Consider the following 141,906-nt stretch of genomic DNA (forward strand, 5'->3'; position numbering starts at 1 on the left):
GTCTGAGGGTGACTGTGTATGTGAGTCTGACGGTGTTTGGCAGAGTGTTTCTGAGTGTGTCTCTGAGTGAGTGAGCCTGTGGTTGAATCTCTCCAAGTGTGTGGGTCTGAGGGTGTCTGTGGTGTACCTTGTACAGTGAACGCATTCGTGTGGGGCCCGTTGGTGGGTTCACTTGTGATTTTGAGGGTCTGTGTGGGAGGCTGAGCGCTGAGGGGAGTGTGCGGGTCGCTCTGAGTGTATCCCCTCTGAGCGCGCATGAGGCCTGTCTCGCTCGGCGACGGGACGCCTACATCCGGGGCGAGTCTCAGGGCTGAGTGTGGGGGTTGGGGCAGAGTGGGGGACACGGCCACCGGCCCCGGGCGCCAAGAGCCGGCCGGCTCCTCCCCCGGGGCGCGCACACCTGCCGGGCTGGGGCGGCGGCGAGGGGCCCGGCCCGCGCCCTCCCGGCTCCCACGGCCCGGCGCGGCGCCCCTCCCCCGGGCGGCGCCGATTGGCTGCGGCGGCGGCTCCGAGCCCGCCCCGCGCGGCCGGCGGGGGCGCCGCGGGCCAGAGCGCGCTGCGCCGACACCGCCGCCGCCGCCGCCACCGCTGCCGGGAGCACAGCGCGCCCCGGGCTCCGCGCGCCGCCACCTCCCGGCCCGCCTGCCGCCCGCCCGCCCGCCGGCCCCGCCGCGCCCGCCAGCCCCGCCGCGGAGCCCCGGCCTGGCCCCGGGCCGCCGCCACCACGCCGCGCGCCGTACTCCGCGTCAAGAATGGGGCGGCCAAGCTGCCCAAGCCGCCCGCCGCGGCCGCCGCGGCCGAGGCTCCTGGCGCCGGCGCCGGCATGGAGCGCTCGCAGAGCCGCCTCAGCCTGTCCGCCTCCTTCGAGGCGCTCGCCATCTACTTCCCGTGCATGAACTCCTTCGACGACGAGGACGCGGGTGAGCGCGCGGCCCGCCCCCGACCCCCGGGGGTGTCCCGGGAGCCAGATCCGGAGGCCCCCTCCTCGATCCGTGCGCCCTTAGAGGTGGCCACTCTCTCCTCCCCACCCCCAGCCCCGCTCGGGGATGCGCCCCCCAGAGTCTCCTTCCCCACCCACGGGACCCCAGGGTCTCTAGGATGCGGTGTCTTCTAGCCTCCCTCCGCTCCCAGGGACGGCTAGATCGTCTGCATTCACCCCTTTTCCGCAGGTGGGCCTTTGGGTCGCCTGGACCCAGCTCTCCCTACTCACGTGTGCCTACTGCATGCCCCCTGCCTTGTCCCTGAATCGGACCTGCCACCCTCCCTGAGCCTCCTGTGTGTGCCCACTCCTCAAACCCCGGGGCTTTGGCCGCCTCACCCCTGGGGCCCCGACGCGCCCCCGGCCATTGGAGGTGGCGCGCAGACCTTACTTCTCCATCTTTGTCTTGGCTGCATCCAGAGGCTGCCTGGCCGAGACCCCCGCCTTGCGCCCAAGGCTTGGAGCGCCCCCATTCGTCTCTCCTCCCCTTCCCCCAGAGGCGGGGGCTCCGGACTCCCGGTTCTTTTCAGACTGGAGCGGACCGCGGCGGGACTGGCTGGGTGACGGCCTTTCCTCCCCGCTGGTCCCGGAGGGAGGCGTGGGGCGGCGCCAACTCTACAGCTGCGCGCCCTCCGGAGTGTGCCCCAGACCCTGGTGCTCTTGACCCTGGAGTAGCCCCTCTGGGTGGGCTGAACCCGGCCACCATGCAGCGGCCCGAACCTCAGGCTCCCAGGCCTGCGCGCAACCTCAGCCAGAGCCCGAGGGGCGGGGACATGTAGAGAAACCTGCTCTGTGGGGCCCTGGGACCAGGCAGAGGGAACGTGAGGGCTCCGGATCTGGTTCTGCGGTGAAGAAGCGAATCCACCAACAGGTGGGGTAGCTGGAGGGCTTGGGGGAGAGTTCCCCAAAGAGTGACAGATTGGGAGTCAGAATCAGGTCCGGTCTTGCTTCTCTACTGGTTAGCTGTGACCTTGGGCCGCCCCTAGCCTGGATATCCTCATCTGCAAAATGGGATGGCAGCGTTTCAGACACAAGGGTGGAGTTAAAAGTGTTTTGTAAGCTGAAAATCTGAGAGTAGTTGAATCCAAGGAGGGGACAAAAGGGAGAGGGGTGTATATGATGGGATGGAGCAAATGGTTTCGCGAACACTTTTGAGAACCTAATGAAATATGGACTGTCTCTCCAAAAAGATACACATATGCACCATCCACAAAATTTTGTCCACAGTTTTAGGGAGTTCATGGGCCCCGCTTAAGACTCCATGCCTGTAGAGCCCCTTTTCTGGTCACCCAGTTATCTAATAAGCCATGGGATGGAGCAGTGGGTGATGGGTGCTCACGTCTTCCTATTGGAGCAGCAGGCAGGTGGGGAAAAGGAGAGAACATTCTTCAGAAGAATTTGTTGGCTAAGTGAATGAATGGGGGTATGTGACGCAGACCCCTGACAGCCTTGTCTTGCTGTTGACCTGGAGATAGGGGTGGAATAAAGGTGGTTACTGCAGAGCCATTTTACAGAGTCACCATTTTACAGAAGAAATAACTGAGGCTCAGAGGCTTAACTTCCCCTTTGATGTGGCTGAAGGAGGTCGTATTATTATTTGGATAAGGCAAGGTGAGGAGGAATGGAGGGGCCCTCTAATACAGTGGCCTCCAGTGGAGCAAAATCAGAGAGAGGAAGTCAGACTAGCATGGGGGCTGGGGGAGGGAGCCCCTCCAGCCCAGGTGAGCTGGCTTCCCCCACCCTCACCTGATGGCCGGGGACTCTCCTGCAGTGCAACAGGCCACTTGGGTCTCAAGAGCCAGGCTGGGCACGAGCATGGGTTTGTAGGAGCATCAGTGGCAGGGACGGTGAGGTTTTTCTCCAAAGTCATGCTCCTTGTCATGGGTCAGATGCCTCCATTCTTATTCCTGGTTATAGGCGACTTGCTCTGGTTTCGCTTAAGTCAGAATGGATAACTTCCTGTAATATTAGAGATTTTTTAAAGGTTCACCTGATGTTTTTTCCAGCGGGTTTCTTCAAATTCTTAAGTTTTTCACTTGAAAGAGACCTAGAAATCATCTTGTCCAACCCCTTTTTACCCCTAAATGGATGAATGTGTGTGTGTGTGTTTGTGTGAATGTGTGTGTATGTGAGTCTGAAGCCCTGGTGTGTGTGTATGTGTAACTCAAGGTCACCCAGTGAGGCAGGCACAGAGCCGAGACTAAAATCAGGTTTCCGGTTCTCTTTCCAGTAAACCACTAGCCCTCTCTCTGAAAGAGGACTTTTCAAAAAGCCAGATCTCACTGTGTAGAAAATGGTTCCCAGGTGAGGAGGCCCCAGGGAGCAGCTGACAGCCAAGAGTTTGGTTTGGGCATCTCGTGCTCTCTGTCTGCTCATCTTAAGGGATGCTTCAGGTTTGGGAGGGGGAGGGAGAAAATCAAGTTTCATTTCCGGAAGACTAATGAGTGTCTGGTGAAAATCGGAAGTAGGGAAGATTGTCTTGGTGCTTAATTTTTCTTGTTCTTCTGAAAGTCATTAATTTTCTCCTAAAAAAAGCCTTTTGGATTTATTCTTTTAGAACAGCACCACGCTGAACTAATTTCTAAAAGCAGTTTGAGTAATCTCTGAGATACTGGACAGAGACGCCTTTGGTAGGAGGGCCATCAGAACTGGCTTTGCTCCTCCTTCCTCTTCTGTGCTCCCTCCCCGGCCCGTTTAATGCCCAGCTGTCCCTGATGGCTCAGAAGTGTGTCCCTGAGGGGCCTCTGTCTTGTCTGGGTGCCTCCCCTTTATTGCTGCTTCCGACTCCTCTCGAATGCATGAATGCATCTTTTTCCTCAACCAGATCGAGCCAGAGCCATTTTCAGGGCTTACGTGCCATCCTTCAGCTGGTTTCCTGAGAAACCATGTGAGGAGGAGACTTTCATTAGCGTAAACGGGCCAGAGCACTTGCCTGCCTTGGGCTTGAGAGCTTTGGATATTTTGTGGGCAAAGGAAGCTGCACCTTCCTCCCACCCTTCTAGCCACCCTGGGGCTCAGGGTGCTGCTCGTTGCAGATTCCTAGAATTCCTCTCAAGGAGCATCTTCCCTCATGCACTCTGAACTTGTTTCTTAGGCTGCTTTGCCCCTTTTCACAGAGATGCTGGGGGTTTAGAGAGGCATGCACTGGGGGGTATATTTGTGTCTGTGTCTTCATCACTCAGCCTTGCTGGCACTGGGTTTGTAATTGGGGAGTGGTCGGGTGTGGAGGAGTTAGGTGACCTCAGCTTTCTCATCTGTATGAGGAAGAAAATAGCATGGACCGCATAGGGTCAACATTTTAAAAATGATTACCTTTTGCTAGGCATCCCCTTAGGCACTTTAAATATATTATTTTAATTCTTTCCTCATAGCAACCCTATAAAATTAACATTTAACATCCGCATTTTCAGATGAGAAAACTGAGGCACAGAGAGAGTATTTGTTCAAGGTCACTCAGCCAGGAAGTGAGGGAGTTAGGATTTGAACTTGAACAATCTGATTCAAGCATCTGTGCTTTTGATGATTACGCTGTCTATGCTATGCAAAGGGCTTAGGACAGTACCTGGCACAGGTAGGCTCTCAATACCTCTTAGCTATTATCTATCTATCCTATTACCAAGTAAGTCTTATTTCTGGGCATGACTGTAAAAAAGAATCTGTGGGTTTGGGGAGGGGAGGAAAGCCTGATTCTCAAAATGCAGCTTTTAAAATTTTTATAAGCTAATTTTATTGCATTGTTATAGCTATTAAGGCAGAGTTGGGCCCTCCTTCTTGGAAATGGTTTGAAGATGGGGATTTGGGGGACTTGCATGGAGAACAAGAGGATGTGGAGCTGTCCAGCTCCCCGTTTCCCTGTTCTTTAACATTTAATTTGCGTCACATCTACAGTCCCAGCCCTGCCACTTTGCCTCTGGGGAGCAGGGCTGTCTCCAGTTTCCAGCAAATGCCAAAGGGGATTGTTACATCAGGGTCTGGAATTGAGGATGGTGTCCCTGAGTCTGACCCAGTGGTTTCAGCGTCCACTTCTCCCCAACCCGGGAGAAGGGCGGAGAAGCTGGAGCAGCCAGCTCTGATTTGTCCATAGGATGCTTCGATCCAGCGCAGGGAGGAGGTTGCCATGGCAACACCGGCCAGCTACCGGTCCCTCTCCTAGCAGTTCGGGCCACATCTCTGGGCTGGAAAGCCCTTCATGGCATCGCCCTCTTCCACTCAGGCCGAATCTGGTGGATGGGGTGGCATGGTGGATGGGTCCCACAAACTAGTACCAAAGCCCACTCCCCTTGTTTTTGGACAGAGGAGAAAAGGAGGGGGTTGTCTGAGTTACTTCTAGGTGGAGATATCCGTATCCTGCCAGACAGATCCTAGAAGGGGGAATCAGAGCACCAATTCCCACTCCCACCCTAGGAACCTGGAATCACCGAACTAGAATTCTCTCCCCTTGCCCCCAATTTACTCCGTTTGGCAGAGTTTTCTTTCCCAGACCAAGTGCTAACTTTTGTCCTTGAAATTTGACCTGAGCTTTTTCTGGGAAACAAAATGTCCTGCTGCCCCACCCCTTCTCCCTGAGATGGTGGGAACGGAGTGCTTCAGGGGAGCTGGGTTGGGTGGATAAGGAGGAATGGTGAGGGGGAGGCCTTAAAGTATTCTTCAGGATCAGGGCCACTTAAGGGCATGAGGTTGCGGTTTTGAAGCCTCCATTCCCATCCTCATCCCTAGGGCAGACCACTTCCTGTCCCCTCCCCCAGTTTACCACCCAGCGCTGTAATCTCCTTTATGTGTTGGGCATTGAGCAGCACTCTTCTAGATCTGGATAACTGAGGCATGGTAAAGAATTGAACCAATTATTTCCACAATTCAAGTTGTGCGGTGGGGTGAGAGTGTGGACCCTCACTGCTTTCTCTTAATCCAATCATCCTGAGAGAAGTATCTCAGAAAAATTGGGTGCGTGGGGATTCACCCCTTCCCCCATTACATAGATCACTGGCCTACGGATCTGCTGTGATGCTATTAGAGCTCTTCCCTTAAATTCCCTCTCCCCCAGGCACCCCGTCTTCCCAGTCCCCGAGCTGCTAGACTCATGGCTCCCGCTTCTGTGGCGTTTGCGGCTGCCAGAGGCCCACCTGGTTCTGTTTGGTGGGAAGCGGGAAGGAGGGGTCCATCCACCTTGTCGCCCTTTGAGGATGATGCTCCGCCTCCCTCCCCACCCACTTCTGTCCCAGAGGCAGAGCCAGTTCGCACTGAAGGCTGAGTGCGGGTGGAGGTGTGGAGGAGAGCCTCTGTGTCAGCTGACCTTCTTGCCTGTCTCAGGGCCTTTCTTTCCCTTTGCCTCCTCTACCTCTGCATTATGGCCTTAACAGCGATCGCTTTAGCATTTCTTTTAAGAATTGTTGGAAAGGTACCAGTTTTGGAGAATGTGCTCAAAAGGGTGCAAACATCTCCCCCACTGTAATCTGTGCTCCACCTCCCCACCCTTCCGTGGCTGCACGTCAGTCCTACTGTCTCACTGTCAGAGTTCCAATTCCCGCCCCCAGTCACCTGGAATGACCGCTCCGGAATTCTCTCCCTCTCTCACCCAGTTTACTCCGTGGGGCTTGGATTTGACTCCACTTTGGCTCTGGGGCCTCAGGCAAGTCTTCTAACCTCAGTTTTCTCATCTGGAAAAGAGGGTTAATTATCCTTGTCTGAGTATCTCTCAGGGCTGTGAAAATAAAATGGGTGGAAGGCTTGCTCGACTGTGCTCAGTGCTTCCCATGATCTCACTGAGTCCTGTAGGAACCAGAGGAGTAGCAGCTGTTGCAGACGTACCCATTTTGCAGATGAGGAAAAGCCAGGCAGCTTGGAGGAGTTTAATGACTTTCTTGGGTTGCACGGTGGTGATTCAAACCCAGGTGAGTTTGACTCCAGAGGCCACTCTGCTTCTTGGCGTGAAATGAGATTCCAAGTGGGAGAGGGCTGTGTAAGCCCTGGGGACTATGCTTGTGCTGTCGAAACAGTGAGTGACAAAGGCCGGGGTTTGGGGACCTGTTCAGATTCAGATGCACCCCTCCAGGGTCCGCCATCCCGCTACAGTCCACCCCAGCCCGCTGGAGTGACTTCCTAGCCATCAGTTCCTGGCTGATTCACATCACGGGGCTGTCTGGCCTCCTTGAAGAATCCATTTGTCTGCCTTGGCCCTGGGGGCTGAGCCATCACCTGCCTCTCCAGACCGATGTAGGCCAATGCTGGATTATATTTAACGCTGTGCTATTTCCACTTGACAGCTCCAGAGCGCCATCCCCCCTCCTCTTTTCTCCTTCCTCCCCCCTCCCCTTCTGATTCACTCGGAAACTGAAACTGACGAGGCTGATGTCAGCGCCTTATTCTTAGCCCCCGTAATTGTAACTGCATTTAGCAGTGCGCACTTCATTAACAGTTTCTGCGAAGGGGGAGTGAGATGACTGTGTGGCTGGGCAGGGACACAGGTCGGGGCGGGGAGGGGGCAGCTGCTGCAGGGCCTCTTCTGGCCAGCTGCCTCTGCTGGATGGACCAACTGGGCGGGTTCCAGGCCTGGCTTTCCAAGACCGGGCAGTCTTCGAAGGACCCTTGGAAAGCATCTAGTTCATTCCCCTCATTAGGCAAGGAGGAAAACTGAGGCTCAGAGAGGCAGAGTGGCTTGCTAAGGTCACGTGTTAAATAAGGATGCAGGGCTCTGGCCTCTGAGTCCAGGTTTTTTTCTTTGGTATTTATTCATTCAACTAAAATTTAACTAGCTGCTCAGTGCCAAACAGCGTTCTAGGTTCTGGGGATATATCGGGGAACAAGGCAGACAGTTTCTGCTCTCATGGAGTTATGTTCTGGTGTAGGGGAGACAGACAATAAGCAGGTAAGCAATTAAAAAATAAATAATTTCAGATTGTATTAAGTAGAATGAAAATAAAACAGGCTGATGGGATAGGAGATAACATTAAGTAAGGTAGTCAGGGAAGGCTCACTGAGAAGGTGACATTCGAGTTGAGGCCTAAATGACAAAGAGCCAGCAATGGGAATATGAGGGGGTAGAGTGATCTGGGCAGAGGGAACAGCTGGTGCAAAGGCCCTGAGGTCAGCATGAGTTGGGGTGTTTAGGGAACAGAAAGCAGACCAGTGTGGTTAGAAAGAGTGAGTGAGGGGAGACGAGGTCAGAGAAGTAAGCCTGGGGCAGATCACTCAGCCTTGGAGACAATGATAAGGAGTATCAGGTGGGGAAACCGAGGTCCAGAGTGGGACGAGAAAAGGCCCCCAGCTGGGTAAAGTCAGAGAGAGGCAGAGAACTCACACCTCCCGAATCTCTGTCTTTTTTGTTCCTTAGACACAGATGGCTGTGCCTTTAAATGCATCACGTGGTTTCCTTTCACATTTTAGCTGGAAAGTACTGTGGAGTCTGGGCAGGGCTCTTTCTGTCCACCCTGCCTGCCTGCTTTGCTTCTCGAATCTCACCTGACCCAGCTTTGTAGCTTCTTGGGCCGACGTAGCTGTGAAAGACCCTGGGGAGCTTCCGTGGTAGGACAGAAAAAACATGGCTTTGGAATCTGACAGACCTGAATTTTCATCCTACCTCTGCCACTTCTCAACTGCTTGACCTTGGGCAAGTGGCTTCAACTCTCTGGGGCTCAATTTCCTCATCTGTAAAATGGGGGCATCATAATAGTAAGTTCTTCAAAGGGTTATTATGAGGAGTAAATGACATAGTGCAGAAGACGCAGCCAGCCCAGAGCTGGTATGTGGAATCAGGGTTCCTCAGTTGTGAGGACTAATGAGGTCGTGCGTTTAATGCTGGCTCATAGTAGATGCTCAGTTAGTGGAACTCCTGCGGTTGCTGTGGAGGTTACTGTCTGTTTTAGTGGGTCAGAATCATCGAGGGGGCTTGTTAAAACACAGATTGCTGGGCCCCACCCAGAGTTTCTCATTCAGTGGGAGTGGGACCTGAAAATCTCATTTCCAACAAGTTCCCAGGTGATGCTGACACTGATGCTGCTGGTCCAGGGACCCTACCTTGAGACCCACTGCATTAGGGGAAAAAGCCCAAGAGAAATGAAGGGTTTTTCTCCACTTGGGATGTCTCCTGACTAGCTGTGTCTTAGATACTGGGACATTGGGGACCAAATTCAGTACCCGGGTATAGTCTTCAAGCGTTCCTGTTTCCATCACATGGTCTCAGATCAAACGGGCCTCAGCTGCTGCCCTGATTTGCACCAGGTGTAATGTGTAGGTCCCCATAAATCCTTTTGGAAGTCATCTGCACAAGTGATAAATGAGTCGACGCGAGTAGCACATTAAGCCATAATATCATTTTGTGGGCCATTGGATTCAGACAGCTCTGGGGATTCTGAGAGGTTCAGGTCTAGCACCTTTTACCAGAGGGAACAGAATGTGGTCCCTTTCCTGCACTGGGGAAAGGCAGGGCTATGTGTTAAAACCAGGAGGTTTATTTGAAGATAAGCCTCTGCTGGGAAAAAGTAAATCAGAGAAATCATCGATTTAAAGGGGCAAAATGCTGGGAAACGCTACCAAAGGAGTTTACTGAGTCGGTTTATTTAGTTTCTGTCTCTAAGAAAGGGGTGGCTGGTAATTTTCTAGGGAAGGTTGAGATTTAGCTCAGATTGGAGGCAGGGGGGACAAACCTTAAGACGTTATAAGATTCCCATCTAGTCCCATAAAGCTCCGTCTGGAGACAAAGGCATTTACAAATAGTTTCCAGGTGGGACTTGTCCTAAGCTTATGGGAAATACTCTCTGAGAGGGGTGACTCGAGGTAGCAAGGGAGCATGGACTTTGGAGGCCCCCAAACCTGGGTTTGAGTCTCTGCCATGTGTCAGCTGTGTCTTTTGACTCTAATGTGTAACTTCAGGGCCTCAGCCTCATCCTTTGTAAAATGGAGTGAAGAACTCCTACCTTGTGAGAATTAGAGATAATGTATATACCACACGTAGAAGACGTCTAGGAGATGGGAGCTGCTGCCTTTGCTGCATCGTAGACTTCCTCGGTGCAGGAAGGGCGGGATGGTGGGAGCACACTGCCTGGGGTTGTGGCTCCTGGCTCTGGTCTGGAGAGCTGGGGTTTACTGTGTGCGTGGTGGAGTCTGAAAGCCTGCCTTAGGAGCGAGGAGAAGAGGTCTCCGTTCAGCTACTGAATCTCAGCGTCTCCTCCAGCCCCTTCCCTTTGTCTTTTGGGCCTCAGAATCCCCATGTGCTGAGTAAGGGTCTAGTGGGCTTGGTTTAGATACAGCCAGAGGCTCCCAGAAAACAGAGGGCACTTGTCCGGGCCCCCATCTCCTCTGGATTCCTCCCCCACGCTGCCATAGCCCCTCTACGGTCATTTTCATCCCCAGAGTGTCCCCTTCTGCCAGAGTTTCTCTCTAGTGGATTCTTGGCTGATTGGTCATTGAATAATTTTTAAAAGAATAAGTATTATTTGGATTAGGTAATATATGCAGATGGTACAACATTTTAAAAGCACAAAAAATATTCAGTGAAAAGTGTCCTGGGCACCTCTGTCTTCGGACTCTCCTTCCTGTCCGCTCCCAGGGACAAACTGTTTCCAGTTCGGGCGACACTTTATGTTGCTGTTACTGATGATAACATGTTACGTGGTGAAAAAGTCAAACAGACCAGAGGACCCCCAAGGAGACATCAGTCTCCCTCCCACCTCAGCCACCCAGTCCCACTCCCCAGACCGCCATCATGGTTTTTTAGGCTACCAGTTTTTTCTTTATTTTCCAGTTATCAAACTCTTATTAAGCACTCATGGTGGTGCCTAGCCCTGTGCCCGGCACCCTGAGGGTTCGAGAGTAGTCAGATTATATTGGGTGGTATAGCATGGTGGTGGTTACAATACGAACTCTGCAGCCAGATGGCCTGGGTTTGAATCTTGGCTTTACCACTTATTGGCTATGTGACTTTGAGCAAGTTACTTAACTTCTCAGAGCCTCAGTTTCCTCCACTGTAAAATGGGCTAATAATAGCCCCTCCCTGCCTTGAGGGAGTCAGGAGGATTAAATGAGTAAATATTTGTAAAATGCTTTGTAGAGAGCCCACACACAGTAAGTGGGTTGAGTGTTCGCTATTACTATGTTGGAGTCTTCAAGCTGGAAGTCTCTCTGAGGTCGTCTGCTCATCTTCAGTTGAGGCCCCAAGAGGGATCACACGGTTTGCCCGAAGTCTCACAGCGGGTTTACGGCAAAGCCAGGAATAGAACCCACGTTTCTGGACTCCCAGCCAGGGCCTGTTCCTCTCCCCGAGGTGCCCCAAGTGGCCGCCCTGGACCCCCTCGGCACCCGAGGCTTCAAGTCCACATCGTGCGTTTCCTGTGCTCTGTGTCCTTGGGAAATGCCGCCCGGAGTCCCCTGGGAGTGGGCGGAGTCCCCTGGGAGTGGGCGGGAGGATGTGTCACTAATTGGGGCCTGTAATGCAAATTAATTAGTTTCTCAGCAAATGTCTTGAGAAACATCTTTCATCTGCCTGGGCCCAACACCAAGACTGGCCAGGTGCCTCTGGGGCCCACCCAGGCCCAGGCAACCCACCCCCGAGCCATCTGGCCCCAGGAAGCTGCCACTTCTGCCCAGCTTCTGTTGGGTGTGCTGAGTCCCGGCTGAGGGACCCCCACTAAATTGGGAAGGTTGGCCATGATGGGAATCAGGTGGGTCTCACTAGCAAGGGAGAAACGAACATGTCTAGTATTCTTAGACTCCTCCCAGCAGTCTTCAGGTTGAAAAGAACACAGAAGATGGAGAACTCTTCCCTCCTGCTCCCATGGTCTTAGCCCGAGACGTGGATTCTTGCGCAGGCGATGGGCTATGCGGGAGCTCTCAGGTAAGACCTGTGAGAGGGTGAGAAGGATGCAGGATGGGCAGGAAAAGAAGCAACTGAAGATGGGCACTCAGCCGCAGGCCAGCCTCAGCCTGATCCCCGGGGAGCTCTAGAGAGCGGATGGCATTGCAGAGTAGCATGGCCTTCCCTTCTCCCGAATCACTCAGTCATTGGCTGTGGGCAGTCCCCCAGGTTGGTGGGGGGGCGTAACTTTTGGGGCAAGGCAGCTCCCATCAGCTAAGGGCAGTTCTCCAAAGAAGGGGCGGCTGTGAGCTGGTACCCACAGACACAGCAGCTGTGGGATGGGGGTCCTGCTTGGTAAAGGGGATCTGGCTGGGTCTACCCACCTGCAGTCTGGGAATTTCTGGCCACAGAGTGGGGAGAGCAGGTGGGGCCAGCTCTGTGCTGAGTGGTGTCCACCCCTTATTTCCGGTCACCCTCTCCACAGTCCCACGAGGTGTGCACGATCATCGCATTAGGTGGGCTGGAGGAATCGAGTATCCGGATGGACTCTTGACTTGGCCGAGGTCACACGGCCAGTGAGGGGTAGGACAGGGCCTCAAACCCAGGCCTGCCTCCAACACCTGTGGTCTTTCCAACATTCTGTACTGCATTTAATTTTTTTCTTGAATATATCTGTATATTTCATGGTTCCTGGTGGGCCTCTTTCCAAGCACCTCTTTGAAGGGTGTCTACCTTGATTTTCTCCTTCGCACTTTGCAAACATAAAGCCCTTTGGGTCTGACAGAACGTTTTTGCCTATTTGATCTCACCTCATCCTTATGGAAAATTGGCCCTGTTTCCGGAGTGGTGGGCAGGGACCCGACAGGCTGCCTGAGGTGAAAGGTTAAGGGGTAGCTGATTTGTCATGGAATGAGCCCTGGATTTGTCATCAGAAAACCTGGATTTGAGACCCCATTTCTACCAGTTTGCCAGCCGAGTGACCTTGGGCAAGTCGTTCTCCTCTCTGAGCCTTGCTTTCCTCTTGGGATGAACAAGTCCCTGGCTGTAAGGCGCAGGTAACCCGGCAGGTGTTCTGATACTGCATACAGCAAGGACTTGGCAAGGCTTTGGTTGGAGTGGGGCTGGGGCATCCAAGACCAGAGCCGACCTCTGCAATGTGTGTGCAGGGAACAGTCTCACATTAGGCCCCATCTGTAAAATGGGCACACGGACACTTGCCCTGCTGTGCCAGTCTGGGTTCCTCCAGCAGCAGGCCCCGAAACGAGGCTTGGAGTACAAGTATTAGGTTGAACCACATAAAACTGCCGTTTTTAGGAGTCAAAACAGTCAAATTGCACATGGTTCATATGGTTTATGAAGGTGATCAATGAAAGTACGGGAGGGGAGTGAGAAAGTGAGTCAGGGAAGGAAGCCAGGAAACAGTCTGTTATCAACCAGGTTACCCCTGACTGAGAGCAGCCGAGTTAAGTCTTGCTGGGGGCTTCTGGGAGACTGTAGAACGGGACTCGGGAAGCTTTGTAAAGGGCCAGACAGTGGATATTTTAGTCTTCGCGGGCCATACGGTCTCTGTCGCAACTGCTCGATTACACAGTTGGAGCGTGAAAGCAACCACAGACAATATGTAAATGGATGGGTAAGACTGTATTCTAATAAAACTTTATTTACAAAAATAGGCAATGAGCTGGATTTAGCTCACGGCCATAGTTTGCAGACCCCTGGAGTAGGACATGCACCTGTGTTATCCCACCCAGGAGCGAGGGAGCTGGGGTCTTTATACACCAACTCCCATCGGTCATTGGTTGAGGGCCTTGGGGGCGGGGCCAGGGAGTTGTTTACTGCGGTCATTTAGTAGCCCTCTGGCCAAGAAATACAGGTGCTGGCAACAGGAGGTCTGGGCCAGCGGCCACTGAAATGGTAAAGATGAGAGGTATGGGGCAGTGGACCAACAGCATCGCTCATGCCAGCTCAGGGGCTTGGCTGTGTTTGGAGAGTGTACTGGAGAGAAAGTGGCAGGATGAACAGGAAAATAAATTTTGGGTAAGGCCAGATTATTTAACTTCATATTTCCAGGCTTTCCAGCCATTTGTTACTTCCAGGCAAAAATTGGCTGCTCCATTCTTGGCAGCCTTGTTCGTGTTTTCTACCTCCATGCCTCTGCTTCAGCAAGTCCCTCTTCTGGGATGCCCTCCCCCTCCCCCTTCAGGGCTCCAGTGCCGCCTCCTCCGGGAAGCACACCTCTCTTCTCTCGGGTAGAGTTGATCATTGCTCCTTGGCATCCATGGCCAAGAGCTTTGCTCTTGTCTCTCTCCAGGACTCACACAGTCAGGCTCGTGTCACTTTTCCACTGCCACATCGGGAGGCCCTCCAGGTCAGGGGCCATGTGATTTTCATCTGCATGCCACCCAGGGGGCACTGATTTGGGAAAAGCAGAGCTGAATCCCAAACCTCTCTCTCCCTCCCGTTCTCCCTCCCCCCTCCATTTCTCCCTTTCTTCTCCAGTAGTCACTGATGGCCAGGCCCTGTTCTAGGTGCTGGTGACCTAAGACGAGCCCAGTATTTGCCCTCATGGAGTTTACCTTCTGGTGTGGGGGGCAGTTAGACATTTGAGAACCCAAAGGAACAACTAATAATTTGATCACAACTGTGATGAGTGCCATACAAGACAAGTGGAGGGTGTCAGGAAAGGCTGTAGCTGGGAGAACCGACCTCTCTGGGGCGGGGGTGGGGTGAGGGTTGGGACAGCCAAGCTGAGACCCAAGGGGTGAGTGGAGTTGGCCAAGTGAAGGCAGGGGAGAGGAGGGGAGGGGGCTGAGACAGGGTGCCCTAATGCTGAGAGCTTGGACTCGAGGGTCAGTTACGGGAGTGGGGTACAAATCCTGGATTCTCTCAGTCTGTGGCTATCTCCCCCTTCCCTCCTCTCTTTCCGTCTTTCTCACATACACATACACATGGGTGGAAATATTAACCATAATTGCTTCTGCGTGACAGAATTATGGGTAGTTTTTACTTTCTAGTTTGTGCTTTTTTTTGTATTTTCTAAATTTTCTACAATGGACGTGTTGTGGCAAAAATTGAGGGCTTCATTCTGTAGACCACACTCCCACTGGTATTCGTGTGACCTTAACCACGTCATTTAATCACTCGCTGCTTCTGTTTCTCTCTGTGTAAAATGGTACGATGATGATTGACACACGGTGGCCATCGTGTTCTGACGCTTCACTTCCATTAACTCATTCGAGCCTCGTAACTGCTCCGTGAGGTAGGTGCTATCACTATGCCTGTTTTATCGGTGAGGAAACAGGCACAGAGAGGTTAAGTATGTTGCCCAAGACCACGCAGCTAGTAAGGATCAAAGGCGGGATTCAAACCCAGCTGTCTGACTCTGAAGGCTGAGCTTAACCACTTAGCTATACTGCCTACCTTACAGGGTAGAGATGAGAATTGATGAAAGGATGCCTGTCAAACCCTTAGCACAGTGGTTGGCACACACTTAGTGCTTTGTAAATATTAGCTCTTGCTGTTATTAGCAGCTGTGCAAAGGCCCTGTGGTGGCAAAGGGGCACAGTGTTCTGAAAGCCCAGGGAAAAGAGCATGTGGTTTCAAGTAGCAGGACTGGATCATACTAGGTCTTTACAGCCAAGACTCTTGGACTTGAGCTTAAGGACAGCTGAGCCCCTGTTGAGTTTTTAGCAGGGACGTGACAGACTCAGATCTAGGGTTAGCAGACTTCTCTGGCTGTAGGCAGGAAGAATGGAGCCAAGAGAACCAGGAATGGCTCCCTTTGGTTATAGTGACTCTCCTCAAATGGGTCAGACCATTCCAGCATTGAATCCTCAGACAGACCATGGTGGAGAGGATCTGGTATCTGGGCTGGCTGCGTGGGCTGGAGCGCAAGATGTGGAAAAGTCAGGAGTGTGTCACCCGGCTGGTCTGGTGATGCTGGGAGGCTGGAAAGTGCCAGTTTGAAGGCAGGAACAAATTACTCTCCTGGAAACGAGGCCGGGCCAATTCCTGCCGTGTTACATTATTAAATTTGTAATCTTCATTCTAATACTTTTCAGCAGTGAATAAGAACCAAATTTAAAATGCTGGCTTTACATTTTTGGAATGAAGCTCTTTGTCAAGAACTCTTGAAACCCATAATTTCTCTCCAGAGGTGAATGTCTACATCTTAAAAAAAAATTAAAGTAAAAAGATAAAGGAACACCACTCTTTAGTTGAACGTTGGGTTTGCAGGGTTGTCTGCACGCAACCCCAAACCCTAAATCTGGGCCTTGCTATGAAAGTAACGAGAGAGAAGCCTCATGCCCACCTCATCCCTAGGTGGTTGGCAGATCTGTTGATTTGTGAAAGGGTTTGGTAAAAATTGGGCCATAATCCCCCAAAAGAATCAATCCAGGACAGGTTCTCATGAGTTTTCTCATGACCTGTTTGGTGAGTGGTAGCCCTGGCTGCTGGTAGAACTGTGGCCTGCGTTGTTACTGCCTTTAGACTGGGAAGAAGAGCCCTGATCAGCGGTCACCAGCATTACGAGGCTGCTCTCCAGCCCTCCTCACAGGGTAAGGAATCTGTGGGGTGAGGGGTATATGCCCACCTGGTCCCCTCTTTCCAGGCCATGTTCCAAGTATGTGAGACCTGGAATTCCCTGTCCAAAGGGCACTGAGTCAGCTTCTGGGGTCTGTCCAGACCCCTTCCCTTGGTCCATGCTTCTGAGGGTAGACTCTATCAGTCACTGGTGTCCTGGTAGGTGGCCACGAAGTGGCAGTTCACAGAGGTGAGAACAGAACCCAGATGTGCAGAGTGGGCCCCTATTACTTGGGGGGTGGGGATGAAGGGAAGGGGCAGGCTGCAGCTGAGGGCTGGCTCCTCCTCACTCCGTATTCAGCCACGGAACTCTGAGGATTCTAAATTTGAACCTGTCCTGGCCTTCAAGGTCATTATGAAGGCATATTTGTCAGAGTGGAAGGACAGGACATATTTTATTTAATATCCTGATTTATTACTTTTAAATATTTAGAATGAGCATGTAGACCTCCATGGTACTCTTGCCCTGGGCCCTGCAATATTGGGGGCGAGGTTTGCATCATCCTTTGAACTGAGAGAACAGCCCAGAGATGGCCCTTTCCCTCATGGTCCCATGTCCTGGGCCTGGTGCAGACACAGGGTTTGTCTGGCACTTTTGTTCAAATTAGAGGGAGGTACTTCCTCCCCCATCCCCACTCCAGGTGATTGAATTAAAAATGGTCCCTCCTGGAAGAGGATGAACTAGCAAAAGGCTCCCCCTTCTCCAGTGCCAGTGGGGTGTATGGCCTGACAAGTGAGAGTGGGCTGTATTTCAGCCCCCTGAGCACCCTCAATTGGGTACCTTTGTGCAGGTAGCAACCTGTCTGATAGTTCACAGGGTCCCATGGACCTGAACCAGCGAGGAGCCATAGGCAAGACTAGAAGAGAAAGTGCTGACAGCCTGGGATCCTGAGATAATCATTGTCATTCTACGTTTTTAATAATCATCTTCATCATGATAGCTAATGTTTATTTTGTGTTTTGTACATGCCAGGTACTCTGAGCACTATACCTGGATTATCCTATTGAAACATCAGAATATGAGGGGAATACAGTTGTCATACCCATTGTGCAGACGAGGAAACTGAGGCTCAGAGAGGATAGGCTCATCTTTGGCCAAGGGTCATTCAATAGTGAGGTCAAACAGGCCTGCCTGGCACTTGAGTCTGTTAGCATGACCACTGCTCTGCACTGCCCATTATCATTTTTAAAAGCATTCTTTAGGGGCCGGCCCGGCGACATAGAGGTTAAGTTCGCGTGCTCTGCTTCAGCGGCCCTGGGTTCGCAGGTTTGGATCCTGGGCGCAGACCTACACACCGCTCATCAAGCCATGCTGTGGTGGGCGTCCCACATCTCAAGTAGAGGAAGATTGGCAGCAGCTGTTAGCTCAGGGCCGATCTTCCTCACCAAAAAAAAAAAAAAAGAAAAAAAACTAGAAAAATGAAATAAAATATATTAAAAAAAATAAATAAAATAAAAGCATTCTTTATGCAGTCAACATATTTACTGATCCCTGCTCCAGTGTGCTGGGTGCTGAAGGTACAGTGCTGAATAGGACAGGGGCCTCCCTCAGCCAAGGAGGAAAGAGGAGCAGAGCAGGTAACTGGGTGACCCCATTGAGCAGGGGGTGCTGAGGACGGCATTGAAGGATGAGAAGCTGTTTACCAGGCTGGACAGGGGGAAGGTGCTCCAGGCCTCTCGGCGTCCTGTGTGGTCAGGGAGGAGCTTCCTCTGGTTTATTTATGCCTCTCAGTGGCAAGATAGGTGCATTAGGGAATGGGCAAGGAAGTGGGGCCAGAACGGAGGTGGGGGGCTGGGAAAGGCCCTAATGGGGTACCCGGGACCCAGCCCTTCTTGGAGACCACAGCTGTGTCATCATCTTCAGCCCCCTTGGGCTCCTGCTGAGAGGGGTGGACCTTACTATCCACCCCCCACTGCCATCCTTGCCAAAGGCAGAAAGGCGAGGTTGAGAGCGGGAGGGACGGTCATTCGGCGCATTTTCAGTGGGTTGGCTGTGGAACCGTGCCTCTGAGCCCTCCCGCCCGTGGTCTAGTCCCTTCACTGGGCTCCTTCTGCACCAGGAGTGGGAGAGTCACCGTCTATCATTTTAATTTTTTAAAACAATACTGTACTTTCAATACTGTACAGACACTTGTACAGTTATCCAAGCTGGCGTTTCCCAAGCAGATACCATGTTCCAGAGGCTGTGCTAAGCTTTCACGAGTTAGCTCGTACAGTCCTCAGCGAATCTCCGAGGAAGGTCCTGTTGCTGTGCCCATCTTACAGATGGGGAAATGAAGAGACTCCCCCAAGGTCACACAGCTAGCAAATGGCAGAGCTGGTTTCCTTGAGTGTAACATTCTCAGTCTATACTAGGTGTAGCCTTGGTGGAAATTTTGAGAAAACGCAAAGAAACCACACAAAAAGAAAAAACGCCTCCAGTTCTCTAATCCAAAAGTTGAATGTGTAACCACTGGGGCTGTTTCTCTCTAGTTGGTGTGTGCGTGGACGTGCACTCGCATGTGCAGGAATGTGTGTTTGAACCAAGGCAGGGTCATGCTGTGATACTGTTTTGTAAACTGAAGCCACTATTTAAAAATCACCTTAAAAGGACCTTCACAGGCTGGTCTCCACAGGGACACTCTGATTTCTAGGATCGGGTCTAGAGCAGCATATGAGTCATCTGTAGACCACAGACTTGCCAAGGCAGCTCACCCTAATAGCCACAGTTCATTTTCATCCCCACTTTCTGCTCCTGTTCTTTAAAAAATAAATAAATAAATAAATTTAAAAACTGACAGACCTACCCAGGATTTTATTCCATGCCTGGCCCTGCATTTAAATGCAAGAAGCAGAAGGCTTGTGAGCTATAAATAGCCCAGGCCGCTTCTGAACAGTGGCAGGGAGAATTTGTAGGTTCTGTTTCCTCCCAACCTGGTGACCTGGATTACTTCCTTCCTGCAGTGGTTGCTTTCCTCGCTGCCTCCTCTGCCCATCCTTCACGGAGCAGAGCAAGGCCCTCTATGCAGATGTTTAGTGAGCACCTGTGCTGGGCCAGGCCCTGGGTGCTGGGCACACGGCCTTGAGTGAGCTGCCAGTCCCATCCCAGCTTGGGGAGACACAGAAGGCCAACGATGAAGATCTTGTCATTGTGGGATCCTGAAGAGGTGTCCCTAGTTCTGGGAGTCGGGAAGGGCTTCCTGGAGGAGGGATCCTGAAGCTGAAAAAGGGAAGGAGGAGACAGGGACCCCCAGGAGGAGGTGGCCTGGGAGAAGGAGTCTATGGGGCCAGGGGCTTAACCTTGGCACAGAACAAGGTTTCGTTATTATTAATCCATCACGTGCTTCTTGAGGGCATGTCCTGGGTTCCTTTGGTGGCTCCCATGGCTTCTAGAATCCAATGATCTTGGGTAAGGAGGGTGCTCAGCTTTTCACTAGTCCAGTGAGTCTCAACCTGCTCTGCACATGCTTTTCCGTCTGGAACTAGGATCCTGAGCTCCAACCCAGACGACTCAATTAAAAATCTCAGATGGAACCTGGAAATCTCTTTCTTCCCAGGCTCCCCAGGTGACTGATGTTCGACTGCATCTGGGATTCCTTGTGCTGATCCAGTCTCCCATGTGGGGACCATGCCTTAGTCCCCCATCCAGTCTCCCTTGGATGACAGTGAAGGGAGCTCACAGCGTCTCAGGGCGGTTCCTTCCATTGACAGACAGCTCGACTGCAGAAAGTCCTTCTTCCCTTCTGCCCACAGTCACCTTCATCATTAATCCTAACACAGTGATGACACCAAAAATCAAATTTGTACAGTCCTTTGTTGTCTACAAAATGCTTACTTGAGAGGCAAAAGCTACATAGATTTTAAATTCAGACAGACCTGCAGTTCGACTACCCCTTTTTTTGGTCCTAACCTATTGGCTGTGTCCTTAAACCAACGACTTCACCTCTGTGTCTCAGTGTCCTCATGTCTTAAATGGTGATAATAATACTACTTACCTCTCAGTAATAAGGGAGATGCATGATATGGGCTCAGTACAGTAGTAAGGCACTCACTCCATAATAATTTATTATTATCATTGTTATTACTACTACTATTACGTAAAATATTTACATGGTAAATTCAACATGCAAGAGGTTTTTATCAGGTGCTTGATGTATGCCCAGCCCTGCTGGTCGTGATGAAATACATTGCGAAAAAGTTCTCCCTAAATGTCAGCCGTCATTATCGATATTATTAGTAGTAGTTGAGCCTCACAAAGTTGCTGAAGTGGATAATAAAATCACCCTCCTTTTACTGATTGGAAGATTAAGCTCAGAGGGTTGAGGGGTTTCTGAAGCCTGCACAGCTGATAAAAGATGGGAGTGTCTTCCTTCTAATACTCTTCTTTGCTCCTACCTGCAGTAGGCTTTTGCAGTAGTCTGTATGTAAAGGAAGGAAGGGAGGGAGGGAGGGAGGGACCATTATGCACAGAGTTAAGGGGCTCCCCCAGCCTTGGCCCCCATGGTTTCCTTCAGGCCAGGCAGTTTAAAGACAGCCATGTGGTCCTTTCTTCTCTCCCTCCACAATATTCCACCAGAGAAATCCAGTTACGATGCCTTTGAGCGTCTTACAGGGATAAAGGGGTCCTCGGGGAGCGTCTTGTGGCCCCGCTGCTCAGCCAGCTCTCTGGGTTGGGTTTGCAGCCTCAGTGTGGTCTGGGTCTTCAGATCTGCTCTGGCAGCTGCGGGTGCAGCCAACACCTTGTCCACTGTCCACAGCCCCCACTCCACCCTGAGTCACTGCCTGGTGCCCATAGCATGGCTTCCCCCAGTCCAGGCCCCACCGGATTTGTGGGGTCCAAGGCTCCCCCTGGCTGGCTGCAGGATGCCCCCTGCTCTCGACCTCCTTTCTGTCCCAGGAAAGTGAGCAGGAGTTTCAGACACTGAGTTCTCTCTTCCAGGGAACTGGCTGTTCAGCCTGGTCTCTCTCCGTGGATGAAGGCCCTGTCCCTGGTAAAGAAACCACAGACATCAATAAGGAAGTGAGAAATGTAGCTAGAAGAGGGCCCTATAATCAGACATACAGATGGGTTCGTGGCTGGCGAGGTGGGGCCCGCCAATGGCTCTCGTGTCTTTTATCCTGTACAAGATGTCGGCTGCAGCTTCCCTCTTAGGAGTCTTTCTGAGCTCGCTTGCTCTCTTGCACAACTTCAGCTGCCCTATTCCTGTCTCCCCTTCCGTCCTCTTCATTGATCAGGCAAATCTCATTTCTAGTAGCCTCTGACAGTGGAAGAATCCTGGATTGAGAGTCAGGAGACCAAGTTCTAGACCAGTGCTGTCCAATAGAAATTTCTGCAATGGAATATTCTGTAACTGCACTGTCCAAACGGTAGGTGCTAGCCACAGGTGGCTATTCAGCACTTTAACTGTGGTTAATGCAACTGAAAACCAAATTCTTAATTTTTACAAATTTTAATTTATTTAAGTGGTCGCGTATGACTAGTGGCTAATGTATTGGGCAACACAGCTCTGGACCCAGCTGTAAATGTACTGAGCTGTGAGACCTGAGCAAGTTTCCTGCCCTCTCTGGGAAGAGGAGGGGTGCAATTAGAGAATCGAGAAGGAGGCAGTCTGGAATAGAGACTAAGGTCTGGGGTCAGCTAGTTCTAGATTCCAGCTCTGCCAAGTACCAGCTATGTGATCTTGGGCAAGTCACTTAACCTCTCTGTGCTTCAGTTTACTCATCTGTAAAGAAGGCATCATAACAATCACCTCACAGGGTTAAAATGAGGTTTAAATGAGATACAATGACCCTACAAGTGCCTCACTCCCAGTAGGCTTTCGACAAATTGTAGAAGTGGTTTTCGCTGATCTTAGAGGATCCCGTGTTCTCCTCCCTCTTTGGCCGACTCAGACAATTCTTGCTTTTGCTACAAATGTTTATAAAGTACTTTCAGGGCCAGAGGTCATCACCTTGAACCTCTGAAAATGATGTACAAGTTGTGTCATTGTGCGTCTGTATTTTTTTTCCGGAGAAAAGCAGAATTTTTTGCGGAGATAAACAGCAAAAGATTTTCAAACGAGTCGAAAAGGTTTAAGAACTCTGGGAGGGAAAGAAACTGGTACACACGGTGCATGTGCAACAGGTCTGGTATGGTCAGGAAGACAGTGGACCGTGGCCCCAGACTGCCAGCGTTCCTGTCCCAGCCCTGCCACCACCAGGCTGCGTAAACCTTCAGCTTCCCCGTCTGTCAAATGGGGATAACATGGAACCCATTTCATGGGTTGTTGTGGGGATTAAATGAATCATGTTCAATGTGTAGCATGGGGCCTGGCACACGGTCAGTGCCCCATGGGTGGTAGCTGCTTGTACCATCGTCATCCTCATCATCACAGTTGTTTCCATCCACTGGATGCCAGGCTTGATGCAGGTGTGTCTCTCTCCCAAACTCTGTCGCTCCTCTCCTGCCACGTCGTCTCAGACTTCATCTCATACGGCTCCTGCTTGCTCGTTCTGCTCCAGCTGCTCTGGCCTCCTGGTTGTTCGAGGACGTAACAGACGTAAATCCGCCTGAGGGTCTGGAGGTTTGTGTTCTCTGTGCTGGAAGCATTCCCCCCAAATATCCACTGGCTCACTGCTTTGCCTCCTTCAGGTCTTTACCCACGTATCATAGTGAGGCCTCCCTGACCTCTGTTTAAAACTGAATCACCCGTCCCTCCACCAGCGCCTCTAACGCCCTCTCTGTCCTCACCTGTTTGTCTGGTTTAATGTTTGCTGCCTCTCCTAGGTTGGAGCTTCAGGAGGGCAGTGTGTCCCTCATTTTGTTCTCTGCTCCAGTTCCCGTGCCTAGAGCAGTACTTCACATAGAGAAGGTGCTCAAAAAAAATGTTTGGTGAGTGAGTGAGTGAATAAATGAATGCATGGATCTCGTTTAGTCTGAGATAGGCTCCTGTAGGATCCTCAAACTCCAGAATATGTCTCCTATGTAGTAATTTCAATCAACAAATATTCCTGAACCCTCCTCTGTGCCAGGTTGGGTCTTGGGTTCTAGGGACAGAAGGATGAAGAACATCGCGGCTCTTGAGGAGCTCATAGGCCTGGGGGTGACCGCAATGCGGTTCTCCTCCAGCATCTAGTGCACTTGTAACCACTGAACCGTCCTGCCATCCTGTTTGCCGTCTGTCTTCCATCCTGGACTGGAAGGGCTTGGTGGACAAGGACCCCCATCTATCTTGCTCGGTGCTGTGTCTTCAGCACTAGTACAAGACCCAGCAGGTATATGTGGACTGGACGCATGAATGCACAGATACGGGGTGTAGCAGGGTAGGGACTGGCGGGGTCTGTGGTTGTACCAAGGGAGGGCAGAGCCGCGGAAGAATTCACATGGTAGGTGAGGACCCTTCTCCTGTCTCTTGGAAGCTTGCCTTGAGTCTTGGTTGGTCAACAGTGGAGTGACTTGGGAACGATGGAAGGATGGTGGCTTCCCCTCCCTCAGGAGGCTTGGGTGGCCTGCTGCAGCCATTCTGTATTTCAGCTTCTGCCTGAGCCTCTGTCCTTGGAGTTAAAAATAGCCAAGGATGGGAGCGCAAGGACATGCTGTCCTTCTCTGCCAGGGAGCAGGGATTCTGCTACCTCGTCTCAAAGGGGGCTGCGGGGCGGCAGGTTTGAGAAGCCAGCAGCTTAAAGAATTATCCCTTCCTGCCCCCTTGAGGACAAGCACAGACTTCTCTTTCCCCAATCTGGGATGACTCTTAATGAGCTATGGAAGGTCACAGCTGGAAGGCTCTTGGAGTAGGCTGGACACCTGGCAGGAAGCCCATTGCCCTCCAGGCCTGGGACCTTGGCAGACATCACCAATCAATTAAGGCCCACCTTTCCATGGCAGGCATCACCAATCAATCACAGCACCCTTTTCTGCCAAGTCCAGACACAGTCTAAGAATTCTTAGCATGGGATATTTTAGGCAACAGCTACCAGAGTTGGTAAAAAAGAGAAAGGCTGTTTATCATCGTAATCTAGTCCAGTTCCCTCATGGTGGGGAAACTGAAGCTCAGAGAGGGGCAGAAACTTGTCTGATGTCATACAGGAAGTCCATAGAGGGGCTAGGAGCAGACCCAGGAGTCCTAACTCTGTAGAGGCTTTTTTTCCTCTGTCCCCTACTGCATCTTGTTCCACAAGAACTAAAGTTTGTCCAAAAGAAAGCTTTTTAATGCATGGGCTACAAGCCTCAAAATTTTATGCAACATTGTGTGTATGTGCTGACAGGTATTATTCTAAGGAAAGAGAGAATAGCTTTCATCAGCTTCTCAAGAGGATCCTTGCACAACCGGAAAGGTGAAGAGATCAGAAAAGGGAGAGAGTGGAATGGGCTAAAGTCTTGCTACTTGACGTGTGGGCCACAGACCAGCAGTATCAGCCTCACCTAGAGGTTGTTAGAGATGCAGACGCTCAGGCCCAACGGGACCTACTGAATCAGAATCCACATTTTAACAAGATCCCTGAGTAGTTCATCTGCACATTAAGGTTTGAGAAGCACGGGGCTGGAATTTGGAAGCGCAGCCTTTGGTTTCCTGAATGTGTTTTGAGTACCTGCTGAGTGCCAGGCACCTTTGCGAGTCTGCAAGACAGCCATAGGCGTGGTCCTTGCCCTCACGTGAGGGAGTGGGAAGAAACCGAGGCTCCTTAAGCAAGAGGGGGCCCAGCTGCTCTGCAACTCTGGTAAGGCCAAATCGAAAGAGGTATTTGTTTAAATTGTTTGAAGATAAAGGGTAGAACTTCTATCCAAGGAGCATGAGACCCCAGCGTGCATTAAGCAGGTCTGCAGGGAGGTTCTTGCCTGGAAAGCCTTGTGGGCACCCGGTTAGCTGCCCTCCTGCAGAGTGGTATGGAAAGGGACTGGGGATTTTAAGCAGTCATGGGATTTGGATGAGCTGAGCGGGAGCAACAGAGGGTGTGTTTGAGGCCAGCTTTACTAGCAGCCCCTGGTGCTGAGAACAGCTCCTCTGAGGTGGGTTTGCTCTGGTGAGTGCTGGTGCCAGGTGGTTCCAGCTGGTTCCAACTGGTCTCAGCTGATCCTGGCTAGTTCTTCTGGGTCTGATAGACTCTGAAGGAAGCTGACCATGTGTAGACTGAGAAAGGTGGTAGTGGGGAGTCTGGGGCACAGAAAGAAGACTTGCCCTGGTGGGCCAGGAGTAAGGAATTCCACCCCTGTCCGCCATGTAACCGCTGCATGTTTTCGTCCATGTGCCTTTGTGGGGTTACGAGTGCACATGTGTGCTTTGAAGATGGCATGCCTGGGGTCCAAACTGCGCAGCTCAGACCTTATCTGGCCTTTGCAACAAGCCTCACAAGCTGCCCTCTTGCTCAGCTGGAGCCCTCTGCTGGCTCTGGCAGAGGCCAGCGCTGACCTGAAAAAGTCTTACCCACCCCCACACTACTGTCTCCTTGACCCTCTGGGGGTCAGAGTAGAATAGGGGTTAATAGCAGGGCCTGGGAAATGATACACACACACACACACACACACACACACACACAGCTTTATTGAGATAATTCATATACTATACAATTCACTTATTTAGTACAATTCAGTAGGTTTTAGTATATTCTCAGAGTTATGCGATCCTCACCACAGTCAGTTGCGGAACATTTTGTCACCCCCAAAAGAAACCTGTACCCATTAGTATTCACACTCCAGTCCGCGCTCACCCCAGCCCCTGGCAACCACTAGTCTGCTTCCTATCTCTATAAATTTGCCTATTCTGGACATTTCATATAAATAGTCATAGAATATGTGGTGCTTCGTGACTGGCTTCTTGGGATTTTGCATATTTTCAAAGGTCATCTATGTTATAGCATTTATCAGTAGTCACTCCTTTTTATGGCTGAATAATATTCCAATATATGGATATAGTACATCTTATCTCTTCATCAGTTGATGGACGTTTGGGTTGTTTCCACTTTTCAACTGTTATGATAATGCTGCTGGGAACATTCAACTCTGAGTGGACAGGATGGATTCGTTTTGCCTTCTGCCTCTCCACCACTCACTTGCTGTGGGACCTTGAGCAAACTGCTTCAGTTCTCAGAGCCTCAGTTTTCTGAGAGTTTCTGGGAATTAGGGACACTGCTCTCTATCTCAGAGTATTGTTGAGAAGAGCAGCTGTAATTTATGAGTGCCTTTATCTTATTGTGACAGTCACGGTACCTGTGCTCTGTCATTGAGTTCAGACCCACAAGGGGCACGGGAGGATTTATCTCACAGTTACTGTTGACCTGTGCTACGACGGGCTCACATGCTGCCTTGTTATAGCAAATCATTTGGTAGCTTGATGAGTTCTCTTGCCAATGTGTGCGCAGCAGGAGAGAGCTCCCCCACCTCCCCTACACCTTTGGCCTTTTCACATCATTAGGGGGCATATTTCTTATCTTTACTTTTCTTTTGTACATTTTTAAAAATTTTGAAATATAGATAGAAGAAAGTGAGGTGGCTGGAAGAGCTAGCTCGTGGTCCCGTCATTCCAGTTTCCCCTCTGCCATGAGAACGGTGTGTCCCAGATAGGGCTGGCTCATTCATCCTGGAGTCCAGAAGAATTCATAGCATAGAGCCACAGCTAACTCACAAGGGACGTTTAATACGAGCAAGAACTAAACCATGCTTCTATAAGCCACTGAGATTTGGGGGTCACTTGTTACTGCAGCATAACCTAGTGAGAGCTGACCAATACATTTAATCCTTACAACAAGGTGAGGTGGGTTCTGTTATCACTTCTATTTTATGAGGGAACAGGCTCAGAGAGATTCAGTAACTAGTTTACTCTGAAAGTGGCAGAGGGATGCTTCAAGTCCCAAACCCAGTCATTCTGGCTCCAGAGCCTGTGCTCTTAAGAAGACGGAAGTATGTGGGCTGTGTTTGGTGAACGATGAGTAATCCTGTGTGGCTAGAACACCTGGTATGCACATGACGTCAGCCTTGTAGTATAGGTCTGGGGCAGATCCTGGAAGCCTTGAATGCTGTGTGGATTGTGAAGCTTCCTAGTGCCAGATGGACCTGTAGACTCTACCTTTTGCCCACAACCCAACTTCTTCCAAAGCTTACTCAGCTTGCCCCAAGTGCTGAGGGAATGGCTTCCTGCGGAAAGGCAGCCACTTGGGACTGTAAATTGTCTTCCTTCCAGTGATTGCTGAGGTGTGCCCTCTACAGAAAGTCTTCCCACGCTGGCTGCAGTAGAGGGAATGACTTTCTTAACCATCCCTGCTAAGTGTAGGACCTCCCCTCCTCCAGATGCATTTACTCTGCCTTCAGAACTCTTTGTCCTCAGTTTACATTTTGGCTCCACATTTTGCCTTCTCCCTACATGTTTTCCACTTGTCAGTATAACCTTCAGTTGTAAACTCGCAGAAGGTAGCACTTGCGTCTACAATAAAATCTTATGATTTTATTTGCAATTATGTATAATGCAGCATTGAAATCATCTTACTTACAACGCAGACCCTGCCCCTATTTCCAGTGCTGTGTTAGTTACTCTTCTTCTCAGCTCCCATAATACCCCATGTATATCTCTGCCCTTGAACTATACTATGTTGTAATTATAACACCTTGTGTTGTAATTGCCCCTCTATTTGTCTGTCTCCCCGTAGACTGGGAGTTTCAGCAAGGTCTGGGTTTAATTCATCTGTGTTACGAGTCTCCCACACAGGCCCTGGCACTGAATAGGCACTTAGTAAGAGTTTGTCGAATGCATGATAATTACTTGTCTGTTTTATCTCCCCTCCCCTGCCACTAGCTGTAAGCTCCTTAAGGACGAGGACTGTGTCTTTTTAGAATCTCCAGGGCCAAGAAAAACATGGCATAGGAAATGAGCTTGATAAATGTATATTTCATTGGATAAGTGAGAATACATTTCATTTCAGGGGCAGAACACTTTAGAGTTACAGAGTACATTCATGTCCATTACCCCAGTTGATCTCAAGTCTTCAGACTCTCCTGTCGTGTTCTCAAATCCTTATCACGTGCCCTTTGCCTCCCTTGCTCCCACCTATTTCATCTCTGTGTCTTCATGATCTCTCCCTCTTCCGCCTTCAAATCCTCTTGCAAAAAGGTCTGAGGAATTCACATACCCCCCAGTGTAAAGGAGCCTAAAGAGTAAATTACACTCTGATCTGCCCTGAGCCAAGATCATGCTCCTAGTTAACAGCTTTGCCATCTTGGACAGGTACATTAACCCCTCTGAGTCAGCATTCTCTTCTGAAAATGGAGACAATACTTAGCTTCAATAGTGGTTATGAGGATTAAATGAAATAATGTTGAGCATCTGTCGGGCTCTGGGAGCTCAGTAAGTGGGAGTTCCTGTCTTTATGTGGAAGGATGGAATTTGAGGCATCAGCAAGCCTGTGGGAAGGAATTGTTTACAAACAAACACAGGATGGGTTTGCCTTGTTCTGAGATCTCCCCTCCCTGTGAGCTGCCACCTCTGTCCCAGGCGAGCCCAGGCCTCAGCGCCTGGTCAGCACCACGGACAGTTCCCGCTGGGTCTGGCTGTTTGGCTGCTGTACTTAGTAGCATCTACGAGGCCTTCAACTGCAAGTCACAGCTTTATTTTTTGTACCACCAAGAGAGATAAAACGTATCAGAATTTAACTCTGACACGCAGTCGGTTGTCATTCATATCTTAATTTCAGAGATGTTGAAAAATGTTTGTCTTAGAATCGGTGAAATAATGACAGTTTATGAGAGGTGGTATCAGTGAACCATTGCCCACTGACCCTTGAAGAGGTTAATTATAATGGCCAGCATTCATTGAATGCCTGCTGTGTTCCAGGCCTTTTTCACTCCTTCCTCTCCTGTCCTGGGTGCTGTCTGCTATCTATGCATTCGCTTAACAAATATTACATTTGGGGAATATAAATGTGAGCCAGATAGACAGCTAATCATGTTTCCCCACCATCCTTCTTCCCAAAATAGTCCAGTGCTGAGCCTCATTTCTTCAGAACATTGCTTCCTGCTGAAGGATAATCTAATGTGGTAACCTCTCCAGTCCACATCATGCTTAACCCATTTAAGAAATATTTCAAATCCATATCCTATGACCCAGCAATTTCACTCCTAGGTATGTGCCCAGAAGAAATGTGAACAAATGGTCACCAAAAGACACATACAGGAATGTCAGAGGCAGATCTATTTGTAATATTCCCAAATTGGAAACTACCCAAGTGCTCATCAACAATGGAAAGGATGAAAATAATTTTGATATATTTACACAGTGTAATGCAATAAAGCCATGAGAATGAATGAACTGCAATGAAACAATCAACGTGGATGAACCTCACAAACAACGTTGAATGAAAGAGGCCAGACACTGAAGAATATACACTAGATGATTCTGTGCATATAAAATTACAAAACAGGCAAAACCAATCTGTGCTGTTAGAAGTCAGGATAATGCCACTCATGGAGAGGAAGTAATTGCTGCTCATGAGGGGCTTCTGGGGACATTGGTAATGTTCTGTTTCTTGATCTGAGTGCTGGTTCTACAGATGAGCACACTCTGTAATATTCATCAAGCTATATACTTACATTGTACACTATATAATTGCACACTCTTCTGTATATATATCATACTTCAACAAACGGTTGTTTTTAAAAGCACCTTTCTCCCGAAGAGAAGAAAATGCTGAAAATTTCTTATGCAGGATGTTGGGTGAGACATTTAGGGGTAGCTGATCATGTGGGATATTTGGAATTGCCTGAATTATTCAGTGTGAGTGGAATATAGAGCACATTAGGGAAAAGGGGAAAAAATGAGGCTGGAAATGTAGACTGGGACCAGGTCAGAAAGGCAGTATGTCTTGAGGCCTTTGGAATTTATTCTGTGAGCAGTGGGGTGCTGTTGAAGGTTTTTAAAGAGATGACATATTTGAGATTGAGTTTTAGAAAGCTTGTGCAGGCCACAGAGTGGAGAACTGGTAGAAGAGGAAGCTCTGGTGCTGGGGACACCGGTTAGAGTAGAGGCTGACCACCTGACCAAGCACTTGAGGCACGTGGGACCTTCTAAAACTAGATTCACAGGCCCCACCCTAGACCTGCTGAACCAGAATCCCCAGGAGAGGAAACCGGGGAATCTGTGTTTTAACTAAGTTCCTGACATATCCGACTGGCACTGGCCTCCAAGCAGATGTTTGGGAGCCTTGAGTTAGTTGACTGTTGCAGAGTCAGGCAAGAGAAGGTGAGGGTGTGGTCTACGACTGTGACCCTGCTGATGCAGAGCAGGTCTGAATTTGAGTTCCTCCAAAAGGAGGCATGGGGACACATTAATTAATTTACAAGCACTGATATGTCACTTACTAAATAGCACTTACTGTGTGCCAGGCCCTGTTCTAAGATTTTTTTTTTTTTACAAACATTAACTCATTTAATCTTCATATAAGCACTGTGAGGTACATACTATTAATTTCTCCATTTTTTTTGAAGAGAGGGAAACTGACACACGGAGTTTAAGTAACTCGCCAAGATCACAGGACTAATAAAGTGACCAGGGCCAGCTTTACAGCCCAGGCCAGCAGGCTCCATTTTCCATGCTTTACCCACCAGGCTGTGCTGCCTCCTGAAGATGCTCCGGAAATATTGGTGGATGGCTGTTCACTGTGAAGAGGAGCTGAGAGGTTGGCAGTTAGGAGACCTAAAATCTAATACCAACATGGTCATTGACTCATGCTATCTAGACTTCAGTTGCCCCGCCCCACACAAGAAAGGCATTAGTCAGGATGACCCCTAAGTTCCCTCCAAATGGAATCTTCTCTGATTTTAAGGGAAGGCAGATTTTGACAGCTCTAGAGAGAAGAGGTGGAAGGTAAAGGGCCCTCACATCAGGGCTTGTGCTTCCTCGGCTTGTCCTGAGACATAGCCAGAGGCAACATCAGGGCTATGGAGGCCTGAGTGCCTGCACGTCAGCTCAGCCCTTGATTTTCAGATGAGTCTTAAGACCTGGGCAAGGGAGGCATGTGAGGCTGAAGTCACTGGGAGTAGCTAGGCCACAGAGAGGAAGAAGAGGCACTAGCCTCCAGGGTATTTATCGCAGAGGGTCGAGAAGGGTGTTGGCTATGGGAGGGAGAAGCAATGAGTCTGGGGAGCCATGGTACGTCTCTCATCCTGGTTTAAAGCAACCCAGTGACCAGAGCTCTTGTGTCCAGGAGCCTTCATGGGCTGTGACATGGACTTGGAGTGGGCCACTCACAGAGATGAGATTACACTCTGGTCAGTGACGTGGTTAGGGATTTTAGAGCCTGGGGACCTGGAGCAAATCACATAACCCCTCTCAGCATTGGGCTCCTCGTTTGGAAAACAAAGCTGTAAAGACCCGTCTTCAATAAAATGCCGAAGTAGAGAATGGTCATATTCCCTTCTTTCTCTCCCTCCCACCACCACATTCCTGGGATCTCTGGAGGTTAAGAGTATAGGATCTGTTTTCACACAGACCCACATTTAAAACCTAGCTCTGTCTTATCTGGTGTAAACTTGGACAAGTTGCTGAACTGCTCTGAGCCTGATTCCTTTTTGTTAAATTAGGATAACAATACTTGACTCTCAGAGTTATGGTTAAATTATATACGTATGTATATATTATATATATATATATATATATATATATATTAGTGCCTGGTTCAGGGTAAGTGCTAAAAATAATGGTATCTACTCTAATAATTTATCATTATTATCACTTTATTATCCTATTCCTTATTAACACTTGCTTTTGGGAGAAGGTACATTAAACACATTTGTATTCAGGTATAAACAACTGAGTGAGACTTACTTGTTTTCTTTACTGGAGAATTTGCATTTTTCTTGGGGACACATCCTAAACGTAAAGCCAATTCAATTAAACACACTGTTAGTGGGATGGGCAATGCTGAGTGCTATCCTAGGTGCTGAAGGGAAGTAAAGGAGGCATGAGCTTCCACCGTAGACACGGACATCAAATAGGTTGACTAAGGACTGTGTTTCAAGATGCAATGGAATAGATACCCCAATAGAGGTGAAGATGAAGTGCCCCTGGGACTCGAGGTGTCTGATCAGGGAAGTCTTTGTGGAAGAGACGGCATTTGAATTCTGTGGTAGAGCTTAGTGAGTTTAGTTTAGTGGTTCATTAAAAATGTAGTTATTGGAGTCAGGAAGACCTGGGTTTGAATTGAAGCTATGCCATTGGTAGCTGTGTCTGTCCTTGAGCAAGTTACTTAACCTTCTTATTCCTCATTTTCTTTCCCTGTAAAATAGGGTAGTAGCTTAATTCTCAGAGTTTATTTTGAGAATTAAATGAGATGTTACTTGGCATAGCATCTGGCACAATGATAATAATAGTATTAATAATAGCCACCTTTATTGAATGGCTACTGTATGCTACCACCCAACTAGGATATTTTGAAAATTAAATGTTATCATGAGTTTGTTTTATTGTTGTATTTAATCCTCACAACAGCCTGAAGGGTTTGGTGAGTGCCCAATAAATTATAGGTGTTATTTAAAGCTTAACTCTGGAGGGTGGTTAGGATTTTGATACGGAAGATGAGGAAGGGAGGAAAGTAAAGGAGAGAAAACCAGGATGCGGTAGATGTACATAGAGCAGTGAGGTGTCTGCGGGGCTGGGCTGTAGGGACTGTGAGGGAGACCAGTAACAGATGGGGTGGGAATCAGATGAGGGAGAGTCTTGAATGCCTGGGTGCGAAGGTTGAACCTAATTTGGCAGGCAGTGGGGAGCCATTCTAATTATGGCATGATTGAAGCTGTGCTTTATTTATAGATTTATATTTTCCATTCATTTATATTATAGAATTAATACACTTAACTATAAAAAATTCAAAAGACGTAGAAGCATACAAAAGGGAAATAAAATTTCCCCAGTGTGCTGGTTGGAGTGTAAATTGGTACAACTACTTTGGAAAGTCATTCTGTGGCTGTGTCTGCTAAAGCTGAACGAATGCCTGCCCTGTGACCCAGCAGTTCCACTCCTGGGTTTATCCAAGAGACGTGGGTACACGTGTTTACCAAAGGCCATGCACTAAAGTAATCACAGCAGCATATTCCTAATAGCCCCAATACTGTAAAACTCAAATGCCCATCATCATTTAGTGAATAAATACATTGTGGTCTATTCATACAGTAGAGTATGATATAGTGGTGATAATGAGCAGCCTACCACTACACAGAATAATATGGATGGATCTTATGCTATCAACGTAGTATGAAGCAGAAGAAGCCAGGCCCCCAAAAATAAAAGGCCTTGCTCTGTTTATAAAATTTGAAAACAGGCAAAACTAGTATCTGGTGTTAGAGATCAGGATAGTGTCTACCTTTGTGGAGTGAGGGAGAGACTGGAAGACTGGGCACAAGCAGGTTTTGAGGATCCCAGTGATGCTCTGTTTCTTCATCTGGGTGCTGATTACATGGGTGTGTTCACTTTGTGAAAATTCATCAAGTTCCACTCTTAAGGTTTGTGCACTTTCTGTCTACTTAGATTTAAAAGTTACGAAAAATGATCTTTCACACACTTCTTCTAACAATCTTTCTCCCTACAGTTATTCTATTAACAGTTCTGTTCATATCCTCCCAGGTTTTTTTGTGCCTATGAATAAATATAAAGATAACGCTATATCAATGCTATCTATAGCTTTATAGAAATGGTATTATGTTTTACATACTATCCTGCAACATGCTTTTTAACTTAACAGTATGTTGAGGCAATCTTTCCATGTCACTGTATCTGTATTTTACACAGTAAAACACAGTATTTTATTGTGGGAATGTATCATTATTAAACCAGTCCCCTGTTGATAGACAGTCAGTTCCAGCATTTCATTGATGTAAACGATACTGTAGGGAACCTCTTCATGTGTATCTTTGTGTACTTTTGTGACTATTTGTATAGAATGAATTAGTAGGAGTGGACTAGCTTGGTCTGAAGTGGTAATTTAAGATAGTTAATCTGTTAATAGCTTGTTGGGTGGGTGGGTTGGAAGCAGGGAGACCAATTAGGAGGCTGTTAAAATAGTTTAGACTTTTTAGAGGTAATTAGGGTGGTTGGCTGTGAAAATGGACAAGAAGGGAGAGATATAAGCGATATTAAGGACAAAGACTATAAGACCTGGCATCTAATGAGAGAGGGGGAAAGAGTCAGAGAGGTCCTTGTGGGGCTCTGAGTCTGGGTGGCTGGGAAGATTGGGAGCATAAGTCAGAAGGAGTTGATTGGGGGAAGTGGGAACAGGGATGAGTTTAGTTTTGGTCAGGTTGCATTCAAGGAGCCTGCTCATCGTCCAGGTGGTGATGTCCAGAATGCAGTTGGAAGTATTGCTCTGGACAGGGTTAAGGGCTACAGATTGGGGTATAGGATTCATTTGCTTTGAGTGGTCCAGAGGTAGTGGGAGGGGAATGAAATCAACCAGGGGAGGATCAAGAGAGAGAGCTTGAGGACTGAATGGTGAGAGCCTAATATATAGGAATGGGGGTTGTGGTCAGACAGACAGGAGGAGATCTGCTAGAACTCACTATCAAGGAAGTCGAAGCAGGGATCGGAAGTGACTGTCGTTCAAAGGAGGAAGTAATCAGTAGCCTATGTCAGTCCCCCTCCCACTGGCCCCCCAATGGGTGCCATCATTACATCTTGTACTTGCTCTGCAAATCACTTAACACACTTGTGATTAATCAGTGTGGTCATCTGTTTAATGTCCGCCTGCCCCTCTGAACTGTGAGCTCCGTGGTCAGGGACCACACCACTCTTGCTCTCTCTTCCATCCCCAGCATCAGGCGTGGTGTTTGGTACACAATGGTCTTGGTACCCCAAGTTGTTGCTGCCTCCTGGCAGGACTCCAGCTGTCCACACACCTTCTCCCCACACACCCTGCCCCGCTCAATACACATACTCTGCCCAAGTTGGGAGAGGAGGGACCCAGGACCCTGTGGGAGAAAATTCACGCTGCGCAGTTTGAGTTTTGGGTGCAGCGACTGTGAGTGGGTAGCCAAAAATAGGTCATCCAAACTCCATTTATTTATACATCACAGGCCAGCCTCAAGGGCAGTCTCACAATAAACTCCAAGCCTGTCCAGCGGAGTGTTATGACACCCATGGGTGATGCATTTGCTCCCCTAAACCATCCCTTCGGAAGCTGGCCCTCCTCATGCCTGTATTCATTATGCAACAGCTCTTCTTATCACCACGTTTCTTGGAGGGAGTGTGTTGCTATTGTGTGATGCTGGAACCCACCTCTGCAAAGATTTTTGAACTTTGACTTCCTCAGGGTGCCATCTAGGCCAGGTGTCTTAAGTCAGCTTTCCCCAAAAAGGACCCTGAGATGAGATTCGTGTGCAGGTGACACGAATGAAGGAGGTGCTCCCCAAGGAGACTGGGAACACGGAAAGCAGGAAGGGATGTGCCCTTAGGCAGATCCCACAGAGGGCGGCTCCTCAGGAGCCTGGGTTCTACGTCAGAGTTCTGACCTGAGGGTTCACTCTCCTGTTCCATTTAGGCTTAGATAAAGGGTGTCGGGGTCATAAATTCCCAGGCACTTCTGCCTCTGCCTGTGTGGGGGCAAAGTGGGCTCAGTAGCCCAAAGGAAGACCTAAAAACAAAAAACATTGGCAGGTAGTGGCTTTCAGAAGCCCATGTGGAGGGGCCTCACAAAAGTGGGAAGAAGGGAGATATGTGGGGATGTGGGTGGAGCATCAACCTTGTCCGCTACAGCGGGTCCAGCCAGGGTCTATTTCTGGGCCCTTATGGATCAGAAGAAGGGGCTGAAATTCCTCTCTGTTTCCCATCCGTGTGTTTTATCAGCAGAGACCAGCACTTAGAAGTGTGTTTAGCATCTTCACAAGGGCTCCCCAGTAAATAAGAAGACACTGAGTCAATGTTTGTTGAATGAATGGAAGCACCATAGTTCAGGAGTTGGGGACTGAGACAAGGCCCTTGTATGTGGTCATGAGCAGTTATTGGAGACTGGTTTAGTTAGGCATGTGAACGGAGTGGCGGGCTGGAAGCCATACTGCAAATCAGAGTGTGTGGTTGGTGACGTGATGGCCAGAGGCTGTTCTCTGAAGGAGTTTGTTGGTTGAAGGAGATGGTGTAAGAAGTGAAGCCTTGAGCAGGCTTGTAGGAGGAGTGGAAAGAGCCAGAAGGTGAGAAGTGGTAGATTCAAGGCCCAGAGAGGACACTTGGTGGGGGGAGGTCCCAGTGAGGGTGGGAGGAGATGGGATGGAGAGAACAGATGGTGGTGAGCCTTGGCCAGGAGAAGGGTCACCCCTTCCTCTCAGAGGAAAGGAGGGTCGAGGGGCAGGTTGAAAGGTCTGAGGATGCTGAAATTTGGAAATGAGAAAGAGCAAGTCAAAGAGACACATCTTTTCAGCCAGGGGGAGAAAGGTCATCTGTTGGGATGGATGGGGTTACAGGGTGGGGAGTGGGAATGCATTGGGACAGCCACTTTGAGGACTGTGACTGAGTCAGCAAGAGATGACAAAAGGAAGGGTTAGATAGCTGAGTTCAGATGGTGGACCTTGTCAATGTGGTTGGGTACAACCATGGTCCCCAAATTGGGGACTTCCGAGGTGGGGGAGGTGGCATGTCAGGAGGAACATGCAAGACGGTTGGCGTGGGCAAATTTGGGAAGCACTGGGGGGTCTTTCTCTGCAGTGGCTGTGGCTGCTTTTCTTTAGCACCTACTGTGTGCCAAGCTCTGTGGTGAATGTTCTGTCATTTAACCCTCTCAACAGCAAGTGCTACCGGCCTGCCCAAGGTCTCAGTTAGTGGTTGCAGAGCCAGGACTCTATGCCTGGGTCATCTGATGGCAGAATCAGTCTCACCTGGGTGGTGCTCCGAATAGGATACTGTATGTGAAGTGCTTTGGGGCTGTAGAACGCCACAGAGATGTGAAGCACACCTCTCCAAACCTCCTCCTCAGCCCCGTGGGGACTGAGTTGTTTGTCATGCTTTTTGGCCCTCCCTTTTCCCGAGAGAAATGTGTCAGACCCTGGTGGGTGGGGACGAGCCGGTGGGGCTCCAGAACAGGGCTCACAGGGAGGTGTGAGGTATAAAGCCCAGGCAGGAGTCTGCAGCCTGCCTGCGGGGTCCCTAGTTGGGAGGGGCGTTTGTCCCTGGATGGATGACTGCGCTTGTGTGTATGTGAATGGAGGAACGTCTCTCTGTGCCTGTGAGTCTGTGTGTTTGAGTGAGCACGTGGTGTATGTCTCTGGATCTTTCTCTGTGTCTCTGTATCTGCTATACACAGAGAAACATAGAAATGGTTGGGGGGGGTACAGATATAAATTAGGGAAAAAACAAATGGTGAATGAAGGGGAGCATAGACCCAGGGACACACGTGTCCCCCCACGTGTTCAGAAACACTCAGGGTGAGACACACATAGAAATGCACAGTTTCTCTCTGCTTTCTTGAGTGGGTTGGCATATACTTCTTACGGATGTGTGTCTTTGTGGGTGTCTGGCACACACACAGATACACATACCCATTTAGCCTCAGAAACACAGAATGATAGGTACATGGAGACCCATGGAAACACAGATATCAACACTCGGAGATACCTTAACACACTCTGTCTTTGCATGTAGATTCCTGTGCATGTGTGTTACTCTGTTTTTTCTGAGTGTGTGGGCGTCTGTGCATCTGAATAACACAGATACATGTGGGAGAGAAACTTGTGGGCACACACTCTGAAAAACAGACACAGAGCATCTGTGTCTCTGCGTGTGTGTGTGTGTGTCTTAAAGTCAGGGAGGAAGGCGACACCCTGGTTGAGCTGGAGGAGGGAGGCCGGGGGAGACGTCCTGACCTCGCTCTGTCTCCTTGCACACAGACTCAGCTCCCTCTTGCCAAGCAGGATGGTGGGGTTTGGGTGGCACTGTTTTCCCCTGGTGGGTTGCTCAGCAAGCACTGAGGAAGCCCCTGAGGTCCGCCAGCTTGTCTCAGAGTTTGTGGGGACCTGGGGAAGAGCCCGCTAAAGATCTGCCGCCTCCTGTAGCAAACCCACAGGGTGGTGGGAGATGGAACGCTTACCTCGATCACCAGGCTGTGGAGCAGGGAGCAAAGGGACCCTCCTGGGGTCAAATCCTGGCTCTGCCGCCACCTGCCTCCATGGGCGTGGACAAGTCACTTAACCTCTGTGCCTCACGTCCTTGATGCTAAAGCGGGGCGAGCAGGCGCATCCGCCTCATGGGTGGTTGGCGATTAGGACCGCTCTCAGGCAGACACTCGCTCATCCAGCGGTTATTAATGGAGCACGCACAGTGGCTGGACCCTGCCTTGGCCCTGCGGCTTCAGCGGTCAGCAAGACAAGTTCCGTGTCCTCACGGAGTTTACCCTCTACGTGGAGGAAGCTAGTCAATAAACCAACAGTGTACAACACATCAGGGGTGGTGAGTGTTAGGAAGAAAGCCAAACAGGACAATAGGGCAGAGAGGGGCGGGGGTGGGAGGGGCCCGAGTGCAAGGAGGGTCTCAGATAAAATGACATTTGGTCAGAGTGAAAGTGAAGGAGTGAGCTGCTGGAGGGAGACAGGATGCTCAAAGGGAGGGACTAGCAGGGGCGGAGGGCCGTTGTCCTCATAATAAGCCTGTTATTCCATTTCACAGTTGAAGAAACGGAGGCACAGAGAGGCTGAGTAATTTGCCCAAAGTCTCACGGCCAGTGAGACGGAGATCTAGGATTTCAACCTGGGCAGTCTGGTTTCTGAGCTGATGGTCTCAATCTGTGGTCCTCAGTCCAGGGTGATGTTTGCCCCACGGGGGATATGCGGCAATGTCTGGAGACATTTTTGATTGCTGCAACTGGACTGGAGGCTGCTACCAGCATCTAGTAGGTAGAGGCCAGGGGTACTGTTAGACCTTGTGCAATGCACAGGACACCCCTGACAACAGTATCCCGTCCCCACTACCAGTTGTGCTGAGGTGGAGAAACCCTGGTCTGAATCCATGCAAAGCACTTGACAGTGTGACACATAGTAGGTGCTCGATAAATAGTAGCTGGAGAGGAGGAGGAGAAAGGATTTGGAGAAGGTTGCAGGGGAGAAATGAATTCAAAGGGGAGAAAAAGAACATGTAAATGAATCCGTCAGTTAGCAGGACTCATGTGATCTGCTTGTTGAGTGGGTGTGAAGGGCAGGGCTGCCCAGGGAGAGCAGGTGCAGGGGAGGCCATGGCAGGAGGAGGTTGATGGACTGGGGGTGGGGGCTGACGCTGGCAGCCAGCAGCCACTGTAACACTAACCAGATGACTTGTCTCTCCATCCCCTTCCACCTCATGTCTCTCTCCCCATCTCTCTTGGCCTCTCTGCCCAGAAGGGGACAGCCGGAGGCTGAAGGGGGCCATCCAGAGGAGCACGGAGACGGGCCTGGCGGTAGAGATGCCCAGCCGGACGCTGCGCCAGGCCAGCCACGAGTCCATCGAGGACAGCATGAACAGCTACGGCTCGGAGGGCAAGTGAGTGTGAGGCCCGGTGCTGCCCACTGGCCCTCTTGACTCTCACAGTCTCTGATGTGGGGCAGGAGGGACTGAGCAATGCCCTTCAGGAGCTCTGGGGCAGCCTCAGGCTGCTAGGGACATTGACTCAGGGCTTCTGGGTTGTCCCCATCTTCAGAAGGGGGGTGATGAAGCAAGGAAGCTCCGAGGGAGAGTGTAGAGCACAGACTCTGGTGCTTGGCTGCTAGGTTTGAATCCTGGCCCCCCCACGCACCAGCTGTGTGATCCTGGGCAAGCCACCTCTCTGTGCCTCAGTTTCCTCATCTGTAAAATGGGGATAATAGTACCAACCTCATAGGGGTGTTACGAGGAGTAAATGGGTTGATATTCACAAAAAGCATAGGACAGAGTTTGGCAGGTAAGTGCCCTGTATCAGTGTTGGTAAATACAGAAGGGGGTCGAGAGGGGCTTTATTATGATCATTATTGTTTCTTCTTTACTTTCTTAGTTTCTTAAATCCCAGTTGGTTTTTAAAAATATATACTACTGCTTGATAAGGAGTTTCACATATATCAAGTCATAAAACACTAGGTCCAACTGGCTCCTCGCCAGTGTTTCTCTCCGCTGGCTGTACATCAGAACCACCAGGAGCTTGTTACAAATACAGATCGCAGGGCCCCGCATCCAGGCTGCTGAATCAGGGTCTCTGGGAGTGGAGTCCAGGAACTCCGTTTTTAAAAGGCTCCCTGGGAGAAAGAAGACCAATCTAGACTGGGGGTTCTTATCTTTGGAGCAATTATGGACCCCTTTGAGAATTTTGGGAAAGCTTTCGGCCTGCTTTTCCCTGACAAGTAGATGCATGAGCACCCTAACACACACACACTCATTCTCACAAGCACAGTCATACAAACACACTCTTCTTATAACTAAGGGATTCCCAGATTCCCCTAAAGCCCATCCATGGCTCTCTGGCAAAGAAACTGTGATCCAAAGTGACTTCCCTATTGTACAGATGACCAGGGCACTCAGAGAGGTTGAGGAGTTGCCCTGGATCACACAGCATGTTGATAGGTGTGGAACCCAGGAGTCCTAACTCTCAGCCGGGGCCCGTTCCGTGAGACCACATCGCTTCATTGTCTCAGACATCCTCAGCCAGGGAGAGATGGGGTGTCAGGATCCTTGTCGAGCACATGAGAAGATGGGCTTGGAAAAGTTGAGTGCCATGCTGTGCAGTACAGTAGACACTAGACACATGTGGCTATTCCGATGTAAAGTAATTAAAATCGAATATTCTGTTTCTCTGTCGCACTAGCCGTATTTCAAGTGCTCAGTAGCAACGTGTCCAGTGGCAACCATATCGGACAGTGCAGAAGTAGAATGTTTCCATCGTTGCAGAAAGTTCCATCGGACAGCGCTGGCTTAAGTGGCTTGTCCAAGGGCAGACACCCAGACGCCCACTGAGGGGTGGGCCTGGGGCTCAGCTGCCACCTTCTGCTCCCTTCCCATTTCTGGCCCTGCTTCGCAGCTGGGGGCTTCTGCTGCCTAAAGGCCTCGCTCCCCCACGCCTCCTAAACTGGGCATCTCCGGCCTCTCTGAATGGCCTGGCCTCGGCAGACGCTGCTGTTCCACCCACCTCCTCGGGAGACTTTCCGGAGGGCAAGAAGAGGAGGAGGACAGGCGGAAGGGAGAGGAGGAGGAGGAGGAGGAAGGGAACAAATTCTTCTTCAACCTGAGAAACTTGGCACGGCAGCAAAACTTGGAGGAGGAAATTCTAGGCATCTGGGTGGCTGTGGGCCCCTGCTGAGTTTCAGGGGTCAGGAGATTTGGGTCCTAGTTCTGGCTCTGCCAGTGATCCCCTGGGTGGCCTTGGGCGTGTCACTTGGCCTCTTAAGCTTCAGGAGGCTTGTAAACATCTTGTGTATTGGCCTCACGGGCAGGTTGAAGGAAAAGATCACAGATAAGGCAGCGTGCCATGAGCAGCAGCAGGGGGTCAAACCCATGTCCCATTTCACGGAAGAGCAGATGGAGGCTCGGAGAGGCCACGTGGCGTGTCCTAGGGCAGCAGCATAGGAGGGTGTCGTGGGGAAGAAATGAGATGATGCCTGCACGTGACAGGTGCTTAGGAGGTGGCTCTTGTCATTTGCTGTAATGTGCTTTAAGGGACCAGAGAGTCTGGTTGCATTACAGAGAGGTTCCAAGCCAGGACTTTGGACAACCCTGGTTTGTGCCTCATTTCTGCTTCTTAGTGGCTGTGTGGCTTTGGGCAAGTTACTTTACCTCTCTGAGCCCAGTTTCTTCATCTATAGAAAGGGGACAATAGTAGTACAGACCACTAATAGAATTGTGAGGATTATGTGAGTTAATATATGTAAAAGCACTTAGAACAGTGACTGACACATAGCAAGCATTATTATTATTAGCTATGATTATTGTTGTTTGTTGTTAGTTGGATATTTTTATTCTTGTGGCCAATTGCATCCTAACAGATACAGTGAGCCACCTCTTGTGCAATCGTGTCTATAAAGTGCTTAGCACAGAGCAAGAGGATCAATGTTGGCTGTGGCGATTATGATTATTAAAAGGTTTGGGGTGGGTGTCTTGAGCCCAGTTGAGGAGGGATCAGGTGGGTTGGAGGCTGCTGTGTCCAGCAGAGGGGAGCCTTGCCCTCCTGAGAGGGGCTGAGTCTTGGAGCCCAGCCAGCTTCTACCACCCCACCCAACACTAGGGCAAGGGAGGGATGTAGAAAGGACAGGTGGGGACGTTGAGCTGTGGTCGGTCTCTTTGTTCTGGAGGTATTTTGGGCTCTGGTGGGACCCAGATGCCAGGCTCTGAAACAGGAGGGGGTGTGACCGTCCTCCCCCTGGGCTCCTGCCAGCACAGCTGAGGCTTACAAGGAGCCAGCGCGCTTGAGCAGCCCCCGCAAGCCTGTGGCCCCTGGCGCTGCGGGTCCACCTGTGCACTGGATCACCGGGCGTGTGTGTTCCTGCAAGTGGGCGCAGGGGTTTCCAAGCACCCACAGTGTGCCAGACATTGGGCTGCACCCCTCACAGACCCTGCCTTCCTCTGACAAAGCATTTAGAAATACTGCATCCTATCCAGGTCTTGGGGCTGGGGAATGGGTTCTATGGGGTATCCCATCCTGTCACTGAAGATCCTTGGGCTCCAGGTTACACAATGCCAGCTAACAGTGACCTCAGCCCTCGCTGTTCTAAGTGTGGTCCACAGTCCAGCAGCATTGGCATCGCAGGGGAGCTCGTTAGATCCCTAGGACCAGACCCGAGATGCAGCATCTCAGGCTCCCCTCCAGACCCACTGAGTCAGAATCTGTACTTGAACAAGATCCCCTGGTGGTTCGTGTGCACGTTAGGGTTGAGAAGCCCTGGCTTAACAGTGATAATGTTCCAGAGCCAACACTTACAGAGCACTAGCCACGTGCAGGCACCATGCTGAGGGCTTTACACGTATCAACTCGTTTGATTCTCACGACAACCTGATGACGCTGGGCCTGTTAATGTCCCCATTCTACAGACGAAGAAACGGAAGCCAAGAGAGGTGAATTACCTTACCCAAGGTCGGTAAGTGGGGATTCAAATCCAGGCATTTGGAGTCTGCCCTTCACCATCACACTGGACTCTTGCCCTCATTTAATGGCTGCATTTATCAAGATTTCTGGAGGTGGACGCGTCCACCACGGTTTAGTGGCTGGATGATGCCATCAAGGACCCGAGTCCCTCCATCTCTTCCCTCCGCAGGCCTCAGCGTGTTGGACCAATTGTGGTTTTTCCCCTGGGGCTGGGGAAGGGCTTTCTCTCCCTGGGCCTCTTTCTGTCTGAGTGAAAATTGGGGTTCTGTATGCTAAGGATGGAAGGGGACCACTGTGGGTTTGGGAGGCCCATCTCCCCCAAAGGGAGAGACTCCAGCCCCCTGAGAAAGGGCCACAAGAACAAGGCCTGCTGAATCCTGAGATACTCCTGGTGACCATCTGCTTTAGTTTGGGTTCCCCGGGACCAGACCCGAGACATGATTCGAGTGCAAGTAGTTCACACTGGGAGGTGATTCCTGAAGACCATGATGGAGGAGCACACGAGGGAAACAGGGCAAGGGATGCCTCCAGTACCATGTGCTTTAAGAAGGCAGCTGCCACCGTGGGCAACCAGAGCCTGGTCCTGATGGGGACTCTGGGAGCCAGTGTGGAACATGCGCCTGAGTCGTCCCCCAGGAGGTGAGGGAGCTGAAATAATTATACTCCGACTCTCATCAGTTACTGGTAAACAGCTGCTCCCGATGAACTCTTCTGCCCTTCCTGTGGCGCCGTGGGCCCCAGGGACCAAAGAGATTCCTCGGGGGCCAGAGACATGTAGGCAAAGGAATGCAGGTACTGCAGTTAGACATCAGCGAGCACTGACGTGGGGAGGGTCAGGGGATATGGGGGTGTGCCACAGAGCCTTCTACCCTGTGGGAGTGCACAGCTCCACCATCTCCCGGCCGCCCAAACCGGAAACCTGGGCTTCTCCCCGACAGCTCCCCCCACCCATACGCCACATCTAATCCATAATTGGGCTCCACCATTTCACTCCTGTCTTTGACTCCATCCATTTCTCCCTCCCCACCCCTCTGATGAGGCCACTCGTCACTCTTACCTGGATGCCTGTAAGTCCCCTTTTTGGTCTAAACTCCATAGTCTGTCACTCAGCACTTATTTCCTCTGACTTCTGCCAGCCTCCTTCAGTCCCCAACCATGTGCCCCCCACCCACCACCCGGAACCTCTTACACTTCCCTCTGTCTCCCCTCCAGGCCTTTGCATACTGGCACTTTGTTTCCTACCCTGCTCCCTCTCCACCCTCTGACTCATTCCTCCCCCAGATCTCAGCTAAGAACGGGCACATAAGCTTTCTGTCATGTGCCAACTCCAGTTAATTGATAGTGGCTGCCTGGAGTGCTGCGTTGAGAAGGATGCTGGAGCCCAGTGCAGGCTTGCAGGAGTGCTGAGGTGGATTGGCAATGTCTGGGCGTGGACGGGGAAGTGGAACAGCGCCGTCTACCTGTTCTCTGACTGTATCAGCAGCTCCCACAGCCCTTTCTTCCCCCACCACAGCACCCATCACTGTATCATAATTGTCACATGCGTGTCTGTCTGTCCCACTAGACACTGAGTTTGGTGCCTGCCCAGCACGGGGCCTGGCCCACAGGTGGTGCTCTGCAGGTTTTGATGAACAATGGGTAGGTACTGTGAGCAGAAGCACACACAGTCCACTCCTTCCCGCCCTCCCCAGTCTTCTTTGTCACACAGGATCCAGGGCCGCAGCATCCTCTCTGTAAACCTGAAGCTCTCAGAGCCGGCTCCCAGCACCCCTCCTGCCCCTTCCCTCTGCCCCTCGTTGTCCTGATGTGACTGGGTCATTGGTATCCAGCTCCCTGAGTGTCTGGGTCACTGTGCCCACAGCCCGGGAAAGCAGAGTGTGAGCCGATGGCAGGGCCACTGCACCCGGGCTCAGGGTCTCATTTCTGCCAAGGCTGTTTCGCTAATCACCAAGGGCCCAGGAGGCCAGGTGGGTGGTCAGAATCCCCTGTCTGTCCCCCATCTCTGCCATTAGCAGAGTCGTCATGCCTGAAGGAGAAACCAGGACGGATGTAGTCGTGGGCTGGAGATGGGGATTTGTTTGGTTTTGTTTTATAAGCACTAGTATTTGTTGAGCATTTGATTGCCAGATTCTAAGAAATTTATCTCATTTCATACTGACAACAGCACTGAGGGGTATCCAATTGTTATTTATTCCTACTTCCCCAAGAAGGAAACCCAGGCTCTGAGCGGTGAAGAATGTCTTTACAACCAGCGAGTGGTGCAGCCAGGATTCAAATCCAGGCCTGCCTGACCCCAAACCGTGGACTGCAAATCCCTATGCTCTGGGCAAGGCCAAGGTCCCCTCAGGGCACCTAGAGACAGGATAGCAGAGTGGTTAAGAAGCTGAACTCTGGAGCCAGACTCCTAGGGTTCAAATCCCAGGTCTGCCACTTACTAACAGCATGATCTTGGTTGGGTTACTTAACATTTCTGTGCCTTGGTTTTCCCTTCTATAAAGTGGGTATTATATAATAAGTACCTAGGTTCTATTGATAACCTAGTACTATTAGTGCTTGGATCATGACAAATTTTTGATAAATAAAAATAAATCAGATGCCTATCTTCATCCCCATGAGCCACACTCTCAGGGCGGGGGAGGGGGGTGGTGGTTGGAAATGTCTTGAATGCTTGAGAAGCTGGATCAGGATTGTGTGATGCTATGGATCCTGGCATACAGTCAATTCTGCTACAACGCTTATTTTGAAAACGCAAATTTGTTCCAACACGATTGAAGTATTAGGGAGTAGAGCCCAGCACAAATTTCACCTTTGCTCAGGTGTGATTTCATCCACGAGCAATACTAGGTGAAGGCAGAAAATTGCACCCACAAAGGAATACACAAGACACACACACCTCGAACATCTACCCGCTCCCTCAGCTCCTGCGTGTTCTGAGCCACACCCATGCACGCCTGGTGTTACAACTTCCCGTTCCGTTTCAGACAGCCTCCTTCACCCCTTGCAGTAACTCACAGGCTGCAGTCCTGCTGACACTCACTTCCACAAGTAAACTCAGGCCATCTTCAAGGTTAAGTGCCATATTTACTGTAGTATTTATGCATACCTTAACCAGTTAACATGTGTAAGACTGTGCTACCATTTTTATTATGTTCCTATCTTTCTTTTTGTTTTTTGATGTGACACTGACATAGTTTTGGGGTGTTGTGCCCCTAACCCTGTTTTCTCCATAACCTTTGTAATTTTTATTGAAGGATTTTGTGCTGCACAGTAATTTTTAGGAGTGTTTATTTCATGTTACAGCAGAACTGACTGTATTGTAGGCTCAGCAAGTCTGTGGGAAGGCAGATGGACAGGCGGACATGTTGGGACAGGTGGTGAATGGATGAACAGAGAGCTCATAAACTACGGAAACCTTCAGAACCACATAACCCATAATCACCATGAGGGCCGTGCAGCCTTTTAATTTCTGATGCAGTTGAGACGGGTGATCCATCTGGAAAAGAGAAGAGTCAAACCCCAGAATAACCCATTTACTTCTTAAACCATCCAGAGCATGGAAAATCCAGGGGCCAAGCCGAGCTCAAAGGTTAATAATGAAAGACAAATGGGTTTCAGCTCCACAAACAGAGCTAACAGGATGTGAAATGCAGGAAATCTCATTTCACCATTAACACAAAAGGAAAGGCCAGTGGAACCAGGGCTGTAATCTTGTTTCAGGCCTCTGCCTCCACCCACATGGCGTGTGTCCTGGGAGGAACCAGCTGCTGCAGGCCCCCCATCCCCACCCCCAGATGCCCTGGCTTGGTCTCAGCACCCAGATGCTGCACTGCCTAACAGGTCTGGAATCAGAAATGCCATGAAAAGCCACAAAGAGGCCCAGGCTCTTCCCAGGCTGGGCAGCGGGGACCAGCAGGCCGTGTATCTCAGTCCTTTATTCATTCAGCAGATACTGTGTGTTAGGCCCCGTGCTAAGCACCTTGCCTGCATTATCCCACTGACTCTCCCCAACAGCTCAGCAAGGCGATTACAACCTATTCCCATTTTATACATTGAGGAAGAGCAGCTCAGAGAGGTTACGGAACTTACCCCAGGTTGCACAGCACTGGAATCCAAGGTCTGTATTATGCCAAAGTCCAGTCTTAACCACTATATTTTCCCAGTTTGGGACCAGCTGAAGGGTTTGGCAGTGAACATTTATTGAGTTCCTGCTGCATACAAGGCATGGTCTAAGTAATAGCAAGTATGTGGCACTTAATAAATCAGCAAGCTTTGTCCTACCACTTTGCGAATGGATCCTATGAGCAGAGATTTTCGAAACATTTAAAACTGGTACAGCACAGGCACCCACCCATGAAATGGCTGCACACTGTCCATGAGGGAGGTGTGCTGTCATTTGCAGATAAGAAGAATCAAGTGCAGAGACACCAGCAGCTTGCCAGAGGTCACACGGCAAGCAGTTGACCAGTGAGGAGTAGAACCAGCTCCGACTTTGTATCCTCTGCCTTTTGTCCTGCTCCAGCGAAGACCCTGAGGTGGAGGGCGGTGTCAGATGCAGCTGGTCCTCTGGCCAGCAGGGACCTGCCACCACTTTATTCTTCCTTCCTACAGCCCCATGGAGGATGTGATAACCCATTCGGGGTTTCTGGGGCGGCTGCCTGGTTCCTTGGCAGCCGGCGAGGCACCCTGGGATGGGAAATCAGGCAGCCGCCCAGATATTATAAACAATTACTGCTAATTACCAGACTGCCAGTTCCCCATTGTCTGCTCACAATCCCACCAGGAACTGAGGAGCAGACAATGACGATGTTGGAGGAAACTTTCAATTGCAGGCTGCAGACAGCCTGGCTCTGCCTGGGAGGCTGGGCCCCTTCGGTGACTTGGAACCCAAGAGGCACTGCCATTTCTTGGGCTTTTTGAGCCCAGAACCTCCTTATAAAATGGAGCCTGGACCTCCCCAGATGTCCAGGAGGGTGGGGTGGAAAAGAGACGGGGGCGTGCAGGAAAGGCAATGTCACCAGCTGTGGGAGAGTCTAGGTCTTAGCTTTGGTGCTGTTCATTAAGTGTCTTTGGGTTTGCAAGAATAATGGGTACACAGTTCCATCCCCAGATATTTCAGTTATTTTTCCCTTTCTCTAAGCACTTTCTCTCTGACACTGTTGCATAATTGTTGAGATAATGGATTCAGAAGCCCAACTGCGTGGATTCGGATACTACTCTGCCTCTGCCTTGGTTTGGCCCTATCTCAGTTGCGGCGGGAACATATGCTCCTCCCTGGGCATGGAGGGACACACGGAGCCACAGACTCTCACAGGTTCACTTGACAAGATGCCAGGCAGCCATTTCTGCAAAGCATTGTGCCCTTTTCTCAGCTCCCTGCAATAAGAAGGATGGGCACAAGTCCCCTCTGCGTTCAGATTCCCCAAACCTGTCTGGTTTCCTGTCATCCCTCAGCACCGCCAGCCCAGCCCAGGGACCCAGACCTTCCTCCAGGATCCTCCAGCATCCCAGCTCTCTTCCCTCCCCGCCTGACTTCCTCTGCTCTCCCAGGCTGGGGCCTGTTCGTTTGGGGGCTGGGCAGCCTAGTTTTGCACCTATCCTTCTAAGTCTGTTTCTTTATAGATTTGAAACTCTAAAAGCCAAGAATCTGACTGTCGTGTTCTCTGCATCCTACTGGGTCATCCCTTCTCTGAGGCAGTAGACATAGAACATGCCTGGGGGGCAAGGGGGCAGGGGGTACTAGGAAATCATGAAAATGAAAAAGCACTCAGGCTGAAATGTCAAATTACTATCCTGCCATCGACTCTGCCGATAACTTCAGTAAAAACAGAATTTATTGGAACAACGCTGGGGTATCTCACATGGTTGAGGGAGGAGCTGAGTGGCCAGGACTGGGTGGTAGTTTTGGGCTCTTGGTGAGGGCAGGCCATTCACATGGCTCAGTTCTCATGACTGTAAGTCTCTGAGATTCTCTTTTTTATCTCCCAGAGAGTCTTTGTTTGACTGAGCTTGGGTCTGGTGTCTCCCTGGATCCATCAGCTCTGGCCAGGGGACAGGCTCACTGGATTTGTTTAAGTAAAGCCAGTTGCTGTAACCAGCCTCTTTAATCAATGGCTTAATAAAAACGTTTATTTCTCGCTCATGCAAACTTTAGTGCAGGTGTTTCTGGTCGTTGGTCCCAGGTTTCTTTTCTCTTGTGGTGTCACCATCTGTAGTGCCTTAGGACCCTCTGTTGGAGACTCTGATGGGGGGGGAAGAGAGAAGAAGATCGTATGTGGAGATTTTTTTGTTTTTGTTTTTTCAATTGTGATAAAATACACATAATATGAAATTTACCATTGGAACCATTTTTAAGTGCATGGTTCAGTGGTATTAAGTACGTTCACATTGTTCTGCTACCATCACCACCATCCATCTCCAGAACTCTTTTTCATCTTGTTCGAGTGAAACTCTGTACTCATTAAACAGTAACTTTCCATTCTTCCCTCCCCCAGTCCCTGGCAACCACCGTTCTGCTTTCTGTCTCTATGAATTTGACTCTACTAGGTACCTCATATAAGTGGAATCATGCAGTATTTGTCCTTTTCTGACTGGCTTATATCACTTAGCATAATATCTTCGAGGTTCATCCATGTTGTAACGTGTCAGAACTTCTTGTTAAAGCTGGATAATATTCCATTGTATGTAATACCACACTTGGCTTATCCATTCATCCACTGATGGACACTTGGGTTGCTTCCACCTTTTGGCTATTGCAAATCATGCTTCTATGTACGTGGGTGTACAAATATCCCTAAGAAACCCTGCTTTCAATTTTGGGGGGGGGATATACCCAGAAGTGGAATTGCTGGATCATAGGGTAATTCTATTTTTAATTTTTTGAGGAACTGCCATACTGTTTTACATAGGGCTGCACCATTTTACATTCCCACTAACAGTGTACAAAGATTCCAATTTCTCCACATCTTTGCCAACACTTGTTATTTTGTTTTTTTAATTTTGTTTTGTTTTGTCATTTTTTCCCCCCCAAAGCCCCAGTAGATAGTTGTATGTCATAGCTGCACATCCTTCTAGTTGCTGTATGTGGGACACGGCCTCAGCATGGCCGGAGAAGCGGTGCGTTGGCGCCCACCCGGGATCCAAACCTGGGCCGCCAGCAGCGGAGCACACACACTTAACCGCTAAGCCACAGGGCCAGCCCAATTTTGTTCTGTTTTGGATGGTAGCTGTTTTAATGTGTGTGAGATGGCATGTGGGACGTTTTTATAGGATAGGCCTGGAAATGGCCGTCACTTCAGCTCATGTCCATTGGCCACTCTTAGTTACAAGGCTGCGAAATGGATTGAGCTATGTACCCAGGAGGAAGAGGTGAACGTGTAGCATTAACCACACTCAGAAACACACACCAGGTGGGCTTCCAGGAGCCCACCCCGTGCATTGGGACCAGTCCTGGACAAGGGGAGGTTGTTATGTGGCTTTTCCTCCTGAACCTCAGCATCCTTGCATGTCAACTGGATGAAATCATGCCTGCTTCAGTAGACCCACTCCAAGGGTCACACCAGAATGTACAGTCCATGAGGACAGGGCTTTGTATTGTTCACTACTGTATCCCCAGAGCCTGGAAGGGTGCTGGCACAGAGTAGGCCCGTGGTACTGAGGTACCCAACCTGAGGTGTGTGGGCAGGGGACTGGTTGTGCCTCATTATATTGTCTATACCTGTTTCTTTAGAAGCAACAAGTTTGCCCAGCAAAATAGTAAGTTCTTTGTGTACAGGGTCTTCTCTTGTCCCTTCCCGCAGCTTAATGGGAATTTTGTGCATAAAAGTGCAAAATACTATTGGGTGACCTGAATCGGGAGGTAGCCGGGTATAGCAGCTAGCACTGCCATCATATGGACCTCGGGCAGGTGTCTTTCTCACAGGGCCTCAGTCTTCTAGTCTGTGAAATACGGAGGGCTGGATCAGAGAACATCCTCCTGTAACCGTTTGCTGAGCAAGTGGGTGGATCCTTTGCCAACTGTGAGGTCTTGTGAATTAATGAGGTGTAGTGGCAGTCAGATTTGGTTCAAGCACCTGGAAGCATGTCTAGACTGAAGAGCTGGAGGCGGGAAGAGAGGACCATGATTGAGTTATCTCTGACGGACTTGAAAAAGGTAAAATAGAGTGGTTCTGAAGTAGAAGTGGAGGCGGGAAGAGAGGACCATGATTGAGTTATCTCTGACGGACTTGAAAAAGGTAAAATAGAGTGGTTCTGAAGTAGAAGGGGCACCTGTGCAGGGTGGAACCAGAAACCCCGCCTCCCTTGGAAGCTCCTCCTGCTCCTTCAAAGCCGAGATCCCAGCAGGTTCCCCCAGAGGGGAGCTTTGGGGGCAGCGCAGGGAGCTCTCAGGGCAGGAAACAGCATGCAGTGCCCTTGAGGCCTGAGGCAGTTTCCTCCGCCTGCTCAAAGACCTCCCCGGCTGCTGCTGTGAAACCTAGCATACAGTAGGTGCATGTTAAAAGTTAGCTGTTATTGGAACATGCCCAGATGGAGAGTTGCCTGGGATTGGTGTTAGAAGTATCATATTCAAGTACTGACTGCCCTGTGAGCTCTGTGGCTTGAGTCTGGGCTGAACCTGCGCCTCCTTGTTTGAATAATGGTGATAAAGGTGAAAAGCCGACCTCCTGTGGTTGCCGCGAGGATGAGATGAGAAAACGGGTTGCGAGTGGTTTGCTCCTAAAGATAATCAGTACATCACGTGGTACTTAGTGCCTCATCTCATTTAATATACATAAGAGACCTAGGAGATGGGAACATTATTATTCCCATTTCAGAGATGGGAAAGAAAAAACTAATTAAAACTGGTTTCAGCAAAATAATTATTGTTGTTACTTATGTAACCAAAAAAAGATGGAGTACTTGCTTCAGGGAGAGCTTGATCCGGGAGCTCACACAGTGCCACCAGTTTGATGGCTTCATTCATGGACTCCAGATGGTAGTGAGGGAGCTGTCAGAAGCTCAGTCTTACATCTCAGGTTCACATCTGGTGGGAAGAGAGTTTCTCACTCCCCACCATTCAAACAATGCTTCCCAGCCAGATTCTTGTGGGCTGAATTGGGCCACGTGCCCATCTCTGAGCCAATCACTGGCCAAGGGAAGGATGCCCTGATTGGCCAGGCTGAGCTCACAAGCCACTTTGGCTTCACTCTGCCAGGAATCAATGCCTTGGGGAGGAGACTCCCCAAAGGAGATTTTAGATCTTGTTCCCAAAGGAAGGGGAAGTGGACATTGGGCCGCCCAGCAGCAGCAACAAATGCTTATCTCCAAGGCCGAGCCAGTGGTCCTGTGCATCTCAAACTGTCGGGTGCAAACAAGTCTTCTGGGGCTCGTGTTAAAAGGCAGACTCTGATTCAGCAGCTGGGCGGTGGAGTGGGGCACAATTCTGTTTCTTATTAGCTCCTGGGCGATGCTACTGGTCTCTGGACCACACTTTGAGTATCATGACACTAAACCATAGCAGCCAGGCACGGACAAGCATCATCTCCCTCGATCCTTACAACCACCCCAAGAGGCAGGCATCACCATACCCATTGCGTGGAGATGGAACCTGAGGCTCCGCAAGGAGAGCTAGGAGAATGGTACAGGACACAAAGCTAAGCCCTAGAATTTTGGCATCAGAGCTGAGATTTTAGGGCCATGAAGATAGAAGGACAGGTCTGCCTGAGGCTGGGTGATGGATGTAGACGGAAATCGCCGTGGAGTGAGGGACGGTCCAGAGCTGACTGCCTGAGTCATCAGGATCCTCGGTCAGCCCCTGGGATGTTTGTTTTCGTCTCATCTCTTCTTGCAGCCTTAACTATGGGGGAGTTTGCCTGGCCTCGGACGCCCAGTTCAGTGACTTCCTAGGCAGCATGGGGCCGGCGCAGTTTGTGGGCCGCCAGACCCTGGCCACCACGCCGATGGGTGAGTGCCCCAAGACTTGTTCCAAATGGCGGAGGGAGGGGGGCTCCCACCAGAAGCCCTGCATCTCTCCCTCCCTCTCCTCTGCCTTGGCTCCATCTGCTGAGCACCCAGTCTGGAGTCTAGTCCACACCTGCCAGCCCTCAGCAGGGCCCAGGCACTTGGAGTGGGAGTTGGTTCTGGTCTTGTTTGGGGCTGGGAGCAGGGGAAGGAGATTTCATCCCTAAACAGAGAGGAGGACCTGAATCCTTGATTGGGCTTCTAAGCCACTTCCCACTCTCATCTCTTGGGGCCTCTTGCAGGGGACGTGGAGATTGGCTTGCAGGAGCGGAATGGTCAGCTCGAAGTGGACATCATCCAGGCTCGGGGACTGACAGCCAAGCCAGGCTCCAAGACACTGCCAGGTGTGGGGCTGCCCTCCCCTCTGCAAGGCAGGGGTGGAGGTGGAGAGGATGTCCTGAGGGGTGTCTGGGTCTAGAAGAAAGAAAATTGGGCCCAACTGTGGGGGACCCCTCTGTCCCAACTCTAGTGACTCACGTGGAACTGGTGATGCAGGGTTTGTTCTGGGGACCCAGTTGAGATTGTCGGTTGACCTTGTCAGCCTCCCCCACTGGACTGAGCTCCTGGAGGGCAGGGACCATCTGTCCTCTTTATACCCCAGTGCCTGGTAGGGTGCATGGCATTCAGTGGGTACTCAGCAAACATTTGTTGAGTGAATGGCTCAGCAATGGGTGTATAAGCTAGGGGAGGGGTGGGCGGGGCAGGGACAGAGAGGAAACAGGTGAGTGAGCGAAGAAAGGGGGAGGCAGGCAGGACTACCCGTGGGGGTGGAGTAGGCCCCACCCAACCCTGGCTGCACCCTACCCACCACCCCACTTGCCCCTGTTGCCTCCTCCCCAAACCCCATGGGGGCCCTCCCGTCCCCAGGAGTGGGTAGGCAGCCTCCCTCTGCTGCGCCCTTTGCCCACCATTTGAAGCCCAGACTAGAACTTACCCCACTGGCCTCTGTCCCCAGCGGCCTACATCAAGGCCTACCTGCTAGAGAACGGCGTCTGCATTGCCAAGAAGAAGACCAAAGTCGCTCGCAAGTCACTGGACCCGCTGTATAACCAGGTGCTGCTGTTCCCCGAGAGTCCCCAGGGCAAAGTCCTGCAGGTGAGGGGCAGGGGCGTGTGTGTGTGCAGTACCAGAGGGAGATGGAGGCGCTGCTGGGCAGGCCTCACCTGGAGGACATGGAGCACTGTGGTGGATCTGAGCTCCACATCTGGCTGTGGGACTTGGAACAAGTTCCTTTCTGAGCCTCAGTTTCCTCATCTGTAAAATGGAGACATTAATAGTACCTCCTGGTAACATTACTGTGGCAGTGAAATGTGTGCTTTGTGCGAGAAAAGTATTTGCAAGTTTTGCCTGTAGTAAGTGCTCTACAAACGGCTGCCATCATCATCACCATCATCATCATGACCATCACCATCATCATCAACCTCTGAAGGCCAGGGGCTTGGCCTGGAGCACAGTGATAATAGACCGGGAGCCTGGGGAGGATCCGGAGAGGTGTTTGGCTCCCTGGTTGTTAGGAGGATCTTAATGGTTACTCAGAGCTGGAGCTAGAAAGACCTGCCCCTCAAGGGTGTGGGCAGGGCCCGGGTTGAATGCCTGCAGGAACCCTAGGCCTGCTCTCTCAGAGCTGCTGCGTGGGCACCTCTGGCTTGTACCTCAATTTCTTGCTCCTAACCTGGGCAAGCAAAGCAAATGAGGGTGGGCCAAGGTGTTACAACTTGCCAAAACAGTGGGACTTTGCCAAACTGGGAAGCCCAGGTCCTGACTGGGGCAGTTTTCAACCTGTGTGTTGAGACCCATCAGTGAGTTGTGAAATCAATTTAGCGGGTCTCAACAAGTATTTCTTTTTTAATGGAATAGGAAATAGGAAAGAAATAAGAATAGGAAATAGGAATAGGAAAGAAAACATTATCACTCTCAGTAAGGTAAGTCTTATTTGGTGAGGCACTCGCTTCAATTGTGAATCCCACGTGTGCACTGGGTGATGATATAATTGTCTGTCTTACTGTATATCCCTGTCAAAAAAGTTTGGAAAAACCCTTCTCGTCTAGAGGCATTCACATACAATTTAAAACAACCCGAAGACCAGCTGGGCCACATCTGGCCCACTGGACAAAGGTTTGTGTGTTCTGGCCTGAGCATCTTTGGAGAAGCACATCCATCTGGGATGCGGAGGGGGTGGGGAAACAGAAATCTGACCTGGGGTCCTTGCTGCTGAGCCCTCTGACTAACATCAGAGCAGGACAGACCCACCGCCAGTGAGCTCCAGAATGCCAGTTGTATCAGTCTGCTAGGGCTGCCATAACAAAGCACTGTAGACTAGATGGCTTACACGGAGTTTATTTCTCACGGTTCTGGAGGCTGGAGTTCCAAGATCAAGGTGTTGAGGGTTGGTTTCTTCTGAGGCCTCTCTCCTTGGCTTGCAGATGGCCACCTTCCTGCTGTGTCCTCACATGGTCTTTTTTCTGTGTGCAGGCATTTCTGGGGTTTCTCTCTGTGTCCTAATTTCCTCTTCTTGTAACACCACTGGTCAGATTGGATTAGGGCCAACCCTAACAGCTTCATTTTAACTTAATCACCCCTTTAAAGGCTCTTTCTCCAAATATAGTCACATTCTAAGGTACTGGGGGTTAGATCTTCAACATGAATTTTGGGGCACACAGTTCAGCCCATAACACCAGTGAAAATGAACCCATCCATGCACCAGAAGCTTCTGATCAGCTGCCCAAAGAGCACTGAAGACTTATTAGTTGAGCGACCTCAGGCAAATGATTTAACTTCTCTAAGCCTCAAACAGGTGTGAAATCGGATCGTTTTTGTAGGGTTGCTGGGAAGATGGAATCTAAGGCTGGTTTAGCGTTAGAACGCTTCCTGACGTGCAGTCAGCAGTAGCGCTGGCTCAGGTTGTTTTCATGTTACCCTCTGTGCTTGAGGAGCCGTTTACAGCTTACGCTGAGCTCTTACATACCTTTTCTCCTTTGATCCTTGGCTGCGAGGTAAGCTGAGAGGGGATAATTCCATTTAGAAAGGAGAACTCGGAGTCTTTAGAAAGGAGATTCCGTGAGTCTTAAATGCCTTGCCCCAAACCACACAGCCAGGGCTGGGATTTGAACCACATGTGTCTGTGGTTAAGCCCCTAGGCTCTACTGAAGGACTGAGCCAGCCCACCTTCATAGAGGGGCAAGGAGTTAGAAGCTGAGGTGCAGAAGAGCAAATGAGGGTCCTGCAGCCACAGAGCCCACCCAACTGGCCGCGCCAATAGAGGGTGTTGACCAAGAAATGGGGAAGGCACTGCCGAAAAGGGTCTGCTGGGAAAAGGAAGGTAGCTAGCATGCACACGATACCAGCCACTTTTTAAAACTTTGTTTCAGTCGGGGGTTTCTGAGGGTCTGGAAGCAGAGGGTCCGTGGGGGAAGCAGGCAGGGGACTCATGATGTAGGGTCAGCCCTCAAGGCTTGGGTTCAAAGATGGAGCATGGGACCCAGAGGACAAGCCTGCAGGCCGGAAGCCAGTCATCCAGGCCAGCAGTCATGGTGGCACTAGAGCCTGGAAAATATGGTCAGACTTGAGCAATTTTGAGGAGAATCCAGTCTCAGAGGTGAACTGGGCATGGGGGTGACTCCAGGTTCTGCTTCTGGGCCTGTGAGTGGCACTGGCAGGATTTGAACCCCTGTGTCTCTTGCCCGCAGGTGATCGTGTGGGGGAACTACGGGCGGATGGAGCGGAAGCAGTTCATGGGTGTGGCCCGCGTGCTGCTGGAAGAGCTGGACTTGACCACTCTGGCCGTGGGCTGGTACAAGCTCTTCCCCACCTCCTCCATGGTGGACCCAGCCGCAGGCCCCCTGCTCCGGCAGGCATCCCAGTTGTCCCTGGAGAGCACCGTGGGGCCCTGTGGCGAGCGATCTTAGTGCCGGGGATGGGGAGGGGCTCCCCAAGATGGCCTGAGACCGCCAAGCCCCGACCTGGGACCCCAGGCCCAGGGGCACTTTGAACAGAGGAGGCCGGGGTTTTCCCTCGCAGCGGGGAAGCAGCACGGGGAGACCTGCCCCCCCAGGGCCCCTCCTCACCCCTTCTTTGCCTCCTACCCCCTGAGACCTTCCCTCTCCCGACGGGATTGGCTGCAGTTTTGACTTGGCCGGTTCTTGACCTGGTGGATGTGGCTGCAATCCAGAGAAAGGAAAGAGTGAGGTGGCAGAGCAAACCATCCTCCTGCCCTAGACGCTGTCCGACCGCTCCCCCTTTTCGCCTCCTGGGAAGCTCGCTGCCCGGAGCCAAGTCCAGAACCCAGCGGCCATCTCCATGGTGCCAATTACCAGCAAGTGTCTTTCCTGCGGCACCGGGTCAGGCAGCTACTCCTGCCCCAAAGCTGATGGGGCAGCTTTGCAAGGATCCGGAGCCAGCTCCGGGGGGCCCAGATCCCCCCCTTGAAGAGGAGCTCAGGCCTCCCTCCGCCTGCCCGTGGAAGGAGCTTTGCCGCAGCCTGTCCGAGTCCATCTGTCCGTCCCCTCCTGCCTGCCCCTCTTCCAGTGGCTCTAGGAATTGGGGTCCAGCAGGGACCAAAGGAAAGGAGGAGGTTCCCGGGGCCTGGCACAGATCCCCAGGGTGCCTTGCTCATGGGATTGCAACAAGCTACTTTGGAAACTGTTGGTGGACTGGAAAGGACTCTGTCGTCTGTGTTTTGGTGGAGGAGCTGCAGACTCCGGTTGTCCAGAACCCCAAGCCCAGAGAGCCCACCATCTCTGCATTGTGGGGATGCTGGATCGGAGAGGGAGTCTGAGGAAAGCTGGGATGGGGACTGGTGGTGCCAAGGCGAGGGTGCCACATAGGAGAATCTCTCCTTGTTGGGTGAGGTCAAAGTTCATGTTGTCTACCCCTCTGCCTCCAGGCTAGGGGTCTTGGGAGGGAACACAGCTCCCCTATTTTAGTCTTTTTAAGCCACCCATCCTGTACTAAGGGCAGAATCCACTGCCCCGGCCTCAATTACCTTGGCTCAAGGAGAGAAAGAGTGAGGGGGTAGGAGTGTAAGAATCGGAGATTCCTTCTCAAGCAGGCCTGGGCAGCTGCCTTCCCTGCCCGGCCCTCCCCGGGGCCAGCGGAAGCCTTTTTGCATGCTGGGGAGGACGCAGGCTGGCCCCTCTCTATAGAAGCACATTTCTGCCACCTCCCCTGGGAGGCCCCCCCCAGCCCACCATCCCTCGTTACCCAGTCCCTGCTGCGTAGGGCGTAGTCCAGGTTAGCTGGGTAGTTAGTGTTCCAAGCCCTGGGGCCTATTCTTAGCTCGCACATAGTCCTTACAGAGTCCCAGGATGGGGTGGAGAGGGGCTACAAGTACATTCCAGGAGACCGGTGTCTCCTCGCTGACCTGGGCCTGGATCTGGAGCCTGGTTCATGGGAGGCCAGCCCCTCCTCCTCCTCCTCCTCCTCCTCCCCCTCCCCCTCTCCCTGTAGGGTTGTAGCTGGAGTTGCCCATTATACTCAGATGTTCTGATTTATTATCCTTGGTACTGATTTTATTTATGAAACACTCCTGAGGATTGTGGGCCTTGGTGGAGGGGGCCTGGGCTCCATTAGAGGGGCTCGTTTTCCCATGAGGATGCCCAGCTGTGTTCAGTTCCACCTTGTCCCCAGTCCCACTCTAGGCTATTGACCAGGTGATTCCTTCCACCTGAAATTCCTCCCTTCCCCTCTGCCTTTTTAAGCCCTGGGTATCCTTTAAAGTTCTGGATGAGTTATTTCGCCTCCATAGAGCTTCTCACACTGCACTGGGAGGGGGAGGTGGAGATGCCCCTTTGTCCAGGAGGTCTTCAGCGCATCCTGGGATGGTGGTGGGTGGAATCCCAAGGCTGGGGCAGGAGGCAGTGGGGTTCTGGGCCAACTCACATCTGAAGCCCAGAATCAGCCCCTCCCCTGTTTGTCTTTTTAACCAGTGTGATTTCTCTGCTGTTCGTTTATTACTCACCATTTGGAATATTTTGAGCCAGGAGAGCGCCTTCTCTCTCCAGCCATCACTGCTCTGGTTGTTCAGGGGTAGCTTTTCAAGGAGGAGGCGGAGCCTGGCTGTCCCAAACAGAGGGGAAGAGGGCCTGGGGGGCCCCCCAGCCTGATCCCACCCTCTAGTGTCTGCACAGCCTTTATGAAGAGAGAGAGAGCGCTCCAAAGCAATAACATCATCCTGGGGGTGGTCACCGAGGGCCCCCCTCAATGACTTTCTTGTTTGTTCTGTGAAATCTCCGCTCACCTCCTGGAGGGGTGGGGTGGGGTGGGGGCTGGAGCCCTGTTTCTTTGTATCATCATTGTGAGCACGTGCTCCCCTTCCAAGGGGCTCTAGTGATTTGGCATGGGAACCACCGTCTGTCCTCACCAATGGATGGGGGTTCGGGGAGGGGGTGACTATGCTCATTATCAGCTTTGGGGAACCTTCAAGCCCCGCTGCCGTCTGATCCTTTGCCAGCTCAAACTCCACTGTTTGGAGAGGAGAAGAGAAGGTGGAGTGGGGGATGGGGGGGGCCTAGGTCTCTAGGGGACAATTCTTTTTTCAGGCTCTGGGCCAAAGGCCACATACAGGGGTCCTGTGGGAGGGAATCATCACTTTCCTTCTCCAGAATCTGCTTTTCATACAAAAGGGAAAGGGGCTTTGGGACCATTAGTGAAGTCATTTCCATTTTACAGCATAGGAGACTGAGGCCCAGCCCTGGGAAGAGCCGCCTGTGGGGTCACCCGTGAATTCAGTGGCACCCACGGCCTGGGCCGCCTTGTCCTACCCGAGGCAGAGCTGGAGCCAGGGCAGGACGAGGTGGGGCCGTCATTTCCTGTGACACTTCCTCCTCCATTCTCTCCGTGGAGCTTCCCAGCGGTCTTGAAAGCATGGGCAGGGCGAGTTGTAGCCCATCTGAGAGGTGAGGAAACTGAGGCCCAGAAACAGGAAGTGACTTGCCCAAGACCCCTCAGCAAGCGAGCGATGGGGACAGAACCGAGGGCTCCATTGTGCTCCCCTCCTTCACAGGACAGGAGACCACTGCTCCAGGGCATGTCTGCCATGATAAGCATTTGTCATGGGCCACTTTTAGCCCTGGGCCACCCAGCCCTGCTTGATTCCACCTCGGTGGGCCAGTAACTTCTCTGGGCCCAGGTTTGGGGGACATGGTTGCCAAAGAGACCTAGCTCTCCTGGGGGTCTGGCCCAGCTGCCTGAGGGTGCACAGGCTTTGGTCCAGGCCTTGCTATTTGGGTGGGGGCTCCCGCCGAGGGGCCATAATCCCTCCAGGACTGACTTGAGGGAGGCAGGACACAGTTCCTGCCTGGAGCTGTGTAGGAGTGAGGCGGCTGTGGTACACCTCAACTTAAGGAAATCCTCACAACCTTCACATGTAATAATGCCTAATATTCCTGTAGTGCTTTTCAAACTTTTTTGTTTTCAAAGTGCTTTTACCTCGAGTGGATCCTCACAGAGGCCCTGGGTAGTAAGTGGGGGCCTATGTTATCAGCCCCATTTTAACGAGGAGGAAGCTGAGGTCCTGCGGGGGGAAGACACCTGCTAAGGTCCCACTGTGAGTTAGAGGCTGAGCCCGGACTAGAACTGAGTTCTCTCAGTTCAGAGCTCGCTCTTCTACGTGAGGAGGTGAAGCAGATAGTTTCGGGGGGTGGTTATGCACTTGACACGCTGACTCGCCATCCAGCTCCTTAACCCAGGAGCCCCTGTGCGCCCTTCAGCGTTCAGAAGCAGCGCTGAGCCCCACTCCCTTTGGAGCACAGCTGCTGCGTCAGGCGACGCCAGCTGCATTTCTTTATTGAGCAGCAGCGCTGTGCCGGGCCCAGGGGACCGAGCCCTCCTCTGTTCCCCTGTAACAACTCCCGTGTGCCTCTGGGAGGGCCCATGTCTGTGTCACAGCACCTCAGAGTGGATGGAAAGTGTTCATGTCCATGAGCTCATCTGACTCACAGGCCCTGTGGGGAGGCTGACTGTGCCCCTTTTACTCATAGCTTCTGTGAGGGCAAAGTGGAGACTTGAACCAGGGGCCTCAGGCACCCTGACTGGAGCCCCTTCACTCTACGACTGCCTCCCGAGGGGGTGGCAGGAAGGCAGGACCCCAGGTCCTCAGGCTGGGGGCCTCCATCCACCCGCCTTTCCCTCATTCCCTCTCTGGGAGCAGGAGCCCCTCGGGTCTTTGGGGAGGGAGGGTTTCCGGGGCCCCTGGGTTGGAGTGGGTCACGTTGCATTGTGTTCATGACCATGTAGCTCATGTTGAAAATTAAAGTTTTTGGCTTTTCTAACCTGGGTTGCTCTGCTTTGTGTTGAGACAGCTCTGTCCAGGAAGCTAAGGGCAGTTGGTGTTTTAACGAGCTGAGCACCACAGGTTGCCAGCACGCCCCACCATGGGCTTTGTTAACATCCCCTTATGGGGCAAGGGCCTGTCCCAGGAATCCTTCCAGAGATGCACAGGAGGGAACAGGATTCTGGGTGAAACCAGTCATTTTACAGATGTGGAAACAGGCCCACGAAGGGGATGAGATTCCCCAAGGTCAGATTGTGGGTGATTGGCAGGACCCAGAGCTCACAGCTCCCAGAAGAGAGCTTGTCTCACAGCATCCGAGTGCGTCTAGGTGGATGCACCCACCAGTGACATGGTGGATGTCAGCAAGGCCCCACCCACCCCTAAATGGGGCTGGCCAAGGACAAAGAACATCAGCTTTGGTGGGTGGGGGGCAAGGGAGGATGTGCTTCATTCACACATGAGCCAATTCCTCTCTACACACTGAGCAAGAGAATGAGCCATCATTTAAACAGCACAGAGATTTGCCCACTGGTCCACACTGGACAGAGGTTTCCCTTCAGTCCATCTGATCCCCTTGCTTCTCACAGTGTGAGCAGCTGGCCTCACTGGTAGGATGCCACCGTTGAAAGTCGTCCGTGTCCCCTATAACCCAGAAAGCAGGCCTCTTCACACAAGAGAAGAATAGCCACCTGTTCCTGCTCTGGAGGGCCAGTTAGCCACACGGGCCTGTGGAGACCTGTCCCAGGCGGCTGATGTGGCCAGGCCTTCCTAAAACAATTTGGGCTACAAGGGATTTGCACCTACAGGGCGACGTTAGAGTAGTGTTGTGCTTACGATGTGAGTTTAATATATTTTTGGAGAGGAGGGAGGGGCTCGCCACAGAAGGGAATGAGAAAACTCGTGTCAGAAGACGGCACCGAGGCCGTGGCCCCTCACCCCTCTGCAAGCTCTGCGGAGGGTGCACTGATAGGTGAATCCTGACCCTCCAGGTGCAGGATCGAGCCCCCGCGACGGAGGCTGTCAGATGGATTTCCGCCGGGCCGGGGGCCTGCCTGCCCTGCCGCCGCCCACAGCCCCGGGACTCGCGGGGGGCGAGAAGCCCAGATTGTCGCGGGCCCACACCTCCAGCTGGTGGATGCGGTAGGAGACGGAGAGGGGGCTCCCGGGGCGGGCCCAGGAGGGGCCGCGGCTCTCGGGCGCCCCCAGGCGGAGCGGGCCGGCGCGGCGGGCAGCGCGCCCGGGCGCGTCGGTGCTGGCGGCGAGGAAGCGCAGGACCACGAGGTTGAGGAAGGCGCCGATGACCGTGAGCCCCAAGAGGATGTAGAGGAAGCTGAAGGCCACGTAGGGCGGCTTCCTCTGCAGCGCCTCGTCGCTCTGCAGCGCCACGAAGTCGCCGAAGCCGATGGTGGTGAGGGTGATGAAGCAGTAGTAGTAGGCGTGGAAAAAGGTCCAGCCCTCGAAGTGCGCGAAGGCGGCGGCCCCGAGGGCCAGGGTGGCCGCGCACACCAGCAGCCCGGCCAGCACCATGTTCTTGGTGGACACGCGCGGCCGCCGCAGGCCCAGGCAGCGCTTGGCCGCCAGCAGGAGGCGCCGCACCAGCGCGTTCAGCCGCTCGCCCAGGCTCTGGAAGGTGACCAGCGTCAGGGGGATGCCCAGGAGCGCATAGAACATACAGAAGACCTTGCCCGAGTCCGTGCCCGGCGCGGCGTGGCCGTACCCTGGAGGGAGAGGGAGGGGACAGTTGGTGACTGCCCACTTCCATCTAACCGCCGCCGTCCTGCCAGGGCTCTCTCCCCATCCCCCAGAGCCAGCAGAGTCTTGAAATGCTAGTTCTAACTAGGTCATTTCCCAGCTTTAAAACCTTGCATGGTTATCCACAATCTCCCCGGATCGTAAACAACCCAAATGTCCCCCAACTGGGGAACGGATAAATAACCTGCGGTACATCCATACAATGGAATTCTTTCCAGCAACAGAAAGCAATGAACGACTGTTACTACAGCACCAAAGATGGATCTCAAATGTACTGTGCTGAGTGAAAGAAGCCAAGCTCAAGAGGCTACATACTGCATGGTTCCATTTAAATGACATTCTGGAAACATTCTGGCAAAACTAGGGACAGAGAACAGATCTGTGGTTGCCAGTCATTGAGGGTGGAGGAGGGGGTAACTACAAAGGGGCATGACAGAATTTTAAAGGGTGATGAAAACATTCTATCGTGGCTGCAGTTACCCAAGTCATTTGTCAAAACTCGCTGAAGTGTACCCTGAAAAACGGTTAATGTTACTGTATGTAAACTGTGCTCTGATGAAAAAAAGAGCAAAATCTTCTGTGGCTCCCCAGTACCCACAGGGTAAAGTCCCAGGTCTCACCTAGTGTCCGAGCTCCTTGGTGATCTGAAGCCTCTCCGGCCTCCGCCCATGTTGTTTCCCCAGCCAGCATGTCCCCCACCCTCGTGTCTTTTCTCACGGTCTCTCCTCCCCTGGTTTGCCCTATTTCCCTGCCCAGTCCACGTCTCTCCCCAGATCCTGCTGCAAGCCAGCCCTCACTAAACACCTCTTCAGCCTGGTGTAGCGACTCTTCACTGGGTGCCCCCAGCTGTTGTAGGGGACCTGAACACGAGTGGGCTTCCTTGAGTCCTGGAACACCACGCCATCGCTATGCAATGGGAGGGTATGTGTCTTCCAGGACAGGGGAGTGAGAGCTTTCATGGTATTCTCAAAGGGGCCCATAACCCAGGAAGGGTCAGGCGGACCTTCCCCAACAGAGTATTCCTCCTCTAGCAAATGGGCCCCATCTGCCAAATGTAAAAAACAAACCCTTTGGCCTGTGCAGGTCTGCAGTCAGGAAGTTAGTCCTCCAAAATACATGCATGTACACAGTGATGTACGCACATGGGTCGTCTCTGAAGCATTGTTGCTCACAGCAAAAATGAGAGACAACCTAAGTGTCCATCAGTAGGGACCTGGATAAATAAATCATGATGCCATCCAAATGATGGAATATCACACAGCAGTGGTTCCAACCAGGGGTGATTCTTCCCCCGAGGGGACATTTGGCAATGTCCAGAGACATTTTTGGTTGTCACAACTGGGAGGTAATGGCTGTGTGCTACTGGCATCTAGTGGGTAGAGGCCAGGGATGTTGCTAAACATTCTGTGATGCACAGGACAGCCCCACAATGAAGATTATCCAGTCCCAAATGTCAATAGTGTCAAAGTTGAGAAGAGCTGCTATACCGCTAGGAAAAAGATGACATGATTATTTAGGGACTGATATAAAAACATCACCAAAATATATTAAGTTAAAAAAGCAAGAGACAAAATAGTATGTATAACATAATACCTATATAACGTGTGTAAATGTTTAAAGGAATACACAGGCAGAGAATATATCTGGAAGGATATACAAGAAACTGTATTTGATCCAGGGAAAGGAATTTGTGGGTTGAGGGACAGGGGGAAAGGGAGACCTCCTTTTCATTCTATACCCTTTTGTACCATGTGACGTGTGTACTGTGTGCCTCTATACCTGATTCAAAATATCAACACAATATATGTCTTTAGAGACCTATGGCTCCACTTCCACATTTCTATTGCACGGTCCTATCTGTTATTTGGGGGTGGGGAGGCCTCTGCCCACCACTAGACTGTGAGCTCCTTGAGGCCAGAGACCATGCCAGTCACTCTCTGTGTCCCTAGTCACCAGTGCCCTGCACACAGCCTGACACAGACTAAGGGCTCAATGAAAGTTCAATAATCAATAATAACAACAATCAAACCAAATTGAAGGGGTGCTGCGTGTGAGACAGAGGAGCCTCTTGAGGAACAAGAGGCCAGGCAGTGCTGTCTCCAGCTGTTTGGGGCTACGTCAGGTTTGGGCAGAGAGAGAAAGAAAGGAATAATGGTAATAACTAAACATGCTGGGTCCTCTACATGGATTAGCTCATTTAACCCTCGCAATGACTGTAGAAGATAATATTATTGCCCCCATTTTAGATAAGGAAACTAGACTCAGAGAGAGGAAGCTGCCCGCAGGTCACAGGGCCTGAACTATTAATCACTATCCTCCGTTGCTTCTCAGCGCCACTCTGCTATCCATGCCCTGCTCAAGCTCCTGGGTTCTGCCGCTTGCCTCTCTGCAAGGCTGGCTTATGCAGCCTGGACCACACAGCAAGTGATGGCGCCCCCAGCTGGCCAGAAAAGGCAAAACTCCTGCTGTTTCAACTCGGTCCCTTTCCCCAGGCTACCAGATGCATGTCAGGGGAGAACAATTAGGAGAGGAGGGCAAACCCGGATGAAAGGCCTCCAAATAATGTGGGGGAGGGCAGAAGAGGTGGATGGGGTCCCACACCACTGGGCAAAGCAACAGGGAGGGTTTTAGGCTGAGCCCAGATAGGGAAGCAGGGGTGCCCATGTTGACAGAAGGGGCAAAAGAGCTGAATGGGAGCTGGCCCGGCAGTTGGCAAAGAATGAATTGTTATTATTACTAATTAATAGTGCCCATTTAGCCTCAGGCCCTGTGCCAAGCATTTTACATGCTTGACCTCAGTTAAACCTGGCAACTACCCAGTGGTTGGAACAACTGCATTTTGCAGTTGAGGAAACCAGGGCTCAGAGAGGTACAATCAATAGCTGGAGATGGCAGGAGGCAGTGGAGGTGTGAACAGAACTCTGGTGTACGAAGCTGCAGAACTCAGGCTTTTAACCCACAGCTCACGTTCACTTGCAAGAGCATTACAGAGAAACTTTCTCCAAGGCACAGGCTTCCAGGCTGGTGGTCCACGCCCAAAGGGGTGCCGGGGCAGCCACAGCTGGGGCCCGGGGAGTGGTTAGCACCCAGCATTGAGCCCTACAGAGCTTGCTTCTTTCCTTTCCTGCTTCCCCAGGCTTAGGCTCAGCAGGTACCAGCCAGACGGTAGCCATGGCAACGCCTGGCGGTCCAGATGCTGTGGAGAAACTGCGCTGGATCCCCGAGGGTGAGGTCCAAAGCTTGGTAATCAGTCACTCCTTTGACAAATATTTATTGAGCGTCTACTGTGCGCTAGGGACTGGCCATACTGCAGTGACTGAGACAGACTAGGTCCCTGTTCCCATGGAGTAAGAAAATAATAAATATTATAATACAAAAATCAATCTTGTTGTAGTGCTTTGTATGTGTCAGTGCCTATGCTAAAACTTTCTGCATATATTATCTCCTCGACAATAATCATCCCACCACAGCCCTGAGATAAGGCTCTTTAGCACCTCTATTTTACAGAGAGGAAAACTGAGGCTCAGAAAGGTTAAGCAACTTGTCCGAGGTCACACAGCTAGTGTGATGCAGCCAGGGAAGGAAACAACTCCAGCAACTTGGGCTTCTGGCCCCACCTGATCCGTCTCCCAGCCCCTGGGACGTTTTCTGGGCACTTCTGCGTGCCGGCCTCTTGGCCAACATGACCTACCGACTCCTCCCAGCCCGGCCCGTGTGGAGCAACAGCTCCATTCGGCAGAGGGAGGCAAGTGAGGCTCAGTGAGCTGAAATGACTCGTCCGAGGTCACCCAGCTGGGCAGGGGCGGAGGGGGGATTGAACGCACCGCGCGGCACGGAGCGAGCGCCGAGGGGAGGCGCCGGGGCCGCTCACCGATGGTGGTGATGACGGTGATGGCGAAGTAGAAGGAGCCGGCGAACTTCCACTGGCGGCCGGCGCGGTGCGGCTCGGCCTGCAGCGCCAGGCGCTCCAGCTCGCGGTCGTCCTCGGCCGAGAAGCCGTACTTCCTCCGCAGCTCGGCCCGCGTCTGGGCCAGCAGGCGCTTGCGGCCGCTCTCCGCCTCGGACTCGAGCGCGTCGAAGACGGCGGCGCCCACCAGCAGGTAGGACAGGATGCACACGACGAGCGCGCCCGTGCGCGCGCTCTGCTGCCTCATCGCGGCGCCCCGGCCCCGGCCCCGGCCCGGCCGTGCGCCCCGACGGCCGCCCGCGCTCCGCCCCCTCCAGCGCCCGCGACCCATGCGGCGGGAGCCCCGGCAGCGCGCGGCAGGGGAGCAGGCGGGGGACCCGGGGGCGGGGCCTCGGCGGGTGGGCGTGGGGCGAGAAGGACAGAGAGGGCTCCTGCGGCGGCCGCTTCCCTGCCCCCTCCCACACACACAGCTGCGTTTGTTGACCGCAGGCGCCCCGGGGCTAACGTGTCCGCAAACAGTGACATCTGGGGCACAGCGCCCAAAGCTCGAGTCTGCAGAAGTCCTGTCTCCACCACTATCTCCTCCTGTGACCTTGGGCAAGTCATTCATTCATTCGTTCCGTCAGTCAGTCTGTCGGTCAACAAATATTTACCAGGCACCTACTGGTGCAAACAAGATTCCCTGGGGTAAATAGAGCTGATATCCTAGAAAGGAGGGATGGCTAAAAAACAAACGAAAAGATAGTTTAAGACAAGTGTGAGAAAGAAGGAAAACAGTTTCCGACGGGAGGTGGGCACCACCAGCTAAGGTGGTGGAGGACGGCCCCTCTAGGGAGGAGCATTCAGACAGCAAGTGCAAGTCCTTTAAGCAGAGAAGCCCCTGTGTCTGGAGCCAAGAGAATTGGGGGAGCGAGGAGGGAATCATGGAGGAAGGGGAGGCGGAAGGAAGACAGAGAGGCAACTTCACACAGGGTCTTACAGGCCCTTATTCAGGTTTATTCTTCAGTTCAATTGGAAAGGCTGTAAACAGAAAAACAAACACCCGTGATCTGGTTGACGTTTTTTTTTAAATAAGAGCGTTCTGGCTGTTGTCACGTGGCAAAGGGATGGTGGCTAAGAGTGGAGGCCAGTTAGGAGACTTCTAGTCCAAATGCCTCTGAGGGTGACCTGGGCTAGGGACACAGCCTTGGAGATGGAGAGAAGCGGATGGACCTGAGCTATGTTAGGGAGGAGGAGCTGGGCACACAGCTAGCTGCGATTCCCAGCCTCCCATGCATTTAGGAGTGTCCATGTGAGCGAGCTGTAGCCACTGGAATGGGGGCAGAAGTGACGTGAGCCACTTCCAGGCCTGGCCCGTAAAACTCGCCCACACACTGTGCTCCATCTCTCTTCCCACAGCTGCAGGCCGAACGCAGAGACCTAAAGTCTTTAGAAGAGAGCAGAGCCACAGGGTGGAAGGAGCCTGGGTGCCTGAGTGACACATTGCGAGGCCGCCCGCCAACCAGGAACACCTCTTTTGAACTGTTGCATTAGCCCCTGAGATATGAGGTCAGTCTGTTACCGCAGCTAGTGTCACCCCGATACACAGAGCAACACGATGTGCTGATGGGCTGGATGTGGACGGCAAGGGGAGGACTCAAGGATGACCCCTGGGTCTTTGGCCTGAACAGCTGGGTGCTTGGGGAGCCTGCCGTTATGCTCACTCCCAGAGGAATCCACTCCTGCCTCCCAGCACCAAGGTGACACTCCTTTCAGAGGCCTGGGTGGGCCTCCGTGGAGATTCTGGAAGAGCCCCGGGCAGCCTCTCCTGCAGCTAGCCGGAGCATCTGCCTTGCCAGGTCTCTGCTGCAGCCTTGGCCTGCATCGCCCTTCCCCCCACACTGCTCTAGCCTCTCTCCCCGCAGCCCCTTTGCGTTTTCTGCTCCAGCCACACTAACCTTTCAGCTCCTTGCACAAACTCTTGCTCTGCTTGGAACAGTCCTCTCGCCATTCCCCTCCACAGCCAGCATTTCTTGAATGCCTGCCAGGGGCCAGACCCGGGTTGAAGCACAGTGCCAGGTCGAAGGGTCCTTGGACCCCTGTTCCCCTGAGAAGTGGGACTGCAGCTCTGTGGCCTAGAAGCAGGGCCCTGGCGCTGCTGCCCCAGCCTTATTTTAAGCAATGGCATCAGCAAGTTCGATTTTCTGATTCCTGCCCAGACCTCAGAGGAGCAGAAACCTGGGCTGCAGTCTCTGAGTGGGGGCAGGTGGGGCACCAAGGACCTACAGCCTGAGAAGGGCCTAAGAAGAGCTTGTTGGGACAGGGTGGAATGGAGGAGGCTTGTTCTTAAGGGAAAGACTGGGGCCCATTCCGGGGACAGTTAATGAGGCCTGGTCATGAACACAGCTGGAGTCAATGGAGCCTGGGTTCAAATTCCAGCTCCTGCACTTTCTGGGTAGGTGTCCGTGGATAGAACACTTCCAGTTCTCTGCACCTTGGTTTTCCCGTCTGAGACATGGGGGTAATAATAATGCCCACCTCATAGGACCGTGTTGCAGATTATAACATATTGTGAGTCACTTTCCAGGTGCCCGGTAGCAGGGAGCTGCTTTTCCCCCCTTTTTACAACTGTCTGACTGTCTGCCTGCAGATGTCAAGAATTCTTTTTCCGGAAGCCGAGGCAAAGCTCAAACTGTTGAGCACTGTCTGTCCTAGGCACATTCACAGACATTGCTAATGGAGCCCTCACTTTCCAGGGCAGGAAGCCAAGGCACGAAGGAGAAGAGGCCTCGCTTGCTAAGTCCTCATAGCCAGGAAGTGGCTGAACTAGGACTTGAACTCCGGGCTGTCTGGCCCCTGAGGTCATGACCCTTCCAGTACACCAGGCTGCCGTGTCAGGCAAGATGCTGCTGGTTTTATCACCCTCCCGTCGCCTCTCTGGACCTCGCTTTCTTCATCTCTAAGATGGAGGTGAGGAGCCCTGGCTGGCTGCCCGCCCCCACTGTGTGAGGACCCTGTGACACGCAGCTGAGAGGTGCTTTGTCTAGTTTGTCCGCTGGGGGTGGGTATTATTTGGGCCACAGGGGAGCCTTCTTGCCCTGCCAGGCAGGTGACTCTGTCCTGCGCTTGGCATTTTCAGTTCAGTGGCTCTATTTTAAGCCAGAGGAGGTTACAGTTGTGTATGTGTGGTTCTCACCATCAGCTGAGCAGTCACCAAAAACAGCAACACCCCAAGGCACCCCCTGCAGCTCCCCCTCCCTCTGCCTCCTCCCCTCCTTCCTCCTCTGGGGACTCGAAGGCACCTGGTGATTTTCCTCTGTCCCTTCATGCCAGAGTCCTACCCGTGACCCCTCAATGAGGCCTCGGATCTTCTGCCTGAGCTCCAAGGTTGCTGGCCGTGAGGATGAAGAGAAAGGTAATCCCAGTCCCCACTGGGCCCTGGGCGGCTTTCGGAGCACTTCCCTTCCCTGGTGCGTCTAGATCCTTCTGAAAGCTTGGTGAACCAGGCAGGCCTTGCTGTTCCCACGTCAGGGAGAGGAAACTGAGGCTCAGAGAGAGAGATGCCTGTCATCTAAGGTGCACACAGTAGGGCAGTGGTTAAGAAAGAACATGAGTTTCTGAGTGAACCTGACCTTGGTTCCATCTTGGACAAGCGACTTCACCTCTCTGAGCCTCTTTCCTCATCTTGACGTGGGGGTAAAAATACCTGCCTAACAGTATTCCCGTGAGGCTGAAGTGCAAGTGGGAAGGAGCACTCTGCACAGAGTAGGGGCCCAGCACGTGTTAGTACCCCCTCCTCCCAATTAATTTCTTCTTTCCCTTTTCCGCACTGCTTACTCCCCAGGCCTATGGGGATCTTAAGGGATTGATTTTTATAGTTAGAATATAGCTCAGTAATTTTCCAGAAGGCCACAGGGCCCAGGTGTTTCCCTGATAAGTTCTGACTCCTGACTCTCTCCTAAAAGGATGGATTATTTTGACCTCAAGGGACGATAGGCGCCAGCTCCTTTGAGATGGCAGCTGTGGCCTTTCTGCAGCCTGAGTATCATTTAGGGATCTGGGTTGCAAGAGATTAAAAGCTGCCTCTTGCTAATTTAAAGAATGTTATGGATAGGATTTTGGGGTCTTCCAGAATCTTCCAGGCACTGGAAGACAAACCATATAGTTTGGGGGACCCAGAGGGATGGAACCTATCATGAGGGAAACAACACGGCCGCACTCAGTGTGGGGGGCACCATTGTTTCCAGGCTGATGAGGATATTGTTTGGAGGACAAATGACAGCTGTCTGAGCATGACCCTGGCTCTGACTGTTGGGAGCTGCCAGGGCTGCTCAGAGAATTCCTAACACAGGTTGTGGCCATTTAGTTGGAGCCATTGGGAGTTTTTTCTTCAGCATCCTAAGGATGGATGTCTTTGGGTTAATGGAAATATTAAAACTTGTACTCTGGTTAATAATGTTAAAATCTAAGTGATAGGAGTGTGGAGTTTATTAAACTATTCTCTCTACTTTCATGTATGATTGAGAATTTTCACAATAAAATGTTTTTTAAAAGAAACTTTTCCCTCTCTCCATCCCCTCCCATTTTTTTCCCTCTCTCCATCCTCCCCCATTTTTTTCCTGCTGTTCCTTTGGTCCAAGGGGGAGGGTTACTCTGAGGGTTAGAGTCAATTAGAATGACATTTACTATGACCCAAGCAGAGAGCTTGGAGCTTGGCAGGGATCCCTTCATGTAACCCTCACAACACCAGGCACTTTGAATCCCACCTTATGGAGGAGGAAGCCAAGGCTCAAAGAGGGGTGGTGATTTGCATGAAGTCGCATTTTCAAGGCATGGAGGGAGCCGTCCTGTCCTGCTGCCAAGCTCCGGCTCCTAAAGCCAAGACTTCCCTGCCCTGAGGAGCTTAGCGGAGCTGGTGCAAGATGGCGGTTGCTGTCACAGGGCAATTCGAGCTCAGCCATTGCTGATGGAGGCCTGCCCCTCCTCCTCCTGCCAACGCCTACCCCTCCAGTTCCCCAGTCAACATAATGGATTAGAATCAAGAGATGTCTGAATCAAAGGCTTGCATTTCAGAAGACATCCTTGGCTGGAAAGGGTCAATGCAAAGAAATAAAAGAGCCTGAGACAGGAAGAAAGGCATGTGCTAAAGTTAGTGTAGCACAGAGCTGCACTGTCCCATATGGTAGCTACTACCCATATGTGGCCACTTGTATTTAAATTAATTAAAATTAAATTTAAAAATTCAGTTCTTCAGTCGCACTAGATGCATTTCAAGGGCTCATTAGCCACACGTGCTAGCGTCTGCTGCATTGGACAGAGCAGATGGAGAATATCTCCATCATCACACGGTGGATTGGACGTCGCCTGCAGAGAGAGGAAGAACAGACTTTGCAAGCAGACTGGTTGGTTTGGGATCTCGGCTCCGCCCCTTACCTGCTGTTATCTTGGGCCTCAGTTTATGCACCTATAAAATGAAGGTAATAATCCCGTAGAAGCCCACATATCTAGCTCAGTTGGGACCAGTGGTTAGTCAGTTAATCAAAGGGGAGAATTATTTTAAATGACATACATCTTGAACATTTGCCAGTCTGTTCTTTGATCATGGCGCTGTTAATTGGCTTTTCACATTGTCCTCCATACGTAAACTACACCCAGAATCTGTCTTCCGAGTTCCAATTTTGGTTTATTTCCAGTGGAGCAAGGATCTGAAGACACTTGTGTGGCAACTTGAGTGCAGAATCCCTTTAGATTCTCACGGTAATTGTTTCCCAGATCTTTTATAATTGTTTCTTCCACGCCTATTTTGACAGTATTTTTTTAGCAACTCATCTTTATTGAGTTTTCATAAAAACAAATCTCTTCCTTTTTGCACTCATATTTCATCAGCTTATGGAATATCTAATTAAATTACATCATCACAGTTACAAGTGCAGCTGGCACAAACTCGTTTGGGAACAAACCCAACAGATTCTTGGCAAACATGCCATTTGTCTTAGCCAGCTCGGGCTGCTATAACAGAATACCATAGACGGGGCGGCTTCAGCAACAAACATTTGTTTCTCACGGTTCTGGAGGCTGGAAGTCTGAGATCGGGGTGCCAGCATGGTTGGGTTCTTGGTGAAAGCCCTCTTCCTGGTTTGCAGACAGCTGTCTTCTCCTCGCATCCTCACATAGCAGAGAGCAGAGAGAAGAAGCAAGCTCTCTCATGTCTCTTCCTATAAGAGCACTAATCCCGTTTATGAGGGTTCCATCCTCATGACCTAATTACCTCCTCAGAGCCCCACCTCCTAATACCATCACATTGCGGGGTAGGGTTTCAACATATGAATTCTGGGGAGACACAAACTTTTAGTCCATAACACCATTCTATAGGAGGGAGCCGAAGAGAGCAAGGGCATCTGAGAGTGGCCTGCTAGCTGTGAGCATTCAGTGTGCCTGGGGCAGGGGTGTTGTATTCAGACAGAATGGAGAGCACCGGTTAGCCTGGTGAGCTGATTAAACAGACACTGGTAAAGAGAGCTTCTTTGTTGCACTAACTCTGGCACTAAGTCTGTAGTGTATTGTCTCTGGAAGACACCTGCCCTGCCAGAGACTACATTTCCCAGCCTCCTTTGCTTCCTGGGATGACCATGTGACTAGTTCCCACCAATAGATTGTGAGTGGGAGTGGTCACTTTCAGGTGGGGCCTTCAGGAAACAGGTGAGCTTCTCTATACCTGTCTGCAATCTAGATGCAGAAGGCCCCAAGGCCCAGGAGGATGGTGGAGCTGTAACATGTAAGTCACCTGGCTCACAATGTGAAGGAACACTGCCCTCTGACCTGGAATACCTGCCTCGGAAAATTATGTGAGTAAGAAATATGTGTTAGGCTGCTTTGGGGTTTGCTTGTCACAGCAGTTACCATTACCCTAATTAATCACCTTACCTTCTAGGGCTGTTGTGAGGATTAAATTAGACAACACGTGTCAAGACTCTTCAATGGGACTTTTCCTATTGTCTCAGATTTCCAGTTAAAGCCCCAGAGCTGAGGACACATGATGCTCAATACCCCCATATCCAGGAAGCCACAAGACACACGCCTGCAGGACTTTCTTAGGGACATCGTTCCAGCCTTTCTCCCACCCCCTCCCCACCCCCTCAGCTTCCATAAGCAGAAGACTAGGAACTTTAGAGTGATTTTGTAGAATAGGGAGAAATGACACACCTTTTCTGCTCTCTTGTGGGGAGAAGAAAGGGGTGCTCCCCCTCTCCTGACAGATCTCACTTGTAGAGATTTGGGGTTCCTGCAGGAAGTGGTGAGTGGTGTCTGATTCTCTGACTGCTTATCAGGCCCTTGCAGATCTGTGCTTGGGGCCTGTCTGAGGGGGGAGAATGTGATTAGAGAGAGACGGCAGGGTGGGGCGTCCTGCACACCCACCACTGGGCCACTCAAGAATGGGTGACCTTCCCAGGAGCCGAGTGGGTGCAGGGCCATCTGGTCAGCACCCCGCCCCAAATAGCAGATCCTTTTGCTTTCCAGGAAAGAGGACCCCAGCAGAAAGAGGCTGTGAATGTGCTTCTGGGGACAGGTTCTGAGAGAGGACCAGGGGTCCCAGATCTCTCTCAACGGTCAGGAGACCACTACAGGGACCCCTGACTAAGCTACTCACGGGGCCCAGGAATGCTGGCCGTTGGACACTTGCCACACAGAAGGAAGCCATCCCCCTGAGAGGACTTGAAGGAACACCAGCTAGATTTTTGTCCCTTCCTCCACTGCTCTTTCCAGGCCTCGTGAGTAGGAGAAGCTAGATCTTAGAAGGGGTGGGGATGGAAAGGGTGTTAGAGGGACCCTCATCCGCTCTCAGTGCTGCAGAGGACTGTTTTGCAGAGATTAAGGGCAAGCTTCTGGAGCCAGAGAGCTGGGTTTGAATCCTATGTCTATAACTTACTAGCTGTGTGACCTTGGGCAAGCTACCTCACCTCTCTGGGCCTTGGTGTCTGTAGGATGCCATTAATAATAGTATCTACCTCATAGCATTGTAAGGTGCACCTAGTTAGGCTACTTAACAGTCTGTTAAATTAAATAACAATGCATTCTTGAGGCGACGAGTCAAGCTTGATTTAGAAATGGCAGATAGGCTATGATTAGATGTTCAAATTGGACTGAAAGGCATGGGGAAGGAAGGAGAGATTTGATTGAATGTGTTCGAAGGCAATGATTGAAGAAAAACTAAGCCCATTTATGTGTGTCTCTCACCAAGTTCAGATTATTCAATAAACCAGTTATACACGTGAAGTATATAGTTCGGTTCGGACACACTAAAACCCTCAGTACGTGTTAAGTATTATTATTATTTAAACTTACGCCAGGTCAGGAATCAGATCCACTCCAAGCTTTATTAGCTTTGAGTGAAAATAAGAATGACTATTTTAGTGGTAGTGTAAAGCAACAATGCTCATACTTTTTGATCTTCATAAAACCACCTAATTTCATAAAATATTTGCAAATCCAAATAACATCATCAACTCCATTTGCAGAGTAAGAACAATGGGAAAAAATCCACAAGTACTACTTATAATCATCCTCATTTTATAAAAGAATGGACTTCATAACCCCTCAAATTAGGAGGGTCCTAAGTGCAGAGTAAAGGTCAGTCCTACAAATGGAATGCTTTTAACTTACTGATATTTCACTGCGTTGCCCTTATTTTTAGTACCGGTTTGCTGGCTGGTGTCTGAAGACCTCAGATGTAAATTACCATCGAGCTTGCGTACATTCAGAGCTATCATTCCCTTTAATCCTAGTGACCTCGCTGTAAGACTGGGATCCGGGTCTACATTTTCTCTATGAGGATATCAGGGTTCAGAGAGGTCGGATGACTTGCTCAGGGTCGCCCAGCTGGAGCAATAAATCAGGCTTGGCCCCAGAGTTTCAATGTTCCTGGAAAAAAATAGTAGTCTTTTTCCTCTGGGTTGAATACGTGTTGGAGGGGCTTCTGCTCTATGTGGTCATCCAGGGACGCAGGTTCCTTTCTTGTGACTCCTCCGTGCCCTAAAGTAGAGACTCTTATCCTGGAGATAATGGATCCCCAAGGGATCTGTGGATGGAGTTCAGAGATTCATGAACTTCATGAACTTGAAAGGGAAAATAATTGCATCTTTACGCTAACCTCCAGCTAACATTTAGCACGTCCTCCAATTATGAATGTAGACAACCAAGTAGTATTAGCAGTTCCCATTTGTCACCAATAGAAGTCACAGGTGTTTTCATATCACATTGTAGTTATTGCAGAAATCTCAAAATACTGTTTATACTATCACCACCTTGAAATTATGGTAATTAGACTAGATCTTCTTTAATGTGTTAATAAAGAAGCACATATAATAACTGTACCACACACTTTTTTAGTTCTGGTTACTGTATTTCAATAATTTTTTCCTTTGTAATCTCATGTATTTTATTTTATGCATTTAATATTACTAGTCTGAGAAGGAAATCATAGACTTTACCAGCTGCCCGAGGAGTCCTCCACTCATAAAGAAAAGTTAAAAACTGTGTTCTAGAGCCTTAGAAACCCCCATTGGGCCCTCTGCGTGGGACCAGCGGACAAGGGCGGAGAGCGAGGGTGGAGGATTGTGAGGGGGGTTTATGGTCCGGGTCTGGAGTCATATCCCATGGCCAGGTGTCAATCACCTGGCTGGGAGATGTCGTCTCTCTCTGGATGCCCAGGAGGAAAAGGGAGACAGTTTGGAGAACCAGCCAGCCGCTGCCCCATTATATGTCATTGCAATGGCTCAAACTCCAGGAGACACAAGGGCCCCTTGTCTCAGTGGTTTCTAGGGGGAGGTGTGGGAGGCAGGTCTGGGCACCAGGGGCCCACCTTCTTATCTCATCTGCAGGTGCAACAAGTCTGGTGTTGCGTCAACTATGGGCAGTTGACACTGCTCTTCTCAGATCTTCCTTCTGTTCTTCCAACATGCTGTCTGCTTTGTGCCCCAAGAACCCACAGACTATTGGGGGGCTGATGAAATTAGGACAAAACGTACATCCTTGAAAATATAATTACAGCTCCCGTGTGTGCAGAGCTTTAGGATTTCCTAAGCACTTTCGTAAGCCTGGGCTTGTCTGGTCCTCATCACAGCCCTCAAGCAAGGCAGGGCAAAGATGTCATCTCCATTGTGCAGAGTCAGAAACAGCTCAGAAAGGAGAAATAGATGCTCAAGGTCACAAACTAGAGGCAGAATCAGAACTAGAACCCAGGCCTCAGTCACCGTTCAGCAAGCATGTATTAAATACCTACAGTGTGCCAGGTCCTGTGCTGGGCTTCAGGAACACAGGGATGAATCAGAAATCTACTCGGCTTCTAGGGAGCAAAACCCAACAGAAAAGCCAAGAGCAGACAGGTACACTACATATACAATTATATTTGTCAAGACTCTTAATTCAAGCAATAGGAACCCAACTCAGACTAGTTTAGGTAATAAAGGGAGTTTATTGGTTCACATAACTGAAAAGTTTAGGGATGTCTTGCTTCAGGCATGGTTGGATCCAGCAGCTCAAACCTGTTGCCTGGCGTCTGTTTCTCTTAATTTCTTGGCTCTATGTGACTTCATTTTTCAGTTAGGGTCTCTTTTCATGGTGGCAAAGATAGTCTTCAGCAACTTAAGGCTTACCCTCTAATAGTTTGGCCACTTGAGTCAAAAGATGGTACCACTTCCCCAGTTGTTCCAGAACAGTCTTGAGGGTGATGCTCACTGGCCTGAATAGAATCACATGATCATCCCTAAATCAATCACTGTAACTCTAATTGACCAAACCTGGTCACATATTAGCCTCTGGATCCGAGGTATTTTAATCAGCCTCATTTGAACCACATGGACTTAGGTTGAAGGTCTCCCAAAGGAAAATTGGAGGACTAGCCCCAAAAGAAAATGGGAGATATGCTGGAAGGCAAAACCGGAAATGGTGGGGATACTACTGGATGCTATGGGAGCAGAAGGAGGGGACACCTAATCCAGTCTGGAGGTTGGGGAAGGCGAGGGAGGAGAGAGAGTGCCAGGCATAGGCAACAGCATGTGCAAAGACCCAGCGAGCGAGAGACCATAGCGCGTTTGGGAAACTGCGTGTAGAAGGCAAGCAGAATGGAAGAGATTACACTGAGATGGCAAAACCAGTTAGAAAGCTGACTGGTGAGAGACTGGGATGGCCTGGAATAGAGTTGGTGGTAAATTGTTGGCAAAAATAAGTGCAATTATTTATCTCCCTGTGTCCATGCCCCATCACAAAATTGAGTCTATTTCTCTAGTACTTGAATCTGGGCAGAGCTTGTCACTTTCTTGAGCCAGTTCCAAGCCAAGGCCTCAAGAGACCTTGCAGACACCCCGTTCTCTCCTGGAACTCTCCCCAGCCCCTATGTGAACAAACAGTGCCCTTCTGCTGGATGATAAGAGACATGTGGTGCAGATCTGAGCCACCCCACCTGGGGCTCTGTGATGTGAGAGCCCAGCCAAGGCAGGCAGAGCTGCTACCCGGCCTGCAGCTGACTGTAGATGGTGATGCAGCCCAGCTGAGGCCAGAAGAACCACCCAGCTGAGCCCACACCATATAGCCAACTTTACAATTATGGGCTAAATAAATAGTCATTTTAATCCACTAAGTGTTGGGGAGGTTTGTTTGCCATACAGCAATAAAGAATTGGTATAGAGGATGTTTATAGGAATGAAGTGTATGTGTTTGGAGGGAGGCAAGATTCAAGAGCTTGTCAAGGAAAAATGACCAGATTTCGGTGACTGTTGATTCCACAAATATTTATTGAGTACCTCTTCTGTGTCAAGCAGTATGCTGGAAGCTAGTGATACGGTGGTGGACAGGACAGACAGAGCCCCTCCTCTCGTGGAATTCAGTTTTTAGCAGGTTGAGTTTGAGACCCTGGTGGACATCCAGCTGGAGCTGTCCAGCAGGAGGTCTGCTGACTTCCCCTTCGTTTCTCTACTGTCTCTTGTCATCACTCCCATTTCCAGCTTTTTGTTCCTCATTGTGTGTCCTTAAGTAAGTCTGCTTTCTCTTATGGGTCTCACTTTGCCCACTTATAATCGTAGCAGACATGGGATGAGAAGCTCTGTGAGTTTCTTCTGCTTCTGTGAAGGTAGGATGTGACTTCATAGTGTGGCCCCACTCTAGGTCTGTCTGCACCTTGTCCTGCAGACTCAGATGGTAGAGGCTGGGTCTATATTGATGACTGGAAAACACATGCCCAGCTACCTGTGCCTGTCAATTGGAGGCAGCGGGATGGCAGACCGGGAAGGGGGCTGGGACCCTCCCAGAAGTGGTTGGCCTCACCAGAGGGCCACTGGTCAACTGAGGCCAGGTGTGATTTATGGTGTAGTGAATCAGGGCTTTCAAGCCTGGAGAAACAATGGCATAAAGTCCCCAGAAGTCACCAGGACAATCCAGACCTAGAAGCAGAAATAGGTGGAGCCTGCAGGGATGGGTGCCATCTTTATTCAGAGACAGAGACTGTAGTGAAATAAGGGTTGTCTCCCCAAAATTCGTTTCACCCTTCCACCTCGCTTAGCAGTCCTGGGTTCGGGTGAGGTTGGCCACACCCCCAGCTCCAGGACTGACTGGTCCTGGTGATTCTCTTCCGAGGTAGTACTGCCCCCAGGGGCATCTATAAATGAGTGAGGGCAAGCTTGCTATCACAGAGACGAGAAGGTGCTATTAGCGTTTAGTTGTGGGTGGGGAGGCTAAGGACGGTAATGTCCTGAGATGTACAGGATAATTCAGCCAACAAAGAATTCACCCACCCAAATGCCAATCACACCAGCCTGGAGAAACACTTCTCAGTCACAGCACCCTCACCTCACTGGCCCCTGTGATTGGGTCTGGAAAGACAGGCCTAAACCAATCAGCACCTGTCAAACTGCTGGCCCCAGGGAATGGTTTAAGCAGCAGGCTTAGGACCTGCACTAGGGATTTGGAAATCCTTTTTCTCCCCCTCCTTCTGGATGTTATGGTGTGAAGATATGAGGCCAGAGTGATTGTAGCCACTTTGCACAACACAGCAGCCAGCCTGAGATTGCCGCTGACACATAGAGGAGAGAAAAGCTGAAAGAATTGTAGAGAAACAACCCTTGATCAAACCACAGCTGAAGTCCATCCTCACTAGTAATGTGAGCCAATTCATCCCTTATTTTTGGAGCTAGTAGGAGTTGGGTTTCCTGTTACTTAGTGTGAAGCACCCTGTTGAATTCAGACCCTGGGGTCTAGAGGAGTATGGAGCTTGGCCAAGACCACATGGGCCTGGGGTGGGACCATGTGGTATTCTCCAGGAGGCTGGGGAAGGTTTGAGTCTGGTTCAGAATGATAAAGCCTTGCTGGGCTGAGTCTTTGCTCTCTCCTTGATCCTCCAAAGGCCAGAGTCCAGATTCCCCTTAGCAACATGACTGCTATCTAATTTAGGATGGGGTAATAGAAAAATCCCTGGGCTGGGAGGCAGGAGGCCTGGGTTCTCAAATAGGCTCTGTCTTTGACCGACTAAATGATTGTAGGGAAAACACTGTCCTCTCTGGGCCCCAGTGTGGTCCACCTATAAATGGGAGGCGGACAGGCAAGAGGAACACCCACTAACTGCTTTGCTGAGGGCTTGTTAACCTCAGGAAACAGAGACCTGAAGTTGTCGTGAGTCCTCTTCTCCCTAGGGACCATGGAGCCTGCCCCCTCCTCCCCTCTCCCCACTGCCAAGCTTGATCCCCAGGGCTCTGAGCCGTACATCTCAAGGTAGAGCTTGGGCCACACATGCACCCCACCTCCTGGGTTAGCACCCCACCTCCTTTACCTCCATGGCACGAGCGTACACATACAGCCAGGAGAAGAGCACAGGGGCAGCGATGAGGGAGTGGGTGCCTGGGCTGTCCCCAGACCTCACAGCAAGCTACATTTCAGAGCTGGGACTGGTGTTAAGGGACTCAGGTGAGTAGTTGAAATAATAATGTTAATAATGTTGATGTTTGATAGAACTGTAGCAGAGTGGGAGTTTTCTCCACTCCCCAGGCTTTCTTGGGGCTTGGTGCACGTGCATATCCCCTTCTAGAGTCCTGGCCAATACTGATGAAAAAACTGGGGGTTTGGGTAAAGCAGGGAAAGAGAGACAGACTCCGCTAGCTTCTAGAGCTCCTGAAGTTAGCCTGTGAGTCTGCGTGGGTCAGGACTCTCGTTTGCAAGTGACAGAAGCCCAACTACGGTAGTTAGGGTAAAAAGGTAAGCTGCTGTAACAAAGATGCCCTGCAGTACAGCGGCTCAAAGAATAAAAATGTTTACTTCTTTCTCGGCTGAGCTGCTCAGGTTGACAGGGCAGCTATGTCACTCAAAGACCCAGGTTTCTTCATTATGGGCCCCACCATCCCCTAGGGCAGTGGTTCTCAAGGTCTGTTCTCTGGACCAGCAGGATCAGCACCATCTGGGAGCTTGTTAGAAATGTAAATTCTCAGGCCTCACCCCAGACCTAGTGAAACAGAAACTCTGGGTGTGGGGCCCAGCAATCTGTGTTTTAACAAGCTCTCCAAGTGATTCTGAGTGTTTAGGAACCACTGCCCTAGGACGTTGTTCCCATCTGCACTGTTGAAGCTGGGTCACCGAGGGCTGCAGCCAATGGAAGGGGACAGAGCTCATGAGAGAGGCACACTGACTTTTAAGGCTTAAGTCAGGAAGTGGCATACATCACTTCCATTCATATTTTATTGGTAAGGACTTGGTCACATGGCCACACCTAACTACAAGGGAGACTGGGAAATGTAGTCCAATCATGTGCTCAGATAGAAGGGCAATAATCTGAGGAGAGAGAGAGGCAGTGGAAACTGCTGTGAGCTCAGCATCCAAGTTACTGGGCGAGGGTAAAATTTGGAATTGTTTGTTTGAACCAGAGAGCCAGGGCTATGTACCCCACGGCAAAATTCCTACACCAGAGAGAAGGCTCAAAGAAGATGGTTTATCCACCTTTTTGTCTGACACAGACATTTAAAAAAATGTTATGAAATATTTAAGACATGGTGGCAAAGATTGCTAGAAGTTTGTGATAGCACATAAAATATTGATAGACTACATTTCCCAGCCTCCTTTGCAATTTGGTGTGCCCATGTGACCAAGTTCTAACCAATGAGATGAGAGCAGAAGTTATTTGTGCCACTTTCGGGCTAAGGCTTTCCATAGAATGGCTGAGCCTCCTACCTGATCTCTTCATGCCACACTGGATGCAAATGACTGGGTGGGGGTGGAGCCCTAAGACTGAAGGAGCCTGAGTCCCTGAATCATCATGTGGAGGCACCCACAACCAGGAACACCTGTTGGGAATATTCTCAGTTACTGAAATACTTCTCAGTAACTGAGAAATAGACTTTGTGCTGTAGCTAGCAAGCAGTGGGATACCAAGAGGGGGTGTGGTGGTGGGAGTGGTCTGTCTCAGTGGTATGCCTCAGGCGATAAAGGGTTGTATTGTCTGAAAGACTTTTAAAACAATAATAAAACTGGCTAAATTCGATCTGCTTTTTCTTATCACCATATGTCAGCAATTCTAGACATGGTCAGTGTTAAGATATTCCTTCCCACCGGGGAGACCACCCCCACCATCAACCCTGACCCTTTGGTACGCCAGTGGGTTTGGGGCCTAGTTATATTGGAATCTGGTTTACCCCAGCTAATAAAGACACATGTAAGCGTATAAATAGCAATATGATGAACACCCATATGTACGCCACAATGACTGAGGAAAGAAACATTACAAATATGACTTGACATGAAATTTTAAAATAGATTTAGATTTCTTTTGGAGATCAAATTCACATACCTGAGAAATCTGGCTGAGTTGGTGAAAGGATCCCAGGGGACTTCACATTCCACAGGGGCCATGTCGGGACCCTGGACTGACCTGGAGTAAGCAGTGAGGCAGTGTGGATGCCACCAGGTTCCCAAACCTTGGGCTTTAGCGGGGATGAGAGTGGGGCACAGGGCAGGAATTAAGAGAGGAAGGGAGGGGAACGGGACATGAATGGGATGTCTTAGAGATTGAGGGAGGCTGGAGAGTTATCGGGACATGGAGGTCCAGTCCTTGAGGTGAAAAGGGACGTGAAAGTCAAAGTCGGCCTCCTGTGCTTGACTGCCCGCTGCCTTCAGGGCCGGGGAGAAGCTCTGAAGGAGCCAGGTGAAGTGCTGCCCATCCCACAGAGGGTGGAGGAGGAGACATAGCCCAGCTGTGAGATTCGAAACATTTCTATGAAAGCCAGTGGTGAGGGGCCAGGGGACAGCAAATGGGCCACAGATAAGAACCAGACCAGTATGATGAGGCCACTTACAACCAGGCTCATGGGCCAACCTCGAGGTGTCCAAGGGGCCTGGTCTTCTGCCCTCGGATTCTCCCTGATGTTGTGGTTAATCACAGTGGGAGAGGAAAAAGCTGAGTTCTTGAGAGTCAGCTAAACTACGACCCCGTAGCTGAGAAGGCACCTCAGACCCTAGACCCCATTTCAGCTGTGGAGAGCTGGTGGACTTTTTGATGGCACCTGAAATATGGTGGCCACATGTAGCCTTACTTTTTCCAGGCTCCCCCCACAGTGAGGCTGCTGGAGTTGCCCCTTGAAGAAGGCACCCCACCTCCTGTAACTGGAGTAGCCAGGATGGGCTTAGGCTGGTGGGTTGCATCCTCCGCAGCACTGGAATAAGGACCAGCATGTGTGTATTGTTGATGGAAACGATCCGGAAGAGAGGGAGAAATGGAAGGTGTGGGAGTAAGAAGGGGGAATGGCAGGAGTGCAGCACCTGAGCAGGCGAGAGGGGATGGGAGCCAGGGCACAAGGGGAGGGTTGGTCCCAGGTAGAAATGGAAACTGTGACCAATGAGGAATAATCAGGTGTCACACAGGTGAAGCCATGGGGAAAAGAATGCCCCAGCAAAGGGCACAGCCTAGGTAATGGCCTGAGCCAGAGTGGGGAGCCCACGCCAACCAGTCCGGCTGGAGCACAGAAGGGGCTGGAAAAAACAGCAGGGCCCGTGAGTCATGGAACAAGTCTGGAGCCAACCCAGAGGGCCACTCGGCCCTGGAGGGGTTTAAGCAGTGACATAACCATAACTGTGCTCCAGAAAGATCCATCTGCCTGCACAGTATGGCTGATGGGAGGAGGGACCGGACTGTGAGCAGAGGGACCAGGGAGTCATCCAAGGGACAGATGGAGGTGCCCTGGCTCAGGGCCCAGCAGAAGCCCTCAGAGGCATCTGTTTAAATAGTATTTTAAGAAAAGAAAGCTGCAGCAACCGGCACTGACAGAAAAGAGTCCAAGGCCTAGCTCTATCACTGCCTCACTCTGAGGCTTTGGGCAAGGCCCTTGCCTTCCCTGAGACTCAGTTTCTCCATCTGTGGAATGGGAAGGGGCGGCTGGGTCCCAGTCTCTGAGGCCTCCTCTGGCAGGTGGCCTCTCGGCGGTTCATGCACAGAAACGCCACAAGGGGGCAGCGGTGCACCACCCTGTTCTTCCAATTCGCATCTGACGGCACACCTTGTTAATCTCACACAGATTTTAACGAGGTGGAGGGCTTATTAAAATCCAGAATTCTGGGCTCCCCTCGCAGGGTTTCTGTGAGTCTGGGATGGAGCATAAGATGCGCAGTTGTAGCCGGTTCCCAGGTGATCCTGATGCTTCGGGGCCGGGGGCGGAGCGTGAGCTCTGACCCACGCAGACGTGGCCACTGGTGATACCGGCCCTGATATCAGCTCCCCTACATTAAACCCAGAACATATGGGGTTAAAACCAAAAGCACTCACCCTCTTTCCCTGCTTCTCTAAGTTACATTCCTATGTAACTATTGGGTTTTTTTAAAACCTTTGTATCCCTGAACTTCACAAGGCAGATAGAAGTTACAAATTATCCACCATCCGCCATGGAGACAGCTAAGGACACCCATCTGTGATTCCCTTATCTTGCCCTCCTCTTCTCTCCAACCAGCCTCGCGAGGCCAAACGCAGGCTGATGGGAAAGCGCTGACCTGCAAGGCCACAGGCTCCCCCTCCCTGCAAGCACAACCTTTAAAACCCCTTGCCTCCCATCTTTCGGAGAGACGGGACAAATTGAGAGCTCTCGTCTCCCGGCTGACGTCACCCGAAATAAAAACGCTTTCCTTGCCATAAGCCTGGCATTCCAGTTTTATTGGGCCTCTCTTGTGTGGCAGGTAAAGAACCTGGGTATGTACCAGGTAACACTGGGAAATCGCTGTGGACTGGGCAGCCACCCCCATTTGCCATCGACATATTTACTTTTCTAAGCCCAATTAAATCCCTTTCAAAAAGCAAGATATATTATTTCACTCATTCAATAACGACCGAGCCTGGTTCTGTCCTGGGCCCTGTTCTAGGTCCTGGGAATCCATCAGAGAGCACAGCAGACAGGTGAAGTCCCAGCACTGTGGAGTCCAGCAAGAAATACTGAATGTTATAAGTTACGTAGTGTGTTAAAAGGTGATGTGTGCTACATGCACTGGGGATTGGAAGAGGGTGGCTGGGGTGGGTTCTCAGTGAAATGGTGACTTGTGAGTCAAACTTGAAAGAGATCAAGAGGATTAAGCATGGGGTATCTAGGAGAAGATGATGTCAGGCAGAGGGAACAACCTGTGCAAAGGTCCTGAGGTAGGAGCATGTCTGGCGTGTTGAAGGAACAGCAGGGAGGCCGAGTTCAGAGCATGAACAAGGGGGAGAGAAATTGAGGGTGAGGGCAGAGAGGTGACTAGGGGGCCTTGTAGGTTGTGCAAAGGCCTTTAGCTTTTCTTGGAGTGGAAAGGACTGGCGTGATCTGGCTTGGTTTTAACAGGCTCCCTCTGGGACACACTGTAAGGGGCAAGGGTGGAAGCCGGGAGAGCAGGAGGAGGCTACTGCAGGTGTCTGGGCAGAGATGGTGGTGGCCCCGGCCAGCTGGGAGCAGTGGAGATGGAGACGGGTGGTAGGAGGTTATACACACCGACATTCACACGTACTTGTTCATACTGGTTGCTGTTTCCGTAGCTAAACTGGCCCGGTCAATCTGAGTTTATGATTATCTCTCCTCTGTGCAGGCGACTCAAATTCTCGACCTGAACTCTTTTCTCTGTGTCCACACCTGACCCAGCTGTGATCTCCAACTGCCTCCAGCCACACTACGGCCTCCTGGAACTCAGAACATCTAGGACACGCCCCGCCCCATCTGCCACCTGTAGGGCTCACCTCTGCTCTGTGTCCGTCGATGGCCCCACCATTGTCCCCAACCTCCAGCAGAAAGCCCCAGGGTGTGTCTGGCGCCTTACTGTCCCTGCTCCTCACGTCCCCCCTTCACGCAAGATCACACAAGCAGGCCCTGTGGTTCTCCCATCGGGTCCTCCTTTCCCACTCCACAGCTGCTCGCCCAGGCCCTCGCGCCTGACCCCTGAACACAGCAGCGACTGCGTTCAGTGTAGCCTGGTGGCCAGGAGCACGGGCTTTGGAGAAGGATTCTCTGGGTTTGAATCCTGGTTTTGCCAACTTCAAACTGTGTAAACTTGGGCAATATCCTTAATCTCTCTGTACCTCAGTTTCTCTGCCTGTGAAATGGGCATAATTATACTTACTTCAAGGGTTATTGTGAGGGTAAAGGGAGTCATTACGTAGACGATGTTTGGAACAGAGCCGGGTGTGTGGTTAGAACTCAATAAAGGTTAGCTGTTATTTCGATTATTTATGCAGTAAGTCTCCGTTGAGCAGCTCTGACGTGTAGAGACCTCCATTTTACTGGGAGACAGACTGACCCAGGAGAAAGAGCACAGGCCTCGACCCAACATTTCCACTCCCAGATGTATATCCAACAGAAATGCTCACCAATATCCAGCAGAAGACGTGTACTAGAATATTCACAATGCCTTATTCATAATAGCTCCCAACTGGAAACTACTCAAATGCCTGTAGAGAGTAGAATGGATAAACAAAATGTGGTATATTCACGCAGTGGAATATTATACAGCGAGAAGAAAGAATGCACTATTGTTACTTGCAACAACGTGGTTGCAACTTACAAATGTAACAGGACATGGCTGGGCTGGGTACCTCTGGCTCTGGGCTTCAGTGGGGAGATCTGATTTTCACCTGGGGACTTTGTCCCCAACACTATCTCCTCTGCTCCACAAATAGGAAGATTCCCAGCCCTCGCCTTCACATCACTCTCTGATTTACAAAGAATCCTGGAGGCAGGGTGATAATAATAGCTTATATTTAAGGTGAACATAGAGGAGTTACTCACCTAATAGTCACAATACCCCTATGTGGTAGGTACTCAAGTGATCCTATAGGGTGGGCACTGCTATTTATGCCCATTTTACAGATGAAGAAACTAAAGCACTAAGAGGTCACGTCACGATAATTATGGCTAAAATTTGTATTTAAGTCATGTAATACTCTCAACAGCCCTCGGTGTTGAGTGCTGCCATTGTCCGCATTTTAGAGGAAAGGAAACTGAGGCACAAAGAAGTTAAGTCCTCTGCCTGAGATCACTCTAGGAAACAGCAGAGCCAGGACGGGGCAGGTTGGCCAAGCCTGCGCCTCACGGCTCTGCTCACAGCCGCTCAGGAGTGAGATCACAGCCCTGCAGCCAGCCTGGCCCAGAGTCCAGCACCGCAACCCTAGGGCAACTCATTAATCACTCCAAGTCTCAGTTTACCCATATCTAAAATGGGATTATCAATAGCACTTTCCTTTCGGGATGTCCCAAGGGTGGTGTGCAATTATATGGGAAAGCTCCTGGCAGAGAGGGCCCACATGTAGGAGTCCTTCAATGCAGGTGTGTTGTTCACATCCTCGCTCTCACTGTTTCTTGGAATATTATCAGAATTTTTCCTGGCACTGTGTTCAGAGTTGACCGTGCAGAGCCAGAACCACCCAAACTCTCAGCCTGTGCCAGATATCAGCTCAGCCTTGAGAGTCAGCTGAACTCGGCAGGAACTAAAATCCCACCCCAGCTGCAGACCAGCTTCTGGACAGATCACTTTTCCAAGCTGTTTCCTCGTCTATGAACTAGAGTTGGTTATTTTGTGAAGATTAAAGGGCACAAACGCTGCCTGTGGTTCTCAAACTGGGGTTCCTGGAGGAAGTGGTACCCGAGTGAGGTGCTGGAGGCCCCGTTCTGAGGGGGGACATTTACGACCTGTGAGCTGGACTCGCCCGTCCCCTGCTCTGCTTTGTGACTCGGGGCACTACATTCCCAGGCTCCCTCGCCTCGGCCTTCCTGGTAGGTTTGACCAGTGGAAACACTACTGGAAACGGGGGGATAGGAGAGAGCAGAAGCCGGGCTCTGTCTCCCCATCTCCATCTGCTTTGCGTTAGGTCTTCAAGGCTGTGTCTCCATGGTGGCTCCCGCTCCTTGGCGGACCGCCCTGCTGTGATTCCATCTTCCGCCTCTGGTCCCGGCTTCTGGGCTCTGCCCTCCTCCCACACTCCACCCCGAGGGCTGGTATCCAGTGAAAGAAGCCTTTCCCTAAGACCACCTACTGTATGATTCTGTTTATGTGAAGTTCAAGAACAGGCAACGCTCATCTGTGATAGAAATCAGAGCAGTAGTTGCCTTTGCGGGCCAGAGGGGATGACCGGGAAAGGGGGGAGGAAACTTTCTGAGATGATGGAAACGTTTTATACCCAGATTGCCGGTGTTGGTTACACAGGTGTGCACATTTGTAAAGACTCGTTCAACCATACGCGTAAGACCTGTGCGTTTAACTGTGCGGACATTAGACCTCCATAAAACTAGTTAAGAAAAAGAAATCCCTGTCTAAGTTCTGAAAGTGTTTTCTAATTTCCTGGTTGGATCCTGATGAAAACAGATTTTATTTTTAAACAAACGCAAGTAGACTACAGAGGAGGATATAAAATTTATATGTAGGGTTTTTTTTTAAACAATAAAACATGAGACTTCAAACAGAATTTCACACGTGGGTTGGTTTATTTCAGGCCGTGTTCCCCAGCCCCGCGGAGGTTTCCTTCATTGTCCCTGCGTTTCTCTAGTCAAAATGGTGCAAAGCACTGGCCTGTATACAGTGTATCCAGTGAATAGCTCTGCGCCTGGTACGTTGCAGGTGCCCCAGAAAGGTTCGTTCTTACTACCATGAGCTGGGTGTAATGGATCATGTTAAGGCCTGTTTTCTGACTTTCTTTAAGATGGCGTGATTTCACCCTGTGATTTTCACAAAGAACTCAGCCCCTGAATTCTGCCCAGGATTGGGGGGCTTTCTCAGACTGCGCAAGCGTGACACGTAAGTTCATGCATAGGCCCGTGTTCGGGGATGTTTTTATGGCACCCCAGGAAAGGAAGTAGGAGATTCAGAATCTTTGTGCCCCTCTTCATCATACCCCGGAAAAAAGCAAGTCCAGCCCAGCACCTAGCTCAGCTTAATGATTAAGGGAGAGATGGTTGCCCCATCTCCTGGAAAGCTAGCCCATGCGCATGTTTGATAAAGGCTGTGCATAGGTGGGAATGGACTAGAAGAGACTAGAAACCTGGCCAGCCTCCAAGCCTGTGAGTTAGAGGAAGGGGGACTAGCACACACATCCCCGCTGTATCTCAGGGTCCAGACAGACCAGGAGGCTTGTGAACGTTCTCCAGGGCCCGACCGTGGACCCGAGCTGTTGCCTGCAGCCCAGGTTGCCTGCTGGGAAGAGTGGGCACTGAGTCTCCGTTCTCAGCCTGGCTCTAAAAGGCACTGTCCCGCGGGCTGCGGCCCCTGGCGGGCGGGCAGGGCCCAGGCAGGCACAGGCGGCGCTGGGTCTCCAGTCGGCAGAAGCGGTTCTGGTTGGACACCCGGGTGGCCACGCCCAGCCCACAGGTGGTGGAGCAGGGGCCCCAGGCCGTGCTCCATTCTGGGCAGGGAACGCCAGGGGGTGGGGGGCCGACAAGGCCAGAAAACTGGGGTCCTGGGGGGAAGAAAAAGGGGTCAGCACTGCGAGATCAGGGCTTGGCAGCCAAATCAACCCATCGGCTTGCAGTGCAATCTTGGTCATGTTGCTTAACCTCTCTGGACCTCAGCTTCTTCCTATGTCAATTTCCTAATAGTTGATTGTTAGGATTGAATAAAATACTGGAGGTGAAGTGCTGAACACAGTGCCTGGTACTTGTCAGCACTTCGTAAATATTGGTCATTAGGCAACTATGATGGTGCTAACGATGATGGTCCCCCAGTAAACGGTGAGTTTCTCCACGACTCCACAGGAGTCGTGGAGTCCACGACTTCCATCTTACAGGAAGGAGGTTGGGGCCTGTGTGTGGTGCTGCCGTGACCGGGCGGCAAGGATGCTGGTGATTCCAAGGCTGTGCCTGGAACAAGACAGTGGGTTCCCCGTGGTCTGACTCTTCCTCCTCCTCGAGTCCTGTTCTGCTCTGTTAATATTTTGGTGTCCTTCCTTCTGGTCCTTTATAACCAGTGGTTCTCAACTGGGGGCAATTTTGCCCCCTGGAGGATATTTGGCAACATCTGGAGGCATTTTTGGTGGTCACCACTGGCGGTGGGGCTACTGGAATCTAGCAGGGATGCTGCTGAACCTCCTACGGGGCACAGGACAGCCCCACAACAAGGAGTCACCCAGCCGACGTGGCGCTAGTGCCGAGACTGAGAAATCCCACGTTCATATGCACATGTGTGCAGTATGTATGATGTGTACGTACACATACAACTGTAGACACACACACGTGCACACACATAATGGAGATCACATTGCATGTACGGTGTCCCATCCTGCATTTTAGACCTAAGGTGAGCTCACTGGCATTCTCCTGTGTATTTGATCAGATGTATTCCATTCCACCATGGGGATAAGAGCTACCACCAGTGGAGCGCTGTGTGCTAGGCCCTGTTATGACGGCTTTACTTGTATTTACTCATCCCGTCCTCACAACAACTCTGTGAGATGGACGCTCTTATTCTCATGTTACAGTTGGAGGGACCGAGGCACAGAGAAGTTAAAGCAACGTTCTCAGAGTCACACAGCTAGGAAGTGGTGGAACTGGGCTTAGAACGTGGGCAGACTCCATGCGTATCCCACCATGCTCTACTGCCCTTCGTGTGGTGCCATCATCTATGGAACCAATGCCCTCTTTTCGGTTGCCTTTTTTGAAAAATCACATTCATATAATAATAATAATCTTAAAAAGCCAGTGACATCACAACAAAATCTCTAAAACTGAAGAGTTTGTAGCAGAAAGTAATTGTCTTTCCTCCCCTTCTGCCCACCCTAGGCCCATGTCCCAGAGGCAACCACTTGCCCGGGCAGTTTTGAGCTCCTCTTTTGATAAGCCCAATAATAACATAGTAATACTATTATATAACACTTATGTTATATAAATGAACGCGTGGTACATTCATTTGTATACATACATTATTAATACGTATCATTATATTATAAATATAACTGTAGTATATATTATAATAGTACACCTCTGATATGAAATTTGAGAATTTGGTTCAAGTATCTCCATCTTCCTTTTCCCTCCACACTCTGCCACCAATTTTTCTTTTTAACTATTTGTGATTTAAACTCATGTACTTACACCACTGCTTCTGTGTTGTCAGTTTTCAAGAGGTCTCGTGACTCTGCCCTTCACTGGCCTCCACGTCTCCTCTTCCACCGCCCCCTCCCAGCTTCCGTCAGGAAAACCTTCGCTTTGATGTGCCCAGGTGTCCTGGTGTCTAAGAGGTCCGCCCCAGGTGCACCCCTCCAGATGGCCCTGCCCCCGGCCTGGGCCAGCGGCGCACTCACCTTGGGCTGGGAGGGGCTGGACCCCCAGCCCCCCTCCCTGGTCGCACACCCACTGGGGGCAGCACTGGCCGGGTAGCTCCACCCTCCTGGGGTGGGGGCAGTCCCAGCTGGGCAGACGGACTTCCTCGCTGCACAGCGGCACACAGGTGAAGCCACCGTCCTCGCACTGGCAGCGAACCCTGCAGTGGGGCTGGAAAGTCTCCCCATCCCGGTACAGGCGGCCGTTCACCTCACAGCTCCCGTCATCCTCACCCCCTGTGGAGGAGAAACCGGACCCCCGTTGGTGACCCCCAACCATTCCCTGGGCAAGGCTGTGCCGACTACACCCTCCACGCCGCCCTCTCTGCAGAGCCAGTCCAGATCCCGCCGGGGAGGCAGCGCCCTTACAGCATCTGAGCGCTGCCAAGGGGCTCCCGCCCCACCATCTGCCCCCCACCGCTGCCGGCCTGCCTGGCGCCTGCAGGAAGACAGCATGGCACACTGCATCCTGCACAGGGTCTGCGGAGAACTGGCCTGGTTTGCACCCCAGCTCTGTCCTTTATTAGCCATGGGCCTTGGCCAAGTGATTTCACTTCTTCTTGCCTCAGTTTCTTCATCTGCAAAATGGGTTATAATGGTACTTATTTCACCCGATTGTGGTATAGACTAAATGAAATGATATATGTAACTAATCCAATATAAAAGAGACCTTCAACAGATCCTAGCTACTCTGTTGTTGTTATTGGTATAATTACCACGTATTAATAATATACAACTATTATATACACACTGAGATTTCATGCCACAAACTTCCCTGGTCCACCTGCTGTGTTGTAGTCATCACCATCAGATCAGGGCTTAACTTGCTGGCTGTGTGAGTTTGGGTAAGCTACTTAACTTCTCTGTGTCACCTTAACAATAGCAAGGATGAGAAAAGCAACCTGTACCTTCCGTTACATGAGATAATATGTACAGAGCATCTAGCACAGTGCTAGGCATAGAGTCGGGGCTCAAGAAACACTCTGAATGAAGCCCTCAAGATATGGGCGTTATCACTACTTCCTTCCTGGACATGATCCCCTTGAGGGTTGGGGCTGAGAGTGTTCATCCTGGCATCCACTGTGCCAGCTCACAGCATGGATGGGACACACAGACCCTCAGGAAATGCCTTTGAATGAATGCCTAGCACCAGGCTCCGTGCGCAAGAGACAGTGATAAAACAGCTCTGACTCCTTGTAATTCCAGAGACATATATTGTGCGCCACCTGTGAGCCAACTGCTGTGCTCCTAGACTGACTAAGACACAGTCCTTGCCCGGAGAGATGCAAGGGCCAATGGAAGGACAGATGTGAAAGTCGCCACCTTCAAGACAGAATGAAGAGCCCTGGAGGGGCGCATGTGAGGGGTACTCCGGCAGTGCAGAGAAAGGAGCGATCAGGAGGGTCTCCTGGAGACACGACTGGCAGGTCAGCGGGGGCTGGGCGAAGGGACTCAATGGCAGGCAGGTTTTCCCAGGTGTTCTGAGGAAAACCTCAGATAGATTCATACACGCGCAGGAATTTTGGAACCACACAGACTTGGGTTCAAAGCCCAGTTCTCTGCTTGCTAGCTGGGGGACCTGGGGCAAGTTACTTCACCTCTCTGAGTCCTGGTACCCTGCTCACAGGGCCTCTGGAGGATTAAATGAGCTAGCGCACTTCCAGCATTTTGCCCCAAGCATGGAGGAGAGCAGATGCTCAGTAAACAGGAGTGGGTGGTGCTTACTCCTCTGGGACGGACAGGACCGGGGTCGGCTCCCTCTCCTTCCCCTGCCAGGCTACAGCCCTTTGGCTCCAAATCCCCGACTTTTTGGACCCTGTGGCTGCTGGTTTCCCAGGAACCACAGGGTCAGCTGCACCTTCATCCCCGCCCCCAGCCTGGCCAAGCCCAGGTCTCCCAGCCCAACTCCTGGTGCCGCAGCCCTGGGGCCTCCTGGTCACTGGGATGACCTGGTAAACAGAGGGACTGTTTAGGAAAGTCAGCCGGGGGGGGCAATAATTTTAGCAAGGTTTCCTGGCACCTCTCCTGCGTCCTCCAGCTCAGAGTTGGGTGGGGTGGGGTTGGGGGTAATGATCCCTGGGCAGCCACTCCCCACCCCAGGGCCTGTGGCACCCAAATGCATAGTCCCAAACACCACGAGGCCCCTCCAAACTTACTCGCTCTTGGATTCCCCCCACTCACCCCCTACACACATAGGCTGCCAGCCCTACTTCTCCTCCCAGGCCCTCTCCAACGCCCCCTTGTCCAGCAACCTCCCCCAGAGAACTTCAGAGCACAGTCTCATCATCCGGTGACTTCTGCGTCCCTTGCAGGAGAAGGAACAACAGGTATTTTTTTTCACCTTCAGCCACTTGCACACTGTGTGGCCTCAGGCAGGTGATTTAACCTCTCTGAGCCCCAGTTCCCTCACATGCAAAATAGGGATAATAATAGGCCCCACCTCACTGTTAGGGATAAAATGAAATCATGTCTGTAAAGGGCTTACTCACAGTACGGGCTCTGTAAATGGGTCCTGTTCCTGCTGGCCCCACCAGCACTATTACTACTATTCATTCATTCAGCAATGATTTACTGTGTGCCTACTATGCACCCAGCACTGTTCCAGGCACTTGTGACACAGCAATGACTGAAACAGGCAAAAATCCCGTCATCATTGGAGCTTCCGCTCTGGTGGAAATAAACACAATAAACGAGCAGAGTTTATAATATCAGATGGTACTCAGTGCTAGAAAAATAAAGGAGGACGGGGTTAAGGAGTCGGGGGGGGTGCACAATCTGTAAATATGGTGATCAGGGGAGGCCTCACTGAGAAGGTGATATTTGAGTAAAGCTGTGAAGGAGGTGAGGGAACTTGCCATGCAGATATCTGGGGGGAAGAACGCCAGTGGCGGGAACAGCCAGTGCAAAGGCTCTGAGGTGGGAGCACGCCTGGGATATTTAAGGAACAATGAGGAGAACAGTGTGGCTGGAGCAGAGAGCAGGAGGGAGAGAGGGAGTTAGATGAGATCAAAGAGAAAAGAGGAGCATAAACTTAACCAAAGAGGTGAAAGATCTGTACACTGAAAACAATAAAACATTGCTGAAAGAAATTGAAGAAGACACAAAGAAATGGAAAGATATTCCGTGCTCTTGGATTGGAAGAATGAACATAATTAAGATGTCCATACTTCCTAAAGCTATCTATAGATTCAATGCAATCCCTATCAAAAGTTCCAACAACATTTTTCACAGAAATAGAACAAAGAATCCTAAAATTTATATGGAACAACAAAAGGCCCCGAGTAGCTAAAGGAATCCTGAGAAAAAAGAACAAAGCTGGAGGTATCACACTCCCTGATTTCAAAATATACTACAAAGCTATAGTAACCAAAACAGCATGGTACTGGCACAAAAACAGACACACAGATCAATGGAATAGAATCAAAAGTCCAGAAATAAACCCACACATCTATGGACAGCTAATCTTCAACAAAGGAGGCAAGAACATACAATGGAGAAAGGAAAGTCTCTTCAACAAATGGTGTTGGGAAAACTGGACAGCCACATGCAAAAAAATGAAAATAGACCCTTACCTTACACCATACACAAAAATTAACTCAAAATGGATTAAAGATTTGAATGTAAGACCTGAAACAATGAAACTTCTAGAAGAAAACATAGGCAGTACACTCTTCAACATCGGTCTTAGCAACATATTTTCAAGCACCATGTCTGACCAGGCAAGGGAAACAATAGAAAAAAATAAACAAACAGGATTACATCAAACTAAAAATCTTCTGCACAGCAAAGGAAATCATCAACAAAACGAAAAGACAACCTAACAATTGGGAGAAGATATTTGCAAACCATACATCTGATAAGGAGTTAATCTCAAAAATATATAAAGAACCCATGCATCTCAAAAAGAAAAAAACTAACAGCCCAATTAAAAAATGGGCAAAAGACCTGAAAAGACATTTCTCCAAAGAAGATATACAGATGGCCAACAGGCACATGAAAAGATGTTCAGCATCATTAATTATCAGGGAAGTGCAAATCAAAACTACAATGAGATATCACCTCACACCTGTCAGAATGGCTATAATTAACAAGACAGGAAACAACATGTGTTGGAGAGGATGTGGAGAGAAGGGAACTCTCATACACTGCTGGTGGGAGTGCAAACTGGTGCAGCCACTGTGGAAAACAGTATGGAGATTCCTCAAAAAATTAAGGATAGAACTACCACATGGGGCCAGCCCCGTGGCTTGGCAGTTGAGTGCACGCACTCCGCTGCTGGCGGCCCGGGTTCGGATCCCAGGCGCGCACCGACGCACCGCTTCTCCAGCCACGCTGAGGCCGCGTCCCACATGCAGCAACTAGAAAGATGTGCAGCTATGACATACAACTATCTACTGGGGCTTTGGGGGGAAAAAATAAATTAATTAAAAAAATCTAAAAAAAAAAAAAAAAAAAAGAACTACCATACAATCCAGCTATTCCACTGCTGGGTATTTATCCAAAGAACTTGAAAACACCAATGCATAAAGATACATGCACCCCTGTGTTCATTGCAGCATTATTCACAATGGAAGCAACCTAAGTGCCCATCAAGGGACGAATGGATAAAGAAGATGTGGTATATATACACAATGGAATACTACTCAGCCATAAGAAAAGATGAAATCCAGCCATTTGTGACAACATGGATGGACACTGAGGGTATTATGCAAAGTGAAATAAGTCAGAGGGAGAAGGTCAAATACCGTATGATCTCACTCGTTAAGTGGTAGATAACAACAACAAACACATAGAGACAGAGATTCAATTGGTGGTTACCAGAGGGGAAGGGCGGGGGGAGGAGGGTGAAAGGGATAATTAGGCACATGTGTGCGGTGATAGGTTGTAATTAGTATTTGAGTGGTGAACATGAGAACATGATGTAATCCATGCAGAAATAGAAGTATAATGATGTACACCTGAAATTGATACAATGTTATAGACCAATGTTACCACAATAAACCAAAAAAAAAAAAAAATACCTACATTAAAAAAAAAAAAGAAAGAAAGAAAACAGGAGCAGATCCTGAGAGGACTTTGGCTTTTACTCTAAGGAGATGGGAAGCTGTTGGAGGCTTCTAGGCAGAAGAGGGACGTGATCTGACTGGTGTATTAAAGGAGCCCTCGGCTGCTGTGCTGAGAATAGACCAGAGGGCAAGGACAGAGGCAGGAGGCAGTCATGGGGCTGCTGCAAATCCAGACACTTGGTGGCGGGGCTCAGACCAGGTGGCAGCAGTGGAGGGACTGAGAAGTGTTGGAGTCTGGGAATACTGTGAAGAATTTGCTGGAGGGTAGCATGGGGGATGCAAAGAAAAGCGAGACATCAAGAATGACTCCTCAGTTTTGAGCCTGAGCCATGGGAAGGATGGAGATGCCCTTGGCTGTGCTGGGAAGATGAAGCTTTGGGGGGCGGAAGATCAGGGACTCACGCTGGACATGCACACGGCTTGGAGTGGCCCTCCGAGAAGGGCTGTCCAACGAGCAAGTGAGAAGAGAGTTGTTGGGCAGCATGGTCCCTCCAGACCCCAGACTTAGACCTGGCCTCCACGAGGTCTTAGCTTGTTCTGGCCCGCTGTGAGGTTCACCGGCTCTCAGCCTCCAAATTCGGTTCAAATCATTAAGCATTCAGGATCGCCCACCATGTTGCCTGACCAGGGCTGGGAGTTGCAGGAAGGAGCAAGGACCAACTAAATCCTGTCTTTCAGGTGTTTGATGTCTGAATCAAGATGGAATAAGAAAGGTCCCTTAATAAAGTTAGTGACAATAACAGCCACTCTGTACTAATCATATGCTGAGTGTCAAGCAGTAGAGCAATGGAATGAAGATTGTGAAGCCAGTTCCCTGTGTTCAAATCCCAGCTCAGCCACTTATGAGCTGTGTGACTTTGGGCAAATTGCTTAACCTCTCTGTGCCTCTTTTTTCCATTTATAAAATGAGGATAGCATTAGTATCCACCTCCTATGGTTGTTGTGAGATTAGATGAGCTGATATTTGTGTGACCCTAGTGCCTGGCATGTGGGAAGTGCTACGCAAGTGTTCAATAGGTACACTCTGCTGAGTGTTCCATGTGTGTCGTGCTAATCTAAACAACAGCCTTGTGAGCTGTGTTACTTACCTCATTTTTTTCTTTAGATTCATTGTTATTAGGAATCATCTATGAGTTTATACAACCATCACCCCTTTCTCGTTATTATACTCCTCTGATCAAATAAAGCATTTAACAAGGATTTACTACTGATAACTTTCTGTCTGTAAGTTTTGTTGTTTTTCTTTTTACAAGGTTTTTCCTAAAGATGGACTCATTGTCAGGGATTCATGGGCCTCAGTCTCACTCGTTCTTGTTCATATAAAAGTGTGAACACACACGTGGATGAAAGAGGTAAGTTTCTCTATGAGGCTTATTATGAAGGAGAAGGAGAAGGAGAAGGAGGAGAAGGAGAGGAGGAGGAGGAGAAGGGGGAGGAGAAGGAGGGGGGAACGAAGAAGAAAGGAGAAAGAAGGAAGCCAGCCCCATGGCGTAGTGGTTATAGTTTGGTGCACTCCGCTCCGGCAGCCAGGGTTTGCAAGTTTGGATCCCGGGCGTGGACCTACACCACTCGTCAGCCATGTTGTGGTGGTGACCCACATACAAAATAGAGGAAGATTGGCACAGACGTTAGCTCAGGGCCAGTCTTCCTCAGCAAAAAAAAAAAAGAAGAAGAAGAAGAGTCCCTCACGTCTTTCTATTTCTCTAAAGCAGTGGTTCTCAATTGGGGATGATTTTGTTCCCCAGGGGACATCTGACAACGTCTGCATACAGACTCTCACAATTTGGGAGTGGGGGTGCTCCTGGCTTCTAGTGGGTAGAGGCCAGGGATGCTGCTGAATGCCCTACCATACACAGGACAGCCCCCCACAACAAAGAATTATCCAGCCCCAAATGTCCGTGGAGCAAAGCTGAGACCCCCTCCTCTAAAGCATCAGAGGGCACCAAGGCCTGGGGGGAGGTGACGGATGTCACACACTCAAGGTTGCTAGTAAATAGCAAACTCAGGATTCAGACTCTGGTCCAACGGCTCCCAATCCAGGAGGGAGACAGACCAGAATGTTGCTTTAGAGCCTGTTTGACCAGGTCCCAAGCTGTGTGACATGAAGCATGACGGTTCATAGCGCAGAGCCTCAGTCTTCTCATCTATAATGTGGGTCTGACGGTACTGATCTCACGGGATTATTGTGAGGATCATGTGCGCTGTGCTAAGCCCTTAGGTTGTAAGGATCCCTTAGGTAGTAAGGGCTTAGCACAGTGCCTCACACGTATTATGTCCTAAATAAGGGGTTGTGCTTTTATTTTCCAAAAAGCGTTGGGAGGGTCCTGAGAAGGGATGATGACTTGAAGAATCTGGGAGAGCTTCTCAGGGGAGGCGGTGTTTGAGCTTGGGTTTGAAAGTTGGCCGTGATTTGGACAGGTAGGCAGGGGAAGGCTGCTCAGGTGGTGGGCTGGGTCCGAGCAAAGATAAGAGGGGAGCAGCAGGGAGTGGGCCTAGGGAACCTGGAGTCGCCAGGTTTGGCTGGACGGATGGTGCACCTGAGTGAGGGTGAAAGGAGCACCCCGTGGCCTTGACGCACCCCCCCCAAACACATCCTCCATCAGTCCCGCAAACCTGCTTACAGAGGCACACGGTCCCCCGGCCCCCGGGGTCCGGCTGGCAGACCAGGCCCTGGCTGGAGTCACAGACGTGCCGATGGTCGCAGGGCTCCCCCAGCCGCCGCGCACACACCCGGCAGCAGTTGCAGCCGTCCAGCACCAGGGGCACCCCAGGGGGGCACCGGGGTGGTGGCCAGGGACAGGCACACGGTGTGGGGCACAGCTGGGCACACACCTGCAGAGACAGAGACCTCACTCAGCCCCGGTCGTTCAAGGCAGGCGGGAGCCTACACAACCGGCCACCTCTCTGCCAGGCTGGGCAGTGGAGGGTCCACACCTTGGCCCCAGAGTCACACAGACCTGGCCTTGAACCCTGGCAGTCGCGTGGCACTCTCCACGAGGCGGCACGGCATTGTGGTCATGAGCAAGGACTCTGGACTAGAGCCCCCGTTCTAACTCTGCTCTTTATTAGCCTTGGACAAGTTACTTAAGCTCTCTGAACCTCAGTTTCCTCATCTGTAAAGAGGGGGCAATACTGGGATCTAAGTCAGAGGATTGTTTGAGGAGCACATGAAATGATGCGTGTTAAAGCCTTAGCACGCCGGACAGCCTGTAGTGGATGCTTGGTGCATTTAGGATGATGATCTTCATTGTGAATCACAATGGAGGGCTTAGCCCTGCCCTCCAGGAGCTTCCAGAGAAGCCAAAGCAACAAGATGAGGGATGAAAACGACAGGGCACTAGGCATTTTCCAGCCAGTGGACTGTGGATATTTATCTTGAGGGCTGAGTAAATCAAACAGCATCATGGATATTTTTGATCTTTGGAACAATCCAGAATATCCAGAATCCAATTCTGGATGAGCATCAAATCAGCCAGGAAACTTGATGAAATCCCGACCCCCAGGCCTCCTCTGGGATTTACCAGATCAGAACTTCCAGGGGCGCCCTGGAATCTGTATATTTAACAGGCTGTCCAGGGGCTTCTGATGCTCATCAAGGTTTCTGGCACCTCCGCTCCAGTCTAACCCCCTCCCCTCGCCCTGTACAGATGGGGAAACTGAGCTCTGGGGAGAGGAAGGGACTTGCCAAAAGTCACAGTGTGTTAGCTGCAGAGCTGGGTGCCTGCCTGCCCATTCAGGACCCAGGGTGGGGGTAGACTCTTCCCTTAATGAGGAAAAACCTGAGCCAAGGCCCCACCCCCCGGGACAGAGTCAAGGTATCAACCCAAGTGTCCTGACTGCCCCTCCCCACTCAGGGCAGAGAGACAACCAAACCAGAGACTAGATGCCATGGGCTCCCCACATGTCCATTTGAAGGTGGGGACTAAGATGTTCCCAGTGGCCCCATCCATGGGGGACCAATCTTTAGTCTAGTAGGATCTTTGGAGGACTGGAGGGTTTTATCTAGAGGATGAAAGACTTGCAGTTTAGGAATATGAAATTAATAACCTCATATCTCCTGTGTGGCCCCAAAGCAGGCCATCTCTGCCTTTGTCCCCACCTTGTCCCACCCCACGAGTACCCCCTAGTCCTGCAAAGCTGCCTTCAGTGGCCTGCAGCTCCCACCCTGGCCACCGGGGACTGCCCCAAACTGGCAGACCAGCCTCTGGTGGGGGAGCAGAGGAGCGTTCACAGGCTCCCATCTAAGACCCCACTCGGTGACAGAGGCAAGTGGGGAGCTGTGTGCCTGGAGCCTCACGAGGGAGCCAGTTCCCATCTCTGCAGGAATTTCGAGCAGGAGACCGGGTGATACTGAAGAGATTCTAGAGAAGATGGCCTGGCCTTGCCCCTCTAAGTGTGGTCTGGACCTCAACAAGAGCATCACCTGGAAGCTTGTTAGAAATGAAGCATCTTGGGCCCTTGTTTATGAATCTACATCTGCATTTTAACAAATCCAGAAGCGATTCTCACGGAATTGATCTGAGAAGCAATCGGCTGGACTTCTGGGATCCCTTCCAAACTAGGGGGTCAGCTCCCTAGATTAGTGGCAAGTGGGGGACTCTGGCCAGAACTGGCTCTTGGGTCTGGTCCCTCCCACCTGAAAGCTGGGATGCCAGGGCATAGGCCTCTTGCTCTGCACCTGGGCTTCCTCTACGGGCTCTCTACCGGGCAAGCGTGGTGGGGGCTGGGTCTGCAGGCCCTGACACCCGGGAGAGGCCGCCACTGTGCACAATCGTGGCGAACAGTTACCGCGGGCACACCGTGTGCTGAGTGCTCCACTGTGTTATCGAACTTAACCCTCCCCTGTGAGGTACCATCATTATGCCCATTTTAAAGATGAGGAAACTGAAGCTCAAAGCAATGTAGTCACATTGCCAGTAAGAAGTCTAGCCAGGATCAGAATTCAGGTTCATATGAATCCAAGGCCCAGGCTCTTAATTGCCATGCCCACCTCTTATCCTCTGGGGGCTCTGATGCCATCTTAGCCTCTGCCTCAATTTACCCATTTGTTCAAGAGGGATAATGACAAGTCAGGGAGGGTGTTTCAGCATAGCCAAGGAGAGACATGCCCCCTCTGGTCTCCCTCTGTCTCCACACCCCTCCTAACCACCCCATCACTCTGTTCAAGTTGCCCCATCATGCACTCGATTTCCCCAGACCCTTGCTGTGGTCACCAGGGGGCGGGGCTCCGTGGTAAGAGCCCTGGACATGGAATCTTCCGGGCAAGAGTTGAAATCCAGGTTCTACCACTGACTTGCTGTGTGACTTTGGACACTTCACTTAACTGCTCTGTTGGGAGGGAGCCGTTTCCTCCACAGTATGATGATGTGGAGACCACCTATCTTAGGGTCATGACAGGGGTTAAATGATGTCACGGCCAGATCTCAGTCAATGTGACTTTGCTTGTTTCCAAGTCTCTGCCACCTGCCCCCGTCCACAGCCCTGAGCCCAGGACCTCACAGCCTGCCTGGAGGACTCCGAATTCTCGCTCTGAGGATTGCTGTGGCCTCCGGTGTTCATGATGACAGTCCCTGTGTTCTGTGCAGGACACTGCTGGCTCCCTGGGACCCAGGAGGGATGGAGGGGTGAGGACAGTGGGTCTAGGATGGCTTCATTTTGGTCTTTCGTTTAATCCTGGGCCCAGAGGCCCAAGTCCCCTGCTCCAACTACCCAAGCCACCCGCCCTGGCATGATGTCCTGCCCATCCCCTTCGGGAGAACAAACAGCAGGAATGGGGTGCCGGCAGGGTCCTCAGCCCTTCCTCAGTCACTGCCTGGGACCCAGGAGAGAGAAGCTCCTGTCTGCACTACTCAGAGGAGCATGAAAACACAGTCGGGAGGCCGATCCCCCTGAGGGGATGACAGGGCTCAGCACCTGTGGCCTTGGTCCAGGTTGGGGGTGGAGAGGCACAGACAGAAGTCCCCCCACACACACACCCAGACCTATCCTGGGCCCCACCTCCTCTGTTGCTCTGATGTTTCTTTGCTGTGCAGCTTTGGGCAAGCTGCTTACCCCCTCTGAGACTTGCTTGATTGTAAACAGGGGCTAATAATTCCTTATGGGGTTGTTGCACATGTTAGGCAAGGTAGATGTTCCACAAGCCGTTTGAAAAATGGCCGTAAGAAAAGGTCATTATTCCATGGAGATGTCTCCCTGTCCCCCTCCAGCCAGGTCAGCAGGTCACTCACTGCCTGAGGGCCCAACAGCATTAATGCCCTTGCACTAAGAACTTTCCAATCAGTTAGACACCAACATCCGTTCACATCTTGGCTCACAGGCAAAGCAGGTCATGTCTTGAGTCTCCCCATTTGTAATGAGGATGCCCACTTCTGCTTTGCAGAGGGGCTGTGGGGATTGGTAATTATCATAAAAGTCCTCTTTTGAACATTTGCCAGGTTCCAGGTCCTGTGCTAAGCACCTTAGCTGAATTATTACAAATGGTCTTCACGAAGGCCTCATGAACATTGTGCCCATTCAACCAAGCAAGTAGCTGAGGCTCAGAGAAGAGAAGGGACTTGCCTGAGGTCACACAGCAGAGCCGGCCAGAAGCAGCCGTCTGGGTACCAGGGAGGGAAGCTGGGCTGTACCCGACGTGGGATCCTGCAAGATTTCTTCCAGGGCGTCCTTGGCAGTGACTTCACACCTCCCCCACCACACCAAGGAAGTCAGCAGTAGGTCTCAGGGCCCAGGGCCCCCTTACCTTTGAGAAGAGGCAGAGGAGGGAGAAGGCCAGGAGGTGGGTCTGTAGTGTGCCTCTCATGTCACTGCGTCCCCCACGGAGCCAGCTATGAGACCAGGAGGCAGGACTTGTAAGTCTTTATGTTCCGCGGCTGTGAGGTCACTCCCAGGCAAACACAAACACACACACACACACACACACACACACACACACTCTCAGGCTGGCCTTTCCTTGCTCCTCTTCCCATCCTCATGCTCCTAGTGATGAGCCCATTTACCTGAAGATGAGACCATGGAGACCACCAAGAGGGTGCCTGCCAGTGTGTGTGTGTGTGTGTGTGTGTGTGCGTGCGAAAGCCAAAGCCAATGCCAGTGCCAAGAGCCTGTGACAGGCTGGCGAGGGCCTCTCTAGCTCCTCCCAGCCCAAGAGGGCCTTACCAAGCCGCTGCTGCAGCCCTGCCCCAGACCCCTGTCCGACCCTAGGGGGCTGTGGGTCCAGAAGGTGCTCAGCAGACGCCCCCTTAGCAGGGCTGACCCAAGTCCTCCTACCCTGGGACTCTGGGCAGCTTCGGCCGGGCCTGCGGTTTCTGGCAGGAAGATTGGCGGCCACCCAGAGGTGGGTGTGACCCACAGCAAAACATCCCTGGGCGGCCCGTTTGCTTTTGGCAACAAGGGGCCTCCCCACGGCCTGCTTCCCAGGCTCTGGAAGGTGGCCCGCGGTGGATGAGCCCATGAGGGCTGGACCTATTGTGTGCCAGCACTTCCTGGGCACTGCCAGAGGATCTGGATGAACCAAATCCATTTCGTTTAATTCAACCAACTCCGTGCCCCCTCTGCGGGGGCTGGAGACACAACACTGACCTCAGGACAAAGTCCAGAGGGGGAGATGACAGTGCGAAAACAGGTGAAATTCCAGGGCATACCTAGCAGAGGTCCTTGTTCAGACCAGAGCGTGAGGGACAGCTTTCTGAAGGAGCTTCCTTTACAGAGAGCCAAGGAAAGAGGGGGTTAGAGAGAGCAGAATATTCCAGGTAGAGGGAACAGCACGTATAAATGCCTAGAGGTGGGAGAGAACATGATAGTGTTGCCTGCTCTAGGAGCCAAAGGTGCCTGGTGTGACTGGAGCTGACTGGAGGTGGGAGCGGTGTTGAACACAGGGGAGTAAGACACACAAATTCATCCCATCAGTGTTTGGGGGGCATCTACAATGTTCCAGCCACTGGGGGTTGGGGGATGTAAGGACATGGGCTTTCACTGTAGAATTTGGCAAAGAGAATAATCGAGGTGATGTCAAGGGGTGGCTGGGGAAGGCTTTGGCCTCCATCATCTCCACCAGTTCCCCCAGTGATGGGGCTAGATGGTAGAAGTTTCCAGAATGGGTAGTTGGTGAGGAAGAAGAGTGACTTGATATAGGGATGAGACTGAGGGATTTTTCAGCAGGGGGAATTTCAGTCCCTCCCCTTCTGGTTTCAGTCCCAGGGGAAGGAGTTGATGGAGACGGAGGTTGAAGATGAAAATGTGGGATTTGATCATCTGTGGTTGGAGGAAGTGGGCAGGGTGGGAGTGGGGCTGTCCACAGACTTGGAGGGAAGGAGCTACAGTGTTATTTATTTGGAAATGCTTACGTTTCAGTCAGAGGCATGCCTAGGGTATTTGATACCCAGAGTGGATCATTTTCAAACACCCCTCCTCCTTCATATAACAAAATTATTTTCAGTAATAATCATGAGATGAAACAAATATATTTCATGTATGAACTAAAATTGGCACTTACCAAACAAAAACACTACCCTTTGCAGCTCACACTGTTTCACTGTTTTACATTTTAAACAAATCCTATCGAAACTCCGAGTAGTCACATAGAATGACAAAATTGCAATACCTGTATCTTCACCTTCACCAACGCTCTACATTCGTTGTTTCTTTCAACCTACTGTTGAGATGCAGAAATACGTGATACCACAGAGTTGGAGACAGAAACAGCACTTGAAGCAAGTGCGAAAGATTCCAAACTGTTAGGAACTCACTCTCCGGACGAACATGCCTTCCTGCGTCCATGTGCGCTGGGGGCAACTGTATCCCCAGAAAGTCTCCAAATTAACTTCCATGTAGAAGATGTTTATTAAAGGATAAGAAACTAAAATGTGCTGTTTGAAGCTTACATATCTATTATTTAAATTCAACAGTTATCGCAACAATTGTTTAGAACTTAGACCAATAAAAGATATTTTCGGGATGGAGTATTTTACGACTGATGTTATTTAGATTTGCCAATGCGTGGTGATAACAAAAAGCAGACTTTTTGTCTCATCAATTTTATTTTATCTTTAAATTCTCTATGGACAACGTGTCCTTTTATTGCCTGTACCCAGGGAAGACCACTCTCATGTCCTGTCCGTGTTAGAACCACTGGTTTTAATAACGATGAAAGTGGTTATGTGTTGAGAACCCAGAGGAAGCCAGCCCTGTGCTAACTACTTTTTATAAAAAGTAGTGTTGCTCATTCCAACATCCTTTCTCCTCTCCTCACGGTCCATACCTCAATGAGAAAGGTGATGTTCAGAGAGGTTAAGTAACTTGCCTAAGGTCACAGAGCTAGAAAACAGAGCCAGGTTTCCAGCACAGGTCCATATGACTCCAAAACCTATGTCGTGGTTTTTGTTGTTGTTTATTTTTGCTACAGCTTATAGAGCTCTCTGGGGCATATATTTTTTAAATTGAGGGGTAACATATATACAGAGCAGTGCTTAAGGTGCACCAGTATTAATTCTACATCTCAACAACTCTTCACATATGTACACACCCATGTAACCCCCACCCAGATCAAGATACATTTCCAGAAGGTTCCTCACGCCCCTTCCAAGACTATACCCTGTGTCCCCCAGGTACTCACTATTCTGATCTCTGTCACCATTGGTCAGTTTTTCCTGGGAGGAACAGCTTTGAACCACTTCTTCTCTGAGGCGAGAAGGAAGACAGGAGCAAGTACGAAGCGTGAGGAGGAGTTGGAGAGAGACACAACGATCACAGCAAAATCCGGGACAGAGGAGGAGACCCTCCACTCACGGTGAGGAGGTGGGGCGGGCTGTGCATCCGAGGGGAGTGAAGAAGGCCCGGGCCAGCACTGCCCGGGGAGACGACAGGAGATGAGTGGGAGTGTCGCCACCTGCCTGGAGGGGCCCCTCTGAGTCAGAGCATGGATTTTTGCTTGGAGCTTGTTCTCTCTAATAACAGAGGACAGGAGAGTGTGGAGAGTGGGAGGCCCTGGGCCCTGGCCAGCTCAGGAGGCACGTGGGCTGGCATCAAGGGTGACGATGATGAAAACGTGAGGGATGAACCTTCCATACACAGTTCAAAGTGTTGAAAGACTGTGGCAGGAGCTGCCGCATTGCTGACTGGTTACGTGTGGTTCAGGCCCCCAAGTTTGGCACTAGAGGGAGGTGACAGTCCAGGGAACCCATGAATCTTTTGACTGCTGCTGTAGCCCCCCAAATAAGACCCCAGAATGAGCACGGCTGCCCTTTGCATTACCGGAAGGAAACATACATCAAAAGGTCCCGGCCTCAAATCCTGCCTCCTCCACCAACTCACAGCACTGGGACTTGGGCCCATAAGAGGGGCACCTAGGGAGCAAATTTAAGGAGACTTCACTCTCAGGAGCCGACCTCACACTTGCACGACCAGGAGAGTGAGTGCCTTCTAAGCATGAGGCACCTAGGACACCAAAAGACGTCATGGTAAGAACTCAATAAATGTTAGTTGACTGACTAAATGACAATTCCCTATCCCAATGTATTAGTTGGGGGTACATTAGGCTGAGGTCACAAATAAAGCCCCAAATCTCGGTGGCTTAATCAACGAAGGTTTATTTTGGCTCTCAAACAGTCCAATGAAGTTACACAATCTTCCCCATCTTGGAGCTGCATCCTCTGGCTCTTCCCTGCTCAGATGTGTGCTCTGAGGCATCAGCATCACCCAGCTGCTTGTTTGAAATGAAGACTCTCAGGACCCACTTCAGAATCAGAATCTGCATTTGAGTAAGCCTCCCAGGGGGTTTGTATGCACATTACAGTTTGTGAAACACCGGTCTAGACCAGTGGTCTCCAAGGTCACCTTGGAGAAGAGGGGTGGAGAAGGCACACTGGCCCTTCACCGCCTCACACCAGAAGTGATGCTCATCACTTCTGCTCATCTTCTATTGGCCAGAACTAGTCACATGGCCCCAACTTAACTGCAAGGGAGGCTGGGAAATGTGACCTTTGTGTGTACCCATGAAGAGAGAGAAGAGTGAGGGACACATGACATATTCTTTGCCGCAAGTATCTTGGGATCTGGGACACATACTTTTGCTTCTCTGACCCTCAGTTTCTCTGTCCCTTTTTTTTTTTTTTTTTTGAGGTGACCTTTCAGACCTGGGCCAGGCCTAACATTTTAGGAGGTAGGAAATGCATCTGAAAAGTGAAACTCGTGAAACGTGTCCAGAAAATGGAAGCCATGGATGAGTATCCGCAGTTGAAGGATAAAGCCAGTTTTAGCTGTTCAGTTTGTCAGCTCCCCCCATGCATTCCTCCTTCACGTTCATCGTACATCAACACCGTGCCACGCCCTGTGCAGGATGCTAAGATGGGGTGAATAAGATGCCCGGTGCTGGGGAGCTCACCGTTGTTACACTAGATAGTGGGGACAAAGAAACCCAAAACAGACCATGACCCAAGCTGGGCTGGGAGCGAGCAGGGTCAGTGCTCCCATGGCTGGACATACCAGCGTGAGGGGGACACCTGTACCGTGGGGGGATCCAGAATCAGTCAGATGAAAATCCCAACTCTGCCACTTATGGGCTTCGTGGCTCTGTGTAAGTTCCCTCACCTCTCCGGGGCTCAGTTTCCTCTTTTGGAAATTGGGATCTGTGGCAGAACCTGAGCAACGCCCATTCAATATCCTTTCTCTCCTCCAGCCTCCGCAACCAAACCCTGTTTTTGTTTGGGGTAGTAATGCACCCAGCTTTGCAGCGAGGCGTGGCTACGTGACCAGGTTCCAGCAATGAGGTATATAAGCAGAAGTGTTGTGTGCAAATTCTGGGAAGGCTCCTTAAAAGGAAGGGCATCCTTTTTGTCCTACCACCACCAATCCTCTCTTCCTCCTGATTTAATCAGGCGTGATGGTGAAGCTTGACAGCCATCTTAGACCATGAGGGTACCCTGAGGATGGACCTCATATGCAGAGGAGGGAAGAGGAGAAATAGATAAGGAATCTGGATCCCTGATGACACCCAGAGCTGCCATATGCGCCCTGGACTCCACTTATGGATGTCATTCACGTGATTAAAAAAATGGTATACACATATTATACAAATAATAATTATATAAGAATATTAACATAATAATAATATAATATTATAATATAGATTATTCTCTCTATATATAATATATGCGTCTACCCTGTTGTTTAAGCCACCATTGTTTTGAGTTTTTCTGGTTAGTTATTGCTGGTGTTAAAGTGTTATTGATTTTTGTTGTTGATCATGCATCTGAAGTTTCTTATTTATTCCAATACTCTGTCAGCTTATTTGGTTAGTTTTTCAAGGTAGATGATCACACCATCTACAAACAAGGACAGTTTTATCTCTTCCCTTCCAACCCTTACACCTCCTATTTTCTGTCCTTATAGCTGTAGGCTGGCTCTCTGGCGCTCGTATTAAGCAACAGCAGTGCTATTAGGCATTCTCGGCTTGTTCCTGATCCTAATGTGCATATAAAGTTTCTCCACTAGGAATAATATTTTCTGGAGGTTTTTGATATTAAAAGCTCTACCAAATTAAGGAATCTTCTCTTATGTTTCTAGTTTGCTAAGCATTTTTTAAAATCGTAAATACCTAAGGATCTTATCACAAGCTTTTCCTACATCAATGGACATCATCACTGGATTTTTTTCCTTTGAGCTAATGATGCAGTGAATTACACTGGTGGGTTTCCTGATGTGGATGCATTTCCGGGATAAACTCTTTCTGATGGTGAGGTAGCATCAGTATGTTAACACACTGATGAATTCAGTCCACTAATATTTTATGTAGTATTTTTCCATCCTGTATTCATAAGTGAAATGGGCTTATAATTTTCTTTTATTGTATTGTCTTATCTGGCTTTTGCAAACAAGGTGACACTTGTCTCATAAAATAAGCTAGGTTGGCTTTTTTTTTTTTTTTTTTTGGTAGGGGGAGCTACTCGTATAGATAGGCATTAACTATTTCTTAAAAATTCAGCAGAACTCATCTGTCAGAATGTCTGGGTCTGATCTGGGGGGTTGGGAGGGCTTTGACTACCGTTTCAGTTTCTATAATACCGATTGAACTATTTAAATACTCAGTTTCTTCTTGGGCTAATCTTTTGGCATTTTATAACCTTCTAGAAATTTATCCATTTTCCCTAAACGTTCAAATTCATAAGCATATAACTTCGCAGTTGTTTTTAAATTACTTTTAATCCCTAAGTCAACATTATTCTCCCTTTTTACTGTTTTATTTTACTTATTTGCATCATATCTCTTTGTCATGATCAATCTTATCAGGAGCCTGTCTCGTATTTCATCCAAGAAGCAGTTTTTGGTTATGTTGTTCTTCCACATTCTTCTTTTGTTCCTGAGTTCATTGATTTGTTCCCGGGTTTTCTGTTATGCACAGCTGAACCTTATATTGGCCCCTAGATACTGAGTTGTTCTGTGTCTTCAGTGAAGTGACCTCCGTCATGAAGGTCCATGGAAGGGGCCCAGTGAGTGGCCATGGTTTGCCCAGGTCTGAGATCCTGCCCCGAACACGAAGCTCCATCTCTCCAAGACAGGCTGCCTCCACTCTGCCCCTACACAGCTGTGTTGGGTGGGGCTATTGTGGCTTGCTGCCTCCTTAGCTGGCCTGCAAATATTCAGCCCCCAGGCACCCCCTCTGGCATCTTCTTGCCACACTTTCCCCAGTCTCCGCAGGAGTTCAGAAGTCTGCTCCTGGCCCTGAGATCCCAGGTGCCATGATGAGCTCCCCCTCCCACCCACAGGACAGCTGTGGGGCTTGAACAGTTTAACACTTGGCCTCAGCCTGAGCTGGCGAGGTTCTGCATGCAGGGACCAACACGGTCCCCACCGAGGCGGGGTGGAATGCGGAGCTCTCAGCACACACATGTGACTGCCTCTGCGCACCGCTGCACATACCAGTGTGAGCTGGGTGTTCCTGGCAATGAAGTGGTCCTCATTTGCTGGGTGAGAGGCTTAGCATGGGGGCTGTGCCAAGTGTACAGCTGGTGAGGCATAGATAAGCCTGCTGGGGAGCTAGAGGAGGTCGTGACAGACATGAAAAGAGCTTTGGAAATTGGGATGAGGGTTTATTTACAGACCTAGTATGCAAGGGAAAAGGTACTGAACCTGGCACGTGTTGGGTGCTAGATACATATTTGTTGCATGAATGAATGAATTGGGAGCCCCAAGCTCTAATCTCAGCTCTATTGCTATATATTCTTGGTCAAGTTCCTTGGCCTTGCTTGGCCTCTGCTTCCTCATCTGTAAAATGGGAGAGGGATGAACTCCATATTTTCTACGGCTTCTTGGCTCAAGGAACCTGTTTCTATGCCTGGAAGCATTTCTGGAGTGGCAGCTCTGACCTGGAGGGAAGCATGGAGGGAGGGCTCTCATGAATGCAGAGTTCGAGAATGTCAGAGGCAAAGGCGATTCCTATAGACTCTCTGATGTCTGACTAATATCCAGAGTTCAGGAGACCCCATTGAGTTGGAATCAGTTGGTCAGGAGGCACCAGGCACCAAGGCAGAGGTGGCTTTGCTCTTGGCCAGACATCCCTTGGAGGAAGCAGGTAAGAAGTTAGGTAACTCCCTTCCCATCCAAGAGCCCCTCCATCAATTAGGATATCTAGTCTCCAGGGACTTACCTGTCACTGTCAATTCCCTACAGGTGCCATTATCTGACTAATCCATCCATCCATTTGTCCATCAATCCATCTGTCCATCCATCGATCCATTCGTTTGTCTGTCCATTCATCCATTCTTCTATTGATCCACTTATCCATCTATTTGTCCACCAATCGATCCATCCATCCATCCATCCGTCTGTCCGTCCATCCATCCATCCATCCATCCACCCATCCATCCATCTATTCTTCCATCCATCCATCTGTACATCCATACATCCATGCATTCATTCAACAAACACTGAACGTAGTGGAACATGCCCTACTATTAAATAAAGGATAAAAAATAAGGTCTCTGCCCACAATGAACTCCCAGACAAGAGGAGAAGAGAGAGACAAGCAAAGAGATGATTACAGCACAGTAAGTGGGAAGTACCAGGTACTGAGGGTGATGAGAGAAGAGGACATAACCCAGCCTGAGAGGTGGGAGAGGTGACTTTGGAAGTCTTACTGAAGGAGGTGACATCTGAGCTGAGTCTTGAAGCAAGTGTAGGAGTTGTCCATGTGGAAGGCAATTAAAACAGAGGGACAGAGAGAACAAAGGCCTGAAGACAGCATGAGAGCAGGAGCTGTCTGGAGAGCTGGGAGTAGCTGAGTCTGGATGGAGCCTGGAGAGCCAGGTGGCAGGTGGGGCGAGAGGAAGCTGGAGAGGCCTGGCCTGTGTTGGTTAGAGGACATCTGTGGCTGGGGGTGGGAATAGGGGCCAAGGCCTTGGGACATCCAGGGACTATCTGGAGATGTAGAAAAGCTCTGAGTCAGGCATCAGAATGCCAGTTCCTTCCCTCCTCGACCCTTGAGTGACCTTAGGCAAATCACCTCACCTCTCTGGGCCTCCGTTCTCCTGCTGTGACATGACAGGGCTGCCCTTTGTGGCCTCTTGAGACACTTCCAGCTCTGAGGGAGCCCCTGAGTCACATGTGGTCAGCAAAACCAATACCCACATGAACATCTGGCCTGGCCTGAGGAGGGAGTTAATTGTTCCCAGTCCCTGTGTGTGTTGGAGGGGGGAGAACATTGGTTAGGGGACCCTGGTTTGGGGCCGCCCACATGGGGTTCCCAGTCATGGGATGCCAGGAAGTGCTGAGAAGGGACTGAGTCACCAGCCAGTCATCAGCTTGGGCTTCAGGGCCCCAGGTGGGAGGAGGGGAGCCCCATTCCCTGCTCCTCGCTGCCCCAAAGCCCCCTTCTCAGGACAGCAGACCCTTGTTCAGAACAAAATCCCTCATGAGGCTCTAATATTTAAAACAGGCCCAAGGAAAACTGTTTGGGATGAAGCAGAGAGTGGGGGCTCTGGGCTCTCTCCCACCCCGAGGCAGCCCCCGAGGCCCTCCAGAGGAGCCCCTGGAGTCCAAGAGTCCAAACACCCTCACCCCTCAGGGGTAGAGATTGAGACCTGAGGCGGAAGGGACTGACCCAGGGTCACACAGCACATTAACTTGCTTCTCTCTCTCTCTCTCCTCTCCTTTCCTCTCCGGGGCTCTGGCACTGCCCTTCCCCAGCACTGGGGATGGAGGATAAAGGATGGAGGATGAAGCAGGATTCTCCTCCGTCTTCTCTCTCTCTCTGCAGGGCCTCCTGCCCTTGGAGGAAGCTGCGTGTCCTGCGGCAACTCCCCTCAGCTCAAGCCCATCATAGCTTCGCAGTGCAACACATGGGACGTGGGCTAATGCTGTGTCTGCCCCAGGGAAGACATCCCTCCTGGGTCCCTGTCTCCCGGCTCTACAGTGGGAAGGCTGGTGAGAGACTAGAAACCATGTGCCGTGCATGTATTTAATCCCCACGGCAGCCCTCAAAGGATGCATCAGTATCCGCATTTCACGGAGAGGGACATTGAGGAACCAAGAAATTGAATAGCTTGTCCAAGGTCACATCACCAGTAGAAGGCAAAGTTGGGATTTGAACACAAATCCCAGGGCCCAGGTGGCTGGCCCCTGAGTCCCTGCTCTTACCCTCTGTGCTATATTGCCCCTTAAAATGTAGCACCTTCCAGTTCCTACTGTCTGAGATTCAGACAGTAAGATAGAAGTGGCTCAGAGGGAAGGGAGAGACTCAGTCACGTCCTGGCTCTGTCACTTGCTGTGTGACCTTGGGTGAGTCACTTCACCTCTCTGGGCCTCAGTTTCCAAGCAGGGTTGTTGTGAGAATTAAAGGGCTGCGGCATAGTTGCATTCAGGAGATGGTATACTCTTCATGATTAATATTCCTTCAGTCTCTACCCCATGGCCCCTTGCAGCCCCCTTTGGGTGGGGAGGAGTCAGTGGCCACAGTTGAGACTTTCTCTTCCATCTCCAAGCTGCCTGGCTCTGTCTCCAGGAGAAATTGTTTCCCTAACCCCCAGACCCCTCAGAAATGACCGACAGGGTAGGTTCCAGCCACACCCTCCTTCTGGACTCAGAGCCCAAGACCCAACCCCTCGGAGGCCAGTTCACCCTCAGATGCCCGGGCAGGCATGTGGGCTGCCCAGGCTGCAGTGAGGGGCATCCAGACCAGCCTCCAGTAGCCCAAGCCAGGTAAGTGGGACAGGGAGGCCCCAACGTCCCATCCCACCAGCCCCACCAGCCCCATCAGCCCCACAGAAAACACTGCATTACTGGAAGAGGAGCCAGGCAGAGGGCGTGGAGAGCGCCATGTCAGAGGAAACCGCACAGGGTCAGCCAAACCTCAGCTCTCGGGGCCAGCGGCCCAGGGACTGACCACGCGGGGCTGGCTCGCTGAGATGTTTACGGAAACGCTGGCCCTAGGGCCGGCCCAGCTGCTGGGCTGGGAGCCCCTGAGCCACCCCAGGCCTCAGAGTGCCAGCTTGGCAGGGGACATCGAAGGCTGCAGCTGAGGCCTTGTTTTCCTCCTCGGCCCACCTGGGGAGTGGAAAGCTGAGGGGTCCGGGGGGCAGGGAGCGCTGGAGACGGGCAAGGTCTTCAGGCCAGCCCTGGACCTCCTGGTCCAGCTGCCTGAGCTGGGCCGAGAGACCATGCCCTTTCTGGACACCCCTGGAAAGTGGCATCAACTTGAGAGAAGCATGTAGCAAGTGGACTCTGGAACCAGGATGCCTGGGTTCATATCCTGGCTGTGCCCTTCACTGGCTATAGAACTCTGGACAGTTTGCTTAACTTTTCTGTGTCTCAGTTTCCCCATCTGTAAAACGGGGGTGATGATAATAGTACAGACTTCACAGGGACGTTGATATAATTAACTAATCTCATATTTGTAAAGTGCTTAGAACAGTCACTATCACATACTAGGTGCCATAAGTGTTTGTTATAGAAATCTTTTCAATTTAAATATTGGCTGAGCATCCAGGCCATGATTGAGGAGCTGGGGTTATGGAGATAAATCGGATTTAGATCTTGCCCCAGGGAGCTTCAAAGCCAAGGTGAGGGATGGGGTTTTGGAGGGTTAGGAGGGTAGGGGGGTGATATACCTAATTATAGCCACAATGGCAGCTGATTAGTGAACACCAGTCTCTCCAGTCTCTGTTGGTGGGAGCAGGGGCCGCCGAGTCCATTCACTGCTCCACACCAGCGCCCAGCACAGAGACTGGCACCAGTCAGTGTTTAAACTTGGCTGTAGAACAAGTAGATAAGCTCCCATGCTTTCTGAGCCCTCACCGTGTTGCAGGCACTGAGCCCAGAGCTTCATGTGCACGGCCTCCTTCCATTCCCTCAGCACCCGATGGAGTAGGTCGTATCATTCTTTCTGCATTCAGAGAAGTAAACTGAGGCTCAGAGAGGCCAGCCCAAGGTCCCACAGCTGGTAAGCGGCAGAGCTGGGAATGAATCCACATCTGTGTAAGTTCAATGCCTGCATTTTTAACTGCTAAGCTACCTGTTGTCTTTCTGAAATGCCTGCCGGTGTGGTATCAAATTGCACAGCAACCCTCAGGCTTGGGAGTTCAGAAGTTGTGCTCAGCCCGGCCTGAGAAGATCCAGAAGGATCTCAGGGGAGGGAGGACATTCTAGGCAGAGGGACCCGCCTGTGGAAAGGCAAACAGGCAGGGCTGGCCCTCGGCACTAGTCTCTGCAACGTGACATGTTTGTGGAATAGCAAAGACTGTGGTGTGCAGGGCTGAGGTGCGTGAATGGTGGGAGCAACAGGGGCTGAGGGATGCCTACAACAGCCTTGCATGCCAGGAAAATGTTTAGACTATCCTATGGACTGGGAACCCCTGGGTAGTCCCAAGCAGAGCCTGCACGTGGCCAGATGTATGACCACTCTGGGGGCCAGGATCGAAGATGAATTTCAAAGGGAGGGAGGAGGCAGGGAAAAAACTAATTTGCACAAATAATAAGCCTCAGCATCATTACTGGCCACGAGCTGTCTCCCCTAGATCAAAACTTACCTGCTCCATGTCCCGCTTGTCTAAAGCAATGTGTGCATGCCTTGGGGTGCAGGGCCTGGGCATGGAGCAGCCAGGCTGAGAGTCCTGGGAGCCCAGAAACGTGCCTTCGTCCCCACCCCAGCCCCAGCCCCTGTGATGACCTCCTTTTGGGTTAACCCCATTTTGGCCACAGTGGCTGCCAGAGGTGGGACGAGGCACAGAGGTAGCAGTGATGGGGGTCAAGTGCCCAAGAGCCTCAGCAGCCGAGCCTTCACCCCCAGCCCACTCGGGGTTCAGACAAATGGGAGTTCAGATCTTGGACCTACCATGTACTTGGGCTGTGACCCTGGCCAGGTGCCTCGAGGTCTCCCTCATTCATAACATAGAGACGATAGTAAATGAGGGCTGTTGGAAGGATTGATGGAGATCTTGAATGTGACGCATGTAGCACAGTGCTGGGTCAGAGGGAATGCTCGATAGAGAGGGGCTCAATGTCATTATCATCGCAGCCTGAAGGCAGATGCCACTGTCTGGCCTGGAAGAACTCAGAAACAGCTGTGGCCTGGAAATGCCCAGAGGGCATCTGCGCCATCCCCCTCTCCCCAGGAGCCTGGGACCTGACTTAGCTCAGGGAGGTCAGCCTCCTGCAGCCGGCATTGGGGCCCCTGCCTTGAGCCGTTTGTCTGCACCCCGTAGGGCAGAGGCTGGCGAAAGGCGGAAGGCGCAGCGTTCCGGGCCCCGTCGCGTGGTTGTGGGGTTGGACCACCGTGGTCTACCCCAGCTCCCGCCCTCCCTAACAGCGCATCCTTGGACAAGTTACTTAATGTTTCAGTGCCTTGGTTTCCTCATTGGCAAAATGGGCATAATCATAGTCCCTGCCTCACAGCGTCACTGTAAAGATTAGGTGAGAGATGGCGGATAAATGCGTAGCACAGCATTACCCGCACATGGTAAGCACCTGGTACATGTGAGCAATCATTGTTTTCAAGCCGCAGTGTAGAGCAGGAGCTATAGGACAAGGAAGGTCATAGAAATTCGTAGTGATGAAATACTGTTAGAAGGGAATAAACAATGAAAAGGGTGCAATACACACAGGTGGAGGAAGCGTGGAGGCCAGTGAGAGAGACCCAGAGACAGGGACGAGGCCGGGAAACAGGCCCAGCCTACTTCTGAAAAGCAGTCAATACGAATAATAGTAACAATAATGGCATTTCCCAGAGAGCGAGCACTATGGGTGTGCCAGGCTCTGGGGTAATGTGCTTTGCACAGAACATCTCATTTCCTTCCCACAGCAACCTGGGAAGCAGGGCTGGACCAGGGTGCGGGAGCCAGGTGAGGGGAGTATGTAATCTAACGTGGTGCTCACCCTTGGGCTCCTGCCGGGTCGGCACCTGAGAGCCAGCGCCTCCTTAAATGCTGTGCCCTGGGCACCTGCCTGGACTCGCCCTAGTCCCAGATCTGCTGTGAGGTTGGGATAATTATCCCCATTTGATAGATGTGAAAACCGAGGCTTTGCCAGGTTGTGCACCCATCCAATGTCACACAGCAAGGAAAGATGGGGCAGACCCCAGGTTTCTTTGATTTTGAAGCCTGGAGCTCCCAGCCTGGGGATGGAAGGTCCCAGTCCACCTCCCCAGAAGGCCTAGCAACTGAGAGAGCTGCCTGGAACAGCCCTTTTCCGGCTGGCCCTGGCTGGCCGGGAGAGCTGGCCTTCAGGGCGGAGGCCTAGAGATTCCTCTCCACATTCCTGGGGTTAATTCTAGGGACCCAGGCTCCTGCCATCAGCCATCACGTTCCTCAGAAGGAATCTCTACTCATAACAAATCCTAAAGGTCACTTGTCTGGGAAGTAGCCTTCTGTCTCCACCCCAGGGTGGAAGAGAGGGCCCCAGCCTTTATGGGGACCATCTGGGTTCCCAGATGGGGATGCCTGCTCTGGCCAGCCTGTGAACCCCTCTTCCTCCTCTGGATCTCCTCTGTGGATGGTGTCCGGATGGGACAGGCAGATAGAGAAAATGAACATCCCAGTTGAAGGAGCCCCTAGAGAGCTCAAGTGCAATAAACACATGGGCTCCGGACTCAGCCTGCCTGAGCTCAAATTCCCTTTTCACCACCTCCTAGCTGTGTGGCCTTGGGCAAGTTACTTTACCTCTCTGTACCTCAGTTTCCTCTTCCATAAAATGAGGATGATAATAATCATACCTATTGCATAGGGTTGCCATGAGGATTCAATGAGATCCATCCATTCAACATCTATTTATTGAAGGTTTACCAACGTCCAGGTGGTGAGGAATATAGCAGTGAGTAAAAGAGACAAAACTCTCTACTGCAAGTTTTCAAAGAGGAAGTATCATGATGAATATTATTTACTTTAGAAAATGCTGGCACCAAAAAAATGAAGCAAGTATAGTAAAATGTTAACAGTTGTTAAATCTAGGTGATGGGCAAATGTCAAATGGGTGTTCATTATGTGTTTTCTATGCTTTTCTGTATGTTTGGAATTTTTTATACAGGGAAAGAAAGGAAGAAAGAAAAAGAGAGAGACGTGAGACAGAAAAAAAAAGGAAGGAAGGAAGAGAGGAAGGAAGGAAGAGAGAAATCTCTGTCCTTTTGAAACTTACAATCAAGTAGGAGAAATAGACCACAAACCAATAAGTAAAACAAGAAGTGTATCAGCCGATGCTGAGCACTTTGGAGAAAAATAAGGAAGGATCTAGAATGACCAGGGTGGTGGGGGGAGTTCCACTTTAAATCAAGTGGTCAGGGGAGGCCTCCCAAAGAGGTGACATTTGAGAGTAGAGCTTGGTTCTCCTGGCTTCCATGCCTGTGTGCTCTCAGTGTCAACACACAACCTTCTACTCAGTGAAAGAGTCATTGGAAAAGCCCAGAATCCAAGACTCTCGGGATTGTGGACTCTTAGAATTATATGTAACAGGTATAAATCTCTCAAAATTCAGATGGGCAGGAAAATCTATTTTGAATTAATTTTGATTACAATACCCCATTTCATCTGTGGGCAGGAAATTAGTCTTGATCAGTTTGGTTTCTTCCCCCATCCCATCTCTCTCTCACACACACACACACACACACACACACACACACACACACACTTTTCCCCTGTGGTGTGTCAGAGTGTAAGGTTGCCTCAGGCCCTCTTGGCTCAGACACATCACATGACCGTTTCATCTCTTGAGTCCTTCCCCACTCTCTACTTTTGGACTCTTCAAAGCTCTTTGGGGTCACGCTGACCCACAAAATTCAAAATATGTTCACTCATAGCTTTTTCTCTGGCTCTCTTCCCAGCCTTCTGATTTGGGAGGAAGGAGAGAGGGGAGGGGAGAGACGCGCGTCGGTCAGGGTCAGCTAGGTTATGGTGCGGTAACAACCACCCCCACATCTTGTTTCTCAGTCTCTCGTGCTGCGTGTCCACTCGGGTCAGCTGCAGCCCTGCTCCAGGTCTCCTCACTCCAAGATCCAGGCTGACGGAACAGCCACCATCGCGACTGTTGTGTAGCAGAGGGACAGAGAAAGCATCGAATCATGCGTTTCTCTGACTTATCAGGTATTCACTATGCCCCAAGTGCCTTCAGGAATGATCTTTTTTTGGAAGCAGGGAGGCTTTTGAAACCTAAAAACTTGTTCTCTGCTTTTACTCTACTTCTACCTTTTACTTTTACTGAACTTCCATAGTTACTACCTAAATTTTACTGAACTTCCACAGTCTACCTGCCTGAACAGGGAACAGAAGACTCAAAGGCGGGAAAATGCATGCAGTCCTAGATTCCTAGGTTTTGAGTATCATGCAACTTTAGATTGGAATGGGAGCTGAGAAAATGGGATCTGGACTCTTACTGTTACCAATTTCACCTCACTCCAGTGGGACTCCAACCCACACTCAGAGGAGCTCAGAGGAGGGATCCACGGGTGGGCCTCCTACTCACAATTCTTCCCTTCCTCGGAGGGTTCTTTCCTGTTTGGTGTCGCAGATTTGAAGTGAAACTGAAGCTGAGTGTCCAACAGCACGAGCTTTATTCAGTGGCCAAAGAATGGAGAAGTGGGAACTAAGTTCACAAATCAACTTCTCAGCTCTTGGGGCAATTAAGCAGCTGTTAGAAGGCGTCAAGGTAATGAAGGGGAGGAATATTCATAGGTATTCCAGGAACTGCGCAGACTTTTTGGGGGAACAAGGGATAATAATAATAACAACAACAACAACACCTCCTGTGCAGGACGGTTGTGCAAATCCAATGGGATAATGTATGTGTCTAAACACTTGACACAATGCCTGGCACATAGTTGGCACTCAGCTAGGCCTGGGTTCAAATCCAGGCCCTGTCTCATTATTTGTATGTCCTTGAGCTTCACTTCCTTGGTATCAGAATCCTTGTCTTTCAGGTGGGGTTAATATCACTCACATCTCACAGGGTCTGGTCAGGATTTTTTAAGCTCATATTGACTGATAATGTGCTAAGCTCTTTACCTGAATTGGACATTTAATCCTCTACCCAGGCAGAATATTTATAGGCACCCCAATGTTAATAATGGAGAAACTGCGGCACAGAGAGGTTGAATGACTTGCCCAAGGTCACAGGGCTGGTGAGGGGATGGAGCCAAGCTGTGAATCCAGGCATTTTGCCCCCATATAAATACTATGTATGTCAAGGGCCTGGCACATAGTAGGTGCTTATTTTGTGTTTGGATTGCGGCACCTTCCCTTCCCTCTTTCCCCAAATAAGCCCAGTGGCGAGAGTAGGTTGCCTCTTAGCTGTTTCTGGCATTCACTCGTGCGTGTCAGTCAGTTAGGAGGTTTTAGGCTGCAAGTAATAGAATGCTCTGATACTCCTGACTTCACAGTAAGGACCTTTGTGGTCAAGAAATCTGGAGGTTGGGTGGTTCCAAGATCACTTAATTCAGAGACTGAATGATGCCATTCAGGACCCTCCAGCATCCTCAGTGTGTTGGCTTTAGCCCTCAGGCTTGGCCCCTCATTGTCTCAACATGGCTGCCAAACTTTCAGACATCACATCCTCACACAACCACTTAAAGGGGAAGTATTGGTCACATTCTTGTGGAAGTTGGCTAGTGCTCACCAATCGCCATCTTTTTCTTTTGGGCACACAGCAAGACTACATTTCCCAGCCTCCTTTGTAGTTAGACGTGGCCATGTGACTGAGTTCTGGCCAATGGGATGTGAGCAAAAATAATTGCACCATTTTCAGGTCTGGCCTATAAAAATCTCCTACCCGTGATCCCTGCTCTCCTTCCCCATCTGCCTGCTGAATGGAGAGGACTCTGAAGCTGAGGAAAGCAGAGTGACAAGGCAGGAAGAGTCTCAGTCCCTAAATGGCTGCACAGAGCAGAGCCCTCCTGCCAAGACTTCTTGTATTATGATGTGAGAAAGAACCAGACATTTGTGGTGTAAAGCCACTGAAATCTTGGAGTTATTTGTTATAGTGGCTAGCATGACTTAGCCAGTACACATGCCCATCCCTAAAAACCACCCAAGGGGCCTGGAGAATCTTGATGGCTTAGGCCCTGGGGCTGGAAAGAGATTCCTTCTTGAGCACATTGCCCACCCTCTACCAGAACAAAGGCAGGCTCTAGAGAGAAGAATGGAGGGAGGAAGGGGAGTGAGAGATGGGTTCTAGACTTAAGCTGGATCTGAGGCCACTGGAGGATGGGGCTCAGGGAGACAACTGCCTTCCTCGCGTGCTGGTGCTAGAGGAGCACATATAGGGAGGGGAAGGGCTTCTGTAGATGGCCAAATTGACCTGGTCAGACCTGCTGTCAGAGGGGTCACCAGCAGCTCGGGGCACCCCAGGGCCTTTGTTGGTTCAGCCTTCTGGACCACACTCCATGTATCATCCTGTGGACGGCAAAGAATCAGGCAAATGTTGAATCATATCATGTGGTGGCTCCACTTGAGGAATTTGGGGTTCTTAGAACCACGTGTTCAGGGACTCTTTGCACGTGGAATCTCAAGAGCCTAGGGCCTTGGGGCCGGGTGGGCTGTGCGGGGTTGCTCAATTCCACAACTTCCTAGCCCGGTCATGTGGATGAGTGAGCTCACCTTCCTGAACCTAAGTGTTTTCATCTGTAAAATGGGTGAGGAAAATTAATTCCTTCAACATGGGTGAAGACGAAATGAAATAAACAATATAAAGTGTTAAACCAAAGACCTTGAAGCCAGTTAGTGCTCCTTAAGTGCTGGCTGCCATCATCATGGCGGCGGGGAGGGGTCCACGTTAGATTCTGTCACCGCTCTGTCCCCATCCTGCACTTCCAAGCTTAGGTTTGGCAGGGGCCAGTGCACTCCTGGAAGAGCTTTCTCTCCCCCAGAGCAGACATACCGGACAGAAGCCTGTCCTGGCAGGGTGGACCCTAGCCCCGCCTCCTCATCTTGCCAGCATGCTACCAATCTGCTCCAAGCCTCAGTTTTTCCACCTGGACAATGGGCACAGTCAGCTCCCCCTGCCTCTCCCTCAGGGAGTTGTAACAGAACTCAGCGGAAGCAGCAGATCCTTGCACTTCAGTAGACAGATTCCACAGGCACCCGCCCTGGGTTCGAATCCCAGCTCTGGCCTCTTCTCATTTTGTGACCTTGAAAATGCCACCAAACCAAGGTTTTGGGGCTTTCCAATGGGATGACACTGGTTCCTATCTCATAGGAGGGTTGAAATGAGCCCAGGCATATGAAGTGCCGAGCTCTGTACCTGGGCCTTAGGAAGGGCTAATAGCAGCAATTATTATTACCACTAGTAGTCTTAATATTAATCAAGATTTTGGAAAGTATAGAGAGGGCTGTAAGGTGAAAGGTTCTCAGGTCAGTCTCTGTGAGATACTGAAGAGGACATTTCCACCCTCACCTTGAGGCCGTATGGGTCCCCCGATTCCCCCTGCCCCAAATTGTTCTTCCAGAGCTCACTTCTGATACCCTCCTCCTAGAATTAAAACCACGCAGGAGGCAGTGTGGTGCAGGGCTGGGGGTCTGGAGTTTCGAGTAGTAGTCCGGCTTCCACTGCTGTCTGGCTGTGTGACCCTGGGCCAGTGCATCGCCTTTTCTGAGCCTCCTTAACAATTGTGTGAAGCAATGGGACAGCAGTCTCTACCACAAGGACCCATACACCTATGACATTCCCCGGGTCTGTCCTCACAACAGCCAGTGGCCAAGGAGAGAGAGTGTGGCTCCCTTGGGCTCAGGGTCGGGGTCACTGCTCCATGTGGAATCTGGTCTCTGCTGCCCAGAACTGCCTCTCCTGATGCCTGGAATTCCGCCATTAGTGACTCATGCCTTTGGGAAATCAGCGCCCTCACCCCACTGAGTAATAACAACAACAACCCCTCGTGGCTTGTCTTTGCCGAGAGTGTTCGTGCTCCGGGTCTCACTGGGTCTCAGCAGGCTGCTGGAAAGTAGGCAGCTAGAGTGAGGGCAGTGGGGATCAGATGCAGAGAGCGATGGGCCCAAAGCCACACAGCGAGTTAGTGGTGAGTCTGGAGTCCTGGGCTCCTGGCTTCTTGGTCAGTGCCTTTTCCCCCAACAACTTTGTATACAAATACGGCCTGCCCCTGATACTTGCACACCCATGTTCATAGCAGCACTATTCACAACAGCCAAAAGGTGGAAGCAACCCAAATGTCCACAACAGATGAATGGATAAGCAAAATGTGGTATATACATGCAATGGAATATTATTCAGCCTTAAAAAGGAAGGAAATTCTGACACATGCTACCACATGGATGAACCTTGAGGACATTATGCTGAGTGAAATAAGCCAGTCACAAAAAGACAAATATTGTATGATTCCACTTATATGAAGTACCTAGAGCAGTCAGATTCAGAGACAGAAACAGAACGGTGGTGGCCAGGAGCTGAGGGGAAAGAGGAGAGGGGAGTGGGTGTTTAATGGGTACAGAGTTTCAGTACAGGCTGATGAAAAAGTTCTGGAGATGGATAGTGGTGATGGTTGCACAACAATGTGAATGTGCTTAATGCCCCTGAATTGTGCATTTAAAAATATTAAGATAGCAAATTTTATGTTACATCTGTTGTGTCAAAATTAAAACTTTGAAAAATGCTGCTCCTAAGAGGAAGATGGTAAGTCCTAACATTTTTAAGGACATGTAACTTAGTTTACCCTGATTTGTATCAGCCAGGATAGGCTAGGTCACACTGCTGTAACAAAAAACCCCAGAATCTGACTCCTGAGTCAAGCACTTAACCACTGCACCATACTGCCTATCACACTAAACCCTGTACCCCCTGGAACATTCTTCCTTGCTGTTCTGAACCTCTCCCTGCTCTGTCTGCACCCCAGGTCCAGGCCAAGGCAATAGAATCAGTCAGACTCACCCTTGGCTGGCTGTATGGCTGTGGATAAGCCACTTAACCTCTCTGAGCCTCAGTTTACTCATCTGGGAAACGGGGACAATAACAGAATGTACCCTGAGGGGAGAATTCAAGGAGCATGAAAAGCATTTAGTGTGGCCCAGGGCCTGCGGTCAGGCTGTGGGTATATTAAAGCCTCCTGCGAAGTTTGGCACCCAGGCAGGAATGGAGTCAGCTTTAGTCTCCCACCAGCCAGGCTCTCAGCTTGAACAATCCTGGGAGAAACACCTTCTTCCAGCCAGGCCTGTGTCAGGGCCGGGGAATGGATGGGAAGGCAGCCAGAGGTTACAGAGACGGTTGTCTCGCGCCTGAAATACTTTTCTCCTCAATAATCTGTTTTCAATCTCTCCTTTTTTTTTCTTTTTCAAACCCAAGGAACAAGCATGTAAGTGTGCGTCAGCTCCCAGCCCAGCCAACATCCCACCCGCTGGGAATTTCTGCTTTAAATAGTAGGGTCGGGACCCTTCAATAGACCACATGTGTTCCAACCTCCACACTTTGGCGTGTGCTGTTTGCCCTCCCTGTGGCATGCCCTACCTCCCAGGTCTATCCCAATTCTGCTCGTCATCTGTCAAGGCTCAGCCACGGGGTCCTCTCCTGCAGCACCCCTCTGACCTCTGCCACCTCCCCTTCAATGCAACCCCTACAGTTTCCCCAGGTCTGAGCACACGTCTTGACTTCTCGTCTCCTCCAGTTGTTTAACACCTTTGAGGGCAGAGACGGTGTCATGCGCGTCTTTGCCAAGTCTGAGGCTTTCGTGAATCGAAGATTGCTTTCATCACCACCTCATCAGTGGAGGAGATTATAAAACTATATCCCCATTTTACAGATGAGAAAGTGGAGGTCCTGAGAGCAGAAGTGAGTGGTCACACAGTTGGGGAATGAGGACCTCTGTCCCCGGGGTCTTTGCTTTCACTAAGCCACCCTGCTGGGCTGAGTGCACGGTAGGTGTGAGCCTGAGTGTGCACCAGCAGGGGAGAGGCTGAGGGTGGCAGAGACTGGCGACCCGTTTCCTCTTCTCCCTGGACACGCAGCTAGTCTGCACTTCCCAGCCTCACTTGCAAGGGAAGCAAGGCCTTTTTGGCAGACTGATTATGAAAGTGGGTCCAGTTCTCCACTCCTCACTGTCTCACGCCCCTTTGCAGTGTGGCTTTGCCCCAGCTCCCCATGCAAGAGGTGGGTCCTACTTCCCTCGAATAGGGTTGGCCTTGGGACTCTCTTTGGTCAAGAGAAAGTGGCAGAAGCGACCTTGTGCTGGTTCTGAGGCCAGCCTCAAGAAGCCTGCAGCTTCTCTGTCTCTATCTCTGTCCTTCTGTCTCCCTCTCTCTGCTTCCTCTGCCACAAGACAAGCCCAGGCCAGGCCCCCTGGAGACTGGGAGAGTACCTGGAGTGAAGCCAAGTTGTCTCAGCCAACTGTTAGATAACAGACAGTTTTACTGTCACTTTAAGTAGCAAACATGGTTTCCACTCAGATTTAAAACGTCTGGTCAAGATACCCGTGGAAACTCTTAACTTGATTTGGGTTTAGACCTCCTCCTCTCTCTTTTTCCCTGCAGTGGGGAAGGCGGAAGGTGGTGTGGGGGCTCCTTCTCCATTTCTCCTCCCCTCTGCACAGGTGGGCCGAGGGGGCTGAGTGGAGATGGCGAGGGGAGACGAAGGGTCTTAGCTGAGCTGCAGCATCCTGGCTGGCTTCCAGCTCTCTAGCCGGCAGACATTCCAAGCTGCTCCTTTCGGTCGTGGGACATTGTTGTGGGCTCACGGAGATGGGCATCTCCGCAGGGCCCCTTCCACCCTTGACCTTGACGGGTGCCCCTCTCCTCCTGGGGGTCCCTTGTGACTCCTTGCTCTGCCCTAGGAATCCAGCGTTCAACTCCAGCCCTTGCCTCTCCAGGAGGCCCTCTGTGACAGCACCCATGATGACCCCCCGCCAGCCCCCCGCCACACACACACACAGCCCACATCTGATCCAGAAACCCTCCCAGGTGCCCTGGCCTGACATACGGAGGTGCCACCTCCATTCAGCTGTCCCAGGTGGGAATCCCTGTCTTGACATGAGTACAGCCATGTTTGGCTGTTCCATTGACCTACAGCCACCAGCACACAAAGAAGTATAAAGCTGCTTTCCGTGTGGTGGGAACTGGCCCTTCTCCCATGGAGAGAGTTGCAAATTGTAACATTTCAAGGCTCTTTGGGCATCATAGCTTGGGACGGACTGGCCATCTGTGCCGGGCTGGGACGATAACCAGGAAAAACAATGTACATACACAACTGCTGGGCTGGGATGATAGCCAGGGGGCTCAGTGCACGTACGCCACTGATAACCATTTGTGCATGGGAACACTAAATGCTCGCTCTGCAAACTCTGTAACTGCTTACTCTGGAAATTACTGATGCTATGTAAATGGCTGGAAACTGAGGCCTGATGAGAGTCTCACCTGTGGAGGGGACGCCTTGCCTAGGACCTCTGATGATCAGATTCCCACCCAGCCGTGTCAGTTGAAGGGACTCTCCCCGGCAGTGGGGCATGGATGTTGTGAGTAACCCATCTGATGTGTTCTCTTTTCAGTCAACCTGGTGTTTCTCTTTCCAGTTGATTTGTGTCATTTCCCTTCAGTCGATTTGGGTGTTTCCCTTTCCAATCGACCTGATGTTTTTCCCTCTTATTATTTGACCTATTCGGATCTGTTTGTGGACTATGGCCTTTACTCTCCTCTATATAATAAAATATACCTTCGGTCCATTTGTTTGGAGTGGAAAGTTTCTTTTACGTCTCTGATCCAATCCCCCGAACCTCTCAAAACAGTCCCTGAGGCCGGAGCTGCAGCCCCTCACCGACCCCTCCTCCTCTCCCCTTTGTCTTCCCTACCTCGGTGAAGGGTGAAGACTGGGGGGACAGGTCCTTGCCCACCTTCTTTATAAAGTCTTTGTGCATGGTGATCTGGTCTGGAATGTCACTTCTTTCCTATCTCTGTCTTCTGTGTAACGTTTTGATGTAGTTAAACACATGGAAATATTCCTCATGCACCATTATCCTCATGGTCTTTATTACCCACTATGTCTTGAATATATTTTCTCAACTTTCCTTATAGACATCTCACTTTTTAAAGATTTTGAATTTCAGTAAAATAAATGTAATATCAAATTTACCATTTTCAACTTTCTTTTTTTTTTTTGTGAGGAAGATCAGCCCTGAACTAACATCCATGCCAATCCTCCTCTTTTTGCTGAGGAAGACTGGCCCTGAGCTAACATCCATGCCAATCTTCCTCCACTTTACGTGGGACGCCACACAGCATGCCCTGACAAGCGGTGCCTTGGTGCGCACCCGGGATCCGAACCCTGGCCGCCAGCAGCAGAGTGCACGCACTTGACTGCTACGCCATGGGGCCGGCCCCAGGGCTGGCCCCCCATTTTTACCATTTTTAAGTGCACAGTTCAGTAGTATTAAGTACATTCATGTTGCTGTGCAACCATCACCACCATCCATCTCCATAATGCTTTTCATTTTCCCAAACTGAACCTCTGTACCCATTAAACAATAATTCTCCATGCCGCCATCTCCCCAGCCCCGGGCAACCACCATTCTACTTTCTGTCTATGAATTTGACTGCTCTAGAGACCTCATATAAGTGGAATCATACAGTATTGGTCCTTTTGTGGAATTATTTCATTTAGCATAATGTCCTCAAAGTTTATCTACGTTGTAGCATGTGTCAGAATTTCCTTTCTTTTTAGGGCTGAATACCATTCCATTATTATATAAACATTTTATCTCTTCATCTGTTGATGGACACTTGGGTTGCTTCCACCTTTTGGCTACTGTGAATAATGCTGTTATGAACATGGGTGTACAAATATTTGTTCAATATCTCACTTTCAATTCTTTTGTGTATATACCCAGAAGCAGGATTGCTGAATAATATGATAGCTCTATTTTGAAGTTTTTAAGGAACTGCCATACTGTTTTCCATAGTGGTTGCACCACTTGTATTCCCACCAACAGTGGACAATGCTTCCAATTTTTCCACATCCTTGCCAACACTTCTTATTTTCATTTTTTTTGGTAGTAGCCATCCTCCTGGGCGTGAGGTCGTATATATCCAATTTTTTGCTATGATAAAAACTGCAATGGATAACCTTGCGCACACTTCACACACATGAAAATTTATTTTTAATTTTAATTAAAATTTAAGTTTAATTCCTAAAAGTGGAATTGCTGGATGGAAGGGTATATGCATGTGGGGCGGAACTTCTTCTGGAAGCCTAATATACATACAAAGCTGAGCACAAATCCTAAGTGTTTAGCATGATGAATTTTCACAGAGTGAGCATCCTCCTGAAGCCAGTGCTAGATCCGCAGAACATTGTCAGCCCCGCAGAAGCCCCCTCACGGCCCACAAAGAGGGGCCATCACCGTGACTTCTAACACCACAGGTAAGTTTTGCCTCTTTTGAACTTTGTGTAAGTGGGCTCACACCATAGGTGCTGTTTTGTGTGGGACTTCTGCTCCACATTACGTGTGTGAGCTTCCTCCAAGCCGCTGCGTGTAGCTGTTCATTCATTCTCCCTGTGATGCTCCATGTGAATATACCACAATTTATTCACCCATTCCACTATTGATGGGCATCTGGGTAGTTCCCAGACTGGGGATATTTCAAATAGTGCTGCTGTGGAGATTACTAGTACAGTGCTCTCCAACAAAATGTACTATAATATACACAAAAGAATCGAAAGCAGGGACTCGAACAGATATTTATATACAAACGTTCACAGCAACATTACTCGCAATAAGCCAAAAAGTGGAAGCCACCCAAATGTCCATCAACTGATGAATGGATAAACAAAACGTGTTTTGTTTTACACACACACACACACACACAGTGGAATATCATTCAGCCCTTAAAAAGGAATGAAAGTCTGACTCATGCTACAACATGGATGAAACTTGAGGACATTATGCTCAATGAAATGAGCCAGACCCAAAAGGACACATACTGTATGATTCCACTCATATGAGGTCCCTAGAGTAGTCAAATTCATAGAGACAGAAAGTAGAATGGTGTGTACCAGGGCCTGGGAGGAAGGGGGAACTGGAAGTTACTATTTAATGGGTACAGAGTTTCTGTTTGGGATGATGAAGAAGTTCTGGAGATAGACTGTGGTGATGGCTGCACGACAATGGGAATGTACTTAATGCCACTAAGCTGTGCAGTTAAAAATGGTTAAAATGACAAATTTGACGTTATGTGTATTTTACCACAATAAAAAAATATAATATGGGGCCAGCCCAGTGGCGCAGCGGTTAAGTGCGAGCATTCCGCTTCTGCGGCCCAGGGTTCCCAGGTTCGGATCCCGGTGTGCACCGACGCACAGCTTGTCAAGCTATGCTTTGGCGACGTCCCATATAAAGTGGAGGAAGATGGGCATGGATGTTAGCCCAGGGCCAGTCTTCCTCAGCAAAAAAGAGGAGGATTGGTATCGGATGTTAGCTCAGGGCTGATCTTCCTCACAAAAAAAAAAATATATATATATATATATATAATATATGTAATATGAGCCACAAATGCAAACCACATATGTAATTTAAAATTTTTCTAGCAGTCACATTTTTAAACGTAAAAAGAAACCGGTGGAATTAACTTTAAAAATTATTTAACCCAATCTAACAAAATCTGGTGTGTATTTCACACCTACAGTGTATCTCATGTTGGACCAGCCATCTTTCAAGTCCTCAGTAGCCACATCCGGTCAGTGGCTACCATGTTGGACAGTGCAGGTGTAATACACATCTTTTAGTTAACGCACGATGCATTTCTGTTGGAGGCATGTGCATTTTAAATTTTGACACTTACTACCAGATTGCCTTCCACAGGTGTTCAACCAAGTTTTAATCCCACTAGCAAGGTATGTATTTCTCCACAGCCTCACCTGTATCACCAGTAATCTGATAGACACAAAGTGCCTGCTCGCTGTGGATGTAACACAGGTTTAAGAGTGAAGCTAAGCATCTTTCTATTATGTTAAAAGCCATTGCGTTTCCTTTTCTGTGAACCATCGGCTCACTCATTTGAGGGCTGTGTTTCATATTCTTCTGCACACCTCTCTGTGCTCCCCAGGCCCCTCCAGAACCCGGGACTAAGTGGACGCTCGAGGCCGGATAGTTCACACTCACGCGGTAGGGGTAGCGGGGCTGTTCCCGGCGGGGAGAATTCTGTTGGCGGGAGTTCCGGGAAGCAGGGCTCATCTCTGCAGACAATACCACCCTCTGCTGGCAAAGCTGAGTTTCTCCTCCTCAGCCTGGACCAGCAGAGGAGGCTGGGCAGCTGGGGAACTGAGGGGGCTGCCTCTGGTGTTCAGATTTGATCTCGCTTCTGCCACTTACTGCTGTGTAGCCTTGGGTAAGCAACTTCACCTCTCTGGGCTCTCCACCTCCTCATCTGTAAAATGGAAAGAATCACCATTCCCCTCACTCACAGGGTTGTTGGAGGAACAGTCAGGAGCTGGGACATGAAGGTGCCTGACAGATGGCGTGGCACAAAACAAGTACTAAAAAAAACGGTAGCTGGGGTTCTTCTTTTTTTTCCTTTTTGGTCGCTGAAATTCTTGACATTCAGAAAGACCCAGGGAGGAGAGAGAAAGGATGGGCTGGAGCCTGGTAAGGGAGGCTGCTGGATATTCATGGGCGCACTGCTGCCTAGCCAGCTTCGAGCCCTCAATTTGTTCTGTGGAATGGCCACCTCACTTCGCAGCAAGGGGCTGGGGCATGCTACAGTGCCTGGGACCCTCCCAGCCGTGTGTCCCCACGCCTAACCTGGGCAGGGCCCCAGCCTTTCCCCGACATGGGGCTGGGCACACAGAGCGTTGAGCGAATCCAGGCTTAATACACACTGAGGCATTTGGACTCTTAGCCTGGACTCTCCCACCCAGGGACCTGCAGACACCCTGGCAGGAGCCTTCTGGAGACATTTGTCCCCAAGGAGCACCCCAACGGAGGGTACCCCTATGATCATACCACCTGAGCACAAGCTCTTTGGCAGTGCTGGGTGAGGGCAGTTTATCTGAGGGGGTCTGGGACGCCCCCGCTGTCCCCACCGTCCCCACCATAGGGCTCTGCCCTCTTATCTGACATTCAACTCTGTCTCAAATCCTTCCTCTGCTCTCACACCTCCTGTGGCTCCCTATTGCCCGCCAAATAAGTCCAGGTTCCTTACCCTGGCATTCAAGGCCGCCCATGGCCTAGGTTCAGTCTGTCTCTGGAGGGCACCCCTAGACTTGCATGAGAAGCACTCGCTAGAATCCCCCCCTTCCTTCAAAATTGAACTAAACGCCACTTCTTTCATTCATTCTTCTATCATCCATCCATCCATTTATTTACCACAATTTATTAAACATATTTATTTATTAATATGTATTTATCTCCTCTTATGTGAAGACAGTATTCTAGGCACTGGAATAGAAAGAGACGGTGATCTTAACCAATTGCAACTAAAATGTCTTAACTTCACAAATTTTATAAGACATATGACCATGTGAACACATCGTAGGGCCCTTCCAAAGGTCTTGGAGGGGGACGTGCAGCTGAGGCGTCCCGAAACTTCCTTAGCCTCAGGGTAAATCCACCTGTGTTCAACCACGCAGGGCCGTCTCCCGGTACAGGAAGCCCTCCTTGATGATGCTCCGTCCCTCCTCTGAGCTCCAAGGGCTTCACTCCCGGCTCTGCCACCCACCAGCTATGTGTCCTTGAAAAGTCATTTTCCCAAGTCTCAGATTATTTCTATCAGGTGGTGATGATGATTCAGACCTTGAGGGAGTTATTTCAGGAGTTACATTAGACTAGGTGTAAAGTTCCTCCACATGGTAAGTACTCCTTGTGCAGCAACCATCATTAGCAGCAGGAGCGCTGACTTCAAAGCTGGCTCCCAGCTCCAGGAGGGATCCAGAGGTCTGCTCTCTTTGCCCACTAGAGGGCACCAGAAATCACGAACGACGCCTAGCGCCCTGCACCTTGACTAAGCAGCCCTCTCAAGTTCCGGAGGAGGTAAGTGTGTGGGGTTTCCAAGTTCCAAAGAGAACCCCAAGGCCAGCCAAGAGCCCAGAAGCTTTCCTGTGTTCCTCCGTCTGGCTGCCAGTAGTGGGAGCAGGCTGCATCGGGCCCACAAAGGCTCCCCAAGCCCCGAGCTCCAATGGATGGAGAGGCAGCCAGGTCATCATGCCCGAAGCCCTACTGTGCATCGCTTGCTGCATCCCACACCCCAGGACAGTGTGGGCAAAAGAGACCTGGCTTCTGGAGCCAGATCTTCACATTTCTGTCTGTGTGACCTTCAGCAAGTGATTTGACCTCTCGAGCCTCAGTTTCCTTTTCTATGAAGTGCAAATGTTACTGGTCCCAAAGAAGCAAAAAGCCTCAATATGCGGAGGGATGGCCATGATTGCTGGTGTTTCTTTCCATCAAGTAAATATGCTGCAGTATAGTTAGCTATTTCCTGCTGATCACGAATGTCATGTATTGATTAATCCAAATGTTTTATTGAGCGCCTTACCATGAGCCAAGCCCTGTCCTGGCTTATGAGATTGGCACAAATGAAGCTGGTAGTTTTGTTCGGGGTGGTGGGATTCTGGGTGAGAGATTTCCCCCACCTCAGCCCCCTCTATTCTCCAAACTCTCTACAACGTTAGTGCATTGCGTTTACAATGGCAGAAAAGGAAGAAAGAGAGGAACACTGATTGTGCCAGATGTTTGCACTTCATCCTTCCTCTAACTCTGGAGGCTCAATGCAGGCAGGGACTGTCTGGCTTGCTCACTGCTGTATTCTCTGTGCCTAGCACCATGCTGGCACATAGTAGGTCCTCAAAAGATACGTGGTTAATGATCAAGAATGATTTGTGTAAAGTTGACAAATGAGGAACCGAGATTCAGAGAGGTCGTGTGACTTGTCTGAGGTGACCCAGCTAGTGGGACACAGGGCCAGGATCCTGAGGAAGTTCTTTCTACTCAGCGCCTGTCCCTCTGCCCCACATCCCCAGATCCCCTTTGCCCAAAACAGCCTATTTTACAAATACATGCAGTCATGTGTCGCTTACTGACGGGGATACATTCTGAGAAATGCATCATTAGGTGATTTGGTCATTGTGTGAACATCACAGAGTGCACTTACACAAAGCTAGATGGTAGAGCCTACCACACACCTAGGCTATATGGTGCTGATCTTACGGGACCACCGTCATATATGCAGTCTGTCGTTGACTGAAATGTCGTTATGTGGCGCTTGACTGTACTTATGTAGTACTTGTTAGGCAATAATCCTAAGAGGTAGGTGTTAGAATTTTCCCCACTTTCTAGACCCCTGGGGAACCCTGGAGGGCTGGATCATGGCTTCTTTTGGAAGCCCCGGGCACAGGGTTGGGCACGCTGCAGGCCCCCAGTTCAGTCCCTCTGGCTGGGGGGTTTGTCCAGCAGGTGAGGCCCCTTAGTGACTGTAGCCCTGTCTGGAAGTTAGTGGGTGGCCCTGGGTTTCTAGTGCAAGATCTTCTCTGCCCTTTGAGCCTAGAGCCACCTGCCCGTGCCCCACCTAGTCCTGTGCACACCTGCCAGCAGCAGAAGGTGCTTTGAGGATTCAGGGAGGGGGCAAAAGTTGGACTTTGGCCCCTTCATCTCCACCCCTTTCCCCACTCTGAGACAGATATGTGTCTAAAAGTGCACAATCTGTGTGCACACGGGTATATATATTTATATATATATGCATATGAGCCCACACAAACACGTGTGTTCCCGTGCACATACCTGTGGATACCAGAAGTCCTATATGTGAGCTCACATGTGTGTCTGGGTGTGGTATATGTGCTCCTGTGTGTGTCCAGGTGCAGATGTGGACCTGAGTGTGAACACGAGCTTATGTGCAGCTGTGCACATGTGTGAGTAGTGTGAAAAGACAGACACCAAAGCGGAAGGGCATCTCCTTGCCCAGCCTCAGTTTCCTCATCTGTAAAACGAGAGCAATAATGACACCTAACTGGTGGGACAGAGCCAGACACACAGTGCGTGCCATGACATTGGCTATTATTATTGTTATTAACCTCCCAAGGGTTGTGTGGAGATTCCATAAAATAATGGCTTTGAGTGTCTGGCTCAAGAAAGGTTTCTCCCACCACCCTTAGATCAATCATTTTTTCTTGTTTCCCTCAATTTTATCATTGCAAAGACAATATAACAACAGTCAAGAGGGTTTGGTAAGTGGAGGTGGGGAAGAGTGAACCCACCACTGGTAGGATTTTCATTTTCGCTCTTCCTTTCCAGACTTTGTCCGTAAGTAAGCTAGCTTGGGGCTTGGCACATAATGCATTGGTCAAAACACATTTGGGTAAATTAACGTATTTTTTTCAGCTATAATAACTAATCTGAGTACTTTTTTAATCCTGTTTTTGTTCACTTATCATGGGCATTTTCCATATGACAACCAGTCTTTGTAATTATTAGAGATAATAGAAGAAAATTAGAAACTTCCCAATGCCCCCAAATTGGGAAATAGTTTATTTACTTATTTTATTTATTTATTTATTGTGTGTCTGAGGAAGATCAGCCCTGAGCTAACATCCAATGCCAATCCTCCTCTTTTTGCTGAGGAAGACTGGCCCTGGGCTAACATCCGTGCCCATCTTCCTCCACTTTATATGGGACGCCACCACAGCATGGCTTGCCAAGCGGTGTGACGGTTCGCGCCCGGGATCCAAACCTGCGAACCCCAGGCTGCCGCAGCAGAGGGCGTGCACTTAACCGCTATGCCACTGAACCAGCCCCAAGAAATAGTTTATTTCTTGAAGAACCACTTCAAGAAATGTTGTGAGTCAATAAGGGACATCTTTTTCCATGTAAGATTCTTTTCTTTCTTTGGGACAAGTTGGTGTTTCCATACTAGGAATGGGGTGTCAGGATTTATCTGTCCCTGAACATGAAGTAGATTCCATTGAAAAAGATGGAGATGTTAGCCATCAAGGAAATGCACATCGAAACTACAATGAGGTACCTCTACACACCCACTAGGATGGCTATAATCACAATGACAGACAATAACGAGGGTTGAGGAGGATGTGGAGAAATGAGACCCCTCATACACGGCTGGTGGGAATGTAAAATGGTGCAGCTGTTTTGGAAAACACTCTGGCAGTTCCTCAAAAGATTAACAATAGAGTTAGCATAGGATCCAGCAATTCCACTTCTAGGTATATATCCAAGAGAAATGAAAACATGTCCACACACAAATGTTCACAGCAGCATTATTAATAAGAAGCAAAAGGTGGGAACAACGAAAATGTCCATCAACTGAAGAATAGATATATTAAATATGGCACATCCATACGATGGAATATTATCCGGTAATAAAAAGGAATGAAGTACTGACATGTGATGTGCTACAACATGGATGGACCTTGAAAACCTTGTGCTAAGTGAAATAAGCCAGTCACAAAAGACTTTCTATGATTTCCATTTTGTATGGTTCCATTTAGATGAAATGTCCAGGATAGTCAATCCACAGAGACAGAAAGTAAATTGGTGGGTGCCTGGGGCTGGGAGGGGAGGGACATCAGCAAGGGGTAGGGGTGGGGTGCTGTGGGCTAGGGAATGACTACTAATGGCTACACGGTTTCTTCTGGGGGATGATGAGAAAGTTCCCAAACTGATTGTGATAGATATAGTAAAAACCATTAAATTACATACTTTAAATGGGTAAATTGTATGGTATGTGAATTTTATCTCAATAAAGCTGTTATAATAATATATATATTTAAAAAAAGATGGAGACCCAAGATGCCAATAAAAATATATACCCTTGTTTATTGGGAGCATCAACCATGGGCCAAGTACTGGTTAATCTCATTTAACTTCCACAATAACCTGTTAGGTTATTGTCCCCATTGTACAGATGAGAGCACTAAGATTCAGAGAGTTTGAGTAATTGGCCCAAGGTCACGCATCTCTTTGGTAGGAGAGCTGTGCTTTGAAGCCATGCTCACTTTGAAGGTCCATGCCCAATTTGAAGTACTTTTGTTGTAGTTCCGGTTCAAGATGGTGATGTAGGAGGATCCTGAACTCACCTCCTCCCACAGACACATGGAATCTACTGCTACCTATGGAACGATTAGCTGAACGACTGGTACACATCGGACGAACGAGAAAAATCCACATCGAAGCCGGTGGGTGAGTCTGAGACACAGTCTCACCATAAACCCCTGGCACAGTGAGCCACAGTCCGGAGGGAACTCAAACCCTGAGCTTCTCCCTGAGGATCAAAGGGTTTGAACCCCGCATCTGGAACCCCAACTTTTAAAACTGGCCCATGAAAAACTTTTGTTGCCTGCTTGGGAGGATCCAGGAGCTGGTGTACCAGGTCAGCTGGACAGACAAACGCATAGCCAACAGGCCATATGGGGCCCAGGATCTGGGGCTCCCCCCTGCCCTTTATCTCACCTGGGCAGCCAGAGTTCATGGTCAGGGTTCTTTATCGCTCCCTGAGGCCTTCTCCCAGCATCTCCCTGTTCAGGGCCCCTTAGGTAGACACCCAGCCAAGGGCTGACCAAGAGGCCCCGGGACTGGTTGGGAAAACAGATAGGACTCAGGCTTCTCCCAGGCAGTGCTCAAACCTGTCCCCCGGGCAGCCCCCGACACTTCCCATCTTTACCATACAGAGATAATCATACATGTGGCAAAGATGTATGGACACAGATGCTCATCGCAGCATTGTTTATAACAGGGAAAAACCAGAAAGAACCTAAAGGCCCAGCACCAGGGGACTGGTTACTATGCAACAGAATGTTCAGTGGAACAACATGATGCAGCCCTTAGAACTTCTATAGTGGAAGCATGCTTACTGGCATAGGAAAAGGCTCACAATACATTAACAGAGAGAACCAGACCTCTGCTAACCAGCCCCTCCTCCCCCACCACCCAGGCCAGCCCTGGCTTGCCTCCCACCATCTGGCCAGATTCAGCTTCCTATGGTCCCCAGATGCCCCAGGCTTTCTCTCTTCCCAGGGTTTGCACTCGCTGCCCCCTCTGCCTGGAATGCCACTTCCTGTCCCCTCCGTAATTCTCATTCAAACCAGTTCTGGTTCAGCTTCCCAACACTTCCCCTGGGAAGTGCTCTTGGGCTCTCGGGCTAGAGCAGGGCCCCTCCTCTGTGCTCTCGCAGCCCCATCATAGCACGGGTCACACTCTCTGTGACACCAGAAGATGAGGACAGACCTGTCTTACTGGCTACTGTCTTCTCAGTGTCTGCTCTCAGAGTAGGCACCTTCCAGTGACTTCCTTGGCAACTGGAATAAAAGCCAGGCGCCTTTTCACGATCTCCAAGGCCTTATGTGATCTGGCAAGCGCCCACTTCTCCAGCTCATCTCCTGTACTTCTCACTCCCTCTGCTCACTGACCTGGATGGTTCTCGAACACGCCAAATGCACTCCTGCCTCAGGCCTTTGCTTTCACTCTTTCCTCAGCTTGGAAGGAATGACCGAATGACCAAGACCAATTCCTTCACCTCAAATTGCTCACTGTCGCGTGAGGGAGGCAAACACATAAACCAGCCCTCCTCTGGGCCCTGATCTCCTCACCTGTAAAATGGAGGTGGCCACCTGCCTAGGCTCTCTCTTTCTCCCCTCCCTCCCCCTCCCTTGCAGGCTGTTAGGAGGGTCTCCTGAGGCTCGGGGTGGAGCCCCTTTGGTGAACCACGCAGGGCAGAGCAGGTGTGAGTGGTGGTTGTTCTAACAGGCTGTGAGCTGAGGGCACAGCTTCTCCATGGACCAGGAGGCGTGAGGCAGGGGAGGAGGGAACACAAAGTGCGCTGTTTCCCACTTTGCCCCAGGCTGCACCCGGCTAGGGTCCACAGACCCTGCTCTGAGATCACTGCCACCAGGTGCAGCCTGGCCTGAAGCAGGGACCAGCTGAGGCTGGGCAGGGTGCCTATGGGGTCAGCTATCCGGTGACTGCTGATCTGCCTTCCTGAGCCAGGAGGGCCTGGAGCAGGTGGAGGCTACACCAGCCCTGGTGCCTTTCCCATCTGAGTGTCTCTGCCGCACGCCAGACTCCTCTCCTCCCACGGGGAGCCTCAGGGAGCAATAGGATGTCAGAGGCTCCTCATACTCAGTCCTCAGGTGCTCCCTCTGCTTTTTCAGCCCATTCCTGGCCCCCTTAGCACTTAAGTTAGTGGAGGGTGTATCCTTCACCTAGACTCATCTACTGCCCTCCAGAATCCTTTTATTCCTGTCTCTCTAGCAGAAAAGATGATAATGAACCTTTATATTTGTCTAGCAGGTAGCTTTCAGTGACTTAAAGCATTACGTGAAGTTATTAGGACCATAATGAGTAGGGTTCCTTGTTCCCACTTGATATACGAGGAAACGGAAGCTTTGAAAGATTGTGACCACATGGATTCAGGGAGAAAAGCGGCCTGAAAACTCATCCGACACCTAAGACATTGATGGGCACTTTCCAATAAGGATCTCATTTGACCCTCACCGCAATCCTTCGAGGTAGGGACAACTGTCTTCATTTAGCAGAGAAGGAAACTGAGGCTGAGGGAGGTGAAGTGAATTTCCTAAGGTGACCATAGCTAAACAGTGGTGGGTCTGGGGCTCAAAGTCAAGTGTGGCCAGCTGCTACAGCCAGTGCCCTTAATCACGGTGATTGCTGCCTCTCGTTGCCTTTCAGCTGCACGGCCATGCTAAGAGGTAGGTTATGAGGTCTATTTCTCAAGGAGGAAAACTGAGAACGAGAGAGATTAAGAGACTGGTCTATATCCTACAGTTCGCAAGACATGGAGTTCCAATCATTAGTAAAAGTTCAGGACTAGAAGGAATAATAGGGTCTCTGAAGGTTATCTTACCTGGCCCTCTCATTTTACAGATGAGAAAACGGAGATCCAGAGAAGGGAAGTGACCAATGTCATACGGTTGCAAAATCATACGCAGGGCTCTTTCTCATGTCCCAGAGAAGTTTGATTTCATCAGCAGGGACAGCAGCTCACCTTCGCCACCTTCCATCAATACAAGGTCAGTCCTCCAGCTCTGTGACCATCTCACCATCCCACAAGTACCATGTGGGTCCAATTTATTGATGATATCATGCTAATAGGACTTGGTGATCAGGAAGTATTAGGCCTCTTAGGTGCCTCACTAAGACATGTGCAGGCTAGAAATTGGGAGACAGGACCTGTATCACTCGGGGTTCTCCAGAGAAACAGAACCAATAGAAGATACACACATATGTGTATGTGCGTGTGTATATACATGGGGGGAGGAGAGAGAGAGAGATTGATTTTAAGGATTGGCTCACACAATGGTGGGAGTTGGCAAGTCCACCCACAGTCCATACGACAGGCCAGCTGACAGAAACTCAGACAGGATGTCTATGTTACAGTCTTGAAGCAGAATTATTCTCATCTACACAGACTGGAATCCACTAATTCCAGCCATTGAATGCAGTGATTAAAAGCATGATCTCTAAAGTCAAAGGGTCCAATTACACCACCCATGTGCTATGTGACCTGGGCAGGTTATTTAATCTCTTTAAACCTCAGTTTCCTCATATGTAAAATAGGCTTCATATTGTACCTGTCTCCTAGGATTGCCATACAGGTTAAGCATAAGCAGCACCCAGCACAGAGCCGAGTACAGAGAGCAAGCACTCAATGTGTGCTAACTTTGATCATTATCACCATCATCATCATCATCATCAGTATGGGTGGTTGAGACATCTTTGAGATAATGGATGAGCAAGACTTTGGAAGTCAAGTCTTAAGAGGAATATATATATATATATTTTTTGGTGAGGAAGATCAGCCCTGAGCCAACATCTGTTGCCAATCTTCCTCTTTTTGCTAAAGAAGATTTGGCCCTGGGCTAACATCTGTGCCCATTTTCCTCTACTTCACATGTGGGACGCCTGCCACAGCATGGCTTGATGAGGTCCGTGCCCGGGATCCGAACCTGCGAACCCCAGGCGGCTGAACCGGAGTGCGTGAACTTAACCCCTACACCACTGGGCCGGCCCCTTAAGGGGAATCTTGGAAAGAAGCCAGGTTGTCCTGGGCAAGGAGAGAACTTGAGTACTGCCCTCAAATGTGTGCAGAGCTCTAATGAGATGGGAAGAAGCAGCCAATTATTTCTGGGGCCCCTAGGGAAGATCAGGACCCAAGGGGGAACCGCAGACAGTTAGTGGTCAGCTTGACAGAAGAACTTCCCACAACTACAGTTTTGACTTATGATAGTATAGGATTTGGGGGAGGGCGTGAGCTCCCCACCCTAGGAGGTGTGCAAAGCCAAGGATCCGTGGGCAGCTATCAGGGAGAGGGTTCCTGCACTGGTGGGAGGTTGAGGAAATGACTTATGAGGTCCTTTCCTTGGCTTTGGAATCTCTGGATAAGGGTGCCAAGATTCCCTCCCCTGTTTGGCCACACAGCCAGTGAGAGCTCAAGTCAGGATTACGGGCAATACCCTCCCCTCCACCTCTGCCTGTCCCCTCTGTGCTTCTATTCCCCGAACACAGCCAAGCTCTCACCCACTACCACTGGGCCTTTGCACATACCATATCCTCTCCAGAGAGGTGCATCCAGGTTTTGTGAGACCTGAAACTTATAAACCTGGGAGATCTTCTTTAAGAAAAAAGAATAGAAAGTCAGATAAGACTGTGAATATTTAGAATAAGAGACAAAACCACAATAAATTTTTAAAAGCTAATAAACACTATACAATGTCCAGAAAAATAATATAATATTTACGTTTGCCACCTGATACACCTCTGTAATACTTTTATTCCTACATTTTGGCTGTATATTTTAGGATAGCCTCTTCGTATGACATTGATTTTGTCATGTTATTTTCTTTAGAGAGAATAAGAAGATAATTTAGTCTTTTCTCTAGCACAGTTGACCAAAAGTTTTCTTATTGTTGATAGTTTAGAAAAGTTTCTTTCAACTTTACAACTTATTGTTGGTAGTGTCATGAGATTTTAGGATTCTGGTCAAATTTAGAAACACCTCTATCAAGTTTCTTTCACACAGGAGCTGTAAGATTTGGGGACTTTTCATGTTTCCTTAATCACTCATCTTAAAAATTCTTTGAATTGGGGCCGGCCCCGTGGCTTAGTGGTTAAGTGCACGCGCTCCACTGCTGGCGGCCCAGGTTCGGATCCCAGGCGTGCACCAATGCACTGCTTCTCCGGCCATGCTGAGGCCGCGTCCCACATACAGCAACTAGAAGGATGTGCAACTATGACATACAACTATCTACTGGGGCTTCGGGGAGAAACAGGGAAAAAAAAAAAAAAAGGAGGAGGATTGGCAATAGATGTTAGCTCAGGGCCGGTCTTCCTCAGCAGAAAGAGGAGGATTAGCATGGATGTTAGCTCAGGGCTGATCTTCCTCGCAAAAAAAAAAAAAATTCTTTGAATTGCTGCCGCCTAT

At 50.4% G+C, this 141,906-nt stretch overlaps 3 protein-coding genes across 4 annotated transcripts; 1 reads left to right on the plus strand and 2 right to left on the minus strand.

Annotated features, from left to right (window-relative positions):
• The first annotated feature begins 622 nt into the window (after positions 1 to 622).
• On the plus strand, positions 623 to 61,597 carry RIMS4 (regulating synaptic membrane exocytosis 4). Of its 2 annotated transcripts, none has more exons than XM_087445222.1 (6): positions 623 to 920; positions 39,631 to 39,772; positions 53,161 to 53,273; positions 53,573 to 53,674; positions 54,286 to 54,425; positions 57,017 to 61,597. In XM_087445222.1, exons 1-6 carry the CDS (start codon positions 824 to 826, stop codon positions 57,233 to 57,235), a joined length of 813 nt encoding a protein of 270 aa, XP_087301348.1. In that variant the 5' UTR covers positions 623 to 823; the 3' UTR covers positions 57,236 to 61,597. The 2 variants fall into 2 exon arrangements, with proteins under 2 accessions (XP_087301348.1, XP_014642920.1); XM_014787434.2 differs by having other exon boundaries at positions 624 to 920; positions 39,634 to 39,772.
• An 834-nt stretch (positions 61,598 to 62,431) lies between these two features.
• KCNK15 (potassium two pore domain channel subfamily K member 15) lies at positions 62,432 to 67,505 on the minus strand. The gene is made up of 2 exons (XM_087445221.1): positions 67,223 to 67,505; positions 62,432 to 63,317 (listed from the first exon to the last, which is right to left on the minus strand). The coding sequence occupies exons 1-2, from the start codon at positions 67,503 to 67,505 to the stop codon at positions 62,620 to 62,622; spliced, it is 981 nt and encodes a 326-aa protein (XP_087301347.1). The 3' UTR covers positions 62,432 to 62,619.
• Positions 67,506 to 89,937: 22,432 nt separating this feature from the next.
• On the minus strand, positions 89,938 to 103,880 carry CCN5 (cellular communication network factor 5). Its single transcript, XM_004430367.3, has 4 exons — positions 103,821 to 103,880; positions 99,703 to 99,913; positions 91,998 to 92,252; positions 89,938 to 90,158 (listed from the first exon to the last, which is right to left on the minus strand). Exons 1-4 carry the CDS (start codon positions 103,878 to 103,880, stop codon positions 89,938 to 89,940), a joined length of 747 nt encoding a protein of 248 aa, XP_004430424.1.
• Positions 103,881 to 141,906: the final 38,026 nt, after the last annotated feature.

The sequence above is a fragment of the Ceratotherium simum genome, chromosome 21 (genome assembly GCF_057802395.1).
Source record: "Ceratotherium simum simum isolate JZ-2026a chromosome 21, ASM5780239v1, whole genome shotgun sequence".
Lineage (NCBI taxonomy): Eukaryota > Metazoa > Chordata > Mammalia > Perissodactyla > Rhinocerotidae > Ceratotherium > Ceratotherium simum.

What these genes read in the sequence shown, in the direction of transcription:
- CCN5 (XM_004430367.3), bottom strand. Translation starts at nt 103,880, where the DNA reads ATGAGAGGCACACTACAGACCCACCTCCTGGCCTTCTCCCTCCTCTGC. An exon ending in TCCTCTGCCTCTTCTCAAAG is followed by an intron (nt 99,914 to 103,820) that starts GTAAGGGGGCCC and finishes CTGTCTCTGCAG; the next exon opens with GTGTGTGCCCAGCTGTGCCC. An exon ending in CCAGCCCCTCCCAGCCCAAG is followed by an intron (nt 90,159 to 91,997) that starts GTGAGTGCGCCG and finishes TCTTCCCCCCAG; the next exon opens with GACCCCAGTTTTCTGGCCTT.
- KCNK15 (XM_087445221.1), bottom strand. Translation starts at nt 67,505, where the DNA reads ATGAGGCAGCAGAGCGCGCGCACGGGCGCGCTCGTCGTGTGCATCCTG. An exon ending in CACCGTCATCACCACCATCG is followed by an intron (nt 63,318 to 67,222) that starts GTGAGCGGCCCC and finishes CTCTCCCTCCAG; the next exon opens with GGTACGGCCACGCCGCGCCG.
- RIMS4 (XM_087445222.1), top strand. Translation starts at nt 824, where the DNA reads ATGGAGCGCTCGCAGAGCCGCCTCAGCCTGTCCGCCTCCTTCGAGGCG. An exon ending in AGCTACGGCTCGGAGGGCAA is followed by an intron (nt 39,773 to 53,160) that starts GTGAGTGTGAGG and finishes CTCTTCTTGCAG; the next exon opens with CCTTAACTATGGGGGAGTTT. An exon ending in CCTGGCCACCACGCCGATGG is followed by an intron (nt 53,274 to 53,572) that starts GTGAGTGCCCCA and finishes GGCCTCTTGCAG; the next exon opens with GGGACGTGGAGATTGGCTTG.